The sequence below is a fragment of the Podarcis cretensis genome (assembly GCF_951804945.1).
Source record: "Podarcis cretensis genome assembly, chromosome: 8".
Classification (NCBI taxonomy): domain Eukaryota; kingdom Metazoa; phylum Chordata; class Lepidosauria; order Squamata; family Lacertidae; genus Podarcis; species Podarcis cretensis.
In genome coordinates this window covers 91,271,030-91,392,925 of record NC_137177.1, presented here as the reverse complement: position 1 = coordinate 91,392,925, position 121,896 = coordinate 91,271,030, and the positions used below count along the sequence as shown (strand labels likewise).

The following is a 121,896-nucleotide window of genomic DNA, read 5'->3' as shown; positions in this document are numbered from 1 at the left end:
AAGGAAAAAGATATTGTCATGTGGACTCCCATCTTTGAGTGGTGGCAGGTTTTGAGGATCCCAACTCATACCCAAGGTTAGGGTCCTTAGGGTGAAGGTCACTGGAGACTGATGACATTTGTGCTGGCAAGGGTTTTGGGGGCAGTTTGAGGGGGAGGTCAGGTGTGCCATCTCATGGTGTGCATAGGTCCAAGAGACATGAATGGCGAGGGAGGTGCTGCAGTGACTTGCAACACCTGTGCCATGTTTGCCTTCCTTTTGGGGAATATGCAAAACTACATCTGTAGCAAATGGTAAAGGTAAAGGACCCCTGGAAGGTGACTGTGGGTTGCAGCGATCATCTGGCTTTTCAGGCTGAGGAGCCGGTGTTTGTCCACAGACAGCTTTCTGACACACAGAGGACCATGACAAGTGCCAGAGCACATAGAAATGCTGTTTACCTTCCTGCCACAGCGGTACCTGTTTCTCTACTCGCGTTGATACGATTTCGAACTGCTAGGTTGGCAGAAGCTGCGACACAGCAATGGGAGTTCACCCCATTGCGCAGATTCAAACTGCTGACCTTCCAATCGGCAAGCCCAAGAGGCTCAGAGGGACGTGGGTGGCACTGTGGTCTAAACCACTGAGCCTCTTGGGCTTGCTGATTAGAACGTTGCTGGTTCAAATTTGCATGACAGTGAGCTCTTGCTGCTCTGTCCCAGCTCCTGCCAACCTAGCAGTTTGAAAGCATACCAGTGCAAGTAGATAAATAGGTACTGCTGCGGTTGGAAGGGAAACAGCACTTGTCTCAGTCCTCTGTGCACCAGGAGCAGTTTAGTCATGCTGGCCACATGACCCAGAAAGCTGTCTATGGACAAATGCCAGCTCCCTTGGCCTGAAAAGCGAGATGAGCACCACACCCCATAGTCGCCTTTGACTGGACTTAACCATCCAGTGGTCCTTTACCTTTTTACCTGCAGCAAATGCAAACTGGTTGTCTTGCTGGAAGCGAATGTACAACAACTTGAGGCCCACTATGCACACTTTGAGTTATCAGGCAAGATGAGGAAGCAGGCTGTCCTGGAATAGTGAAACAAGGAGGTGGGGTACCCGGGGGGGGGGGGAGAGATTGCCCAATGCAGGAAACATGCCACAGAGAATCAGGACTAGCTGGAACAATGCTGTGTCCCTGGAGTTGCAAAATCAATTCCATGGCCTCACCTCAGACACTGCATGTGGGAGAGAATCTGCAGACCTCCGAACACACTGAGGTGGCTGTGGAAGGTACAGGGCACTGAATGAATCCTGCCACTCCTCAGAGGAGGAGGAGATGAGTGGTGGTGATAGGTGACTCCCTACTGAGGGGAACAGAGGCAGCTGTGTGTGGAGGTAACAGGTTGTCCCAGTGCTGTCTTCCAGGTGCTGAGATTCAAGATGTGACAGAGAAGTTGCCAAGCCTTAACAAACCTTCTGACCAAAACCCCTTCCTTCTGATTCCTGTGGGTACAAACGATCCAGTCAGACACAGCTTTCAACAAACAGCAAGCGACCATGAAACTCTGGATAGGAAGCTGCAGGGTCTTGGGGCAGAGGGGTGGGGAGCCATGAGGTTCAGGCAAGAGAGGGAATGAGGAAAGAGAAAGGGGGGGAGCAAGAAGCCATACATTTGCATTCAGTAAAATGGATCCTCTTGAATCAAATCAATCTGATTTGAAAAGATTTGACTTGATCCTCCTGAAACTGCGTGTTTTGTTCATTCCTCTCCACCCCACCCCCACCCCAGTCAAATCAAACATCACCATCTGTTTCCAATGGCTGAACTGTAAAAATCAAGGATTGGGTAAGTTTCCAGTGTTGCAATGGTAGAAAAACATAGACAAAAGTCATGGATTTCTATGGATCCACATTTTTTTACAAGTGATCTGTTGGTTATGATTGGCTTAAAGAAGAACCCCCTGGATGCCTAGATCCAGATGTGCGGCAAACATTCTCTGATAAGAGAGCCCCAGCAGTGGTTTAAATCACAAAACATGCAACTTAGTAAAGCATGGAAATAGAGGCTGTTAGACCTTTAGAATATCCCATTTCTAATTCACTTTCAAAGCTTCCCCTTTAGCATAGAAAAGACCACAAAGTTGATTTTATTTCTATTTATTTAGATCTCAGGGCAGTTCACAGCATAGAAATACAAAATAAAAAGACATAATAAAAAGAAGAACAAGAACAAAACAAGCCCATAACAGCCCTCCCACAATTTAATGATAAGTATACAGTACATTTAATCTCAAACTTGTTAAAAGTCAGATTTATGTGCTTTTCCATACAGCAGCAAGAAAAACACTTGTAGAAAAACATAATTACAGAACTTGGAAAAGGGTTTCTAAGCACGTGGTCTGGGCTTGGAGCAATTAGCTCAATGTCTTCTCTGGTTGGATTCACATGGTGGAAGAAAGTGGACAGCAAGAATTTGTTGACCCTTCACCAATCAGTGAGAGGGGGTATGACCTAGCTCTGGCAAAACAGCTTACTCTATGCTTTTAACCCTTTCATGCATTAACTAGAGCTAAGCATGTGGGTTATATGAGGCTAAATTTCCCACAGGATCTCCTCAAAACCACCCTCAAATCATAGGTCACATGTCCACAGATCTTTTGTTAGCACCTTTATTGTTAATCAATCTAAAACTCTGTGAGCAAAGGTGGATTTAGGGCAGTGCGAGTGGTGGGGTTGCACCAGGCGCACAGGCGAGGAGCGTGCCTTCTCAAAGCCCAGTAAGATGGCAAACGCTTGCCCGGCTTCAGCGTGAGGCCTCTGACAGGGTCCTAGAGTCCTCCCACCTCCTTCTCAAAGCTGCAAGGGCTGGTGGGTGGAGGGTGACAAATGGTCCTGCATAAGCTGGCAAAATATCAAGGTTCGCCCCTGCTGTGATCACATGACTCAAAGTCATATTTTTGGTTTGTCACTTTTCAATAAAGCCAATGAGCAATATTCCAATCTGGACACAACCACTTGGCAGTTGCATTCAGCTGAGCGGCACCCTGTCAAGAACATAGAGGGATAATATGCTTCCTGTTCCTCCCATTGCCATTACAATGTGACACATTTGGACACATTCACCACAACTCAATCCAGAAATTACTAAATTACTAAATTTCACAGATGGGAGAAATTATATTCTGAGTCACTCATCAGTGAGGCCAGTCCAATCTCTAAGCCTGCCTCCCTTGTCCCATCTGGCTTTATCATGCCTGACCAGCTCACCACCACCACATTCCCTGGATTATTTACAATCCACACCTTGCCTGGGTATGTTCTTCTCAAGTATTTGTGAAGGAACTCAAAGCCTCCCATTTATGCAGATATTTCTCCAGAAAACAAACTTCAAGTGAGTCAGGTGCCAACATTTTCTTCCAGTGCTCTTAAAAAAAAGGTGTGTTTGCTTTGGCACATTAGTTTACCCAAACAGCCATGCAAGGGAGGCGTTTCCATGTTTCCCTTCTCTCATGTCTGCATAAATTTGGGGGTGTGAGTCCACTCCAGGCATTGGAAGGGAACACAGCTGTAGGTGTCATTTCCCACCCAGAAGAGTTTCCCACCAGCTGAGGACAGAGAAACCAGGATGGTAAGTCACACTCTATTTCTTTGTCCCACTGTTGCTCTGATGTGGATTGGATGAAAAGGTGTGAAAGGATTTACTAGAGAGGCAGATTTATGCAAAGAGCAGTCAAAATTACAAGGATGAGGTTTTTGAAAAGTTCCTTGCCTTCTCTGACACCTGATCCATCTAGAATGCACCTCTTTCTCCTTCTTTACCCATTAGCAGCCACTGCAGCTTTCTCTAGGGACCAGGAAAAGGGACAGAGCAAAGTAAACTATATTCAAAACAAATTAAAACAATTCTTTAAAAAGATAGTTAAAAAGACTCTTCTTAAAAACCTAAAAATTCCCTTAAAAGAATCAAGTCTTCAAAAAAGTTATACGATCTAAGAAAGTCTTTAAAAGAATCCTTCCAAAAGAATTTAAAAATTATAATGTAGCACCTTAGAGACCAACTGAGTAGTTTTAGGTATAAGCTTTTGTGTGCATGCACACTTCTTCAGGTATCTTAAAGGTAAAGGTAAAGGGCACATTAATTTCAGTAGCTCTGCACTGACTCAGATTTAGTCTGATACAATCCATTTTAAACAGAAAAAGAAGCTCTAAATATAAATATTTGATAACATCCTCTTGAATGATTTGTGTGTCTCTTTTGCAGAAAATCCTCTTGAGCCTGACTGCCTTGTCTTTGACACTTGCCTTGTGTCAGGGATCCTGCATGTTTAGCCAGCACGAAGTAGAGATTAAAGATGGTAAGTAAACAGCAATGTAATGTTGATAAGCAACCTATTTATGGCCAAATCAGTATTTAATGTTTGGGAAATGTGTTCCTGACTAGAGATTTTTTAGCATACACCTACCAAATCTGCTCTTGCAGAACCAGAACACAGACCAAAATGCAGCGACCTTCAAAATCTACAGTTCTCTGGATGTTGTGATGCTCCTCAGAGTCTAAAATGACCTGACGCTGCTCCCGTCTCATCTTCTCATTGATGAGTCCCTGCTTAAGCGGTTACTTTTATTGTGTATTTTGCGGGGGGGGGGGTTTGCTTTACCTATTACATTTTCATGTATCAGGCTGCAGTCAGAAGCACAGGAGGAGCTGGACAAGTGGACAAGTTGCAGCCACTGGGCTTCTCTTGCGCAGTCTTTGCATTGTGCTGAGCAGCAGCTTCTGATTGGATTGATGTTAAATGTATAGGATTTCTCTCCCTAGGTCAGCCGGTGCTGCCCACTGAGTGTACCGATCTCTATGATGGGAGCAAGCACCCATTCGGCTCCAAGTGGAATACAGCACATTGCCTGGAATGCACATGTAGTGAAAGGGGAATGGGATGCTGTTCCAGGTAGGCCAAATACCCAGAATGGCACTGGATCTATTAATCTCTTTCAAGTTATTTTGCCCCGTTCTCTTTGGAAGATCTTCTGCTCAATAAACATTCATGGACGGAATTAGCTGAAGACGGGTGTCCCAATAAATCGATACCTTTGAAGATAGGTTGCATAAAATAGTTGCCTACATTTCCTTGAACCAAACAGTGAATTGATTGATTAATTAAGATATTTATAGATTTAATAGAAAGCAGAGTCATGAAATTCGATCTGGTAACAAGCACTGAGCATGTCCAGAGTGCCTTTCCAATCATCCGAAGACCAGGCATTCGCTGTGTGGAAGCTTGGACTTTGGGATCTCCCAGAGTCCCAGATCCTCTCATCCGGAGATCACCAAGGAGTTGGTGCTGGGGAGAGGGACCCCGATGCACCCAGTGAAAGAGGACCCCTCCTCTTTCCTGCACCTTCCTGTCTCCTTCTGTCTCCCTCCTGGCTGGCCTCTTGGTTTTGCACCAACATTTTGCTACACTCTTTTTTGTGCATGGATGCTGCCCTCAACCACTGCAAACATAGTGGGGGGTGGGGAAGAATCATCGTACAGCAACATGGAATGGCATATTGTACAAAACATTCAGCTTCGATTTGCCAGGTGAATTTGGCCTCAGGGCAAATGTTTTCCAAGGGCTTGGTTTTCCCTGGATGGAGCAAACATCTTGCAAAACTGCTTTTCTGCCAGGCAGTTCCAATCATTCTTGGCATGTCCTAAGTGAGCAGGAGAAAGGAGCACTCCTCCACAAGATCTCCATAAGCTCAGGGAAGCCTTAGTTTACACATTCTTCTTCTTCTTCTTTTTAGGTACGGTGGTATTGCCGAACGTCAGGGATGTAAAGGAGTGGTAAATCCAAAAACATGTGAATATGAGTTCTATAAACTGGACGATCCCTCCAAACCCTGTCCCTGAGCTTTACAAATCCCACCCAAATTCCTTTCATGTAAGAGAATCTGAATAAATCAGTCATATGTGCATTTCGGTGTGTATCTGTTGTCTTTGCTTGATATCACTACTTGCAGAATTTGGTACATATCATAATGAAAGTGATGGACATGCCTATCTCAGCTATCAGCAGTTTTTAGATTCTAATGGATTATTAAATATTGCTCAATTTGATATAAGTTGTTTATTTTAAAGTTACTGTGACTTTTTGTATTGGTTCAAATTATTAAATTATTAATATTTGACATTTTACTATGTTTTTATCTGTGGCTACCATCCTCATTAAGTATACTCAGAAGTAAGTCCCATTGAATTCAGTTGTGCTAACTCCCAGGTGGGACGCGGGTGGCACTGTGGTCTAAAAAACATAGCCTAGGGCTTGCCGATCAGAAGGTCGGCGGTTCGAATCCCCACGACGGGATGAGCTCCCGTTGCTCGGTCCCAGCTCCTGCCAACCTAGCAGTTCGAAAGCACATCAAAGTGCAAGTAGATAAATAGGAACCACTCTGGCGGGAAGGTAAACGGTGTTTCCGTGCGCTGCTCTGGTTTCGCCAGAAGCGGCTTAGTCATGCTGGCCACATGACCCGGAAGCTGTCTGTGGACAAACGCCGGCTCCCTTGGCCTATAGAGCGAGATGAGCACCGCAACCCCAGAGTCGTCCGCAACTGGACATAACTGTCAGGGGTACCTTTACCTTTACTTTTTAACTCCTAGGTAAGTGCAGGTGTGGATTTATAGTTATTTGTGGCCCTATTCCTTCACTTAAACAAAAATGATTATGTCAACATGGGGGGGGGGTGAGTCTAAACTTTTTTAGCTGCCGCGTCACACTGTTGGCTCATGTCAAGTTTGTGGTCAACCAAGACTCCTAGATCCTTTTCACATGTACTGCTCTCAAGCCAGGTGTCACCCATCTTGTATTTGTGCCTCTCATTTTTTTTTTGCCCAAGTGCAATACTTTACATTTCTCCCTGTTAAAATTCATCTTGTTTGTTTTGGCCCAGTTCTCTAATCTGTCAAGGTTGTTTTGAAGTGTGATCCTGTCCTCTGGGGTGTTAGCCACCCCTCCCAGTTTGGTGTCATCTGCAAATTTGATCAGGATCATTCAGGCACTTCATAAGCTTTCTTCAGCCCGAACATCACAGCGACCAATGCCAACTGATACCGGCACACTTAGGGATCCGCAGAGTTTGCACAGCATTGCGTGACAGACCTCAGCAACTCAGCATGTTGGCTACTTTATTTACATATAAACACACACAGAGCACTACAACATGGCTCCCTCTCTCTCTAGCATCAAACAGCAAAGAGAAAAAGAACAAAGGACAATAGTCCCACTTCACGGAACACAGTAACACAAACATCCTGTCTCCATCAGTTCCCACTCTGTGGAGTCAAAACATATACCGTCATGTGGGAGACAACAATCCTATGACTGCAATCATAGATCAGGAATTCTAACAGGGTCATCATCCCAGGTTTTTTTTGGAGGGGAGGTGACAAAACTGATTTCCAGTAAGTGCCTTGAGTCTGTACTCTGAATAGTGACACCAGGGACCTAGAAGGTGCAGGGCTTGTCAATCCAACCCCTGCACAGTCTCATCAGAGGTAACCTTAAAGCAATTGGAGCAATTTGGCTAAATTGGGTCCCACGGGCTGCTCCTAAGGGTGCTCCCGCACCAGGGCAATCTAGATGGATTTTATTTATATCCAAAAGATTTTGCAGAATTTGGCTGTGAACTGGGGCCCTACCCAAAAACAAAAACAAAACAAAACTCAAGTTGGGCCCGCCCCACTGCTTCTAACTGGGCCCCACTGGCTAGCCCCGAGTCTCATAGTTGCTGGGCCGGAGTTGCCCTGCTCTCGCATGAAGTCTTGGGTTTGCAATTTTGGGAGAGGGGAGACTGCGGCACTGGGGAGATGGCAGGCTGGCGAGGTGCCCTAGATTTAGAGGCCCTAGGCTTCAGTCTACTTAGCCTATACATAAATCCCGCACTGCATGGGGCTGATGAGGCCTCTGAACTAGGTGGCCTCCTGCAACAGCTTTGCAACAACCTCTGCTGTGCAGCAGGCAGCAGAAACAAAAAAAGGCATTGCCATCTCCTCTCCTTGCTTCTCCTGGAAAAGGAAGGAGGGGGGAATCAGACCCTGACATGTCTGCTCCGTCCTTTTCAAAAGGATCCCCCCCCCCCCCGCAGACAATAAAATGTTTCCCTCCACATTTTCCATAAGCCCTTCCATGGGTGGCAAAGTAAAGGGAAGGTTGGCGGGTGTGACACTTTTGAGCCCTCATGCTTTTTCAAAGGCAGCCAAAGCAGAGGTGGTGAACAGCACTTCCCGTACCCCTAACAGCACCCCCAAAGTCCCTCTCTGTTTTAGTCCCACAGCATCTGCCAAGGCAAGGGCTTCCCTCCAGAAAGGAGTGGAGGAAGGAACAGAAGAGCCAGTTGTAGCTGGAAGTGGGTTCTCTGTGCTGCAGAACCAGAAGAAGCATGAGACTCCCCCCTCTCTTTGCGTTGGGCTGTCAGCCCTCATCTTAGACGGTTGCCTGCACATTATTTGTCAAAATAATTTGTTTCTTTTATTAAAAAGAAAGCTCATCATACAGGCCCAGGCTAGCATAGGTTCAGGTGCAATTACTCTAACTGCACCATTAGAAATTGGGCCCTGCTAGGATGTTGGGGGCTCCTATTCCTTGGTGTCCAAAGAACTCACCAATCACAATTCTGACTTGGCTGAAACTCCTGACAGACAGGCGTGGCCATGCTGGCTCATTTGACAGAAGTTGCTTAGAAAATGCACATTGTGCTTCATAACCTTCTGCCTAGGAGGGTTAGAGACTCACCTTTTAAAAGGCACCTCTCTCTGGGTCCGGGGGGGGGGGGGCAGTTCAGGGACCTGGAGTGGCAGCAGTGACTGCCCAGAGGACTCCCAAGGAGAGGGGAGAAGAGGAGGCTGAGGGAACCCTCCACAAGGGAGGGGTGAGGGGCTGCCGGCTCTGCAGGCAAGAGGTGACATAACTGGGCTCCTGAGCCCCACAGGAGTCTGCAGAAAGAATGTAGTTGGTCAAGGGAGCTGTGGACTCAAAAAGGCTGAAAACCTCTGCTCTAGCCAATTATCCCAAACTGCTTTTGACACTGAAAAAAAGACACAACCACAGTTTAGCTCAACTCTTGTTTCTTGGGTAGCTCATAGACAGTGCCAGAATGAGGGTGGTGTAGGCAGTTCCCCCATCCAGGTATTAATAATAAAACCTATACTTCTACGGGTACCTACTCAAAGTTAAACCCTGGGTTATTGAGTCACCACAACTATGACATAATGCACTTGAGCGCATGCGCTGAATGGAAGGCGGGAGGCAGAAGGGTGCCAAATGAATCTTTGGGGCGCCAAATTTTGTCCTCGCTTAGGGCGCCATATTCCTAAAGTCTGCCCCTGCCATTGAGTGCGAAGCCTTTTTGTGCATCTCAAATGAGCTGAAGTTCCTCCTCCAGATGTCACTGGACTGCAACTCCCATCAGTTTCCCTGATTACAAAAGCAGATAAAGAAGCCGGTTTCGTTTCTGACACAGTTCATTAAAATGGCAATCAGCTTAATCTTATGGCTTAATTTAAAAACACAGCTGAATGAGCAAGCAAATGATCTCAAGATCTTGATAGACCCAGAATTGTTATAGTCATCTGCTGATTTACCTTCTCTTTTGCCTCTTTCAGAAAGTCATCCTACCACTGATTGTTTTGCTCCATGGGTTTTGCTTCCTTGGCCCCTTCAAAGCAGAGATAAAAAATGGCAACATTGTCAAGGAGCCTATTAATATGAGCAAAGGATGATTTGACGCTTTGAACACACACACACACACACACACACAAACACACACACACAAAAGCCAATGCAATTCTGGGCTGCATCAATAGGAGTATAGCATCTAGATCAAGGGAAGTAATAGTGCCACTGTATTCTGCTCTGGTCAGACCTCACCTGGAGTACTGTGTCCAGTTCTGGGCACCACAGTTCAAGAAGGACACTGACAAACTGGAACATGTCCAGAGGAGGGCAACCAAAATAGTCAAAGGCCTGGAAACGATGTCTTATGAGGAACGGCTAAGGGAGCTGGGCATGTTTAGCCTGGAGAAGAGGAGGTTAAGGGGTGATATGATAGCCATGTTCAAACATATAAAAGGATGTCACATAGAGGAGGGAGAAAGGTTGTTTTCTGCTGCTCCAGAGAAGCGGACACGGAACAATGGTTCCAAACTACAAGAAAGAAGATTCCACCTAAACATTAGGAAGAACTTCCTGACAGTAAGAGCTGTTTGACAGTGGAATTTGCTGCCAAGGAGTGTGGTTTAGTCTTCTTCTTTGGAGGTCTTTAAGCAGAGGCTTGACAACCATATGTCAGGAGTGCTCTGATGGTGTTTCCTGCTTGGCAGGGGGTTGGACTCGATGGCCCTTGTGGTCCCTTCCAACTCTAGGATTCTATGATTCTACACACACACACACACACACACACACACACACACAGACACACGTAAAGGACCTCTGGACAATTAAGTCCAGTCAAAGGCGACTATCTTGCTATATAAATTTGTTTTCCTACATTTTGTTATTTTCCAGTTCAACAAAAGTAGTGACTTCCCGCTCACCCAACATTGATGCTTATCACCCAATTATCCAATTTCATCCTCTTTAGCATGTTTCTTAATATGTTCTGCTATTTTCTTACACTTCAATCCCCACTATGGTCTTCTCGTATGGGAAATAACTTCTTAAATAGACTACAGTCTATTTAAGGCCGTCTTTAGCATATGCGCCACTGGGGTGCAAAGATCTGCCCAGCCCTTGTGAGCACACATATACGAGTTCTTCTTGGGAAGGTTTCAGAGCCTGCGCACACTCCCGTCACTAGATAGGCGCATTCTCTTTCTGTCTCTCCCTCTTTCCTGTGACTCCTCCTGCTCCCGGCTTTGGTGAGCGGAAGGCATGCGGCGCAAGTCGTGTCAAAAGTGTCGCTGACCCCGTTGCCACATTGCAGCTCAATACAATGCACTTAGGTGGCTTCATCGGTGGGCGCCTGGTGCCCCCCCAGAATTCGGCGCCCGGTGCTCTGCACCCTTGCCCCCCCCCCTCCCGGTAAAGATGGCCCTGGGTATGGCCATTCCCTTTAAGCCAGGCATGGCCAAACTTGGCCCTCCAGATGTCTTGGGACTACAACGCCCACCACCCCTAGCTAACAGGACCAGTGGTCAGGGATGGTGGGAACTGTAGTCCCAAAACATCTGGAGGGCCAAGTGTGGCCATGCCTGCTTTAAACAGTCCTCCTTAAAAGATTCTCAATTTGTGTCTCTAATCATTGCCTCGGGTTTGCCCTCTCTGCATATTCCAGGATTTCCATCAGCCATTCTTCCTTTGAGGGTGTCCTCTTATCCTTCCATTTCTAAACGTAGAGAATCCTTGCCGCTGTAGTTACATACATAGGCCTCTTTAACTGTGTGTGTGTGAGAGAGAGAGAGAGAGAAACTGGTCCTGAAAGCATCTGCCTCTCCCACTCTGGAGGGCACAGCTAAAGAATCCCAGGCCAGCTTGTCTCGGTTCTAAAACTTCCAAAGAAGGCCAGTCCCACCTTCCCAGGTAATCTGTTTCTGAAGAAATTTGTGTTTGTTCATGCTTCAGTCATAAGGCATCTTTAGCAACCTTGCTGTCAGGGGCTTTTTAGCAAGAAGGGAGAGGCGCCAACGGCCACACAGGGAGGGAAACATGGACCCGCAGGACCAGACTACGGCTGCGCTGAGACAGAAAACGCGACCTCCCTGGAGCCCCAGGGAAGTGAATTCCTCAGCAATATTTTGGGAGATGTACGTGGGTAGCGCTGTGGTGTAAACCAGTGAGTCTTGGGCTTGCTGATCGGAAGGTCAGAGGTTCAAATCCCCGCAATGGGATGAGCTCCTGTTGCTTGGTGCCAGCTCCTGCCCACCTAGCAGTTTGAAAGCACGTCAATGTGCAAGTAGATAAATAGGTATCATTCCAGTGGGAAGGTAAACGGCGTTTCCATGCGCTGCTCTGGTTTCGCCGGAAGTGGCTTAGTCATGCTGAGGCATCTAATCATAAGCTTGCATTTTTATTAAAGCTTATATGTTTAATCAGGGCTTGTATTTTAAAAATGAGCTTAAAATGTTTTATGCCAGGCAAAAGACCAGTTGCCTAAAAACCTTGACAAGATGTTTTACTCCTAGACAAGGGGGCCCCCTGATTTATAGCAGAAAACAATTCTCAAAGTCGTAAAAAGGGAATTACAGGCTGACAGCCAAGGTTACACTGACCCTACAAATTAAGGGTGGATAAATAGTAAAATGAGCCATATCTTCTTCCTAAGGTTAAGAAGGTCAAGAGCAGTGAAAAAGCATCTAGCTGGCAGAAAGAGAATATTTTGGGAAGACTTTTCTAAAGCTGTTTCTTTCTTAAACTAAGATCCTTTTAAGATTTCTTTTCCTTTTAAAAGGTTGTTTATGTATTAAATATATTAGTTTAAATATAATTATGCAAAGGATTTAAGAAATGCTAGATTCTTATTTCATATAGTTGTAAGAGTTGTAACTATCCTGAAATTAAGTCAGCCACCAGCCAAGCCCCTTGCCAGACAGAAGACGCCAATCGAGCACTCCTGATATATGGTTGTCAGGCCTTTTGTTTAGAAACCTTCAAATGAAGGAGATCTCTCAATGTTGATGTGAACTCAATCCTTGACATATGCATAAGATAAAAATTCAAGATTAATTATCTGTTTTGGAAGGCAATAGGGCAAGGAGGGCAAGAGGTGAGCTGGTAATTAAGATTCCTTGTTGAGACACATGTAAGATATATTACTACTTATTTGTCATTTATAGATAGAAGAATATATAGCTTTTTGATTCCCATAAAAGGGCAAGAGGAAATGGGTGTATCTTTTGTGATTGGTTCTAGCAAACAGCCAATAGGAATTTTAACCAGGCTGATTGGACAGAGGCAGCCACAGGAGGAGCAAGGGGGCTGGATTAAGGAAATATAAGTGCTGGCCAGAATGGCAAGAGGCCAGGCCAGAGCTTGGTAACCATATACCACTGTGCCTCATATTTATTTGTCTGACAAATAAATTACTATTTTAATTTCTCTATTGCTGCGTTGAATATTTCATTCCAGCTAAGCGTTAACCACAAGCAGGGTGCTACAATGCTGGCCACATGACCCGGAAAAACTGTTTGCAGACAAACGTCAGCTCCTTCGGTCAGCAAATCCAGAGTCGTTTGCGACTGCACTTAACTGTCAGGGGTGCTTTACCTTTTTACAAGTAGTGTCAATTCCTCTCAGCGAGAGTAGTTTAACAATCAATCCCTCTTCCCAGGCAAGTTTATTAAAACTTCAGCTGTAGGGAGACCTTGGCTTAGGCATTGGGCTTTTATCCCTCCCAGTCCCCGGCCAGGGATCTGGGGAACATCAGGGTTATCCAGAATATATGGGGATTGGGCTGGCTCTGGAGAGGTCTGTTCAAGCACACAGTCCGCCCCCCATTTCGCCACCGTTGCAGGAGGAGAGCAATGACAACCTAACAGTGTATGACCAATGACTCCCCTCAAAACAACCCCTTTAACGGGGAACCCTGGGATCGGCACCGTGGGGGAGGGGCCAGTGCTTCGCCCCCCCCCCCCATTTAGGGAAGACAGACTAAAGGATTCCTCCCAAGGCCTGAAACCGCCAAAGTTGTGACGTTTTGCTACGGGGAAGGCAAAATCTGCCAATGCAGGAAAATTCCTTTCCAGCCCTTCAACAGCGACCATAATGTAGCAGCGCCTGCGTACCTATGGACAAGAGGTTAACCTGCAAAAGAAGGCTTAACTGAGGGTGGGTAGGGTGGGAGAAGCTCTGGAGAACTCCCAGGCAAGTTCTGCCCACTGTTGGGTGGGCTGGTCAGTTCCTCCCCTTACCTGGCCAACTCTCTCCTGGCCACGCAGGAGATGTCCACAAGTATTTGTGTTATGAGAGATAAAAACTTTACTTTCTCCACTTTGCTCCACCCCCTTGTTCATTTTGCTGGCCTTTTTGGACAGTATCCTTCTTGAGGTGAGGCTGTAAAGACAAATATCTAGAGCCACAGCTCTTGCAGAACTCAACACTATCCTGGTCTAATAACATGTTCTGGGTTCTGGTTCTGGTCTGAACCTATCAAGGAATATCTCCGGAAGACGTAGAACTCTCCAGGCTGTTCTTGGAAACATTTATGTCATCAGAAGCAAATGTTTCCTTCCTGGCAAGCATTTCCTTCCCCCGTTAGGACCTCCATCCTTCTAATTTTGCCCCTCCTCCTTCCCATTTCTATAAAAGCGGGTATGGGATTCTCCACAGACTTACCTGAGGGACACCAGAGCCCTTTCCTCCAACCCCAATAAGAGTTGGCCAGCAACTCATTGAAAAACCAAGATGGTAAGTGGAATGCTTTGGGGACGGTTGGTACACATTTTTTTCTTTAATCTAGATTAGGTTTAAATGGTGGAAGGGGGGATTTGAGGTGTGGAGAGGGGGTGCGCAAAGGCATTCAGAATTATGAGGATTGAGTATCTTAGTTGCTGAGGCTTTCTTAGACTCCAGGCTCATCTAAGTCTTTTCCACCCTTACTTTTCCTCTGTTTTTCCAGGCACAGTCTGTGCTTTATAGCAGAGGTAGGCAACCTAAGACTGGATGCGGCCCAATGGCCTTCTCAATCCGACCCGCGGACGGTCTGGGAATCAGTGTGTATTTACATGAGTAGAATGTTTCCTTTTATTTAAAATGCAACTCTGGGTTATTTGAGGGGCATAGGAATTTGTTCATATTTTCTTCCAAAATATAGTCTGGCCCACCAGAAGGTCTGAGGGACGGTGGACCGGCCCACGGCTGAAAAAGGTTGCTGACCCCTGCTTTATAGCTTTAGAGCTCACATTTGGGGATCAAATCCAAAGCCGGGATGGCTTTTGTAATTCTGGAACTGTCCCTGGAAAATCAGAGCATTTGGAGGTTATGCCTTCTCTCTATCCAGACCCCCATTCAGACCAGTGCTCACAACATTATTTAGTTATCTTTAGCTGCGGTAGTGAAACATTTTTTATATAAATTCCAGCGCAACCCTGCTGCTCAGGTTAATGACTTAGGACTCATTACAATGACCTACAGTTGGAACTCTCACAGCAACAACTCCAGGGTACAAACCACATAGCCTGAGCTTCCCTCTGACTGTTTTCTTTCCCGCATTTGTCAGGAAATTGGCCGGGGGAATTGGCCAAAGGCATTTTCTTGGCCAACCTGAGCATCACCCTGTGCTTTAATGTAAATAATCATTTATCTCTGAACGCTCCTCTCTTTGCTGTGGCTCAGAATCCAAAACTGATGGACTTTGAGAACAGATATATAAACAAAATCGATGTTTCTGAGGTATTGAATGCAATGGGATTTGTGGGGGAGGGCAGTTTACTTTATAAAAAATCCCACTAAGTATAAAATGACCCAACTCAACTACTGAAGTGTATAAGCTTAATGTAGAGGGAAGTTTTCAAAGGCCTTGGGTTGAATCCAGTGCGAATCATACCCAGAGTAGATCCATAGAAATTGATGGACAAGACTAACTAAAAGGGTAAAGGGACCCCTGACCATTAGGTCTAGTCGTGACCGACTCTGGGGTGCTCATCTCGCTTTATTGACCAATGGAGCTGGCGTACAGCATCCGGGTCATGTGGCCAGCATGACTAAGCCACTTCTGGCGAACCAGAGCAGCGCACAGAAATGCCGTTTACCTTCCCGCCAGAGCGGTACCTATTTATCTTCTTGCACTTTGACGTGCTTTCGAACTGCTAGGTTGGCAGGAGCAGGGACCGAGCAACGGGAGCTCACCCCGTCGCGGGGATTCAAACCGCCAACCCTTTGATCGGCAAGCCCTAGGCTCTGTGCTTTAGACTAACTTAGGCACATTAATTTCATTGGCTCTGCTCTGACTAAAATTTAGTCACATACAATGCATTTTTTAACAGCAAGAGAGGCTATAAATATGATAACACCATCTTGAATGATTTGTGCATGTATGTGTCTCTTTTGCAGAAAATCCTCTTGAGCCTGACTGCCTTGTCTTTGACACTTGCCTTGTGTCAGGGATCCTGCATGTTTAGCGAGCCCAAAGCAGAGATTAAAGATGGCAAAAACAGCTACACCTGAAATTTAGAGGAGTAGGGGAAGAAAGGAATGAGGATATAAAAAGGAAAATGATCAAGGAACTCTCTAAGTGGTTGGGTTTAAAAGAAGAAGAGATGGCTCTGGCTATAGAAAATGTATTTAGAATGACGCGACCACAACATTTAAAAGTTAATAAATTTCTGGGGGACTGCTTAGTGATTTTTAACTCAATGGAAATGAAAAACCTAATCTTAAAAACGAGCTACCATAATAAATTAAGAATCGATGGTAGGCCTATCATTATTTACAAAGAAATACCAGTAAGATTGCTACGCAAAAGAGATGGGTACAGACAAGTGGTAGCCGCTTTGAAGAGAAACGGTATACGATTTAGATGGGAGTTTCCGGAAGGGCTCACCTTCTTCTATAAAGACAAAAAATTTAAATTGATGGACACACAGGAGGCAGAAAAGTTTATGAGAAGATACGAAAGAGAACTTGGAAAGGCAGAAAGTAGATCAAGAGTCAGAGAGGAAAATGAGGTGGGGGAGAGAGGGAATGGGAAGGAGAGTGGGCAAGAGAAGGATGAAAGGGTAGAGGATGTAGGAGATGAAGAAGATGAAGCCGTAGTGGGAGAAGAGGCGGCAGAGGAGGAGGAACTCCCAGAAAACAAGGGCTCCAGTTTATAGTTTGTGACTGCGGATAGAGAGACAGTAACGGTTAAAGTTAAATAATAACCTCCACATTAAAATTTTTGTCCTGGAATGTGAATGGGCTGAATGAAAAAGTTAAAAGGAATAAAATTGAGAAGGCCTTGAAAAGTAAGAACTATGATGCGATTTGCTTTCAAGAAACCCATATAGCTAAGAAACATAAGCATATTTTAGTAAATAAAAAACTGGGGGTAGAATTTATTAATTCGGAGGTAAATAAGAAAAAAGGAGTAGTGGTTTATGTTAAAGATAAATGGGACCCTGTGTTAATTTGCAAGGATAAAGAAGGAAGAATACTGGGAATTCAATTAAACTATCGGGGGGGGAAAATTAATGTAGTGACGGTATATGCCCCAAATGCAAATAGAGCCGAATTCTTTGAAAAATTAGAACAAATCTTGCTAGAGCTGGAAGACCATAAACTAATTTTGCTCGGAGATATGAATGGTGTCCCAGTACCCGATTTGGATAGAAGTGTAAAGAAGGGGAAATCTAATCAGGGGAAATTGCCGAAATCATTTAATAACCTCGAGGAGAATTTAGATTTAATTGATATTTGGAGGCATAAAAACCCTCTTACAAAACAGTTCACTCATTTCTCGGAGCCCCACCAGAGTTGAGGCAGAATTGATCAGATTTGGGTGTCAAGGAGATTGGTGCCTAGGGTAGCGAGATGTGAAATCCAACCCAGGACACTCTCTGACCACTGTCCTTTAATTTTGGAAATAAAAAATGAAGTAAAGGGACAATATAGGTGGAGGATGAATGAATACTTATTTGAAATCGAAGAGGTGACGGAAAAGGCTAAAAGTACCCTGAAAAATTACTTTGATCTAAACCTGAATAGGGACACCCCCATAGATATAGTATGGGATGCCGGTAAGGCAGCCCTAAGGGGTCTCTTGATACAACAAAATAGTTATAGAAGGAAATTAAGGGAACAAAAGAAAGAGGATATCCTCACCCAGTTAAAAGATTGTGAGAAGAAACTGACCATAAACCCGGGGGATGAAAGGACTAACCAAACTTCTAAAGTGCTACAGTCACAATACTCAGCCTTATTAAACCAAGAGGTAGAATGGAGGATTAAGTTTATGAAGCAAAAATATTTTGAGTCGGCTAACAAAACGGGGAAGCTACTTGCGTGGCAGTTAAGAAAAAGGAATAAACAAAAAGTAATTAACAAACTGATAATGGAGGATAAGATTATAGAAGAACCAGATGAAATAGAAAAAAGGTTTGTCCAATTCTTTGAGAAGCTGTATGAAAAAGGAGAGGAGGACAGTGTGGAAATAGGGAAGTACCTGGATCAATGTGGAAGGAAATATCTGACAGAAGAGGATAGTGCCCAATTAAATAAGAAGATTACAGTAGAGGAGATTAAGGAGGCTATTAAGAGAATGAAGCCTGGGAAAGCTCCCGGACCGGACGGTCTGTCCTCTAAATATTATAAAACATTAGGGGAATACCTAGCCCCGGTGCTTGCGGACGTTATAAATAATATTTTACAAGGAGGGAAGATCCCTGAATCGTGGAAAGAGGCATACATTACCCTAATTCCAAAAACGGAAACTGAAAAAACAGATATAAGAAACTATAGACCAATTTCTTTGCTTAATTGCGATTATAAGATCTTCGCAGATATTCTGGCAAACAGACTTAAGAAGCATTTAAAGAAATATATCCATAAAGACCAAGCGGGATTCCTCCCTGGCAGGCAACAGAAAGATAACGTCCGGCACATTTTAAACGTCATCGAATATTTAGACATGAGGATAGACATCCCGGCGGCCCTGATTTTTATTGACGCCGAAAAGGCATTCGACAACGTTTCATGGGAATTTTTATTACAATGTATGAAAACGGCAGGAATAGAGGGCCCTTATATGGAAGGAATAAAGGCTATATATTCAGGGCAACGGGCCAGGTTGATTATTAATAGCAACCTCTCCAAATCCTTCATGATTATGAAAGGCACAAGACAGGGATGCCCATTGTCACCTTTGTTATTTATCATGGTGTTGGAAGTAATTGCAAACAAAATCAGGGAAACATCTAAGGTAAAGGGGATAAGAATCGGAGAAAAGGAGTACAAATTAAAGGCTTATGCCGACGATCTGGTTTTATCTTTAGAAAATCCAGTGGATAGCACCAGCAGTGTAATAGATCTTTTAGAGGAATTCGGGAAATTGTCCGGATTTAAATTAAATAGGAAAAAAACTAAAATTTTAATAAAAAATGTGGATGACCATGTGAAAACTCAGCTGGAGCAAAAAATAGGCATTAAGGTCGTGAATAAGGTAAAATACCTGGGAATTTGGTTAACCCCGAAAAATATAAATTTAGTGGAAGATAATTACAACAAGGTGTGGCAAGAAATTAAGAAAGACCTGGAAACCTGGAATAGGTTGAAATTAACTTGGACAGGAAGGATGGCAGCGATAAAGATGTGTATCCTTCCGAGACTGCTATTCTTATTCCAGAATATTCCTGTAATTAAAGGTACCGCATGCTTTAAGAACTGGCAAAAAACCCTCGCTAATTTCATATGGCAAGGAAAAAGGGCTAGAGTCAAATTCAAACTCCTTACAGACTCAAGAGAGAGAGGGGGCTTTGCAGTCCCGAATATAAGGCTCTACTATGAGGCAGTTTGTCTTTGTTGGATAAAGGACTGGGCCACCCTAAAAAACACTGATTTATTAGATCTAGAGGGTTTTAACATCAGGTTTGGTTGGCACGCCTACATGTGGCAGGGGAAAGGTAAGGTCCACAAAGGCTTTTCTAATCATGTTATTAGAGGTTCACTACTTGAAGTGTGGAATAGGAATAAAAATCTGATTGAAGAAGGCACTCCCTGGTGGCTCTCCCCTATCGATATTATCAAAATAAAAAAATTAAATATGACAGGTGAAAGGTGGACGTATGAAGATCTCCTAGTTAAAACAGAAGAGGGATGGAAACTTAGGTCATATGATGAGATGAAGGAAAAGATTAAGGAATGGATACAATTCCACCAAATCAATGCTCTCTGGAGCGAACATAAAAAATCAGGGATGAGCGAAAAAAAGTCAAAATACCAGGTAGAAATACTAGAAAGTAATAATAAAATTCTTTCCAAAATGTACAAGCAATTACTGGATTGGGATACTAAAGATGTACAGGTGAAAGGAGTAATGGTTAAATGGGATAGAGATCTTGGTCACAATGTGGAATATAATAAATGGCAGACACTTTGGAAGAAGGGTATGAAGTTTACGGCATGTGCTGCACTCCGAGAAAATCTAGAAAAAATGATGTACCGTTGGTACCTGACCCCGGCAAAACTGGGGAAGATGTACAAAACCGGAGACATCGCATGCTGGAGGTGCAAAGCAAAGGTAGGGACTTTTTTCCATATTTGGTGGACCTGTGACGGGGTGAAAAAATTCTGGGGACAAATCTATGAGGAATTGAAAAAAATATTGAAGTACAACTTCCCTAAAACACCCGAGGTGTTTCTCTTAGGTATGATTGGTGAGGAGATAAAGAATGTGGATCAAACCTTTTTTCAGTATGCCACGGCGGCGGCTAGAATTTTAATAGCGCAAAATTGGAAATCCCCCGATATGCCTACGATCAGAGAATGGCAAGTGAGACTGCATCAGTACATAGAATTAGCGAGATTGACACAAAGAATTAGGCACCATAATAGTATAAAATTAAAAAATGATTGGAATAAATTTATAAGTTATATGGAGGTTAATTTTGGAATTAATAATTTAACAGCAGACGGTACTTAATACCTACCACGTTTTAGTATGATGGTATTAATAACTGCAGAAAGAGTATAAGATAAGGTAATCCTAAACCGAGTTGGACGGAGGTCTATTGTTTGTAGGTTTGTAAGTTTGTAAGTCTTTTGTATTTTTTACTCTTTATTTTTTTTCTTTTTTCTTTTTTTCTTTTTTTCTTTCTCGTTCATCTGTGTTTCCTCTCTTCTTATATGCTTGTTATTATTTCTGTTATGTTTTTGTATATGGTTTTTAAAACTTGCTTAATAAAGATATTTATAAAAATTAAAAAAAAAAAAGCGAGCCCAAAGCAGAGATTAAAGATGGTAAGTTAATAACAGCAGCAGCAACAACAAATGATGTTGTCAAGCAGCCTATTCATTTAGCCAAATCAGTATTTAATGTTTGGGAAATGTGTTCCTGACTAGAGATTTTTTAGCATACACCTACCAAATCTGCTCTTGCAGAACCAGAACACAGACCAAAATGCAGCGACCTTCAAAATCTACACTTCTCCGGATGTTGTGACGCTGCTCAGAGTCTAAAATGACCTGACGCTGCTCCAGTCTCATCTTCTCATTGATGAGTCCCTGCTTAAGCTCTTACTTTTATTATGTATTTTGTGTTTTTTAGGTTGTGAACTGCCCTGAGGATGGTATATATATATATAGTAATAATAATAACTGATAGAAATTGAAACGGCCAGATTCCCCATCCACAGGGCACCCCATTCACTCCCACCCTGTTTTAAGCTTGGAACCACCGTCTGCAGACGCAAGCAGGAGACTGCATGGCCGCAGTATAAGCAAGACAGACGTCCAGGGTCACTACCTTTCTGGTCAGCAACCAGGACATGCAAGAATAAAGGTGGCAAACTTCCCACTGCTCTTCTCCATGTCAGGAAACGCTTTACCTATTACATTTTCAAGTATCAGGCTGCAGTCAGAAGCACAGGAGGAGCTGGACAAGTGGACAAGTTGCAGCCACTGTGCTTCTCTTGCGCAATCTCTGCATTGTGCTGAGCAGCAGCTTCTTACTGCACGAGCTGTTTAGGGGCTAATGTTAAATTTCTCTCTCTAGGTAAGCCAGTGCTGCCCACTGAGTGTACCGATCCCTATGATGGCAGCAAGCATCCATTTGGCTCCAAGTGGAATACAGCGCAGTGCATGGAATGCAGATGTAGTGAAAGGGGAATGGGATGCTGTTCCAGGTAGGCCAAATAACCAGAATAGCACTGGGTCTATTAATCTCTTTCAAATTATTTTGCCCCGTTCTCTCTGGAAGACCTTCTGCTCAATTAAAATTCATGGACAGAATGAGCTGAAGACGGGTGTCACAATTAATCTTTACAACTGAAGATAGGTTGCATAAAATTGAGCATGTCCAGAGTGCCTTTCCAATCATCCGATGACCAGGCGTTCGCTGTGTTGAAGCTTGGACTTTGGGATCTCCCTGAGTCCCAGATCCTCTCATCCGGAGACCACCTAGGAGCTGGTGCTGGGGAGAGGGACCCCGATGCACCCAGTGGAAGAGGACCCCTCCTCTTTCCTGCACCTTCCTAGTCTCCTTCTGTCTCCCTCCTGGCTGGCCTCTTGGTTTTGCACCAACATTTTGCTACACCCTTTTTTGTGCATGGGTGCTGCCCTCAACCACTGCAAACATATTGGGGGGAGGGTCATCATACATCAACATGCAATGGCATGTCTTTGTGCATTCAGCTTGGATTCCCCAGGTGAATTTGGCCTCAGGGCAAATGTTTTCCAAGGGCTTGGTTTTCCCTGGATGGAGCAAACATCTTGCAAAACTGCTCTTCTGCCAGGCAGTTCCAATCATTCTTGGCATGTCCTAAGCGAGCAGGAGAAAGGAGCACTCCTCCACAAGATCTCCATAAGCTCAGGGAAACCTTAGTTTACACATTCTTCTTCTTCTTCTTTTTAGGTACGGTGGGACTGCTCATGTTCTAGGATGTAAAGCAGTGGTAAATCCAAACACATGTGAATATGAGTTCTATAAACTGGATGATCCCTCCAAACCCTGTTTCTGAGCTTTACAAATCCCACCCAAATTCCTTCCATGTAAGAGAATCTGAATAAATCAGTCATATGTGCATTTCGGTGTGTATCTGTTGTCTTTGCTTGATATCACTACTTGCAAAATTTGGTACATATAATGAAAGTGATAGACATGCCTATCTCAGCTATCAGCAGCTATTTAGATACTAATGGATTATTAACTATTGCTTAATTTGAAATAAGTTGTTTATTTTAAAGTTATTGTGACTTTTTTTTCTATTGCATCCGATACAAGTCACTCACCATTCACAATTCTGACTTGGCTGAACCCCCTGACAGACAGGAGTGGCCATGCTGGCTCATTTGACAGAAGTTGCTTAGAAAATGCACATTGTGCTTCATAACCTTCTGCCTAGGAGGGTTAGAGACTCGCCTTTTAACATTTATTTTTATTATATTTCTATACTGCCCTCCACCCAAAGATCTCAGGGCGGTTGAGAGCATAAAAATACAAAATACCTACTAAAAACAGGAGGAGAAAAAGGAAAGAAAAAGGAAAGTGCCTCTCCCACCCACTGGGTCTCTTGGGAAGGAGGCACATGAAGATGATTGTAGGGCCCGGGTAGTGTCAGGCTTGGGGGATCAGATCCCTCCCACGGTGGCAGCCAAGAGGCAGAGAAAGGATGAAAGTTCTTACCAAGCCATTTATTCAATAATTCACAAAGTGTGACAAAGGAATGCAGTCTTCCCTAAATAACGGCATTGCTCCGAGTAAAGTCCCCTCCCCTCCAGGTCTCCCCTATTCTACGTCACTCCTGCATCGGCGTATCTGAGCTGTCTGCCTCTGAGCTCTCTGTTCTGCTACCCTTGATGCCCACCTGGCCCCGGAAGGGGGGCTGGCCAGGAATCCTTTCCAAGGACACGGAGTCTGTCAGCTGTCTCTCCCCTGGTGCTGCTGCTACTTCCTGCTCTTCCTCTCCCAATATTTCCCAGCTTCTCCCCTCTGCAGCCTCTCGGTTATGCCCTTCTGCAAACCACGGTTCTAAATCTATACTGCCCTCCTGTTCTCAGGTTCGTTCAGGAGAAGGGGGGTTCCCCACCATTCCTCCAGCCCCTGACCGGTAGGAGAGAGTCAGTCCTTGGTATCGTGATCCTGAGCCCTTTAAGGCTGGCAGACAGCAACACAAGCAACAGGCAATTCCTGCACTCTTCTCCATCCAAACAAACACTTTTTTTTTTTAAAAAAAGGAAAGTAGCCGCCTGTCACTCCCGCATGTGGCTGGCAGGCAGCAAAACTGAACAATTAGAGCAGCGAGCATGACATATACAGCCCTTTCCAAAAACTCCTGTATGGCTAGAGCAGCTGCCTGGCCAGGATGTGGCAAACCAGCCCTGGCACCCCTCCCTGCTTTTCAAAAGCCCCTGCCTACAAGAGAATGTCTCCTGCCCCTTTTTGTTAAGCAGCAAAGCAAAGAGAAGGGAAATGGGAATGATACCTTTCAGGTCTCCCACTTTTTCAAAGGCAGCCCAAGCAGGGGAAGTGAAATGGCCTCAACACTTCTCCCACCCTTTGGGATGACGCAGAAGGATGCCCAGGCTTCCAACAGAGTTGCCACTGCTGCAAACCCTAGGAAGGAAAAACAAAGAAGCTGTGATCCTACTTCTGCTAATGGTAAGACATGCAGGACATTTTCTCCTCTCCCCGGAGAAATTCAATGAAATCCCACTTTCTCTGCCCATAAATAAGCTGGAGGAGTTTTAAAGACGGTTGCTCAAAGCTCTGTTTCAAATATTCCTGAAGAGGTTTCTGTTGCCATTCTTCAAAATGAACACAAACTAAAGTCTGAAGCAAATATTTTCTTCTCGTTAACTTTTTTATTTTTTTTGACACATTAGTACACCAGAACTGCAACATGAAGGAGGCATCTCCTCAGCTTAATCTCTGGCCCCATATCTGCATACATTTGGGAGGCAGATTCCCTGGAGTCACTTGCAAGGAACAGCCCTTGGAGAAGCAGCTGTGTCTTAGCCGGAAGGATTTGTGCATCGAAAAGCCAGGATGGTAAGCAGAATTGTAATAATAATAATAATAATAATAATAATAATAATAATAATAATAATATGCCACCCATCTGGATTGTCCCAGCCACTCTGAGCGCCTTACAACAAATTATGGTTTATGTGTTAGTGTATCCAACAGTTTCTTACAATTGGATCTTGTAAAATGCTGGAAAAGCTGCAGAGGAAAGGCAGATTTACACGGATCAGCAGCGAAAGGATAAGGTGCTTGAACGTTTCTCTGTCCTCTTTGACCTTTGGACCATCTACTGTCTGCCCTGCATTCATCCTGTGCCTGCAGACCTTTCATGGTTTCCTGATGGTTTCTTTGGAACTTTGCAGAGGATTGGTTTGGGTTTTTTTTTTTTTTAATAAAAACTAGATTTTAGAAGTAGGCTTCTGAAAACCTTTACAAATCAAGTTAACTAGCATAACATTTCTGAGTGCAGAATTCATTTTTTCTTGGGAGGGGAGTCACAAACACACCCAACACAGATTCTGGGTATTTTGGAGTGGTAATTATGTGCCATTTTTAAAAAATGCTCAGTCTCTCAGGATTAGCCTCAACACAAGTTTGCAGTGGCCCAGTTTTGGGGCCGGGGGGGGGGGCAGTTCAGATACCTGGAGTGGCAGCAGTGACTGCCCAGAGGACTCCCAAGGAGAGGGGAGAAGAGGAGGCTGAGGGAACCCTCCACAAGGGAGGGGTGAGGGGCTGCCGGCTCTGCAGGCAAGAGGTGACATAACTGGGCTCCTGAGCCCCACAGGAGTCTGCAGAAAGAATGTAGTTGGTCAAGGGAGCTGTGGACTCAAAAAGGCTGAAAACCTCTGCTCTAGCCAATTATCCCAAACTGCTTTTGACACTGAAAAAACACACACAACCACAGTATAGATCAACTCTTGTTTCTTGGGTAGCTCATTGACAGTGCCAGAATGAGGGAGGTGTAGGCAGTTCCCCCACCCAGGTCTGCAAGCTGAGCGGGTGAAACGTATTAATAATAAAACCTATATTTATATGGGTACCTACTCAAAGTTAAACCCTGGTTTATTGAGTCGCCGCAACTATGACATAATGCACTTGAGAGCATGCGCCGAATGGAAGGCGGGAGGCAGAAGGGTGCCAAATGAATCTTTGGGGCGCCAAATTTTGTCCTCGCTTAGGGCGCCATATTCCTAAAGTCTGCCCCTGCCATTGAGTGCGATGCCTTTTTGTGCATCTCGGCTGAGCTGAAGTTCCTCCTCCAGATGTCACTGGACTGCAACTCCCATCAGTTTCCCTGATTACAAAAGCAGATAAAGAAGCCGGTTTTGTTTCCGACACAGTTCATTAAAATGGCAATCAGCTTAATCTTATGGCTTAATTTAAAAACACAGCTAAATGAGCAAGCAAATGATCTCAAGACCCAGAATTGTTATAGTCATCTGCTGATTTTCCTTCTCTTTTGCCTCTTTCAGAAAGTCATCCTACCACTGATTGTTTTGCCCCATGGGTTTTGCTTCCTTGGCCCCTTCAAAGCAGAGATAAAAAATAGCAACATTGTCAAGGAGCCTATTAATATGAGCAAAGGATGATTTGAGTACAGTGTCCAGTTCTGGGCACCACAGTTCAAGAAGGACACTGACAAACTGGAATGTGTCCAGAGGAGGGCAACCAAAATGGTCAAAGGCCTGGAAACGATGCCTTATGAGGAACGGCTAAGGGAGCTGGGCATGTTTAGCCTGGAGAAGAGGAGGTCAAGGGGTGATATGATAGCCATGTTCAAATATATAAAAGGATGTCACATAGAGGAGGGAGAAAGGTTGTTTTCTGCTGCTCCAGAGAAGCGGACATGGAGCAATGGTTCCAAACTACAAGAAAGAAGATTCCACCTAAACATTAGGAAGAACTTCTTGACAGTAAGAGCTGTTCGACAGTGGAATTTGCTGCCAAGGAGTGTGGTGGAGTCTCCTTCTTTGGAGGTCTTTAAGCAGAGGCTTGACAACCATATGTCAGGAGTGCTCTGATGGTGTTTCCTGCTTGGCAGGGGGTTGGACTCGATGGCCCTTGTGGTCTCTTCCAACTCTATCATTCTATGATTCTACACACACACATACACACACACACACACACACAGACACACGTAAAGGACCTCTGGACAATTAAGTCCAGTCAAAGGCGACTATCTTGCTATATAAATTTGTTTTCCTACATTTTGTTATTTTCCAGTTCAACAAAAGTAGTGACTTCCCGCTCACCCAACATTGATGCTTATCACCCAATTATCCAATTTCATCCTCTTTAGCATGTTTCTTAATATGTTCTGCTATTTTCTTACACTTCAATCCCCACTATGGTCTTCTCGTATGGGAAATAACTTCTTAAATAGACTACAGTCTATTTAAGGCCGTCTTTAGCATATGCGCCACTGGGGTGCAAAGATCTGCCCAGCCCTTGTGAGCACACATATACGAGTTCTTCTTGGGAAGGTTTCAGAGCCTGCGCACACTCCCGTCACTAGATAGGCGCATTCTCTTTCTGTCTCTCCCTCTTTCCTGTGACTCCTCCTGCTCCCGGCTTTGGTGAGCGGAAGGCATGCGGCGCAAGTCGTGTCAAAAGTGTCGCTGACCCCGTTGCCACATTGCAGCTCAATACAATGCACTTAGGTGGCTTCATCGGTGGGCGCCTGGTGCCCCCCCAGAATTCGGCGCCCGGTGCTCTGCACCCTTGCCCCCCCCCTCCCGGTAAAGATGGCCCTGGGTATGGCCATTCCCTTTAAGCCAGGCATGGCCAAACTTGGCCCTCCAGATGTCTTGGGACTACAACGCCCACCACCCCTAGCTAACAGGACCAGTGGTCAGGGATGGTGGGAACTGTAGTCCCAAAACATCTGGAGGGCCAAGTGTGGCCATGCCTGCTTTAAACAGTCCTCCTTAAAAGATTCTCAATTTGTGTCTCTAATCATTGCCTCGGGTTTGCCCTCTCTGCATATTCCAGGATTTCCATCAGCCATTCTTCCTTTGAGGGTGTCCTCTTATCCTTCCATTTCTAAACGTAGAGAATCCTTGCCGCTGTAGTTACATACATAGGCCTCTTTAACTGTGTGTGTGTGTGAGAGAGAGAGAGAGAAACTGGTCCTGAAAGCATCTGCCTCTCCCACTCTGGAGGGCACAGCTAAAGAATCCCAGGCCAGCTTGTCTCGGTTCTAAAACTTCCAAAGAAGGCCAGTCCCACCTTCCCAGGTAATCTGTTTCTGAAGAAATTTGTGTTTGTTCATGCTTCAGTCATAAGGCATCTTTAGCAACCTTGCGGTCAGGGGCTTTTTAGCAAGAAGGGAGAGGCGCCAACGGCCACACAGGGAGGGAAACATGGACCCGCAGGACCAGACTACGGCTGCGCTGAGACAGAAAACGCGACCTCCCTGGAGCCCCAGGGAAGTGAATTCCTCAGCAATATTTTGGGAGATGTACGTGGGTAGCGCTGTGGTGTAAACCAGTGAGCCTTGGGCATTCCGATCAGAACGTCAGAGGTTCAAATCCCCACAATGGGGTGAGCTCCTGTTGCTTGGTCCCTGCTCCTGCCCACCTAGCAGTTCGAAAGCATGTCAATGTGCAAGTAGATAAATAGGTATCGCTCCAGCGGGAAGGTAAACGGTGTTTCCATGCGCTGCTCTGGTTTCATCGGAAGTGGCTTAGTCATGCTGGCCACATGACCCGGAAAAACTGTTTGCGGACAAACGTCAGCTCCTTTGTTTTTTGTTTTTTTTAAAGAAATATTTATTAAAATTTTGCATAATAAAACAAGCATTCAACAAAAACATCCAAACACAATACAAGGTATAACAGAAAAAACAAACAGAAAAAACATAAAAATCCAGTTTTTTACTAACCATCTTCATAACCCTCTTTCCTGACTTCCTCACATCTCCCTTTTCTGCGTTCCCCTTTACCCATTCAAATTCAGCAATTCCTTACCCTCTTTCCAATCTTATTTAGTATTATACATTTCAGCCTATTATGTCCTCGGTTTTCCTTTCTCCCTTATTTCATTTATTTAGCTTCAACATAATTTTACTCTGATCATGCCCTTTTTTCTTAAAACCTTTTTACATATTTCTTTTTACTATGTCACTGATGCCATATTATCTTTATATCCAACATCATTTTAACATTCAAACATTTTACAATGTTTTTGGAGATATTCTTTGAACTTCTTCCAGTCCTCTTCCACCGACTCTTCTCCCAGGTCTCGGATTCTGACGGTCATTTCTGCCAGTTCCATATAGTCTATCACTTGCATCTGCCATTCTTCCAGAGTGGGCAAATCTTGTGTCTTCCAATACTTTGCGATAAGTATTCTTGCTGCGGTTGTTGCATACATAAAAAATGTTCTATCCTTCTTTAACACCAATTGGCCGACAATGCCCAAAAGGAAGGCCTCTGGTTTCTTGGGGAAGGTATATTTAAATACCTTTTTTAGTTCATTATAGATCATTTCCCAGAAAGCCTTAACCTTTGGGCATGTCCACCAAAGGTGAAAGAATGTTCCCTCAGTTTCTTTACATTTCCAGCATTTATTGTCAGGCAGGTGATAAATTTTTGCAAGCTTGACTGGGGTCATGTACCACCTATAGGTCATTTTCATAATGTTCTCTCTTAAGGCATTACATGCCGTAAACTTCATACCGGTGGTCCACAACTTTTACCAGTCAGCAAACATAATGTTATGACCAATGTCCTGTGCCCATTTAATCATAGCTGATTTAACTGTTTCATCCTGAGTACTCCATTTCAACAGCAAGTTATACATTCTTGAAAGAATCTTAGTTTTAGGTTCTAACAATTCTGTTTCTAGTTTCGATTTTTTCCACCTGGAAGCCTATTTTTTTATCCAAGTTAAAGGCCTCTCTAATTTGATGATAATGTAACCAATCTCACACTTTATCTTTTAGTTTCTCAAAACTCTGCAATCTCAATGTATCTCGATCTTGTTCTAATATTTCCCAATATTTCGGCCACTTGGCCTCCATATTGAGTTTTTTCAAAGCCTTAGCCTCCATAGGTGATAACCACCTTGGGGTCTTGTTTTCCAATAAGTCTTTATATCTTGTCCAGACATTAAACACAGCTTTCCTGACAATATGGTTTTTGAATGCTCTATTGACTTTTACCTTGTCGTACCACAAATATGCATGCCCAAACGTCAGCTCCTTCGGCCAGTAAAGCCAGAGTTGTTCACGACTGGACTTAACTGTCAGGGGTGCTTTACCTTTTTACAAGTAGTGTCAATTCCTCTCAGCGAGAGTAGTTTAACAATCAATCCCTCTTCCCAGGCAAGTTTATTAAAACTTCAGCTGTAGGGAGACCTTTGCTTAGGCATTGGGCTTTTATCCCTCCCAGTCCCTGGCCAGGGATCTGGGGAACATCAGGGTTATCCAGAATATGTGGGGATTGGGCTGGCTCTGGAGAACGTCTGTTCAAGCAGAGAGTCCGCCCCCCCCCCCCATTTTGCCACCGTAGCAGGAGGAGAGCAATGACAACCTAAGAGCGTATGGCCAATGCCTCCCCTCAAAACAACCCCTTTAACGGGGAACCCTGGGATCGGCACCGTGGGGGAAGGGTCACCGCTCCCCCCCCCCCATTTAGGGAAGACAGACTAAAGGATTCCGCTCGAGACCTGAAACCGCCAAAGTTGTGACGTTTTGCTACGGGGAAGGCAAAATCTGCCAATGCAGGAAAATTCCTTTCCAGCCCTTCAACAGCGACCATAATGTAGCAGCGCCTGCGTACCTATGGACAAGAGGTTAACCTGCAAAAGAAGGCTTAACTGAGGGTGGGTAGGGTGGGAGAAGCTCTGGAGCCGACTGAGAACTCCCAGGCAAGTTCTGCCCACTGTTGGGTGGGCTGGTCAGTTCCTCCCCTTACCTGGCCAACTCTCTCCTGGCCACGCAGGAGATGTCCACAAGTATTTGTGTTATGAGAGATAAAAACTTTACTTTCTCCACTTTGCTCCACCCCCTTGTTCATTTTGCTGGCCTTTTTGGACAGTATCCTTCTTGAGGTGAGGCTGTAAAGACAAATATCTAGAGCCATATCTCTTGCAGAACTCAACACTATCCTGGTCTAATAACATGTTCTGGGTTCTGGTTCTGGTCTGAACCTATCAAGGAATATCTCCAGAAGACGTAGAACTCTCCAGGCTGTTCTTGGAAACATTTATGTCATCAGAAGCAAATGTTTCCTTCCTGGCAAGCATTTCCTTCCCCCGTTAGGACCTCCATCCCTCTCATTTTGCCCCTCCTCCTTCCCATTTCTATAAAAGCGGGTATGGGATTCTCCACAGACTTACCTGAGGGACACCAGAGCCCTTTCCTCCAACCCCAATAAGAGTTTGCCAGCAACTCATTGAAAAACCAAGATGGTAAGTGGAATGCTTTGGGGACGGTTGGTACACAATTTTTTCTTTAATCTAGATTAGGCTTAAATGGTGGAAAGGGGGATTTGAGGTGTGGAGAGGGGGTGTGCAAAGGCATTCAGAATTATGAGGATTGAGTATCTCAGTTGCTGAGGCTTTCTCAGACTCCAGGCTTATCTGAAGTCTTATCCACCCTTACTTTTCCTCTGCTTTTTCCAGGCACAGTCTGTGCTTTATAGCAGGGGTAGGCAACCTAAGACTGGATGCAGCCCAATCCAGTGTTTCCTGCTTGGCAGGGGGTTGGACTCGATGGCCCTTGTGGTCTCTTCCAACTCTATGATTCTATGATTCAATCGCCTTCTCAATCCGACCCGCGGACGTTCTGGGAATCAGTATGTATTTACATGAGTAGAATGTTTCCTTTTATTTAAAATGCAACTCTGGGTTATTTGAGGGGCATAGGAATTTGTTCATATTTTCTTCCAAAATATAGTCTGGCCCACCAGAAGGTCTGAGTGGACCGGCCCACGGCTGAAAAAGGTTGCTGACCCCTGCTTTATAGCTTTAGAGCTCACATTTGGGGATCAAATCCAAAGCCGGGATGGCTTTTGTAATTCTGGAACTGTCCCTGGAAAATCAGAGCATTTGGAGGTTATGCCTTCTCTCTATCCAGACCCCCATTCAGACCAGTGCTCACAACATTATTTAGTTATCTTTAGCTGGGGTAGTGAAACTTTTTTTATATAAATTCCAGCGCAACCCTGCTGCTCAGGTTAATGACTTAGGACTCATTACAATGACCTACAGTTGGAACTCTCACAGCAACAACTCCAGGGTACAAACCACATAGCCTGAGCTTCCCTCTGACTGTTTTCTTTCCTGCATTTGTCAGGAAATTGGCCGGGGGAATTGGCCAAAGGCATTGCCTTTTACCGTTTACCTGCCGTTTACCTTCCCGCCGGAGCGGTACCTATTTATCTACTTGCACTTTGACATGCTTTCGAATGCTAGGTTGGCAGGAGCAGGGACCGAGCAATGGGAGCTCACCCCATCGTGGGGATTCGAACCGCCAACCCTTTGATCGGCAAGCCTTAGGCTCTGTGCTTTAGACTAACTTAGGCACATTAATTTCATTGGCTCTGCTCTGACTAAAATTTAGTCACATACAATGCATTTTTTAACAGCATCTTGAATGATTTGTGTATGTGTGTGTGTCTATTGCAGAAAATCCTCTTGAGCCTGACTGCCTTGTCTTTGACACTTGCCTTGTGTCAGGGATCCTGCATATATAGCGAGCCCAAAGAAGAGATTAAAGATGGTAAGTTAATAACAGCAGCAGCAACAACAAATGATGTTGTCAAGCAGCCTATTCATTTAGCCAAATCAGTATTTAATGTTTGGGAAATGTGTTCCTGACTAGAGATTTTTTAGCATACACCTACCAAATCTGCTCTTGCAGAACCAGAACACAGACCAAAATGCAGCGACCTTCAAAATCTACACTTCTCCGGATGTTGTGATGCTGCTCAGAGTCTAAAATGACCTGACGCTGCTCCAGTCTCATCTTCTCATTGATGAGTCGCTGCTTAAGCTCTTACTTTTATTATGTTTTTTGTGTTTTTTAGGTTGTGAACTGCCCTGAGGATGGTATATATATATATAGTAATAATAATAACTGTTAGAAATTGAAACGGCCAGATTCCCCATCCACAGGGCACCCCATTCACTCCCACCCTGTTTTAAGCTTGGAACCACCGTCTGCAGACGCAAGCAGGAGACTGCATGGCCGCAGTATAAGCAAGACAGACGTCCAGGGTCACTACCTTTCTGGTCAGCAACCAGGACATGCAAGAATAAAGGTGGCAAAGATTCCCACTGCTCTTCTCCATGTCAGGAAACGCTTTACCTATTACATTTTCAAGTATCAGGCTGCAGTCAGAAGCACAGGAGGAGCTGGACAAGTGGACAAGTTGCAGCCACTGGGCTTCTCTTGCACAGTCTCTGCATTGTGCATTGTGCTGAGCAGCAGCTTCTGATTTCACGAGCTGTTTGGGAGCTGATGTTAAATGTATGGGATTTCTCTCCCTAGGTCAGCCAGTGCTGCCCACTGAGTGTACTGATCCCATTGATGGGAGCAAGCATCCATTACACACCAAGTGGAATACACAGAATTGCATGGAATGCACATGTAGTGAAAAGGGAATGCTGTGCTGTTCCAGGTAAGCCAAATACCCAGAATGGCACTGGGTCTATTAATCTCTTTCAAATTATTTTGCCCCGTTCTCTCTGGAAGACCTTCTGCTCAATTAAAATTCATGGACAGAATGAGCTGAAGACGGTTGTCGCAATTAATCTTTACATCTGAAGATAGGTTGCATAAAATTGAGCATGTCCAGAGTGCCTTTCCAATCATCCGATGACCAGGTGTTCGCTGTGTGGAAGCTTGGACTTTGGGGTCTCCCTGAGTCCCAGATCCTCTCATCCGGAGACCACCTAGGAGCTGGTGCTGGGGAGAGGGACCCCGATGCACCCAGTGGAAGAGGACCCTCCTCTTTCCTGCACCTTCCTGCCTCCTTCTGTCTCCCTCCTGGCTGGCCTCTTGGTTTTGCACCAACATTTTGCTTCACCCATTTCTGTGCATAGACGCTGCCCTCACCCCCTGCAAACATAGTGGGGGGTGGAGGGTCATCGTATAGCAACATGCAATGGCATATTGTGCAAAACATGTCTTTGTGCATTCAGCTTGGGTTCCCCAGGTGAATTTGGCCTCAGGGCAAATGATTTCCAAGGGCTTGGTTTTCCCTGGATGGAGCAAACATCTTGCAAAACTGCTTTTCTGCCAGGCAGTTCCAATCATTCTTGGCATGTCCTAAGCGAGCAGGAGAAAGGAGCACTCCTCCACAAGATCTCCATAAGCTCAGGGAAACCTTAGTTTACACATTCTTCTTCTTCTTCTTTTTAGGCACTTTGATCTTGTCGAACGTCAGGGATGTAAAGCAATGTTCAATCCAATCAAATGTGAATATGTTTTATATAAAGAGGATGATTTCTCCAAACCCTGTCCCTGAGCTTTACAAATCCCACCCAGATTCCTTTCATGTTATAGAATCTGAATAAATCAGTCATAAATAAATCAGTCATAAATCAATCAATCAATAAATAAATAAATGAAATAAATCATTTCAGTGTGTATCTGTTGTTTTTGCTTGATATCACTACTTGCAAAATTTGGTACATATCATAATGAAAGTGATAGACATGCCTATCTCAGCTATCAGCAGCTATTTAGATACTAATGGATTATTAACTATTGCTTAATTTGAAATAAGTTGTTTATTTTAAAGTTATTGTGACTTTTTTTTCTATTGGATCCGATACAAGTCACTCACCAATCACAATTCTGACTTAGCTGAACCCCCTGACAGACAGGAGTGACCATGCTGGCTCATTTGACAGAAGTTGCTTAGAACATGCACATTATGCTTCATAACCTTCTTCCTAGGAGGGTTAGAGACTCGCCTTTTAAAAGGCACCTCTCTCTGGGGCCGGGGGGGGGGGCAGTTCAGGGACCTGGAGTGGCAGCAGTGACTGCCTTAGAGGACTCCCAAGGAGAGGGGAGAAGAGGAGGCTGAGGGAACCCTCCACAAGGGAGGGGTGAGGGGCTGCCGGCTCTGCAGGCAAGAGGTGACATAACTTGGCTCCTGAGCCCCACAGGAGTCTGCAGAAAGAATGTAGTTGGTCAAGGGAGCTGTGGACTCAAAAAGGCTGAAAACCTCTGCTCTAGCCAATTATCCCAAACTGCTTTTGACACTGAAAAAACACACAACCACAGTATAGATCAACTCTTGTTTCTTGGGTAGCTCATTGACAGTGCCAGAATGAGGGAGGTGTAAGCGGTTCCCCCACCCAGGTCTGCAAGCTGAGCGGGTGAAACATATTAATAATAAAACCTATATTTATATGGGTACCTACTCAAAGTTAAACCCTGGGTTATTGAGTCGCCGCAACTATGACATAATGCACTTGAGAGCATGCGCTGAATGGAAGGCGGGAGGCAGAAGGGTGCCAAATGAATCTTTGGGGCGCCAAATTTTGTCCTCGCTTAGGGCGCCATATTCCTAAAGTCTGCCCCTGCCATTGAGTGCGATGCCTTTTTGTGCATCTCAAATGAGCTGAAGTTCCTCCTCCAGATGTCACTGGACTGCAACTCCCATCAGTTTCCCTGATTACAAAAGCAGATAAAGAAGCCGGTTTTGTTTCCGACACAGTTCATTAAAATGGCAATCAGCTTAATCTTATGGCTTAATTTAAAAACACAGCTAAATGAGCAAGCAAATGATCTCAAGACCCAGAATTGTTATAGTCATCTGCCGATTTTCCTTCTCTTTTGCCTCTTTCAGAAAGTCATCCTACCACTGATTGTTTTGCCCCATGGGTTTTGCTTCCTTGGCCCCTTCAAAGCAGAGATAAAAAATGGCAACATTGTCAAGGAGCCTATTAATATGAGCAAAGGATGATTTGAGTACAGTGTCCAGTTCTGGGCACCACAGTTCAAGAAGGACACTGACAAACTGGAACGTGTCCAGAGGAGGGCAACCAAAATGGTCAAAGGCCTGGAAACGATGCCTTATGAGGAACGGCTAAGGGAGCTGGGCATGTTTAGCCTGGAGAAGAGGAGGTTAAGGGGTGATATGATAGCCATGTTCAAATATATAAAAGGATGTCACATAGAGGAGGGAGAAAGGTTGTTTTCTGCTGCTCCAGAGAAGCGGACACGGAGCAATGGTTCCAAACTCCAAGAAAGAAGATTCCACCTAAACATTAGGAAGAACTTCCTGACAGTAAGAGCTGTTTGACAGTGGAATTTGCTGCCAAGGAGTGTGGTGGCGTCTCCTTCTTTGGAGGTCTTTAAGCAGAGGCTTGACAACCATATGTCAGGAGTGCTCTGATGGTGTTTCCTGCTTGGCAGGGGGTTGGACTCGATGGCCCTTGTGGTCCCTTCCAACTCTAGGATTCTATGATTCTACACACACACACACACACACACACACACACACACAGACACACGTAAAGGACCTCTGGACAATTAAGTCCAGTCAAAGGCGACTATCTTGCTATATAAATTTGTTTTCCTACATTTTGTTATTTTCCAGTTCAACAAAAGTAGTGACTTCCCGCTCACCCAACATTGATGCTTATCACCCAATTATCCAATTTCATCCTCTTTAGCATGTTTCTTAATATGTTCTGCTATTTTCTTACACTTCAATCCCCACTATGGTCTTCTCGTATGGGAAATAACTTCTTAAATAGACTACAGTCTATTTAAGGCCGTCTTTAGCATATGCGCCACTGGGGTGCAAAGATCTGCCCAGCCCTTGTGAGCACACATATACGAGTTCTTCTTGGGAAGGTTTCAGAGCCTGCGCACACTCCCGTCACTAGATAGGCGCATTCTCTTTCTGTCTCTCCCTCTTTCCTGTGACTCCTCCTGCTCCCGGCTTTGGTGAGCGGAAGGCATGCGGCGCAAGTCGTGTCAAAAGTGTCGCTGACCCCGTTGCCACATTGCAGCTCAATACAATGCACTTAGGTGGCTTCATCGGTGGGCGCCTGGTGCCCCCCCAGAATTCGGCGCCCGGTGCTCTGCACCCTTGCCCCCCCCCTCCCGGTAAAGATGGCCCTGGGTATGGCCATTCCCTTTAAGCCAGGCATGGCCAAACTTGGCCCTCCAGATGTCTTGGGACTACAACGCCCACCACCCCTAGCTAACAGGACCAGTGGTCAGGGATGGTGGGAACTGTAGTCCCAAAACATCTGGAGGGCCAAGTGTGGCCATGCCTGCTTTAAGCAGTCCTCCTTAAAATATTCTCAATTTGTGTCTCTAATCATTGCCTCGGGTTTGCCCTCTCTGCATATTCCAGGATTTCCATCAGCCATTCTTCCTTTGAGGGTGTCCTCTTATCCTTCCATTTCTAAACGTAGAGAATCCTTGCCGCTGTAGTTACATACATAGGCCTCTTTAACTGTGTGTGTGTGTGAGAGAGAGAGAGAGAAACTGGTCCTGAAAGCATCTGCCTCTCCCACTCTGGAGGGCACAGCTAAAGAATCCCAGGCCAGCTTGTCTCGGTTCTAAAACTTCCAAAGAAGGCCAGTCCCACCTTCCCAGGTAATCTGTTTCTGAAGAAATTTGTGTTTGTTCATGCTTCAGTCATAAGGCATCTTTAGCAACCTTGCGGTCAGGGGCTTTTTAGCAAGAAGGGAGAGGCGCCAACGGCCACACAGGGAGGGAAACATGGACCCGCAGGACCAGACTACGGCTGCGCTGAGACAGAAAACGCGACCTCCCTGGAGCCCCAGGGAAGTGAATTCCTCAGCAATATTTTGGGAGATGTACGTGGGTAGCGCTGTGGTGTAAACCAGTGAGCCTTGGGCATTCCGATCAGAACGTCAGAGGTTCAAATCCCCACAATGGGGTGAGCTCCTGTTGCTTGGTCCCTGCTCCTGCCCACCTAGCAGTTCGAAAGCATGTCAATGTGCAAGTAGATAAATAGGTATCGCTCCAGCGGGAAGGTAAACGGTGTTTCCATGCGCTGCTCTGGTTTCATCGGAAGTGGCTTAGTCATGCTGGCCACATGACCCGGAAAAACTGTTTGCGGACAAACGTCAGCTCCTTTGTTTTTTGTTTTTTTTAAAGAAATATTTATTAAAATTTTGCATAATAAAACAAGCATTCAACAAAAACATCCAAACACAATACAAGGTATAACAGAAAAAACAAACAGAAAAAACATAAAAATCCAGTTTTTTACTAACCATCTTCATAACCCTCTTTCCTGACTTCCTCACATCTCCCTTTTCTGCGTTCCCCTTTACCCATTCAAATTCAGCAATTCCTTACCCTCTTTCCAATCTTATTTAGTATTATACATTTCAGCCTATTATGTCCTCGGTTTTCCTTTCTCCCTTATTTCATTTATTTAGCTTCGACATAATTTTACTCTGATCATGCCCTTTTTTCTTAAAACCTTTTTACATATTTCTTTTTACTATGTCACTGATGCCATATTATCTTTATATCCAACATCATTTTAACATTCAAACATTTTACAATGTTTTTGGAGATATTCTTTGAACTTCTTCCAGTCCTCTTCCACCGACTCTTCTCCCAGGTCTCGGATTCTGACGGTCATTTCTGCCAGTTCCATATAGTCTATCACTTGCATCTGCCATTCTTCCAGAGTGGGCAAATCTTGTGTCTTCCAATACTTTGCGATAAGTATTCTTGCTGCGGTTGTTGCATACATAAAAAATGTTCTATCCTTCTTTAACACCAATTGGCCGACAATGCCCAAAAGGAAGGCCTCTGGTTTCTTGGGGAAGGTATATTTAAATACCTTTTTTAGTTCATTATAGATCATTTCCCAGAAAGCCTTAACCTTTGGGCATGTCCACCAAAGGTGAAAGAATGTTCCCTCAGTTTCTTTACATTTCCAGCATTTATTGTCAGGCAGGTGATAAATTTTTGCAAGCTTGACTGGGGTCATGTACCACCTATAGGTCATTTTCATAATGTTCTCTCTTAAGGCATTACATGCCGTAAACTTCATACCGGTGGTCCACAACTTTTACCAGTCAGCAAACATAATGTTATGACCAATGTCCTGTGCCCATTTAATCATAGCTGATTTAACTGTTTCATCCTGAGTACTCCATTTCAACAGCAAGTTATACATTCTTGAAAGAATCTTAGTTTTAGGTTCTAACAATTCTGTTTCTAGTTTCGATTTTTTCCACCTGGAAGCCTATTTTTTTATCCAAGTTAAAGGCCTCTCTAATTTGATGATAATGTAACCAATCTCACACTTTATCTTTTAGTTTCTCAAAACTCTGCAATCTCAATGTATCTCGATCTTGTTCTAATATTTCCCAATATTTCGGCCACTTGGCCTCCATATTGAGTTTTTTCAAAGCCTTAGCCTCCATAGGTGATAACCACCTTGGGGTCTTGTTTTCCAATAAGTCTTTATATCTTGTCCAGACATTAAACACAGCTTTCCTGACAATATGGTTTTTGAATGCTCTATTGACTTTTACCTTGTCGTACCACAAATATGCATGCCCAAACGTCAGCTCCTTCGGCCAGTAAAGCCAGAGTTGTTCACGACTGGACTTAACTGTCAGGGGTGCTTTACCTTTTTACAAGTAGTGTCAATTCCTCTCAGCGAGAGTAGTTTAACAATCAATCCCTCTTCCCAGGCAAGTTTATTAAAACTTCAGCTGTAGGGAGACCTTTGCTTAGGCATTGGGCTTTTATCCCTCCCAGTCCCTGGCCAGGGATCTGGGGAACATCAGGGTTATCCAGAATATGTGGGGATTGGGCTGGCTCTGGAGAACGTCTGTTCAAGCAGAGAGTCCGCCCCCCCCCCCCCATTTTGCCACCTTAGCAGGAGGAGAGCAATGACAACCTAAGAGCGTATGGCCAATGCCTCCCCTCAAAACAACCCCTTTAACGGGGAACCCTGGGATCGGCACCGTGGGGGAGGGGTCACCGCTCCCCCCCCCCCCCCATTTAGGGAAGACAGACTAAAGGATTCCGCTCGAGACCTGAAACCGCCAAAGTTGTGACATTTTGCTACGGGGAAGGCAAAATCTGCCAATGCAGGAAAATTCCTTTCCAGCCCTTCAACAGCGACCATAATGTAGCAGCGCCTGCGTACCTATGGACAAGAGGTTAACCTGCAAAAGAAGGCTTAACTGAGGGTGGGTAGGGTGGGAGAAGCTCTGGAGCCGACTGAGAACTCCCAGGCAAGTTCTGCCCACTGTTGGGTGGGCTGGTCAGTTCCTCCCCTTACCTGGCCAACTCTCTCCTGGCCACGCAGGAGATGTCCACAAGTATTTGTGTTATGAGAGATAAAAACTTTACTTTCTCCACTTTGCTCCACCCCCTTGTTCATTTTGCTGGCCTTTTTGGACAGTATCCTTCTTGAGGTGAGGCTGTAAAGACAAATATCTAGAGCCATATCTCTTGCAGAACTCAACACTATCCTGGTCTAATAACATGTTCTGGGTTCTGGTTCTGGTCTGAACCTATCAAGGAATATCTCCAGAAGACGTAGAACTCTCCAGGCTGTTCTTGGAAACATTTATGTCATCAGAAGCAAATGTTTCCTTCCTGGCAAGCATTTCCTTCCCCCGTTAGGACCTCCATCCCTCTCATTTTGCCCCTCCTCCTTCCCATTTCTATAAAAGCGGGTATGGGATTCTCCACAGACTTACCTGAGGGACACCAGAGCCCTTTCCTCCAACCCCAATAAGAGTTTGCCAGCAACTCATTGAAAAACCAAGATGGTAAGTGGAATGCTTTGGGGACGGTTGGTACACAATTTTTTCTTTAATCTAGATTAGGCTTAAATGGTGGAAAGGGGGATTTGAGGTGTGGAGAGGGGGTGTGCAAAGGCATTCAGAATTATGAGGATTGAGTATCTCAGTTGCTGAGGCTTTCTCAGACTCCAGGCTTATCTGAAGTCTTATCCACCCTTACTTTTCCTCTGCTTTTTCCAGGCACAGTCTGTGCTTTATAGCAGGGGTAGGCAACCTAAGACTGGATGCAGCCCAATCCAGTGTTTCCTGCTTGGCAGGGGGTTGGACTCGATGGCCCTTGTGGTCTCTTCCAACTCTATGATTCTATGATTCAATCGCCTTCTCAATCCGACCCGCGGACGTTCTGGGAATCAGTATGTATTTACATGAGTAGAATGTTTCCTTTTATTTAAAATGCAACTCTGGGTTATTTGAGGGGCATAGGAATTTGTTCATATTTTCTTCCAAAATATAGTCTGGCCCACCAGAAGGTCTGAGGGACGGTGGACCGGCCCACGGCTGAAAAAGGTTGCTGACCCCTGCTTTATAGCTTTAGAGCTCACATTTGGGGATCAAATCCAAAGCCGGGATGGCTTTTGTAATTCTGGAACTGTCCCTGGAAAATCAGAGCATTTGGAGGTTATGCCTTCTCTCTATCCAGACCCCCATTCAGACCAGTGCTCACAACATTATTTAGTTATCTTTAGCTGGGGTAGTGAAACTTTTTTTATATAAATTCCAGCGCAACCCTGCTGCTCAGGTTAATGACTTAGGACTCATTACAATGACCTACAGTTGGAACTCTCACAGCAACAACTCCAGGGTACAAACCACATAGCCTGAGCTTCCCTCTGACTGTTTTCTTTCCTGCATTTGTCAGGAAATTGGCCGGGGGAATTGGCCAAAGGCATTGCCTTTTACCGTTTACCTGCCGTTTACCTTCCCGCCGGAGCGGTACCTATTTATCTACTTGCACTTTGACATGCTTTCGAATGCTAGGTTGGCAGGAGCAGGGACCGAGCAATGGGAGCTCACCCCATCGTGGGGATTCGAACCGCCAACCCTTTGATCGGCAAGCCTTAGGCTCTGTGCTTTAGACTAACTTAGGCACATTAATTTCATTGGCTCTGCTCTGACTAAAATTTAGTCACATACAATGCATTTTTTAACAGCATCTTGAATGATTTGTGTATGTGTGTGTGTCTATTGCAGAAAATCCTCTTGAGCCTGACTGCCTTGTCTTTGACACTTGCCTTGTGTCAGGGATCCTGCATATATAGCGAGCCCAAAGAAGAGATTAAAGATGGTAAGTTAATAACAGCAGCAGCAACAACAAATGATGTTGTCAAGCAGCCTATTCATTTAGCCAAATCAGTATTTAATGTTTGGGAAATGTGTTCCTGACTAGAGATTTTTTAGCATACACCTACCAAATCTGCTCTTGCAGAACCAGAACACAGACCAAAATGCAGCAACCTTCAAAATCTACACTTCTCCGGATGTTGTGATGCTGCTCAGAGTCTAAAATGACCTGACGCTGCTCCAGTCTCATCTTCTCATTGATGAGTCGCTGCTTAAGCTCTTACTTTTATTATGTTTTTTTGTGTTTTTTAGGTTGTGAACTGCCCTGAGGATGGTATATATATATATAGTAATAATAATAACTGTTAGAAATTGAAACGGCCAGATTCCCCATCCACAGGGCACCCCATTCACTCCCACCCTGTTTTAAGCTTGGAACCACCGTCTGCAGACGCAAGCAGGAGACTGCATGGCCGCAGTATAAGCAAGACAGACGTCCAGAGTCACTACCTTTCTGGTCAGCAACCAGGACATGCAAGAATAAAGGTGGCAAACTTCCCACTGCTCTTCTCCATGTCAGGAAACGCTTTACCTATTACATTTTCAAGTATCAGGCTGCAGTCAGAAGCACAGGAGGAGCTGGACAAGTGGACAAGTTGCAGCCACTGGGCTTCTCTTGCACAGTCTCTGCATTGTGCATTGTGCTGAGCAGCAGCTTCTGATTTCACGAGCTGTTTGGGAGCTGATGTTAAATGTATGGGATTTCTCTCCCTAGGTCAGCCAGTGCTGCCCACTGAGTGTACTGATCCCATTGATGGGAGCAAGCATCCATTACACACCAAGTGGAATACACAGAATTGCATGGAATGCACATGTAGTGAAAAGGGAATGCTGTGCTGTTCCAGGTAAGCCAAATACCCAGAATGGCACTGGGTCTATTAATCTCTTTCAAATTATTTTGCCCCGTTCTCTCTGGAAGACCTTCTGCTCAATTAAAATTCATGGACAGAATGAGCTGAAGACGGTTGTCGCAATTAATCTTTACATCTGAAGATAGGTTGCATAAAATTGAGCATGTCCAGAGTGCCTTTCCAATCATCCGATGACCAGGCGTTCGCTGTGTGGAAGCTTGGACTTTGGGGTCTCCCTGAGTCCCAGATCCTCTCATCCGGAGACCACCTAGGAGCTGGTGCTGGGGAGAGGGACCCCGATGCACCCAGTGGAAGAGGACCCTCCTCTTTCCTGCACCTTCCTGCCTCCTTCTGTCTCCCTCCTGGCTGGCCTCTTGGTTTTGCACCAACATTTTGCTTCACCCATTTCTGTGCATAGACGCTGCCCTCACCCCCTGCAAACATAGTGGGGGGTGGAGGGTCATCGTATAGCAACATGCAATGGCATATTGTGCAAGACATGTCTTTGTGCATTCAGCTTGGGTTCCCCAGGTGAATTTGGCCTCAGGGCAAATGATTTCCAAGGGCTTGGTTTTCCCTGGATGGAGCAAACATCTTGCAAAACTGCTTTTCTGCCAGGCAGTTCCAATCATTCTTGGCATGTCCTAAGCGAGCAGGAGAAAGGAGCACTCCTCCACAAGATCTCCATAAGCTCAGGGAAACCTTAGTTTACACATTCTTCTTCTTCTTCTTTTTAGGCACTTTGATCTTGTCGAACGTCAGGGATGTAAAGCAATGTTCAATCCAATCAAATGTGAATATGTTTTATATAAAGAGGATGATTTCTCCAAACCCTGTCCCTGAGCTTTACAAATCCCACCCAGATTCCTTTCATGTTATAGAATCTGAATAAATCAGTCATAAATAAATCAGTCATAAATCAATCAATCAATCAATCAATAAATGAAATAAATCATTTCAGTGTGTATCTGTTGTTTTTGCTTGATATCACTACTTGCAAAATTTGGTACATATCATAATGAAAGTGATAGACATGCCTATCTCAGCTATCAGCAGCTATTTAGATACTAATGGATTATTAACTATTGCTTAATTTGAAATAAGTTGTTTATTTTAAAGTTATTGTGACTTTTTTTTGTATTGGATCCGATACAAGTCACTCACCAATCACAATTCTGACTTAGCTGAACCCCCTGACAGACAGGAGTGACCATGCTGGCTCATTTGACAGAAGTTGCTTAGAACATGCACATTATGCTTCATAACCTTCTTCCTAGGAAGGTTAGAGACTCGCCTTTTTAAAGGCACCTCTCTCTGGGGCCGGGGGGGGGCAGTTCAGGGACCTGGAGTGGCAGCAGTGACTGCCTTAGAGGACTCCCAAGGAGAGGGGAGAAGAGGAGGCTGAGGGAACCCTCCACAAGGGAGGGGTGAGGGGCTGCCGGCTCTGCAGGCAAGAGGTGACATAACTGGGCTCCTGAGCCCCACAGGAGTCTGCAGAAAGAATGTAGTTGGTCAAGGGAGCTGTGGACTCAAAAAGGCTGAAAACCTCTGCTCTAGCCAATTATCCCAAACTGCTTTTGACACTGAAAAAACACACAACCACAGTATAGATCAACTCTTGTTTCTTGGGTAGCTCATTGACAGTGCCAGAATGAGGGAGGTGTAGGCGGTTCCCCCACCCAGGTCTGCAAGCTGAGCGGGTGAAACATATTAATAATAAAACCTATATTTATATGGGTACCTACTCAAAGTTAAACCCTGGGTTATTGAGTCGCCGCAACTATGACATAATGCACTTGAGAGCATGCGCTGAATGGAAGGCGGGAGGCAGAAGGGTGCCAAATGAATCTTTGGGGCGCCAAATTTTGTCCTCGCTTAGGGCGCCATATTCCTAAAGTCTGCCCCTGCCATTGAGTGCGATGCCTTTTTGTGCATCTCAACTGAGCTGAAGTTCCTCCTCCAGATGTCACTGGACTGCAACTCCCATCAGTTTCCCTGATTACAAAAGCAGATAAAGAAGCCGGTTTTGTTTCCGACACAGTTCATTAAAATGGCAATCAGCTTAATCTTATGGCTTAATTTAAAAACACAGCTAAATGAGCAAGCAAATGATCTCAAGACCCAGAATTGTTATAGTCATCTGCCGATTTTCCTTCTCTTTTGCCTCTTTCAGAAAGTCATCCTACCACTGATTGTTTTGCCCCATGGGTTTTGCTTCCTTGGCCCCTTCAAAGCAGAGATAAAAAATGGCAACATTGTCAAGGAGCCTATTAATATGAGCAAAGGATGATTTGAGTACAGTGTCCAGTTCTGGGCACCACAGTTCAAGAAGGACACTGACAAACTGGAACGTGTCCAGAGGAGGGCAACCAAAATGGTCAAAGGCCTGGAAACGATGCCTTATGAGGAACGGCTAAGGGAGCTGGGCATGTTTAGCCTGGAGAAGAGGAGGTTAAGGGGTGATATGATAGCCATGTTCAAATATATAAAAGGATGTCACATAGAGGAGGGAGAAAGGTTGTTTTCCGCTGCTCCAGAGAAGCGGACACGGAGCAATGGATCCAAACTACAAGAAAGAAGATTCCACCTAAACATTAGGAAGAACTTCCTGACAGTAAGAGCTGTTTGACAGTGGAATTTGCTGCCAAGGAGTGTGGTGGAGTCTCCTTCTTTGGAGGTCTTTAAGCAGAGGCTTGACAACCATATGTCAGGAGTGCTCTGATGGTGTTTCCTGCTTGGCAGGGGGTTGGACTCGATGGCTCTTGTGGTCCCTTCCAACTCTAGGATTCTATGATTCTACACACACACACACACACACACACACACACACACACACACGTAAAGGACCTCTGGACAATTAAGTCCAGTCAAAGGCGACTATCTCGCTATATAAATTTGTTTTCCTACATTTTGTTATTTTCCAATTCAACAAAACTAGTGACTTCATATGTTTCTTAATATGTTCTGCTATTTTCTTACACTTCAATCCCCGCTATGGTCTTCTCGTATGGGAAATAACTTCTTAAATAGACTACAGTCTATTTAAGGCCGTCTTTAGCATATGCGCCACTGGGGTGCAAAGATCCGCCCAGCTCCCCCAAATTTAGTTTAGCCCCCAAATTAACTTTTATTATGCCTGTGTCACTATTATCATTTGATAAATAGCGCTCACACCTGCGCAGGTCCAAAAGGAGGGCTTTTTTGTGTTTTTTGTTTAAAACCAGCTTTTCTAAAGAAGACAAAGAACACTTGTAAAGTGTAAAGACTCCAGGCATGCGCTTACGGTCGTAGGGAGGTGTCTGGAAGATGAGACGGGCGGGCGTTGTGCGCATGCGTGGGAGAACCGTCTCGGGCAGCCTTTCATTGTGGGAGCAACCTTCTTTCTAGAAGAGCTGGGAGGGCCCTTGTGAGCACACATATACGAGTTCTTCTTGGGAAGGTTCCGGAGCCTGCGCACACTGCCGTCGCTAGATAGGCGCGTTCTCTTTCTGTCTCTCCCTCTTTCCTGTCACTCCCCCCTCCTCCCGGCTTTGGTGAGCGGCAGGCATGCGGCGCAAGTCGTGTCAAAAGTGTCGCTGACCCCGTTGCCACATTGCAGCTCAATACAATGCACTTAGGTGGCTTCATCGGTGGGCGCCTGGTGCCCCCCCAGAATTCGGCGCCCGGTGCTCTGCACCCTTGCCCCCCCCCCGGTAAAGATGGCCCTGGGTATGGCCATTCCCTTTAAGCCAGGCATGGCCAAACTTGGCCCTCCAGATGTCCCGGGACTACAACGCCCACCATCCCTAGCTAACAGGACCAGTGGTCAGGGATGGTGGGAACTGTAGTCCCAAAACATCTGGAGGGCCAAGTGTGGCCATGCCTGCTTTAAGCAGTCCTCCTTCAAAGATTCTCAATTTGTGTCTCTAATCATTGCCTCGGGTTTGCCCTCTCTGCATATTCCAGGATTTCCATCAGCCATTCTTCCTTTGAGGGTGTCCTCTTATCCTTCCATTTCTAAACGTAGAGAATCCTTGCCGCTGTAGTTACATACATAGGCCTCTTTAACTGTGTGTGTGTGAGAGAGAGAGAGAGAGAGAGAGAGAAACTGGTCCTGAAAGCATCTGCCTCTCCCACTCTGGAGGGCACAGCTAAAGAATCCCAGGCCAGCTTGTCTCGGTTCTAAAACTTCCAAAGAAGGCCAGTCCCACCTTCCCAGGTAATCTGTTTCTGAAGAAATTTGTGTTTGTTCATGGTTCAGTCATAAGGCATCTTTAGCAACCTTGCGGTCAGGGGCTTTTTAGCAAGAAGGGAGAGGCGCCAACGGCCACACAGGGAGGGAAACATGGACCCCCAGGACCAGAGTACGGCTGCGCTGAGGCAGAAAACGCCACTTCCCTGGAGCCCCAGGGAAGTGAATTCCTCAGCAATATTTTGGGAGATGTACGTGGGTAGCGCTGTGGTGTAAACCAGTGAGCCTTGGGCATTCCGATCGGAACGTCAGAGGTTCAAATCCCCACAATGGGGTGAGCTCCTGTTGCTTGGTGCCAGCTCCTGCCCACCTAGCAGTTCGAAAGCACGTCAATGTGCAAGTAGATAAATAGGTATCGCTCCAGCGGGAAGGTAAACGGTGTTTCCATGCGCTGCTCTGGTTTCACCGGAAGTGGCTTAGTCATGCTGGCCACATGACCCGGAAAAACTGTTTGCGGACAAACGTCATCTCCTTCGGCCAGTAAAGCCAGAGTCGTTCACGACTGGACTTAACTGTCAGGGGTGCTTTACCTTTTTACAAGTAGTGTCAATTCCTCTCAGCGAGGGTAGTTTAACAATCAATCCCTCTTCCCAGGCAAGTTTATTAAAACTTCAGCTGTAGGGAGACCTTTGCTTAGGCATTGGGCTTTTATCCCTCCCAGTCCCCGGCCAGGGATCTGGGGAACATCAGGGTTATCCAGAATATGTGGGGATTGGGCAGGCTCTGGAGAACGTCTGTTCAAGCAGAGAGTCCGCCCCCCCCCCCATTTTGCCACCGTAGCAGGAGGAGAGCAATGACAACCTAAGAGCGTATGGCCAGTGCCTCCCCTCAATACAACCCCTTTAATGGGGAACCCTGGGATCGGTGCCATGGGGGAGGGGTCACTGGTTTGCACCCCCCCCCCCCATTTAGGGAAGACAGACTAAAGGATTCCGCTCAAGACCCGAAACCGCCAAAGTTGTGACGTTTTGCTACGGGGAAGGCAAAATCTGCCAATGCAGGAAAATTCCTTTCCGGCCCTTCAACAGCGACCATAATGTAGCAGCGCCTGCGTACCTGTGGAGAAGAGGTTAACCTGCAAAAGAAGGCTTAACTGAGGGTGGGTAGGGTGGGAGAAGCTCTGGAGTCGACTGAGAACTCCCAGGCAAGTTCTGCCCACTGTTGGGTGGGCTGGTCAGTTCCTCCCCTTACCTGGCCAACTCTCTCCTGGCCACGCAGGAGATGTCCACAAGTATTTGTGTTATGAGAGATAAAAACTTTACTTTCTCCACTTTGCTCCACCCCCTTGTTCATTTTGCTGGCCTTTTTGGACAGTATCCTTCTTGAGGTGAGGCTGTAAAGACAAATATCTAGAGCCATATCTCTTGCAGAACTCAACACTATCCTGGTCTAATAACATGTTCTGGGTTCTGGTTCTGGTCTGAACCTATCAAGGAATATCTCCGGAAGACGTAGAACTCTCCAGGCTGTTCTTGGAAACATTTATGTCATCAGAAGCAAATGTTTCCTTCCTGGCAAGCATTTCCTTCCCCCGTTAGGACCTCCATCCCTCTCATTTTGCCCCTCCTCCTTCCCATTTCTATAAAAGCGGGTATGGGATTCTCCACAGATCTACATGAGGGACACCAGAGCCCTTTCCTCCAACCCCAATAAGAGTTTGCCAGCAACTCATTGAAAAACCAAGATGGTAAGTGGAATGCTTTGGGGACGGTTGGTACACATTTTTTTCTTTAATCTAGATTAGGTTTAAATGGTGGAAAGGGGGATTTGAGGTGTGGAGAGGGGGTGTGCAAAGGCATTCAGAATTATGAGGATTGAGTATCTCAGTTGCTGAGGCTTTCTTAGACTCCAGGCTCATCTAAGTCTTATCCACCCTTACTTTTCCTCTGTTTTTCCAGGCACAGTCTGTGCTTTATAGCAGAGGTAGGCAACCTAAGACTGGATGCGGCCCAATGGCCTTCTCAATCCGACCCGTGGACGGTCTGGGAATCAGTGCGTATTTACATGAGTAGAATGTTTCCTTTTATTTAAAATGCAACTCTGGGTTATTTGAGGGGCATAGGAATTTGTTCATATTTTCTTCCAAAATATAGTCTGGCCCACCAGAAGGTCTGAGTGGACCGGCCCACGGCTGAAAAAGGTTGCTGACCCCTGCTTTATAGCTTTAGAGCTCACATTTGGGGATCAAATCCAAAGCCGGGATGGCTTTTGTAATTCTGGAACTGTCCCTGGAAAATCAGAGCATTTGGAGGTTATGCCTTCTCTCTATCCAGACCCCCATTCAGACCAGTGCTCACAACATTATTTAGTTATCTTTAGCTGGGGTAGTGAAACTTTTTTTATATAAATTCCAGCGCAACCCTGCTGCTCAGGTTAATGACTTAGGACTCATTACAATGACCTACAGTTGGAACTCTCACAGCAACAACTCCAGGGTACAAACCACATAGCCTGAGCTTCCCTCGGACTGTTTTCTTTCCTGCATTTGTCAGGAAATTGGCCGGGGGAATTGGCCAAAGGCATTTTCTTGGCCAACCTGAGCATCACCCTGTGCTTTAATGTAAATAATCATTTATCTCTGAACGCTCCTCTCTTTGCTGTGGCTCAGAATCCAAAACTGATGGACTTTGAGAACAGATATATAAACAAAATCAATGTTTCTGAGGTATTGAATGCTATGGGATTTGTGACGGAGGGCAGTTTACTTTATAAAAAATCCCACTAAGTATAAAATGACCCAACTCAGCTACTGAAGTGTATAAGCTTAATGTAGAGGGAAGTTTTCAAAGGCCTTGGGTTGAATCCAGTGCGAATCATACCCAGAGTAGATCCATTGAAATTGATGGACAAGACTAACTAAAAGGGTAAAGGGACCCCTGACCATTAGGTCCAGTCGTGACCGACTCTGGGGTGCTCATCTCGCTTTATTGACCGATGGAGCCGGCGTACAGCTTCCGGGTCATGTGGCCAGCATGACTAAGCCACTTCTGGCGAACCAGAGCAGCGCACAGAAACGCCATTTACCTTCCCGCCGGAGCGGTACCTATTTATCTTCTTGCACTTTGACGTGCTTTCGAACTGCTAGGTTGGCAGGAGCAGGGACCGAGCAACGGGAGCTCACCCCGTCGCGGGGATTCAAACCGCCAACCCTTTGATCGGCAAGCCCTAGGCTCTGTGCTTTAGACTAACTTAGGCACATTAATTTCATTGGCTCTGCTCTGACTAAAATTTAGTCACATACAATGCATTTTTTAACAGCAAGAGAGGCTATAAATATGATAACACCATCTTGAATGATTTGTGTATGTGTGTGTGTCTTGCAGAAAATCCTCTTGAGCCTGACTGCCTTGTCTTTGACACTTGCCTTGTGTCAGGGATCCTGCATATTTAGCGAGCCCAAAGCAGAGATTAAAGATGGTAAGTTAATAACAGCAGCAGCAACAACAAATGATGTTGTCAAGCAGCCTATTCATTTAGCCAAATCAGTATTTAATGTTTGGGAAATGTGTTCCTGACTAGAGATTTTTTAGCATACACCTACCAAATCTGCTCTTGCAGAACCAGAACACAGACCAAAATGCAGCTACCTTCAAAATCTACACTTCTCCGGATGTTATGACGCTGCTCAGAGTCTAAAATGACCTGACGCTGCTCCAGTCTCATCTTCTCATTGATGAGTCCCTGCTTAAGCTCTTACTTTTATTATGTATTTTGTGTTTTTTAGATTGTATTTTTAGGTTGTGAACTGCCCTGAGGATGATATATAAATAGTAATAATAATAACTGATAGAAATTGAAACGGCCAGATTCCCCCATCCACAGGGCACCCCATTCACTCCCACCCTGTTTTAAGCTTGGAACCACCGTCTGCAGACGCAAGCAGGAGACTGCATGGCCGCAGTATAAGCAAGACAGACGTCCAGGGTCACTACCTTTCTGGTCAGCAACCAGGACATGCAAGAATAAAGGTGGCAAAGATTCCCACTGCTCTTCTCCATGTCAGGAAACGCTTTACCTATTACATTTTCAAGTATCAGGCTGCAGTCAGAAGCACAGGAGGAGCTGGACAAGTGGACAAGTTGCAGCCACTGGGCTTCTCTTGCACAGTCTCTGCATTGTGCATTGTGCTGAGCAGCAGCTTCTGATTTCACGAGCTGTTTGGGAGCTGATGATAAATGTATGGGATTTCTCTCCCTAGGTCAGCCAGTGCTGCCCACTGAGTGTACTGATCCCATTGATGGGAGCAAGCATCCAATACTCGTCAAGTGGAATTCACCGAATTGCATGCAATGCGTATGTAGTGAAAAGGGAATGCTGTGCTGTTCCAGGTAAGCCAAATACCCAGAATGGCACTGGGTCTATCAATCTCTTTCAAATTATTTTGCCCCGTTCTCTCTGGAAGACCTTATGCTCAATTAGAATTCATTGGCGGAATTAGCTGAAGATGGGTGTCCCAATTAATCTTTATATCTGAAGATAGGTTGCATAAAATTGAGCATGTCCGGAGTGCCTTTCCAATCATCCAATCACCAGGCATTCGCTGTGTGGAAGCTTGGACTTTGGGATCTCCCTGAGTCCCAGATCCTCTCATCCGGAGACCACCTAGGAGTTGGTGCTGGGGAGAGGGACCCCGATGCACCCAGTGGAACAGGACCCCTCCTCTTTCCTGCACCTTCCTGTCTCCTTCTGTCTCCCTCCTGGCTGGCCTCTTGGTTTTGCACCAACATTTTGCTACACCCTTTTTTGTGCATGGGTGCTGCCCTCAACAACTGCAAACATAGTGGGGGGTGGGGAAGAATCATCGTACAGCAACATGCAATGGCATATTGTGGAAGACATGTTGTCAGGGAACTGACATCGGAGCGAGAGGTGGAGGCAAGGCTCCAAAGCGATGCAGGAGACGGGATGAAAGGCGAGCTCAGGATGCGCAGGTCAGACCCACCCCCATGGCAAGGAAAATGCCTGGACTGGTACACAAGTTTGGGGGGAAGCCCCAGGACTATAACGCGTTCCGAACGGAAATAGAGTACAACTAATGGAAGTGCCCCAACCAGACCCACCCAAGGTGTCAATAGCCATAGAGGTGGTGCTAGAACTCCCAAATGGACACCCAGTCAAGGTGAAGGGACTGCTGGATTCAGGCAGCTCCTGCAATTTCTTCAGCAAGGACTTCGCACTAGAGCACCAACTCCACCTGCTGCCACTGGATTTTCCCCTCCAAGTCACCACGATAGATGGCAGGGAGCTGCTGGGAGGGGAGGTGACGCATCAAACCCCACCAATGAGAATGAGGGTTTCCAGGCACACGGAAACCATTGCCTTTCACGTGGCCACACTGGCGGGACCCCCTATAATATTAGGCATGAGATGGCTAGCACTACATGATCCAGTAGTGGCTTGGCATCAACGGACAGTCACCTTTGGGTCAGCTCACTGTTTGGAACACTGTCTAGGGGAGGAAAAGCCAAGGTTGATGGTGGCCAGAGTGGCGGGAACGGCACTGGAGCCGAGAGGAGAGGTGCCGCCACAGTATGCTGACCTGCAGGAGGTCTTGAGCGAGAGGGAGGCGGACAGGCTGCCACCACATAGGCCCTTTGACTGCCAAATCAACTTACTCCCAGGGGCGCAGCTGCCAGTGGGTAAGCTGTATGCCATGTCGGATCGGGAGATGCAGGAGTTGAGGAACTTTATTGACAAGAACCTGAAAAGAGGTTTCATAAGAGAATCTAAGGCAATGATCGCGAACTGCTTGCAATTTACGCAGCCTTTCGGCAGTGGAGACATCTGCTAATAGGAGCCCAGGACAAGATCCAGGTGTGCACAGACCACAAGAACTTGGAATACTGGAGAACGGCTCGAGTTCTCAACCAGAGACAGATTCGATGGGCACAGGAGTTCTCCAAGTTCTTCTTTGAGATCCAGTACGTGCCGGGAGAAGAGAACGTGAGGGCAGACGCGCTGTCCAGGAAGCCGGAATACACAGAAGGAGAGGGACCGCCGGAAGTGAGATACGTGTTCCCAGAGGAACGATGGGTGTGTGGGGGAGCGTGGTTGGGAAACGAGAACTAACCGAGCTGATTCGCCACGACGAATTCGCTCAAACCAGAATCAGGGAACTCAAGGAAGCGAGGGGAGACCAGGGAGGCTTTGAGGAAAGGGAAGGACTGCTGTACTACAAGGGGGCAATGTACGTACCAGGGGAGACCTTGAGGGAAAGGGTGCTCAAACAGCTTCACGACAACCCAACAGTGGGACACTTTGGTCAACACAAAACCATGTTGCTGGTTACGAGGCAGTTCTGGTGGCCAAGGGTGAGGGAAGATGTACGAGAGTATGTACGTGGGTGTGACCGCTGTCAACGGGCTAAAGGGGAGAGGGCTGCCCCAGCAGGGTTGCTGGAACCCTTACCCACACCGGGAAGACCCTGGGAGGTGGTATCTATCGATTTCATGACAGATTTGCCCAAATCTAGAGGGAAGACAGCAGTCATGGTAGTAGTGGATCTGCTAACCAAAATGTGCCACTTCATAGCTTGCTCACATGCAGTAACGGCAGAGGAAACGGCCAGGTTGTTTGTTGACCACATCTTCAGGCTGCATGGAGCTCCTTCGAGGGTCATCTCAGATCGCGGGAAACAATTTACCTCGAGGTTCTGGAGGAGGCTCATTAACTTATTGCAGGTGGAGGTGGGATTCTCGACGGCAAGACACCCGGAGACCAACGGGCAAGCAGAAAGAGCGAACAGTATTTTACAGCAATACCTACGCTGCTACGTCAACGAGAGACAGAACGATTGGGTAGAGAGACTAGTGCTGGCCGAATTTGCGTACAATAACGCTGAGCATGTGTCCACGGGGATGAGCCCGTTCATGGCTAATTATGGGTGTCACCCCAGGGCCTTTCCCGGGAGGGGGGATGAAGGGTGGAGCGTGCCTGCGGCCGAACAGTTTGTGGAAGAAATGGAGGCCCTGCACCAGCAACTTAAGATGAACTTGGAAAGGGCCAAGGAAGTTTACAAGAGGCAAGCAGACAAGCGTCGCCGGGAAGGGGAAACTATAAGGGTGGGGGACCGGGTGTGGTTGTCCACCCAAGGGCTACCCTTTAAGGGAGGGTGCAAGAAGCTACGGCCAAAACGGCTAGGACCCTTTGAGGTAACGCAGCAAGTGAACCCTGTGGCATTCAGGCTCAAGTTGCCAGACAGCATGAAAATCCACCCGGTGTTTCATAGGTCCCTACTCTCACTGTACAGGGGGGAACGGGAGTTCCGGGGGGAAGAGGGAGAAGGCATCACACACCCGCAAGTAGAGGAGAGGGAACACCACAACCAGGTGATGGAGATCCTAGATTCGCGGTGGCGGGGGCGGCAGGTGGAGTACCTGGTAGCTTGGGAAGGGGAGCCCGAGTCAGAAAACACGTGGGTTCCTGCGGGGGAGATAGATGATGGATATCTTGTGGAGGAGTTCCACGACAGGTATCCGGGTAAGCCCAAACCAATAGAGAGGTTCTGGGAGGAGCAATTTGGGACCACAGACGAGGAAGAGGATTTTGTGGGTTTTCCTGCTTCCGAAGAGGAAGGAGGAGAAACGTCAGAGGAGGAGGAATCGGACTGGGAAGCCCGTCCCGCGCAAAGAAATCGGAGCGGGTGGAAAGCGGGGTTTGAGTCCTCGGAGGATGACGGCAGCTCCTTCCGGGGATTCCCTGCATCATCGGCCGAAGAGAGAGACAAAGTACGTGATAGGGTCGGGTCGGGGGTGGAGGGGGTCCTGGGAGGGAGGTGGATGTCAGGGAACTGACATCGGAGCGAGAGGTGGAGGCAAGGCTCCAAAGCGATGCAGGAGACGGGACCAGCAGGGGGGAAGGAATTCAGCGCAACACCAGTAGAGAAGGGAGGGAGATGGAGGATTCGGAGAGGGGTCTCCAAGACTCTTCACCCGAGACTAGTGGAGAGAGCACGGGCACGCGTCTGCCCACTCCTTCCTTGCGCAGAAGAGTCCCGCGCAGGGAGAGTAGGCGGAGAGTTGGCGTCAGACAACCTCTATGCTGGAAGAGGTTCAAGAAACGCCCAATGACGGATTCTGCAAGCGACTGAATGGCCACGGAGTGAGGGCTGTCAGTCGAGGCATGGTTAGCCAGGCAACCTAGCCAAAAGTAACGGCAACTTACGCACGAGTAATCCCTTATAACCATTACACATGTCCTTTGTGCATTCCATGTGCTTGGTTTTCCCTGGATGGAGCAAACATCTTGCAAAACTGCTCTTCTGCCATGCAGTTCCAATCATTCTTGGCATGTCCTAAGCGAGCAGGAGAAAGGAGCACTCCTCCACAAGATCTCCATAAGCTCAGGGAAGCCTTAGTTTACACATTCTTCTTCTTCTTCTTTTTAGGCACTTTCCTCTTGTCGAACGTCAGGGATGTAAAGCACTGTTCAATCCAATCAAATGTGAATATGAGTTCTATAAACTGGATGATCCCTCCAAACCCTGTCCCTGAGCTTTACAAATCCCACCCAAATTCCTTCCATGTAAGAGAATCTGAATAAATCAGTCATATGTGCATTTCGGTGTGTATCTGTTGTCTTTGCTTGATAGCACTACTTGCAAAATTTGGTACATATAATGAAAGTGATAGACATGCCTATCTCAGCTATCAGCAGCTATTTAGATACTAATGGATTATTAACTATTGCTTAATTTGAAATAAGTTGTTTATTTTAAAGTTATTGTGACTTTTTTTTCTATTGCATCCGATACAAGTCACTCACCATTCACAATTCTGACTTGGCTGAACCCCCTGACAGACAGGAGTGGCCATGCTGGCTCATTTGACAGAAGTTGCTTAGAACATGCACATTGTGCTTCATAACCTTCTGCCTAGGAGGGTTAGAGACTCGCCTTTTAACATTTATTTTTATTATATTTCTATACTGCCCTCCACCCAAAGATCTCAGGGCGGTTGAGAGCATAAAAATACAAAATACCTACTAAAAACAGGAGGAGAAAAAGGAAAGAAAAAGGAAAGTACCTCTCCCACCCACTGGACCTCTTGGGAAGGAGGCACATGAAGATGATTGTAGGGCCCGGGTAGTGTCAGGCTTGGGGGATCAGATCCCTCCCACGGTGGCAGCCAAGAGGCAGAGAAAGGATGAAAGTTCTTACCAAGCCATTTATTCAATAATTCACAAAGCGTGACAAAGGAATGCAGTCTTCCCTAAATAACGGCATTGCTCCGAGTAAAGTCCCCTCCCCTCCAGGTCTCCCCTATTCTACGTCACTCCTGCATCGGCGTATCTGAGCTGTCTGCCTCTGAGCTCTCTGTTCTGCTACCCTTGATGCCCACCTGGCCCCGGAAGGGGGGCTGGCCAGGAATCCTTTCCAAGGACACGGAGTCTGTCAGCTGTCTCTCCCCTGGTGCTGCTGCTACTTCCTGCTCTTCCTCTCCCAATATTTCCCAGCTTCTCCCCTCTGCAGCTTCTCGGTTATGCCCTTCTGCAAACCACGGTTCTAAATCTATACTGCCCTCCTGTTCTCAGGTTCGTTCAGGAGAAGGGGGGTTCCCCACCATTCCTCCTTAGTCCAGCCCCTGACCGGTAGGAGAGAGTCAGTCCTTGGTATCGTGATCCTGAGCCCTTTAAGGCTGGCAGACAGCAACACAAGCAACAGGCAATTCCTGCACTCTTCTCCATCCAAACAAACACTTTTTTTTTTTTTAAAAAAAAAAAGGAAAGTCGCCGCCTGTCACTCCCGCATGTGGCTGGCAGGCAGCAAAACTGAACAATTAGAGCAGCGAGCATGACATATACAGCCCTTTCCAAAAACTCCTGTATGGCTAGAGCAGCTGCCTGGCCAGGATGTGGCAAACCAGCCCTGGCACCCCTCCCTGCTTTTCAAAAGCCCCTGCCTACAAGAGAATGTCTCCTGCCCCTTTTTGTTAAGCAGCAAAGCAATGAGAAGGAAAATGGGAATGATACCTTTCAGGTCTCCCACTTTTTCAAAGGCAGCCCAAGCAGGGGAAGTGAAATGGCCTCAACACTTCTCCCACCCTTTGGGATGACGCAGAAGGATGCCCAGGCTTCCAACAGAGTTGCCACTGCTGCAAACCCTAGGAAGGAAAAACAAAGAAGCTGTGATCCTACTTCTGCTAATGGTAAGACATGCAGGACATTTTCTCCTCTCCCCGGAGAAATTCAATGAAATCCCACTTTCTCTGCCCATAAATAAGCTGGAGGAGTTTTAAAGACGGTTGCTCAAAGCTCTGTTTCAAATATTCCTGAAGAGGTTTCTGTTGCCATTCTTCAAAATGAACACAAACTAAAGTCTGAAGCAAATATTTTCTTCTCGTTAACTTTTTTATTTTTTTTGACACATTAGTACACCAGAACTGCAACATGAAGGAGGCATCTCCTCAGCTTAATCTCTGGCCCCATATCTGCATACATTTGGGAGGCAGATTCCCTGGAGTCACTTGCAAGGAACAGCCCTTGGAGAAGCAGCTGTGTCTTAGCCCGAAGGATTTGTGCATCGAAAAGCCAGGATGGTAAGCAGAATTGTAATAATAATAATAATAATAATAATAATAATAATAATAATATGCCACCCATCTGGATTGTCCCAGCCACTCTGAGCGCCTTACAACAAATTATGGTTTATGTGTTAGTGTATCCAACAGTTTCTTACAATTGGATCTTGTAAAATGCTGGAAAAGTTGCAGAGGAAAGGCAGATTTACACGGATCAGCAGCGAAAGGATAAGGTGCCTGAACGTTTCTCTCCTCTTTGAACTTTGGACCATCTACTGTCTGCCCTGCATTTATCCTGTGCCTGCAGACCTTTCATGGTTTCCTGATGGTTTCTTTGGAACTTATCAGAGGATTGGTTTGGTTTTTTTTTAATAAAAACTAGATTTTAGAAGTAGGCTTCTGAAAACCTTTACAAATCAAGTTAACTAGCATAACATTTCTGAGTGCAGAATTCATTTTTTCTTGGGAGGGGAGTCACAAACACACCCAACACAGATTCTGGGTATTTTGGAGTGGTAATTATGTGCCATTTTTAAAAAATGCTCAGTCTCTCAGGATTAGCCTCAACACAAGTTTGCAGAGGCCCAGTTTTGCGGCCGGAGTGGGGGGCAGTTCAGAGACCAGGGGCAGCAGCAGCGGCTGCCCAGAGGACTCCCAAGGAGAGGGGAGAAGAGGAGGCTGAGGGAACCCTCCACAAGGGAGGGGTGAGGGGCTGCCGGCTCTGCAGGCAAGAGGTGACATAACTGGGCTCCTGAGCCCCACAGGAGTCTGCAGAAAGAATGTAGTTGGTCAAGGGAGCTGTGGACCCAAAAAGGTTGAAAACCTCTGCTCTAGCCAATTATCCCAAACTGTCTTTGGCGCTGAAAAAACACACACAACCACAGTATAGCTCAACTCTTCTTTCTTGGGTAGCTCATTGACAGTGCCAGAATGAGGGAGGTGTAGGCGGTTCCCCCACCCAGGTCTGCAAGCTGAGCGGGTGAAACGTATTAATAATAAAGCCTATATTTATACGGGTACCTACTCAAAGTTAAACCCTGGGTTATTGAGTTGCTGCAGCTATGACATATTGCACTTGAGAGCATGCGCTGAATGGAAGGCGGGAGGCAGAAGGGTGCCAAATGAATCTTTGGGGCAAAAATTTTGTCCTCGCTCAGGGCGCCATATTCCTAAAGTCTGCCCCTGCCACTGAGTGAGATGCCTTTTTGTGCATCTCAATGGAGCTGAAGTTCCTCCTCCTTGTGCTTGTTTTTCAGAAAGATCTCCTCAGCCTGACTGTCCTCTGTTTCAGCCTGGCTTCCTGCTGTGGATTCTGCTTCCAAGAAGTGCATAAAATAAGGGTTAGAAATGGTAAGGCTACAGTGGGTGACTACCCATTTCTTTTGTTAGGGAGATTGCTGGCCAGTGGTCCTTAAGGGCCCATGGGGGGTGGTCAGTTTACGAAAGACAGTCCTCTATCTGGAGGGGGTCAGGGGCAGTTCTCTAGATGAAGAAGCCCTCTTTTGGAAGGAATGGCTGGTCCAAGATCAGTTCAAAGAAAAATTAGAGCAGAGGCCCTGAAGTTGCTCACCAACAATGAGCACCTAGGAAGCCAACCGGTTAGCCATACATATACATTGCACCTATACATATACAATAGCAGGTGCAAAGTTTGTGCAAATCTGTGCCCTCTGTTAGTAATGTCTTTCCTCTTTTTTGTGATCCATTAGTGGCCACTCATTGATATCTCTTTAGAGGAGAAAACTGTTAGATCAGGGGTCAGCAAACTTTTTCAGCCGTGGGCTGGTCCACCATCCCTCAGACCATGTGGTGGGCTGGACTGTATTTTAAAAATATATATGAACGAATTCCTATGCCCCACAAATAACCCAGTGATTCATTTCAAATAAAAGGACACATTCTACTCATGTAAAAAGACGCTGGTTCCTGGACCGTCCACGGGCCAGAGTGAGAAGGCAATTGGGCTGCATCCAGCCCCCGGGCCTTAGGTTGCCTACCCCTGTGTTAGATGGTTTCCTGTTGATAAAGAGATGCCCTTGAATGTGCCAAGGTCAGAGGCAGTGTCCCTCTGAACAGCACTCCACGCCACCCAGTGCAGGCATGGGGGGGGGGAGCGAGGGGTGAAGGACAAATGAAGCCCACCCAGCTCCCGCCAGAGTGACACCAGCCCCAAGTGGCATGGCTGTTGCACCCCCCTCCTCAGCTCCGAACCTTGTGAGGCTCACACAAGGCTGGGATTGAAGGGCGCATGGTTGCCACGTCCCCGCACCCCCTCCCTGAGCAGCCTTGCAAAGCTCGGATCGAGGGAGGGCGGCACAAGAAGGGTGCAACAGCCATGGCATGCTGGGGGGCCTGCATTGGGCACCTGCTTCACACCCCTTCAGAAACCTGTGCCCAGGGCCAGGGCCCCTCTGGCTCTTCAATTTGCAGAGTTCATTTTATTTATTTATTTAGAGAGAGAGAGTGCGTGCAAGTTTTTAGCATTTGTAGAAACTGAGATCAAAATGTTCGCAGATGTATTAATCATTTTATTGCTTGCTGGGGTCCTTTTGGAGAAAGGATGAGATATAAACAAAATGAAAAAATAAAATAAAATGATATGGAGGTGCTATTCTCATCATTTTTAAAAAAGTGAAAAGCTTACCTACTCCCACCTTTCAATTATTTATTTTATTTGGAGTATTTGCTTTGCTCTCATCTCTCTCTTGAAAAAAATCCTATGGACATCAGTAGGAGTTCCCATCTCCAAGTCTCTCTTTCCCCCCATAGATCACTTTATTTGGGTCATTCCATTGCCTGCTGGTAGGTGGAGAGGCTTGGTGGAACCTTGACCAGTTAGGCAAGAGAGGGAGATGGCTGAGGTCCCCCCTGCACAATTCTTTAAGGTGCCAGATATTATCCCCATGTCTCTTTGTGACTATGGCCTGGTTCAGATGCTCAGTGGCCCTGGCAGGAGTGCCTGTGTCTGAGGCCACTGCCATCTGCACATGCTCACATCATCTTGGAAACATGGCTCTGTGAATGCACCTGCATGTCTCAGCCCCACAGAGGCCTGAGGATTCTCCTCATGAGGCTCCATGCTCCCTCACATGGGGCAAACAAAGGAGCATGTGAGATATTTGTGCAGCAGGCATCATTTTGAATACAGTTATCTTGTGTCTGGTTTCCCTGTTTGATGCTAACATGATAAAAAAGCAACAACAGCTCCATAAAGGAAGCAGCGGAAAATTTCTTTCTTGTTTCCTTTTCAAACAAAGAAGCTCGTCTTATTTCTCTAGCAAGTGTCCTTCATGCATTCCATGACAGTATCTGTTTCACAGGTTAAGCCTGGGAATGTGGGGGCTATTATGTAGATTCCTGGTGACATAAGCCTTCTTTCATGAAACCCATTTCCCTTGCCTTAAAATTCCCTGGTGTCCAGGGGATTCCCGACACTGAGAGCATGTCATATATTACAAATAGCTAGTAAATGATTGCATCACATAGCAAGGAAGTGTATACGCTGTGTTTAGAACCCCACAACCTGATTCCCTTTTGCCTATCAGGTGTTTAGTGGGGTGCATCTGAAAGGGGGAAAAGGTTTTACCTTGTGCAAAGTGTGCAATTACCGTACATTTCCTGGGTAATTACATTTCCTGGGTTTCATTGATACTTGGAGGTTGATGCTATTGCCAAGGAGATTGGTGGGGTTTCTTCTCCCCCACCCCAGGTGAACTCCTGCGTCCAAGTGAGTGTACGGATATATATGACGGGAGCCAGCATCCATTGGGAACTGCCTGGAATACAGCTGAGTGCATGCGATGTGAATGCAAGGAAGGAGGAATGGAATGCTGTGCCAGGTAGGCAAAAACCCTGAGTGGGATTGGATTTATTCACCCTTTTGAAAGTAGGGTATTAGGAGTAGAAGCAGCAGCAGCCCCTCTCTCCCGCTGCACATAGAAGTGGGAGATCAACACTAGGTAGCTCCAGAACCAGCTAATTTTAGCTTTGCCTCCATGTTGCTTCCTGCTGAGTTTTGCTGAGACTAAGGAGGAGGAAGCTGCCAAGGCAGGGCCACCCCTGGACTGATTTGCAAGTAGGCAGGCAGGTTTGGTCAGACTGAGGTGGGTGGGTCAGGGCATTTGCCCTAATGGACCAGCCTCCACCAGGCAGGGCAAAGAGCAGTTGGAAGGAGAGCTTGTAGCCTCTGTAGGCGGGTGGAGATTTCTACCATCATTTGAGAGGGTAGCACATGCCCAGCTCTGACGATAATTCTGCACATGGATCCAAATAGTTCCTTCCTTAGTATTCCTCAAAAAAGAAACAACAAGCCCTGATACCCTCAGCATCATAGGAAGCTGCCTTATACAGAGTCAGACCATTGGTCCATTTACTGTGCTCAGCACTGTCTGCTGTGACTGGCACTGGCTTTGCAGGGTTTCAGGCGGGGGCCCAGGTAGACTGGCCCTCCCTGAAGAACCCCACAACCTCTTTTAGTGCTCAGCTCTGCTCCAGAAAGTACAAAGAGGGGTCTGAGCGCAGTGCAGAGTCACTTTGCCTCACCATTGCAGGATAGTCCCTGGCCCTAAGCTAGTTGGGACTGTGTAGTTGACCACCAACACTATGAACTGGAACCAGAAACAAACTGGAAGCCAATGCAACTGATGTAAGACCAGTATAACATGGTCTTAAAAACATACACCAGAAAGCAAAGCAACTGTTGCCTTTTGTCCAAAGCTGCAGTTTCTGAACATTCTCCCAGGGCAGCTCCAGGTAAAGGATGTTGTAGTCATTGAGCCGGGAGATGATGAGGTGATACAGGAATGGATGCAGGTGGTACATCAGCTGCAGGTGGGCAAAATGCTCCTGGGCACACCAGCCACCCAGGCATGCAGGAGCATTGCCGAATCCAGGAGCACTCCCCAAACTCTCTTGATAGACAGGGATGGGGAACTTTAAGGTTGGGGGTCAAATGTGACCCTGCAGTTCTCTCTTTCTGGCCCTCAGGACCCTGGCAAGGCCATGGCTCATCCTGGTCATGTCCTGTACTCCTTTCAAGTGATGTTGCCTCTCTGAAATGGGACTTTGATGTCTGGAAAGAGAAAAGTTCTGGCTTCTGCCTGGCTGGAACATAACCTGTGATACAAAGGAAAGAGCCCATCCTTTGCTCTGCGCACTTTAGCCACCACTAATTTGTGCCCCTCCCCAAGTTGCCCATTGGGGAATGCAGCCCTCAACTTGAAAAGGATTCTTCACCCTGTTGTAAATCCTTATTAAGTATCTTTATGAAAAGGTGGTCCATAAATGATTTAAAAATAGAATTTTTCTTTTTCTTTTCAGATATGGTGGCATTCTAGATGTTGTAGGTTGCAAAGCAGTGATCGATCCAGAAACGTGCCAGTATAAGTTATATAAGCTTGATGACCCCACAACGCTGTGTGCCTATTAATTTCCAGAGGGTCCTGGCAGTGTCCTCCCTGGGAGTTCACTCTCTTTTGAGGTGGCCTCTGGACAGACCCACTTTGGGGACTGTTTTAAGCCTCACCTTCCATGTGTTTCACCTGCCGAACAGCGAAACAAGGGACCGGCTTGAATTTCATATTAACTTAATGCTTGCTAAATGCTAAAACAACAGCAGCAGATTCTCACTCCCAGAACATAAGTGATCTTCAGTTGTGGGGATGGCTTTCAACCCAAGAGCCACATCCCCTCCCCACAGGGCCAGTGGGGGGGGGGGGAGAGGGACAAAGTTGGTGCAGCAATAGATGTGAACCTGACCTTTGTACCACAGGCTACATTCCAGTCCCACAAATCTAGGGTGTCTCCCCCATCTTCCCCACATATCTCTCCATCCAAACAATACAGTTCAGAATCACATTCTTGCAGATCAAAGCATTTGAGGAGGGGGCAGAGCAGGGCCAGAGAGGGTGTGGCCTGAGAAGGAGACAGGATTCGGGGAGATCCTGACATGGGATGGATAGCGAGGCCTCCAGGGTTGCCTGGATCCCCCAGGCCTGCAGACCCACCACCACCACCTAAGGAACACTGACACCATTGGTTACCAAATATAAAAGATAAAAAGACTTTATCACAGAAGAACATCTTGGAAACATTTTCAACTACAATAGTCTGACTAGGAAAAACTGGCAGGCACATGTTAGAACACCTACAGCAAGTTCCTTTGCATGTTTACTTTGAAGTAAGTCCCCTCTGTTCCTTGTGGTGGAAGTGAAGAGAGTTGGACCTGTGGTGGAAGTGAAGAGAGTTGGACCTATACAGTAGGACATTGGAAAAGAAGCAAATAAAATAAAGGGACTGTCTGGATGCTGTTATCTTTCTCATTTCTATAGTGAATGAATAAAAGCTAATCTTCACACTGCTCTCCATTGATATCTTTTCTTTAAAATGTTACTGTCATTTGATAGTTTCATCACTGCAGCTATTTTCTATGCTGTTTATTCCATGAGTAATCAAGAGTCACACCAAACATATTTTAGTTGCACACAATAATTTGTGGATTTTAATTCATTACATTTATCCATTAATCCATATCCTTGTCTTTCAAAATATCCAGATTGCATGCTTCAGGATGAAGAAGCAGTTAGAAATAGTGGCATATGAAGGGCAGAGCCCCATCCTAATACCCAACCCAATGCTTTCAGGGGTTAGGATTCAGTGCAGCTGCTCCTCCCCTTCACTGGGATCCCCTGGGCTGTGCCAGCAGGGGAGGGGGCACCTTCAAAGAGGTGCCAATCTGCCAAAAGTGTGGAAGAGTGCATGCAACCCCTGGCAACAGCTGCTGCATAATGGGGCAGGGCAGGTGATGGATCAACTGCATACAAGTTGTGTCCATTTCCTGGGCAGGAGCCCAATCCAGACTGGATTAACCAAGGAACTGGTGCAGTGAAAAGGGAATAATATATATACACCTCCTTCTCTCTCTCTCTCTCTCTCTCTTTCTTTCTCTCCCCCTCCCTCCCTCCCTCCCTCCCTCTCTCCTTCTGCTGTAGATGTAGTTTAGCAGGGGGCAGCAAGTTTTATCTTGCCTGGGCCGGATTGGTCCCACAGAGATCCCTCCATGGGCTGGATTGTGTGTGTGTGTGTGTGTGTGCGTGTGTGTGTGCGCGCGCACGTGTGCCCGCAATTTTCAGCACTGCGGAAGTGAGTCCCTGCATCGTGCTGTGCCAGTTTAGTGCAGCGTGCAAGCAGGCGACTCAGTTCGGGGACGGCTCAGGGGCTGGTCAAAAGACCTCTGTGGGCCGCCTCTGGCCCATGGGCCTTAGGTTGCTGACCCCTGTAGTGGAGAATCCTCCACTGCTTGCCTTCCTGGTTAGACAGGAAATGCATTGTAAATGCAAACGCATCTGCAGATGTTGTAGAGCTGTAGTGAACAAAACTGAGAGGCAGTGCTTAAAACTGGGATTAGGATCATGAAAGACGATAATCTGTGTTGTTTTTGGTAGCCTTCCAAACACTGCCCTGGGGCAACTGGAATTCTACCCTGAGGAAAGTGTTGCCAAACAAAGTGAATTTGCACAACCCCTTTTCTAAAATCTGGCTTTTCAAGGAGGGGTGTTGGTGGCAGATCCTTGACTAGAACGGATGGACTGGGAGTCAGAGAGGACAGGGAATGTTTCTGAAGCCCGTTTTGGCAAGACCAAATATAGTTGCATCATCACAACAATCTTTACAGCATTTCCATAGAGAACAGATTAAAGATTTGGATATCTGGCCTTACTGAAACACAAAAGCATTAGTTGACTTTCTAGTTTTGCTGTGCAGATGGAAAGTCTTCATGGTGAGAAATGGCTTCTAAAGGAAAGGAGTGTTCTATGGTAATGGCAGCAAGGAATCTACATTTATAAAAGGAGGAGAAGCCAAATGAAGGAAAATGCCTTTTTAAGCAGAGGTTGGATGGCCATCTGTCATGGGTGCTTTTGTTGAAATTCCTGCAATATCATTCTTATTAGTGGATGCAGAGGCCAATAAAAAAGATGTCTACAGAGGCCTCCGCTGCCAACCGATGGTGCCCTTCTCCCAACCCCTTCACTTACCTGAAAGAGAGAGAGAGAGAGAAGCCATTCCTGCATGCATAGAATAGTCTCAGCAGGGGTGATGGCCAGTTTCCTGACAATGGAAATCAGTTTCTTATTATGGCCTCACCATTGTCACTTAAGCTTCTGAAGGCTTTAAATACAGTGGTACCTCTGGATGCGAACGGGATCCGTTCCAGAGCCCCGTTCGCATCCAGAGCAGAATGCAACCCGCGCATGTGCATGACATCAGTTTGAGCATCTGTGCATGCGCGAGTGGCAAAACCCGGAAGTAACCCATTCCGTTACTTCCAGGTCGCTGCGGAGCGTGACCCGAAAATGCTCAACCCGAAACTACTTCAACCCAAGGTATGACTGTAATAAGAATTTGCAAGATCATAACAGATGATTTCTCATCCTCTCAGAAAAGCAGAAGTTTCAGAAATAAGAAGCGGCTGAGATACGGTGCAATGACATGTACAAGACACACACTGTCTGAGGTTGCTCATGCATGCCATGCAGGCACATGGGTGGGGTCCTGGTGGGGTCCATCACTCACTGATAGAGCACCTCCTTTAGGGGGAAGGGCTGCAGCTCAGCACCACAGGGCACACCTGTCCATTTCATTTCCCCTCAGGTTCTCATTTTCCTAAGCCTCAATTTCGTCTTCCACATGTTAGGGAGATTGCTGGTTATTTAATGGCCTAGGTAGGCTGGTCAGTTTACTGAGGACAGTCCTCTATTATGCCCACAAGGCTCTATGCTATGGTTACCAGACATCCCCATTTCCCGGGGACAGTCCCCGGATATACAAATCTGTCCCCGGACAAAATCTGTCCCCGGAATGTCCCCGGATTTCATTTAATCTCCCTGGATTTATATTTTAAGTGTTGTAGATTTATTAGTAGGGAATGAATGTTGTGTGATTAATTCAACGGCACAAGACACATCATATGGGGACTTCCAGCGAGGCAAAATGGCGGGCGCCATGGCAATGAGCAGCTCCTGAAGCCAGCCAGAGCCAACTGCACAACCAGGCTGGCAGACTGCTGCTGCGGCCGCCACTGCCAAGGGGGAACTGGGGATGCCCGGCACGTCAAGTGGGGGGACCGCTGACACCCCCCTGTGACCCAAATCAAGCCAGGCGCAAGAGTGTGTGGCCAACTGCCCAGTGGAGCTCTGGTGCCAGGAAAACCTTGGAGCCGACGCAGGGAGAAGGAGGAGCGGAGAAGGAGAAGGAAGAGAGAGAAAGAGGAAGGAGAAAAAAGAGGGGAGCCCCGACCTTGCCGCATCGCTGCTGCCTCTCAGGAGGAAAGGTAGGAGAGCACCGGGAGGGCAAGGACATGTGGCCGAGCCCAGGTCCAACCCGAGCCTACTCCATGGCAGCTAGCACTCCAAGAGAGCAGGCCGGGGTCCAGAGGAAGGCTGCATGACAGAGGAGACCACAGTAGAGAAGATATCTTAATTTTTTTAATAACTTTTAAAAAATATATTTTCTCTCTTTTTTTAAAAAAAGTGTCCCTTGATTCTTTGAAAAAATCTGGTAACCTTGCTCTATCCACCCTTGCAAGGGGCAGGTTTAGGAGCATGTGAGGCTTTTTTACAAGCACCAACCATCTTGAATACTGTAATTGATCTGTGGTGCTAAATGTTTAGGTACAGTAGTACCTTGGTTTTCGAATGTAATCCATTCCAGAAGACCTTCGAGTTCTGAAACATTTGAAAACCGAAAACGCAATAGCCGACAGCTAGGCCTCGGGATCTTGCACTCGGTGGAAGTCACGTGGCATGTTCAACTTCTGAGGCGTTTTCGAAAACTGAAGCATTTATTTCTGGGTTTACGGCATTCAAAAACCAAAATGTTTGTTAACAGAGAAGTTCAAAAACTGAGATACCGCTGTATAGTAAATATCAGGATTTAATTAGAACTTCTTTGTCATAACTGGAATATGTTATAAGACAGCTTCAATGTGTCTTAGAAAGGAGGCTATGCAAGGGTTTAATTAGTGTTTATGTGTAAAGACTGTGTGTCAGACTTTGAGATCCATGGATATTGGAATGTGTGTACCTACCTCTGTGTATCAGCAATTAGCATGTGAAGAGTTAATTAATCTATGTAAATGTCCTAAGTGTGTACCAGTCTGTAACCCTACTCCATCAACAAGTGTTGATGAACTCAGGGGAACTCCTTTGTTACGTGACACCTGCGGGGATTACTCATTAGTACTGAAATCTTGGCCCTGTTGCCATATGTAAGGTGAGCATTCCACTTCTCATTATATGTGGTACATTTATGGCACTAAAATTGTGTCCCTGGGTCTTCAGTTTCTCATCTTGCTAATGACACTGTAATCTCTGCAATGTGCAGAGGTCTACCAAATATTCTGGAAGAACAAGAAGCAGGGATTTTCCTTGTTCTTGTTTAACTCATGTTTAGCCAATGTTTAACTCATACTGCCCAGAAAATTTCCTGGAGAGTGTGTTGCTCAAGGTGGCTGATGTCTAGTCAAAGTCATAATTCCTGTGTGCTCCTTCAAAAAAAAGAGTAAGCCATTTACAAGGGGTATTCATTCTCTTTGGAAGAATCCCAAACTGAAGTGAGCCAGTTGGGAGAGTCAGAAGCTGCCAAAAGTGAAGGGGGTTCCCCTCTGAAGGTTTACGTTCCCCAAAATTTAAGACCTATTTGCAGTTTTCTCAAATGAAAACAACACTCTCCTCCTATGTTCTGCAACAAAATGCCAGGGAGTGAGGATGAAAAGGATGGGGTGAAGTTTTATGACAGACAAGCTAACAGAAGCTAATTATAGTGGTACCTCGGGTTACAGATGCTTCAGGTTACAGATGCTTCAGGTTACAGACTCCGCTAACCCAGAAATAGTACCTCGGGTTAAGAACTTTGCTTCAGGATGAGAACAGAAATCGTGCTCTGGTGGCGCGGCGGCAGCAGGAGGCCCCATTAGCTATAGTGGTAGCTCAGGTTAAGAACAGTTTCAGGTTAAGAATGGACCTCCAGAACAAATTGAGGCATCTAATCATAGCCTGCATTTTACTTAGGCTTATATTTTTGATCAGGGCCTGCATTTTAAAAAGAGCTTAAAGATTTTCAAATGTTTCATGCCAGGCAGAAGACCAGCTGCCTAAGAACCTTGGCAAGATGTTTATCCTCCTGGACAAGGGGGGCCCCTGATTTATAGCAGAAAACAATTCTCAAAGTGGTAAAAAGGGAATTACAGGCTGAGAGCCAAGGTTACACTGACCCTACATATTACAGAATATAAAAAAGGCTGAGAAAACATAATTAAGACTTGGTAAATAGTAAAATAATACCATGTGCCTCCCATTAAACTTGAGCCATATTTTCCTAAGGTTAAAAGGCTAAGAGCATCTGGCTGGCAGAAAGGGAGGGAGTATTTTGGGAAGTCTTTTTCTAAAGTTGTTTCTTTCTTAAACTGAGATCCTTTTAAGATTTCTTTTCCTTTTAAAAGGTTATTTATGTTATGTATTAAATATATTGGCTTAAATGTAATTATGCAAAGGAATTAGAAACTAAGAAATGTTAAATCCTTATGCTAGATTCTTATTTCATATAGTTGGAAGAGACCACAGGGGCCATCAGCCCAGCCCCCCTTGCCAAGCAGGAAACATCATTAGAGCACACATATGGTTGTCAGGCCTTTGTTTAAAGACCTCCAAAAGAAGGAGATCTTTCAATGTTGATGTGAACTCAAGATCCTTGACATCTGTTTAAGATAAAAATTTAAAACTATTAATCCATCTGTTTTGGAGGGCAATAGGGCAAGGAGGGCAAGAGGTGAGCTGGTAATTAAGGTTCCTTGTTGAGACAAATATAAGATATATGACTACTTATTTGTCATTTATAGATAGAAGAATATATAGCTTTTTGTTTCCCATAAAAGGCAAAAAGGAAATGGGTGTATCTTTTGTGATTGGTTCCAGCAAACAGCCAATAGGAATTTCAACCAGGCTGATTGGACAGAGGCAGCCACAGGAGGAGCAAGGGGGCTGGATTAAGGAAATATAAGTGCTGGCCATAATGGCAGGAGGCCAGGCCAGAGCTTGGTAACCATATACCACTGTGCCTCTCATTTATTTGTCTGACAAATAAATTATTATTTTAATTTCTCTATTGCTGCGTTGAATATTTCATTCCAGCTAAGCGTTAACCACAAGCAGGGTGCTACATTTTATGGTGCCGTGACTCGGATAAGTGGTCTGCTGGAACGCAGCCCCTTCGCCCTACTGGGCAGGGTACAAGAGGGAGGACCACGAACTGCTTACCCAAGCGCACACTGGTACATTTTTCCAGGGGGAACGCAGAAGTCTCATCTGTCTGATACCCTGCTCACTGGTGGCGACGGACCGGGGGGAACCAGAGAAATAAACAGGGAACCAGCCAAGGGTAAGTGCACAAAGGGATTTGAGGCCCTCCAATTAATTGGGAGGAAGAGAAGTCTTGATCAAACTTCTGCGTCTCAGTAAGGGGGAACTGAGTATGCTAGGTGGTTGGGTACATCAGATGTTGATCTGGTGTAGGGAAAGTTAAAGATTGGGAGGTAGAGTGTGGTGAAGTATCCAGCGCATTGTATGTGTGAGAAAGTACAGAACAATCTGTAGCTGACCTGAGTGTGGAGTGGGCAGTACTTCGGTTCCCAGTAAGGTGACTTCACTGGGCAAGGATCCCCACAAGGCGAGTGTGTGAGTGACTGAGTGGATACTTCACAGGGCCATACAATGGGAGTTGGGGGTTCAAAGGGGGGAAATACACCTCTTGAATGTATGTTAAATAATTTTAAGAAAGCCTTCTCAGGGGCATATGGAGTCAAAATGACGCCAGAGCGCTTGAGAACGTTATGTGAATTAGAGCGGCCGAAACAAAATACTGGATGGCCATCTCAGGGAACCTTTGATATAAATTTAGCAAACAAACTTTGGTCCAATATCGCCAAAGAAACTGGAGGGTGCCCAGAACAATTTTCATATATAGATTCTTGGCTGAGCACATTAAATAATAATCCTCCATGGATAAGGGAATGCAAAGTCAAACGATGCAAATTATTGGCTGTAAAAGCCGAAGCTAGGAACGGAATCTTGCCAAATAAACTCAAACCCATTTTTGAGGGGCCAGAGGAAGAGGTGCTTTCACCTCCACCCTATGCGCCACGTCGAGGGGAGCCTAATTCAAACACTCCACCAGTTGTAACCCCAAGGCAAGAAACTGGAATGAATAATGGGGGTGGAGTCACAGAACTTGATTCCTTGATAGAATATGATAAATATCTTCAGGAGGCATTGGAGTCCTATAATAAAGCCCAAGCAGAAGTGGTTATTCCACCTGTGACTCCTAATAGACTTCCATCTACGGTCTCCTTTAGTGGAACAACTGATTGCCCACCCCAAACCCCTGTACATCCAAGTCCCAGAGAAATATTACAGAAGTTACAGGGAGACCTTGATCGGTCAGCAAGCAATACAGCCAGGCGTATAAAGCTGCTAAAAGAACGCCTTGGGACAGATACCATCCCCTATGATTTGAGGCCCCTAGAGCAAAGCGAAGAGAAAGGTCGCGTAGTAGCCCCTCTTAGAAGAGTATTTGATGCACCTGAGGAGCCTGTGCTGGTTAACGGGCGACCCGGACCACGGCCACCTCGAACTTCGACCCTGCAATATATTCCATTCACGACTACGGATCTGATGAATTGGAAAACACACACCCCATCTTTTGCAGAAAAACCTCAGGCTATGATGGACTTGGTGACTTCAATAGTAAATACTCATAGTCCTACTTGGACAGATTGTCGTCAGCTCCTAAATACTCTTTTCACCACTGAGGAAAGGAGAGACATAATTGAAAAAGCACAGATATATTTGCGTGAGCAGGCCAGAGTGGGAAATATTTTTAATATTGATCGTCATCTCCAGGACAACTTTCCCTTGGAGGATCCTAATTGGGATCCAAACAATGCAATTCACCTGGCCAGGCTTACCACCTACCGCCAGACACTTGTGCAAGGTATCCGCAGGGCATGCCAGAAGCCCACTAATATGTCTAAAGTCTCAGAAGTAGAACAGAAACCAAATGAGAGTCCGGGAGACTTTTAGAGAGGCTGCAGGAAGCCTATCGTATATGGACTCCTTTTGACCCTGAAGCCCCTGAAAACAGCAGAATGATTACTGCTACATTTGTGGCCCAGTGCGCTTCTGACATTCATAAGAAAATTCAGAAATCAGAAGGATGGGAAGGGATGCTGATGAGCCAAATTATGGCCATTGCACGCCGAGTTTATCGGAATAGGGATGAGGCTGAGAAACAAGAGAAGAAGAAGTGGCAGAAGGAAAAGATGGTAATGCTAGCCACAGCAGTGAAGCAAGACTACCGCCCCTTAAATGGAGGGAGAGGGCGGGGAAAGAATCCACCACTGGGAAGGAATCAATGTGCAAATTGCAAGAAGGAGGGTCACTGGAAGCGGGAGTGTCCTGAACCCCTGAGGTTGGAAGAAGTACGCCCAGGCCCAGGCCCAGGCCCAGGCTCTGACCCAAGAAACCAGGGACGGGGACGGGGAATGATCCAAGATGGAAGATATCAGAGACCTGGACAAGGACGGAGTAGAGACAATTTCATTGGACTGGCAGAAGAGGATTTTACCCAAGACTAGGAACGACCGGACTCCATAAAGTTAGGCTTCCAGGAGCCCACGGTCACGATTCAATTAGGGAGCCATTTAATAGACTTTATGATAGATACTGGGGCTGAATACTCAGTACTCCCAGAACTATTGCAGAAAAAGGCATACAAAAGTGTAGTCATTAAAAATGCCACTGGACAGTCAGCTAAGAGGTCTTTCCTCCAACCTTTGGAATGCCAGATTGGGGGACATCGTTTAACCCATCAGTTTTTGTATAGACCTGAGTGTCCAATACCTCTCTTAGGCAGAGATATGCTGTCCAAATTGCAGGCCCAAATCACCTTCACTCCTCGAGGTCCAGAAATGAAACTGCCATCAAAAGCAGCAGGAATAATTACCCTCTCAGTACCTAAGGAACAATCATGGCGCCTAATGTCAGCCTTGCAAGTCCAACCCACATTAGATACAGAATTAAACAAGCTCCTCCGAACTCTACAGGTGCCACCAGGAGTATGGGCCGAAAATAGCCCACCAGGAATGGCTAAGAATATAGCTCCAATTGTAGTAACCCTAAAACCTATGGCTACCCCTGTATCTGTAAAGCAATATCCCTTACCCCGGCGAGCAGCAGAGGACATCCAGAAACATTTGGACCGCCTATTAAAATATGGTCTGCTTAAGCCCTGCCAATCAGAATGGAACACACCCCTTTTGCCTGTTCGAAAACCTGGGACAGATGAATACAGGCCAGTACAGGACTTGAGGCTCGTAAACCAGGCTATCGAGACCTTGCACCAAATGTACCAAACCCATATACCTTGCTGAGTTTGATCCCACCAGAAGCAACATTTTTTACTGTATTGGACTTGAAAGATGCATTCTTCTGTTGCCGGCTGGCACCACAGAGCCAACCTATATTTGCCTTCCAGTGGGAAGACCCTTTGACAGGAACAAAAGGCCAGCTAACCTGGACAAGATTGCCCCAGGGATTCAAAAATTCCCCAACTTTATTTGGCAATGCCTTGGCGAAGGATCTAACAAGTTACCCCTCAATACCGGGAGAAAAGGTGGTTCTGCAATATGTAGATGACCTTATACTAGCGGCAAAGGATTTTGATACTTGTAAAGAAGGGACAGAGGAACTGCTCCACTTGCTCTGGGAAGCTGGCTACCGAGTTTCCCAGAAAAAGGCACAGTTATGTTTAGAAAAGGTCAAATATTTAGGCTTTGACATCTCACACCAACAACGAGCATTGAGACCAGAGAGGAAAGAAGCTATTTGCCTTATCAAGGAACCTACCACAAGAAAACAACTCAGAGGATTCCTGGGAACAGCAGGGTTTTGTAGACTATGGATACCTGATTTCAGCAGTCTGGCCAAGCCCTTACATGAAAGCACTCGAGGTGCAGAAAAGGACCCATTCGTATGGGGACCTGAGCAGAAACAAGCCTTTTTAGTTATCAAACAACGACTTATGGAGGCCCCAGCCCTTGGATTGCCTAATTCGGAAAAACCCTTTCAGCTGTATGTACATGAACAGAATGGGATTGCAGCGGCAGTCCTGACCCAGAGATTAGGAAGTTGGAACCGTCCAGTAGCTTATTTGTCTAAACAATTGGACTCAGTAGCAAAAGGATGGCCTCCATGCCTAAGGGCAGTAGCGGCCACTGCAAGCCTTGTCAAAGAAGCTGATAAATTTACCTTTGGCCAGACGATGTATGTGAATGTACCTCATGCTGTTCTGACACTCATGGAATATAAGGGTAGTTATTGGCTAACGAACCCAAGGATGGCTAGATACCAAGGCCTATTGTGTGAAAATCCCAGGATTCATCTACGTGTAGTGAATATGCTCAATCCAGCGACTTTGCTGCCCCTACCAGAGGTAGATGATGAAGAATCACATGATTGTCTCCAAATAATGGATGAAGTTTATTCCAGTAGACCTGATCTGAAAGATGAGCCATTGAAAAAGCCAGATGTTGTATATTATACTGATGGTAGCAGTTACCTGCATGAAGGTGCCAGACGAGCAGGATATGCTGTGGTCACCAATGAGGAAGTTGTGGAAGCTGAAGCTTTGCCTGCTGGCACCTCAGCACAAAAAGCTGCACTTATAGGCTTAACTAGAGCTCTGCAATTGGCAGCCGGATGTAAGGCAAACATCTATACTGATTCTAAATATGCCTTCTTAACCCTACATGCACATGGTGCTCTATGGAAGGAAAGAGGTCTAATCGGAGCCCACGGGAAGGCCTTGAAATATGGACCTGAAGTAGAAATCCTGTTGGAAGCAGTATGGGCTCCAGAACAGATTGCTGTAATGCACTGCAAAGGTCATGGACGAGGAAGGGATCCAATAACCAGAGGAAATCATGCTGCTGACAAAGCAGCCCGAGAGGCAGCCCAAAAGCCTGTGGGAGGATTTATAGCAGCCCTCATACCAGAGGTAGTTCCAGAAGAAGTTAAACCTCACTATACCCCAGAAGAGAGGAAGTGGGCTGAACAGGAAGGAGCGGTTGTGAAGGACGGTTGGATGATCCTGCCGGACAATAGGATTTATGTACCTCATCACCTAGCAGGCACAATTGTAAGAAATTATCATGAATCTACTCACCTTGGCGGTACTGCAACCAGAGAGAGTCTCAGTCGGAAGTTGTATATTATTAATCTATCACAATTAGCAACTTGCATTTCACAGAAATGTGTTCTTTGTGCTAAAAACAATCCCAGGCAGGGACCGGTACAACCTCCTGGAATTCAGCATGTGGGATACGTCCCCATGGAAAGCCTAATTGTGGACTTCACAGAGCTGGTCCCTTCTAAGGGATTCAAGTATCTCCTTGTGTTTGTAGATACTCTTACTGGATGGGTTGAAGCTTTTCCCACCCGAACTGAAAAGGCACGAGAGGTAACTAAGAGACTCCTCACTGAATTGATCCCGAGGTTTGGATTACCTAGATGCATTGGAAGTGATAATGGGCCAGCATTCATTGATCAAGTAGTACAATAAGTATGTCGAGTCCTACAAGTGAAATGGAGACTGCATGCAGCATATAGGCCTCAGAGTTCAGGGAAAACTGAAAGAATGAATCGGACTCTGAAAACCCAATTGGCAAAATTAACCCAGGAAACGGGATTAGGATGGGTAGATGTGTTACCCATAACACTGTTTCATGTTCGGTGTGCACCCACAAAAAGACTTAAGTTGTCACCTTTTGAGCTCCTGTATGGGAGGCCGCCCTCCTTTGTTCAGGATATACCAGCTGATCTTAAACAAATAGGAGACCATGTGACACAGGAACAAGTGCAATCTCTCTCCCGTGTTTTTGTTTCTCTTAACAGGTGGGCCCTCGAGCGCACGCCGTGCAGCATTGCCGAGTCGATTCATCAGTTCCAGGCTGGCGATAGCGTATGGGTGAAAGAGTGGAAACGCGATCCACTTGCACCTAAGTGGCGTGGACCTTACACCGTCTTGCTCTCTACTCCAACAGCGGTGAAGGTAGCTGAGGTAACCCCCTGGATTCATCACTCTCGTTTGAAGAAGTCCGAAGGCAGTTGGACGTGCAAAGGTGACCCCTCTAATCCTTTAAAACTGACTCTCTCCAAAAACCCCTGTATCTAGCCCTACCGGGAATGGGCTAGGTCACGGGCAATATTAGACGACCGGCCTGCTGCAGCCACAACCTGGAAGCTGGCTGACCTGCGCACGCCTGAAGCTTGAGGAGCGTCTGAACCAGCGACTGTGAACGGGAAGATTCTCTTATACAATTGATTGACTGCCCCCCCCTTGTGGAACAATTATCAGGGATATTACTCATTGGAGATCCTCGGGATATATGTTTTGGTTTTGGTGGTTCCCCATTTCTGTCACTGGGGGAATTATATTGGGGCTAATATTTATTTGCTATCACAATAAGGTAATCTTTTGTGGAAGGAATGCATATGCTAGACATCAACATGATTTTATTATTAATCCTGATCCCTTGGGAAGGGGAAGGGTCCTTGAATCTGACCAAATTTGCTAAATATGGATTCCGCCATGACCACAATATGTGGGTAGGCTTAGCTGAGATGGTAGCTAAGGTCACAAATAGGACTAATTGCCTTGTTTGCTCTCTTGGGCCAGATGATTCAGAGGGAGGTATGCCCTTATTACCGATACCATTAAATGCCATTGGTATGGTAAGCGAAATGCCACACCAAACAGAAGTACAGAATTTCCCCGGATGGAACTCAACTAAACCAATACGAGTTATACCTGTGCAAGGGGAATTCTGTGTACATAAATCATCAGATGCAGCTGATCCTACCATGATAGGCTCTTCTCATTGCCACTATACTTGGGATTATATTAAGAATAGTCAAACCTGGGCAAACGGTACTACGTATCGAACTCGGAATACCTTGCCCTGTGCACCTCCTTTTATTCATGCATGGAAAATGGTATGGAACATAACTGTGACAGAAAAAGGCAATCTAACATACTGCACTGTGAACTCTCTACCCCTTTTGATATTTCGTCTTATGCACTCCACATACCAAAAACCTCAGACCCGATGGTTGTGGTGGATATGTGGAGAATGGGCATACAAGAAACTCCCTTCCAAATGGAGTGGGACTTGTTTCTTGGGATGGGTATTACCACCAATGTGGATTATGCCCACTAGTTCGGCCAAGCATACACGAAGAAACGCTGATATTTCTCATATAGCAGGAGGAAGTACCCAAGGTTGGAGCGATACTGATGATTGGCCACCAGAGCGCATTATAGCCTATTATGATCCTGCCTCCTGGAATCCTGGTGAGCTCATACAAGGGGCACGGGATCCTATTTATAATCTAAACAGAATAATTCGATTGCAAGCAGTAGTGGAACTTGTAACCAATGCAACCAATGCCCAGAGTTTGAGACTTATTGCACAACAGTTGGATGAAAGTAGAGCCGCCATTTTGCAGCTGAAAATGGGAATGGATTATGTACTTGCCAGGCAGGGAGGCCTATGTGGAGTCTTGAACTTGACAGGGAATGCCTGTTGCTTTAACATTTCTGATAATGGGGAGGCAATCCGTGTGTTGGCCACAAAGATGGAGAGTATAGCACATGTCCCAGTACAAACATGGGAAGGATGGGATATGGGATAGCTCACCAATTGGTTACCTAATGTTGCGGGACTCAAAGGGATACTATTGTCTTGCTTGTTTTTCTTGACAGTAGTAGTAATGGTTTTATGTATGATGCCATGTATCATTTCATGTTTTAGAAGTACAATTAGCAAGATGATTTCAAATGAAACTTTACCTCATATCATGGCCCTATATAGAGCTTTACCTCAGGAATATGATGAAGGTCAAGCTATCAAGGACACTTGGGATGAAGGTCCTTGAGCTTGAAAGGGGGGAATGAGGCATCTAATCATAGCCTGCATTTTACTTAGGCTTATATTTTTGATCAGGGCCTGCATTTTAAAAAGAGCTTAAAGATTTTCAAATGTTTCATGCCAGGCAGAAGACCAGCTGCCTAAGAACCTTGGCAAGATGTTTATCCTCCTGGACAAGGGGGCCCCCTGATTTATAGCAGAAAACAATTCTCAAAGTCGTAAAAAGGGAATTACAGGCTGAGAGCCAAGGTTACACTGACCCTACATATTACAGAAGATAAAAAAAGCAGAGAAAAACATAATTAAGAGTGGGTAAATAGTAAAATAAAACCATGTGCCTCCCATTAAACTTGAGCCATATTTTCCTAAGGTTAAAAGGCCAAGAGCATCTGGCTGGCAGAAAGGAAGAGAGTATTTTGGGAAGTCTTTTCTAAAGTTGTTTCTTTCTTAAACTGAGATCCTTTTAAGATTTCTTTTCCTTTTAAAAGGTTATTTATGTTATGTATTAAATATATTGGCTTAAATGTAATTATGCAAAGGATTTAGAAACTAAGAAATGTTAAATCCTTATGCTAGATTCTTATTTCATATAGTTGAAAGAGATCACAGGGGCCATCAGCCCAGCCCCCCTGCCAAGCAGGAAACATCATTAGAGAACACATATGGTTGTCAGGCCTTTGTTTAAAGACCTCCAAAAGAAGGAGATCTTTCAATGATGATGTGAACTCAAGATCCTTGACATCTGTTTAAGATAAAAATTTAAGATTAACCATTTGTTTTGGAGGGCAATAGGGCAAGGAGGGCAAGAGGTGAGCTGGTAATTAAGGTTCCTTGTTGAGACACATGTAAGATATATGACTACTTATTTGTCATTTATAGATAGAAGAATATATAGCTTTTTGTTTCCCATAAAAGGCAAAAAGGAAATGGAGCAAGGGGGCTGGATTAAGGAAATATAAGTGCTGGCCATAATGGCAGGAGGCCAGGGCAGAGCTTGGTAACCATATACCACTGTGCCTCTCATTTATTTGTCTGACAAATAAATTATTATTTTAATTTCTCTATTGCTGCGTTGAATATTTCATTCCAGCTAAGCGTTAACCACAAGCAGGGTGCTACAAAATTAAGTTCTTAACCCAAGGTACAGGGAATGGTTTTACCAAGACTCCAATTACAGTGCTTTGGGGAATGATATGGAAGCAACATATCAGAAAAGAGCACAAAACTATGGTGTGTGTATGAAGTGAATCCTTTTTTATCCTCCCACAATTCAAATTTAAAGGCACTTGGCACAACCACCCTGCCCCATCCTGCCTGGCACAGCTGTCTGAAATCTGGCAGATTTCATACCCTTAGAATTCCATCCATTTGCAAATTCCATCCATTTCTGCTAAAACATTTAAAAAAGTCATAGGCTGTTTTCCTTTTTAAATAAACTTTAACTTTAATTAATTTATATAGTTTTAAAAAATAGTTATATACTGCAGTTTCATTTTTAAAAACTTAAATTAGTTTACAACACGCACACGCACACACATACACACATTCCCATCAGTTTTGCCTTGTACAATATAGTTTTGAATGTTATCTTTGGTAACAATTTTGTATGTTATTTTTGTAGATGTGGCACATAGAAGTGCGTCATCTAAATTTGTGTTTCTACAACACAAAGTTAGATGACTCACTCCTTTTCGCCACGTTGCATTTGAAAAGGTTAATAAGTTAAGTTCACATTAAAATGTAAAACGACTCAAATTTCTTCCCCATCCACATAAGAGGAGAGTGTTCCGCCTCTGCTCCAGTAATTCTCATCGCACCCTGAATTAGCCTCTCGGACTTTTTCTGGTGGATAGTTAACTGGCATTATCACACAGAACTGCTTTAAGAGCAGTATTTCTTACTTAGCTTCACTAAGGTCTCCTTTGATGTGGTTTGCATAGAATTTTTGTAAAGGTTTTGATGGTAGTGCAAATTTATTTGGTCTGGCTACAGTGGGCTTCAGAATCGCTCGAACATTGCCAGATACTTCCAGCAAAAGAACGTTAGGCATGTTTTGTTCCAATTAATGAGGCATTAAGATTGATGGGAGAGGTAATTAAGGTACAAGTCTATAGGTTCTTGAATGCTGCTTAAGCAATTAGCATCCCCAAGGAACACAATCTGAACAGGAAATCTCCTTCCATGTAGAAGGCAAAAGTCCTCAACCTTCCTGGGCTGTGAAGGCCCATAGATAAAGATCAAAGAGAGGAGGGTTTTACTCATGTTTGCTAGAACACATCTCAGATCTTCCGCATGATTCCCCACCTTTGTGGATGCTCAATTGTGCAGAGAGAGCTAATGAAATCTTTTGAATTTCATTTTTTTAAGTTAACCTTTATTTTATTTTATATATACAAATACTTATATACTCCAGTTTTGTAAAATAAAAAATTAAAGCAGTTTTCAACAGTTCAACAGTTATATATATTCAATAAAAGCCACACAGCAAATTTAATTCAGAAATCACCAACTAACTATTATAGAAGTTATGTTATTTGTCTGCATGAGTGTTCAGCAAAAGTTTAAAAGTTACAGCAGAGAACACCTGCTGAAACTCAAGTGGAAGACTGCACTGAAGGTAGAATTGTGTTGACAACAGATGGGGATGTATGGTATCAATTTCAGTTTCTCATTTATCAAAGCCTATGTTTGGTTTGCCACATCTCCAAATCAGCCTGCAATTCTTAGTGCCCCAATGAAAATCTGCCACCATTTTAGGGTACACTCAAGCTAATGTACAAGTTGTTTGCAATCTTGCATAATACACGTTTTCCAGGCAATTTAGCCTAACACTGTGTTCTTGTATTTTATTTCCAGTTACATATGTAAGATTATGTACACTTCCCCTAAAATGTGAATTTTTGTACACATCATTCAGACTGAAAAAATAAAATAAGCCCGAATTTAAAAGAATCAATTCTGCTTGCTACATTTCCACTTCAGATTGCAAATGTAAATTAAAGGTAAAGGTAAAGGGACCCCTGACCATTAGGTCTAGTCGTGGCCGACTCTGGGGTTGCGGTGCTCAGCTCGCTTTATTGACCGAGGGAGCCGGCGTACAGCTTCCGGGTCATGTGGCCAGCAGGACTAAGCCGCTTCTGGCGAACCAGAGCAGTGCACGGAAACGCCGTTTACCTTCCCGCCGTAGCGGTACCTACTCATCTACTTGCACTTTGATGTGCTTTCGCACTGCTAGGTGGGCAGCAGCTGGGATCGAGCAACGGGAGATCACCCCGTCGTGGGGATTCAAACTGCCGACCTTCTGATCAGCAAGTCCTAGGCTCAGTGGTTTAGCCCACAGCGCCACCCACGTCCCACCAAATGTAAATTACTTAGGTCCATATTAAAACATGACATTTCTTCCCCTTTCTGTACAGGAAGAAGAGATTTTTTTTGTGTGTGTGTGTGTGTGTTTTTGGCGGGGGTGGTCACATTAATTCAAACAGAAGGAGGCATTCTCTTTGATTTTGCCTCTTGGGCATATATAAATGTGATAGATTCCTTGCTCCCATTACCACAGAACACTCCTTTATTCTAGCAGCCATTTCTTAGCAAGAAGTGCTTCCTGTCTACACAGCAAAAAGTCAAGATGGTAAGTGGATTAATGCTTTTGTGCCTCAATAAGGTCAGTGTTCCAAACCTTTCACCTGTTGCAAAGGCTTATGTGGCAATGCAAATTTATTTGCTCTGACTAAAATGGGCTTCAGAATTAGGGTGCTTCAAAGGCTCCCTGTCCCCTCTGACTCCTGCCAGTCAATATCAGAATCCTAGTCATTAGTCACCCAGTTCAGCTTTCTCCAACTAGATGCCTGCCAGATGTTTTGGATGACACCTCCCACAAGCCCAGACCTGCACAACTGTACTCCCATCAGCATCATACAACTATGGGGGTTTTGGCTCATGGGAGTTGTAGTCCAAAGCACCTGGAGGGCACTAGGCTGGAGAAGGCTGTCTTAGCAAACCTGCACCTCATGTGCTTTCATGATGCAACTCACGTGTGTCTCTCAGTCTATACGTTTAAAAAAGGACATTCGCTAGAAAATTATATGCAATATATACACCTTCAAAGAATATAAAAAATTACTTTGGGCGGGGGGAGGAAAAGCATATCCACCATACTTGGATGGAGTTAGGCCAAGCTTCCATAGAAAGGGATTCAACTAGATTCTGGGCCCTGGTGGCAAAAGGGACAAGAGAGGCAAACGGCCCTATTGATAAGCAAATTACCTCTGTGCAATGGCATGCACACTCTTCTTCTCTCTTCAATCTGTCTAGCCTAGGAACCTCCTTGAAATCCCATTATAACATAGATACTCCTGTGCTATCTTCCTGCCCTGAATGGGACCCAGTAACTGATGATGAAATAAGTGTCTTGATTAACTCCCTCCCTACCAAAAAAGCTCCTGGAGTATACGGTATATGTTCCCTGGGTAATTATTAAAACAAATCCTGGCTGGTGGTCCCCAGTCCTTGCTTCATTGTTTACCCATATCATGGGAAAATTCCCCAAAGGTGGGGAGTAAGTATAATTGTTCCCATTCACAAAAAAAGGTTCCAAGGCTGACCCAAATAATTTCAGACCAATTAATCTGCTGAGTACCGTGTCAAAATTATACTCAAAATATCTATTGGGTAAGTTGGGAGTCATGAGCTGCTGAAATACAGTTATTGCTGAAGAACAATCAAGGTTTATGAAGGGTAAATCCACAATAGACCAATGTTTTGTCCTTCACCTACCACAAAATGGTAGGAAAGAGTTGTACTGTATGCCGCTTTTGTGGATCTTATTTTTGCCTTCGACCTGATAGGGAGGGGATGTCTTTGGCAAAAGTTAGCCTCCACTAATACTGACAGAAGGCTGCTCTCTTTAATTCAACAGCTGCATACGCAGACTCCGCTTAGGGTTAGACTTGGTGGAGCAAATGGTTTGCTAGGGATGCCTCTTTCTTTTGCACACTTTCTTTTCAATTTTTATATAAATGATATTGTTCAAGAACTAAGTGGGCTAGAATATTTTCCTGTTTCTATTCAGGATGTCAAACTCTCAGTTCTTCTGCATGCCGATGAGTTTGGTTTCTGCTACCTTAATTGGGATGCGGAGATGAGGAAGTTGAATGTATTTTGCACAAAAGAACAGTTAACAGTCAACCGTTCTAAAACTAAAGTGGTGATTTGGGGGAAGAAGAGAAAACCTCACAGATGGAGTTTGGACAATAAACCTATTGAACAACAGTGTTATTATAAGTACCTGGGCTTGGGTTTTAATTCAAATTTGTCCTGGAAGCCACAGCTACTTGCAGTTAATTGAAACCCTCTCACTCTATTCACTCTTTATTACAGTTTTCCAGAGTTCGGGGGGGGGGGGAGTTTAGTTGCCCCCACAGTTGAGGTATTTCAAAAGAAGATTATGCCAGTACGGTGCAGAGATTTGGGGATATAGTAATGTCCTCCCCTTAGAAGTGGTGCAGAACTCTTTCCTGAAATCACTGTTGATTGTCCCCAAAGGTACACCTGCCCCCTTTTAAGAGCTGAAGCAGGGCTAATCTGCTTACAAACCAGTGTGCATGTAGTGCTAGCCCTCTACTGGCTGAAGCTGGCTAGCATGAGTAATACCAGGCTCCCTAAAAATGCTTCCAAGAGCAATTGCATTTTATACCCTGAAGCTCTTGGGCAAACTCAGTCAGTAAGATTCTCCATTATTATGGGATTAATGTGGACTCCCTACCAAATCTTGCCTCTAACAGAGTCAAACAACTCATCAAAGAGAAAAACCATTTGGACTCTAAATGGCGGGACCTTCGTTTACTTTGCCAGATGGCATACTCATCCTGGTATCCAATATAGAAAACATATTTTGGGCTGGAGCCGTACTTCATTAATCTCACGCTGGCACCACTTAGAAAAGCATTTACAGCTTTGTGTCTTCAGTGTATGTCCTCTGCATATCTAGTGGGGAGATTCTATAACACCCCTGTGCACCAAAGACTCTGCATCTGTGAGTCGGGAGACACGGAGGACATTCCATCCCATTTGTTACTGTGCCCTTTATAGACAAAAAATCCTTCATTACATTCTTTCCTCTCTTTCCCCTTGAGCAAATCTCTATTTTGCTGGCTGGCAATAACATATTTATTACTGCACAGGTTGCAAAATTTGCCTTGGCTGCAAGTAAGTTGAGCGCTAGGCACCAAGACACGTATCATAAGGGGGAGTGTGAGATGTGGAGTGCTTAACTTATGCAGGTGTGATTTTTGAATTTTTGCTTTGCTGTTGTTGTTTAGTTTTAAATCAATTATTTGTATTCTATGCATTGTGACCAATTGTGACAGCTTATAGCTTTTAGCAATAAATATTTCATTCATTTATTAAAATGTAAATAACCACAAAGTTCTAGTGGAGTCAAAGCTTAGTGTAAACTCTCAAAGCAACTGAAAGCCTGTTTTGCTGAAGTCTTCCCCCTTCCCATTCCTCTTTTTCAGAAAGTTGCTCTCATCCTGATCATGTTATGCATCACCTGGCTGGGCAAGTGCCAAGGCTCCTGTGTCCGAACCATAAATAAAGCAGATGTTCATGATGGTAAAGTTATTGAACAGCCTACTGATTTGTGCAATTGATTATTTCATGCTTGGCTTTTTAAAAAAAAATATTGATCCTGACTCAGGATTAGGGATGTGAGAGAAATTCCATTCAGTTTGCATTTGAAGGTGAATCTATCAAATGATCAATTTCTAGAAGACATGAGAAACAAAACAAAGTCTTTCTGCAGTTATATGAATTTTGCAAGGCAGTTCTCCAAGCAAATAGTGTTTACAGAAATGCATATGCTAGGTAAAAGTGTGTGTAAGAATGAACATATTAGCAAAAATATAAAAATAAATGCAATATATTGGGAGAAATCACTTGCAAAAATGGGGACATTAGTCAAAACTGCATACAAAATGTGTTTATTATGAAATATTTGCACTAGCAATCTTGAACAATTTTCATGAAGAAAGAGCAGGGCCTGCACACTCAAGCAAGCATTTCCATAGACTTCAACCCACCCCTACTTGCTGGGACAAGGCACCAGATGGCCAAATTCATGGAGATCCAGGCTTGGGCTGAGTCAGGTTGAGACAGCCCTAAATTGCACTGGGTTGAATCAGGCCTCCAGAGCAATGAAAAGCTGTCAGGAGACAGCATGTCCAGAAGGAAGGCTGCAGAGGTCAGCTTCACCACCTTGTTAAAAGCAACAGCTAAACATTAACTCCCCACCCAAATTGATTCAGGACTGGTTCGTGGGTGGAAGGGTTGATTCCTAGATTGCCCTGGATCAGGTGAAGGGTGTCTTGGAAATTCTTTTGGATTCAGTGGCAACAGCAACAGTAGTGGAGAGGAGTTCACTGCTGGAACACAGCATAAAAAACAGTGACACATACTTTTAGCAGAATAACATAGCATAAGCAAGATAAAATACTTTCCCCTTCAGTTATCAGGAGCACCAGAGGATAATAACAGAGAGATTTTAGCTGGCCAGTACACAGCAGGAACAGATCAGCGCCTACGTCAAAGCTCAAAGGTCAGACCCTATCAGGAAGATTGACATCCCTGAGAGGCTGCATGCTGGCTGGACTGACGTCCCCACACCCTGCCAGCACTTATCCCTGAAGCACATTAGCAAATCAGGGCAATAAAGCAACCCCTGAGAGTCCAAAAGGGTGTAACCTTTTAGGATGGGCCAATAATGAAGCAGGAAGACTTGTATAAACCAAGAAACCTATCTCCTCAGTACTATACAAAATTCTTCCTCAATAGGTTTTCCCTATAGAGAGGAGTGTGTGCACAGCCTTACGATGTACCAGGAACTATTCTTATTTCCTGATCCATGCACTTGATCAGTTACCATCCATATTTTGGTCCTTTGGTTTGCCTTCTGGGCATACCTTCTCAAACTGTGTTTGGCAGGATTGCCAGAGTTGTCCTCCTTCAGTATCCAGTCCCCTCTTCAGGTTCCCTAAAAATTAAAGATTTGAGTGGGCAATGGTGTGTATCTTCTCTTTCCCACAGGAGTGAGGAATCTGTGGACCATCACTCTCACCATCCCCAGCCATTAATCACGCTGGTGGGTGGAGTCTAAAATGCAAATTGGAGTCTAAAAACACCTGGAAGGTCGCAGCTTGTCCATCCCTGGCCTAATATACAACTTGGTGAATGCACACACATGCACCCAAAGGCACCAGCCAGACCACAACCTGTCGTTTCATCAACCATTTCATCAACCACTGCAGCTGCAGAGGTGTATTTTGAAACCATTGGTTGTGGTGATGGGCATCCATGCAGGCAGGGGGGGGGACCACTGCCCTCTCTCCCAGGTGCCTCGTAATTTCCAGATCCCCATTTTTATTTTTTAAAAGTGGGAGGAGAGTGCATGTCTAGCATTTGTATAATTTGAACTTTCAGGCAAGATGTACAGGTGCTATTCTTCTCAATCTTGGGAGATAAACTAGTCTGTTCCCCCAGGGGGAAGCCCACAAGCGGAGAACAGGAGCAACTGGGACTCAGAAACAGGCTGTCTCCCACAGTGGGAAGAGCCAGACTGGAGAAATAAGCTGTGGGTGCTGTTACAGGCTGGGCAACCATGAGAGTGTGGTGCCAAGGGGTGACAATTTCCCCAGGTTATCTTCTGATTTGAACAGCTGCTTTTTGTTGCATTTTGGAAGTGCGGGCACTGATGTCGATGAAACTGACCGTGTTCTCCCTGCCATCTCTAGGATCAGTCATTCCTCCAGATGGATGCACTTCTCCTTTGGATGGGACAAAACACGGAATGGGGTCTGAGTGGAATGGAGCTAACGGCATGAAATGCACATGCAGCAGAAGCGGAGCAGAATGCTGTGACAATAGGTAGGAAAAAGTAAAACATTGGCACTGGGCCTATTCATGCATTGCCCACATTGGCAGGGGGAGAATAGAGGCTTGGTCAGTTATGCATCAACCTCCCCCCCCCCTCCAAAAAAAAGGACACAGATTTACATGTGCTACTTTATATTTATAGGTGCAAATTTAAAAACAGTTAGAAATACAAGGCATTATCAGCATCAGCATCATCATCCTGCCCTTCCTCCCCCAGGAGCCCTTGGCAGCATACAGAGGTAGAATTTAATAGAGAAACAACGCAAATATTTTAAAACAGATTAAAACATTCTAAAAAGATCTAAAATCAATTGCAGCTTTAAGAAAACATTGTAAAAAACAATTTAAAACATTCTTTCATCCAAAGCTCTTAGGGCTGCCTGGAATAGTATTTTAAAGCTACCAAATCGCTCTCCCTTCTGACAATTCTTAATCTTTAAACCAATGCAGCTTTTTCAACAGAGGGCACCTTCAAAGAGAGGACTGTCCTCTGTATAGCGGGACCCATGGAGGCTGGTGCCCATGGAGACTGGCAGGGCAGGCGTCAGGGAGGCCAACAGGAGGAGGCACCAAAGCAAATGGCTGGCAGAACTGGAGCTGATGGTAGAGCCAACTCATTGCCGTTTTATTCCCCTACTCTTCCCTGCTGAGTTATACAAAGGCAGCACTGAGGGCTTATCCACATGTACCTTTTGCCCTGCTCTTTCCTGGCATGGTCCATGGCTGAAAGCACCATTTTTTTGCCTTGGAGCTTCCCCTGCAAAAACCCACACTTTAAAGCTCAAGCGCAGCAAATGGTGATTTGGGTTTTTGTGGGGGAAGCTCCGGAGCAAAAGAAAGGGGCACTCGGAGACAGAGCTTTAAAGCAGGGGTGAGCAAGGTTTATCTTGCCTGGGCTGGTTCACTCCAGCAGAGATCCCTCTGTGGGCTGGATCACGTGTGTGCATGAGTCAGCGCACCCACGATTTCCGGCGTCCGCTGTAGCACCCTGCTTGTGGTTAACGCTTAGCTGGAATGAAATATTCAACGCAGCAATAGAGAAATTAAAATAATAATTTATTTGTCAGACAAATAAATGAGAGGCACAGTGGTATATGGTTACCAAGCTCTGGCCTGCCCTCCTGCCATTCTGGCCAGCACTTATATTTCCTTAACCCAGCCCCCTTGCTCCTCCTGTGGCTGCCTCTGTCCAATCAGCCTGGTTGAAATTCCTATTGGCTGTTTGCTAGAACCAATCACAAAAGATACACCCATTTCCTTTTGCCCTTTTATGGGAAACAAAAAGCTATATATTCTTCTATCTATAAATGACAAATAAGTAGTCATATATCTTACATGTGTCTCAACAAGGAACCTTAATTACCAGCTCACCTCTTGCCCTCCTTGCCCTATTGCCCTCCAAAACAAATGGTTAATCTTAAATTTTTATCTTAAACAGATGTCAAGGATCTTGAGTTCACATCATCATTGAAAGATCTCCTTCTTTTGGAGGTCTTTAAACAAAGGCCTGACAACCATATGTGTTCTCTAATGATGTTTCCTGCTTGGCAGGGGGGCTGGGCTGATGGCCCCTGTGATCTCTTTCAACTATATGAAATAAGAATCTAGCATAAGGATTTAACATTTCTTAGTTTCTAAATCCTTTGCATAATTACATTTAAGCCAATATATTTAATACATAACATAAATAACCTTTTAAAAGGAAAAGAAATCTTAAAAGGATCTCAGTTTAAGAAAGAAACAACTTTAGAAAAGACTTCCCAAAATACTCTCTTCCTTTCTGCCAGCCAGATGCTCTTGGCCTTTTAACCTTAGGAAAATATGGCTCAAGTTTAATGGGAGGCACATGGTTTTATTTTACTATTTACCCACTCTTAATTATGTTTTTCTCTGCTTTTTTTATCTTCTGTAATATGTAGGGTCAGTGTAACCTTGGCTCTCAGCCTGTAATTCCCTTTTTACGACTTTGAGAATTGTTTTCTGCTATAAATCAGGGGGCCCCCTTGTCCAGGAGGATAAACATCTTGCCAAGGTTCTTAGGCAGCTGGTCTTCTGCCTGGCATGAAACATTTGAAAATCTTTAAGCTCTTTTTAAAATGCAGGCCCTGATCAAAAATATAAGCCTAAGTAAAATGCAGGCTATGATTAGATGCCTCATTCCCCCCTTTCAAGCTCAAGGACCTTCATCCCAAGTGTCCTTGATAGCTTGACCTTCATCATATTCCTGAGGTAAAGCTCTATATAGGGCCATGATATGAGGTAAAGTTTCATTTGAAATCATCTTGCTAATTGTACTTCTAAAACATGAAATGATACATGGCATCATACATAAAACCATTACTACTACTGTCAAGAAAAACAAGCAAGACAATAGTATCCCTTTGAGTCCCGCAACATTAGGTAACCAATTGGTGAGCTATCCCATATCCCATCCTTCCCATGTTTGTACTGGGACATGTGCTATACTCTCCATCTTTGTGGCCAACACACGGATTGCCTCCCCATTATCAGAAATGTTAAAGCAACAGGCATTCCCTGTCAAGTTCAAGACTCCACATAGGCCTCCCTGCCTGGCAAGTACATAATCCATTCCCATTTTCAGCTGCAAAATGGCGGCTCTACTTTCATCCAACTGTTGTGCAATAAGTCTCAAACTCTGGGCATTGGTTGCATTGGTTACAAGTTCCACTACTGCTTGCAATCGAATTATTCTGTTTAGATTATAAATAGGATCCCGTGCCCCTTGTATGAGCTCACCAGGATTCCAGGAGGCAGGATCATAATAGGCTATAATGCGCTCTGGTGGCCAATCATCAGTATCGCTCCAACCTTGGGTACTTCCTCCTGCTATATGAGAAATATCAGCGTTTCTTCGTGTATGCTTGGCCGAACTAGTGGGCATAATCCACATTGGTGGTAATACCCATCCCAAGAAACAAGTCCCACTCCATTTGGAAGGGAGTTTCTTGTATGCCCATTCTCCACATATCCACCACAACCATCGGGTCTGAGGTTTTTGGTATGTGGAGTGCATAAGACGAAATATCAAAAGGGGTAGAGAGTTCACAGTGCAGTATGTTAGATTGCCTTTTTCTGTCACAGTTATGTTCCATACCATTTTCCATGCATGAATAAAAGGAGGTGCACAGGGCAAGGTATTCCGAGTTCGATACGTAGTACCGTTTGCCCAGGTTTGACTATTCTTAATATAATCCCAAGTATAGTGGCAATGAGAAGAGCCTATCATGGTAGGATCAGCTGCATCTGATGATTTATGTACACAGAATTCCCCTTGCACAGGTATAACTCGTATTGGTTTAGTTGAGTTCCATCCGGGGAAATTCTGTACTTCTGTTTGGTGTGGCATTTCGCTTACCATACCAATGGCATTTAATGGTATCGGTAATAAGGGCATACCTCCCTCTGAATCATCTGGCCCAAGAGAGCAAACAAGGCAATTAGTCCTATTTGTGACCTTAGCTACCATCTCAGCTAAGCCTACCCACATATTGTGGTCATGGCGGAATCCATAATCCTTTTAAAAGGAAAAGAAATCTTAAAAGGATCTCAGTTTAAGAAAGAAACAACTTTAGAAAAGACTTCCCAAAATACTCTCTTCCTTTCTGCCAGCCAGATGCTCTTGGCCTTTTAACCTTAGGAAGATATGGCTCAAGTTTAATGTGAGGCACATGGTTTTATTTTACTATTTACCCACTCTTAATTATGTTTTTCTCTGCTTTTTTTATCTTCTGTAATATGTAGGGTCAGTGTAACCTTGGCTCTCAGCCTGTAATCCCTTTTTACGACTTTGAGAATTGTTTTCTGCTATAAATCAGGGGGGCCCCTTGTCCAGGAGGATAAACATCTTGCCAAGGTTCTTAGGCAGCTGGTCTTCTGCCTAGCATGAAACATTTGAAAATCTTTAAGCTCATCTTAATATACAGGCCTTAATCAAAAATATAAGCTTTGATAAAAATGCAGGCTTATGATTAGATGCCTCACCGCGTCTGTGCAGACATGATTTCTGGTGCCGCGGAAGCGAGTCCCCACGCACCGATTTAGTGCAGCGCACAGGGACTTGCCAAGAGGGCGGTTCGTGGGCCGGTTAAATGACCCCCGTGGACTGCTTGTGGCCCATGGGCCTTAGGTTGGCAACCCCTGCTTTAAAGCATGGGCTGTGCCTAGGAAGTGCAGGGGAAAGTAAGTGTGGAGAAGCCCTGAAACAAAGAAGACTGAGAGGCAGTGCCATTCCCTGGAGTGGCTGTCAGCAAGGAGGCAGGCGCTGGCTGAGGACCTCCTGAGCTTGCCTTAATGGACTGCCCACCACTGAGCCGGACACCGTGAGTAGCCCCTCTCATTGGTGTTGTGGCACCACATTAAGTTTGCAATCCTGTATAGCGATGCGCTTATCGAATTGACTCCCATGATCTATCAAGCTGAACCAGGGGCAAAGGACATGCAGTTAGAAAGAAGGAAAGGACAGAGTGAGCAGAGGGATTTATTTTCAGGACCAGAACTGAGCAGAGCTCACACATCCCTTCCACACAGAAGTCCACTTCTGGTTAGCCTTCTCCATTTCAGCCACATGTTTAGGACCTTGGCTTTTTTGTTGCTGTTGGTAAGCAACTGGGAGGCAGAAGCAGCTGTATTTGAAGAACTGCTGCAAATCACTAGGGGAATCAGTCTGCCAGTAGACCTTGATCTACCTTCTGCCCACACACCAGGGGAAGGCAAGCTGCTGAACTCCACGTTCAACTCCTACTTTCACCAGTCCTGACCAGCATAGCTAATAGTCAGGGGTGATGGTAGCCTTGTTGGCTACTCCCAGTATATACACTTAGTGCCAATCCACATTTGCCTGAAAAATCCTGACTTGCTTTGCTTAGTGGCTCCATGGGTGCACTTTCTACTTCTGTCCTGGAACCATCTCCAGGAAACCAGGTTTCTTTGTGCACACTTGGGTTGTGCATCGTCAGGTTTTTCTGAGTGTTATCTGCCTTGCTCCACCCTCTGGGGGGTCAGTGTGGGGGTTACCTGTTGCTAAAAGGTAAAGAGAATAAGCTAAGTTTCCAGGACTCTTTGCTTCCCCTTCCAAATATGTTATTAAGAGGGTTTCTAAAGGCACTCTAGGCTTCTGGCCTTCTTGCTCCAAACTTATCACCTCTGCATTCTCTAGAACGGCCTTTCAATTTTTTAAGAGGGAAGGTTTTGCAATTATGCAGAAAGATGTGATACAATCACAACGTGAGTGTTTTATTGCAGAACAGGGTCATCTGGAAAATGAGGGGGAAATCCCAGGTCCCAGACAGGCAATAACTGGGGGGGGGGGTGCAGTTCAATGGTGGGAAGCTCTAATGAAAAACTATTGCCAGGGAGGGGGCAGGGCATGGAAAGAAAGGGAGGAGGTGGGAGGAGACGGCCCCTGCTGGCAGATCTGCAGAAACTTCCAAAATCAGTTTGTGTGGACAGGCAGAGTCCCCCAAACCCTGGGCGCCCCCCGCCCGTGTGGAATAACGATTCAAGACAACGTGTTATGGGATTAAAATTGGCCACAACTTTATTATATTTCAGATGTGGGTAGACCCTGGCTCAGGCATTGGGCATTTATCCCTCCCAGTTCCCCGCTGGGGATCTGGGGAACATCAGGGTTATCCACTGGGTGGGGGGGATGGGTTGGCTCTGGAGAACATATGTTCAAGCAGAGAGAGCCTGCCCCCGTTACGCTGCCGTTGCAGGGGAGAGCAATGACAACCTCTAGGCGTATGGTCAAAGCCTCCCCTCAAACAACCGCTTTAACGGGGAGCCCTGGTATCGCCCCCGCAAAGAGGAAGGGGGTGTGGGTCACTGCTGCACGCCCCCCCCCCATTCAGGGAAGATAGACTAAAGGATTCTGCCCAAGGCCTGAAACCGCCAAAGTTGTGACATTTTGCTACAGGGAAGGCAAAATCTGCCAATGCAGGAAAATTCCTTTCCGGCCCTTCAACAGCGACCCTGACGTAGCAGCACCTGCATACCTATGGAGAAAAGGTTAACCTGCAAAAGAAGTCTTAACTGAGGGTGGGTAGGGTGGTTTGAAGCTCTGGAGCCTACTGAAGATTCCCAGGTACTATCCTCCCTCTATTGTGTGGGCAAGTGGTCCCTCCCCCTACCTGGCCTGATCACCTTGGCAACACCTCCCCATGCGGGATTGGGCAATTGACTGAGGTAGGTGGAGACCTCCAGGTATCCCACCTGGGGGAGGCGAAGCCAAGCCTGCGCTAATGGTGCCACATAGGGTCCAGGGGCTGCACGCGACCACGCAAAGGGCGCCACCCATTTAATGTGGGGAGCGGTCATTATCAAGTGGGCCAAATCTCTCTTCAGGTTTTCTGGCAAGATCAGATTTTCTCCAGAAACTTATGGCACAGCTGCAGAACAGCATGAAAAGCTCTAGGACCCAGAATAATTAGTTGGTACACAATACGATCAAAATACAAGTCAAGCGAATGTGAATGTGGACCTATGAGTAGGCAGGCAGAGACTGCACTGAAAGATGTTAGCGATAGCTAAACTGGTGTGTCATTTTAGAGCTTCTTTAAAGGCTGTTGCAATTCAAGACAAACCTTGTTTCATACTTAATGCTTCTTCTTTTATTAGCATACCCACAGGGAAATGATGATGCTTCGCAGCTGGATTTTGAAGCTATAAAAGTGAAAGGGGACCCATCACAACTGTGTTTTGAAGCTATACAAACCTATTCCATTCCCTTCATGTTAGAGAACCTGAATAAATCAGTCAATGTCTTCATCTCTGCCTCTTTTCTTCCATGAGTGCCAAAAGGATGAGTGTATCTTTATTGAATGAAATGGCTGAAGCCTCGTCAGGTGGAGGGTCTATCAAAGGGCTGGCCTGGGTCAATTTTTCATGTGTCCATTTCTACAATCTTTCTATTTCCAGATTTAACTGTGGATTCTGTTTTCTAAATCTCTTAGAAAATCCATACTTAAATAATATTTAAATGTGTGTTTTACCACAAAATACATGTTTAAATGTTGTATCACAGCCCTTAAACACCTTTTATCAAAGATTAACAAATCTAAAAATGTATTTTAGGTAGGTTTTTGAGCCAAGAACTGAATCTCAGGTTTTGCAAGAGGAACAAAATTTGAAGTGTAATTATGATCCATGTATTAGTTTGGGAAGTAAGCTGAGGATTCAGTCGTGTGGGTGCTGCTTTGCAGGGGCTTTCCTTGGGGCAAAGGCACTGGCAAAGCAGACAAGGCCCTGCAGCTTCGCTTTCCTTTTTCCCAACTGACATTCCTTCCCACCCTTCTTCCTACCCTGACCTTCTTCCCATTCACCTCTCCTTCTTGTCTGATGCCCCACCCCCTGGCAGCCTAGGATCACTCTGAAGAAGTGTGCATCTGAAGAAGTGTGCATGCACACGAAAGCTCATACCAAGAACTAACTTATTGGTCTTTAAGGTGCTACTGGAAAGAATTTTTTAATTTTGTTTTGACTATGGCAGACCAACACGGCTACCTATCTGTAATAGGATCACTCTGGGCAGCCTGGGGTGATCCCCCTAGATTGGTCTGGTTCCAGGGTCAGACTCTGGTAATCTTTGGTACTCCAAAATGGATCTTCTCAAATTTGCGCCCCCTTGGCTCAGCGCCCTGTATAGGGGAACCGCTCGCGCCACCCTAAATCTGGCACTGCTGGTTCTTGAACCAGGATTTGGTGGAGTTGGGCACACAGCCACAATCCCTACCTGACAAATTCACTTTATTTCGGTTTGGTTCCTCTGCCAAGGGATACTGAGGTCTTCCAAATCTTGGCCGGTGAGGGAATTAGGACTCCACCGGCCTCAGAATGCAGTCCTTCGCTGGAGCTTCTTGCCTTCCAAAAGTGGGTGACATTTAATCTACAGGTTCAGAATCCCTGGGAGGTGGGTGCCACATTTATGAGTGTCTTTGTTCTATGCACAAACTCAAGTGCATGCAGGGTATGTATGCAATTACTCATCCATTCACCACCCATCACTATTATAAGCAACCACACAGCAACAATGCACAATGTAACATACACACAAAGTATCTGTTATTTTTGTAAGCCACTTATAGACTGTTTTAGTATTAAGCTGTATATAAAGATATGAAATAAAGAAAGGATAAATAAATAATATTGGGGAAAGGCTATTACATACCCTGCCACTGTCTTCTCTTTAGCCTTTCCTCATAGGGCTTGTTTCTATACTGCTGCTGACTATATATGCCCCCCACCCCAATATCATGAGGAAACGTGGTCAGAGATACTCATTCAAAGAACCAAAAAGAAGGAGACACCCACCATTTCAAACCAATAAATCTATCGCAAAATCACACAGATCAACTTTTCAGATTACATGCCTTTGTTTATGGGTCGCAAGATGTGTAACAGGTGATTTGTGGGACCACAGAGGATAAAGTATGTCACATCACTAGGTTTTCTGGGGCAACCTGTCTGTCCTGTGACTCTGGTTCCAAATTCCTGCAGTAAACACTCCTAGATGCCTATCAAGCAGCTGGCCTAAGGTCAGCTGGAGAAAACTAAGATGCTGCAGGTAACAAGTCTCTGCTAGCTTGACAGGCTTTTTCATTTAATAAATTTATAAAGGGCACAAAAGGTACAATTTTGAAACAATAACAGAGTAAAATAAAACTTAACAATACATAATTCCAGAGTGGCAGTAAAGTTGGTAAAATTTATAAAAGCAATGAAAACACTATAAAAACAGCTACAACTGAGAAGCACACAAGGTTACTATTTAGCAGAGATCCAGATATTTATTTTATTTTATTGCATTTGCATGGTTCTCCCCTTCTTCATCTAGTCCCCACAACAACCCTAAGAGGTAGGATGGACTGCGGGGCAGAGAGACGGGCCCAAGGTCCTAGTCTGACACTCTAACCCCTACACCACACTGGCTCTGAGGGGACATGCACTGCTATGGTGCTCAGGTCCTCCTTGTGGGCTTGTCATATGCATCTGGTTGGCTTATGTGGGAAAGAGTGTGCTCTGCAATTCTATTAAACAGGCAAATCCCGTGCTAGGGATCATTAGGGAAGGCACTGGAAATAAAGCTGCTGATTAGCTGCTCTCCCTGTGCGGTTTCTGTTGAGGCAGGTGATTAGCTGTGGGAGGAGCTTATCAGAGCTTGCAGGGCAGCGGGGCACGCAGTTTGATCCATCTTTAGATTTAGGGGAGCTAGTCTCAAACGTTTGTTGGGGGAGACCTAGGGTTTTTTTGGGGGGAGTTATTTGTCCTGTCTGCACGCTTCTTATGATGGAGGACCGCTGTAGCCACCCCCAACGACACGTTCTCAAGATGGAGGGTGAGGGAACAGCTGCAGTCGCCTGCGGTTCCTGCGCAATGTTTGCCATCTTGCCAACATTTGCAGGCAGCTTTACCTGCAGCAATTGCATGTTGATTGCCCTCTTAGAAGACAAAGTCCAGCAACTGGAGGAGTGTGTAGCTACGCTCCAAAGAATTAGAGAGCTGGAGCTCTTCTTGGAAGCAACAGAGCGCACCGTCTCCACCAAGGAGGAGAAGGAGGCCAGTTCACCAACACAGGAGCCAGATATATGGAGAAACGTGACTCAAAGAAATAGGAGGCCCAGGGTTCGCTCTGATTGTTTAGAAATACACAATCACTTTGAGGTCCTCCCCCTAGCATGGAAGACGAAGAGCAGACTCCATTTGAGGATCTCTCCCTCATTACAGTTGATCAGGTATATGAAGACGAGCAGCAAAGTCAGTCCTCAGGGAATGTGCAGGCGACCTTGGAACGGACAGCTCACGGAAGAACCCCGACCAAACCTAAGAGGAGGCGTGTAGTGGTGATAGGGGATTCCCTACTGAGGGGAACAGAAGCAGTGATCTGTGGGCCTGACAAGATGTCTCGGGAAGTGTGCTGTCTCCCCGGGGCTAAGATCCAAGATGTAACTGAACGACTGCAAGGAATCATAAAACCCACTGACAAATACCCCTTCCTCTTGGTTCATGTGGGAACCAATGACACTGCAAGCAATAGCCTCCAGAAGATCAAAAGAGACTGTGATCACCAATAGTCAGTATGGATTTCTGAAAAATAAGTCATGTCAGACTAACCTGATCTCATTTTTTGACAGAATTACAAGCCTGGTAGATGAAGGGAACGCAGTGGATGTAGCCTACCTTTATTTCAGCAAGGCATTTGACAAGGTGCCCCATGATATTCTTGTAAAGAAGCTGGTAAAATGTGGACTTGACTATGCTACCACTCAGTGGATTTGTAACTGGCTGTCTGACCGAACCCAAAGGGTGCTCATCAATGGTTCCTCTTCATCCTGGAGAAGAGTGACTAGTGGGGTGCCACAGGGTTCTGTCTTGGGCCCGGTCTTATTCAACATCTTTATCAACGACTTGGATGATGGACTCAAGGGCATCCTGATCAAATCTGCAGATGACACCAAACTGGGAGGGGTGGCTAACACCCCAGAGGACAGGATCACACTTCAAAACGACCTTGACAGATTAGAGAACTGGGCCAAAACAAACAAGATGAATTTTAACAGGGAGAAATGTAAAGTATTGCACTTGGGCAAAAAAAATGAGAGGCACAAATACAAGATGGGTGACACCTGGCTTGAGAGCAGTACATGTGAAAAGGATCTAGGAGTCTTGGTTGACCACAAACTTGACATGAGCCAACAGTGTGACGCGGCAGCTAAAAAAGCCAATGCAATTCTGGGCTGCATCAATAGGAGTATTGCATCTAGATCAAGGGAAGTAATAGTGCCACTGTATTCTGCTCTGGTCAGACCTCACCTGGAGTACTGTGTCCAGTTCTGGGCACCACAGTTCAAGAAGGACACTGACAAACTGGAACGTGTCCAGAGGAGGGCAACCAAAATGGTCAAAGGCCTGGAAACGATGCCTTATGAAGAATGGCTAAGGGAGCTGGGCATGTTTAGCCTGGAGAAGAGGAGGTTAAGGGGTGATATGATAGCCATGTTCAAATATATAAAAGGATGTCACATAGAGGAGGGAGAAAGGTTGTTTTCTGCTGCTCCAGAGAAGCGAACACGGAGCAATGGTTCCAAATTACAAGAAAAAAGATTCCACCTAACATTAGGAAGAACTTCCTGACAGTAAGAGCTGTTCGACAGTGGAATTTGCTGCCAAGGAGTGTGGTGGAGTCTCCTTCTTTGGAGGTCTTTAAGCAGAGGCTTGACAACCATATGTCAGGAGTGCTCTGATGGTGTTTCCTGCTTGGCAGGGGGTTGGACTCGATGGCCCTTGTGGTCTCTTCCAACTCTATGATTCTATGATTCTATGATTCTATATCATGAAGCTGTTAGGCAAATGTATGATGCGATGGCATTTGGAGTACTGTGCACAGATCTGGTCACCTCACCTCCCAAAGGATATTGTAGAGTTGGAAGAGGGCGGCCAAAACAATTAAGCAGGTAGAGAAACTCCTTTGCAGGGAAAGGTGGGTGGGTGGGTAGTTTAGAGAACAGGTAGGCCAGAGGTAGCATCAGAGAGGTCTGTGCATTTATGCAGAGCATGGAGAAAGTGGAGAGGGAAAACCTTCTCTCTCTCTCTCGCTCATAACAATAAAACTGTTGGACATCCAATGAGGCTGAACGATGGAAGATTCAGGACACATAAAAGGAAGCATTTGTTCTTACAGCACATAGATTAATTATGGAACTTTCTCCCCAGAAGGCAGTCATGGTCACCAGCTTGGGTGGCTTTGGGCCAAGTGGACCAGTTCATGGAGGAGAGGGCTATGGGGGCTACTCACTCTGATGGCTCAGATGTCAGAGGCACTATGTTTCCGAATGCCAATTGTTGGAAACCACAGGAGGGGGGGCGCTGTTGTGCTCAGGTCCTGCTTGTGGGTTTCCCGTCAGCCTCTTGTGGTTTTTTAAAAATTATTTTTCATATTTTTTAACATTACAAACGTCAATTGAAACAAAATAACAAACTCCCCCCCCCCGCACGGTTTTCAAAATGTACATTTTTTATATTTACCACATTTGATTACATTTATCTAACTTTAATTTAATCCTTTTTTTTAGTCTTTTGGTTTTTGCAAATTGCAAGTGTTATAAAAATCCTGCTAACGTCTTTAAGTGTTTACAATGTTCTTTAATATAGTCTATGTATTTTTTCCATTCTGTATTAAATTTGTTGTCCTCTTGGTGTCTGATTCTTCCAGTCATCTTTGCCATGTCAGCCTATTCCATCGCCTTCATAATCCACTCTTCCTTAGTTGGTGTTTCCTCTTCCTTCCATCCCTGGGCGTAAAGCATTCTCGCAGCTGCCATCATATACATAAACAGTCTTTTCATATCCTTTGGTAATTCTTCTCCTATTATACCTCTTTAAAAGGTATAATAAATAAATAAATAAATAAATAAATAAATAAATAAATAAATAAATGTTTTTAAACAAAAGTTATCTTAAACATTTTTTTCAATTCATTATATATAATTTCCCAGAATGCCTCTGCCTTTTTGCGTGTCCACCACATGTGGTAGAACGTGCCTTCTTTCTCTTTACACTTTGAGCATATGCTAGTATTATTTTTATATATTTATGCTAGTCTTACCGGGTCAAATACCATCTATACATCATTTTCATATAGTTCTCTTTTAACTTACAGCATGCTGTAAATTTCAAGTCCTCCTTCCACAGTCTTTCCCAATCTGCAAGTTGTATATTATACCCCACATCTTTTGCCCAGTGGATCATTAATGATTTTACCTCTTCATCTTTAGTTTCCCATTCCAGCAATAATTTATACATTCCCATCAGCCTCTTGTTGGCCACTGTGAGAAAAGGTAAGAGGAGGCATGATAGAGGTGTATGAAATCATGTCTGGTATGGAGAAAACAGGTAGAGAAAAGTTTTTCTCCCCGTCTCTCTCACAGAGATGAACTCGTGGTCATCTAATGAAACTGAAGATTCAGGGAAGATAAAATGACGCATGCTGCCCATAGTTAAATTATGGAAACATCTCACATGGGAGGCAGTGATGGCTACCAACTTGGAGGGCTTGAAAAGAGGATTGGACAAGTTCATGGAGGGTAAGGCTACTAACTCGGATGGCTGTGTTCTCCCTCCACTTTCATGAGCCGTAGGCTTCTCAGTAGGCGTTGTGTTGGCTGGGGAGGGCCATTGGCCGGATTCAGCAGGCTCTTCACACAATGCATAAAGTGATGGAAGCTGCTTCCACGAGATGTAATGATGGCCACCAATTTGCTAAATTTAGGTAAGTGTGGATTTTGAAGGTGGCTGTATTTCAGTTCTCTTACTGTTTTGGAAAGTGCAAACCTGTTAAATTTTGGGTTAAATGTGAACTGAATCAAATTTCTCCCCCAAGAGTGGCCTCTAAAAATGCCAGGCGCTGGGGGGGGGGGGTCCTACTGAGGAGTGCTATTTTTCCCATTACAATGCAGGGGAAAGAATGGGGGGAAACTATGGTACACAATCAAACAACATCGTTAATGTCCAACAAAAGCCGGGGGGGGGGGGGGACATAATTCTTTACCACACCCGGAAAAGGTGTCAACAAAAATGCCAGGTGGATCTCATTAGGAGGGTGTTCCACAAAGCATCAACAATTCCCGCTTTGAAACTGCCTGGCTTCAAATCCTGACCTGGTATAAATTCACTAGTCATCTTTCTCTCAGCCCAAATTCTGTGACTCTGCCCCGACCCAATCCAGCTAAAAGAACTGCTATTTGCAGTGCTCAAAGTTGGGCCAATTCTGTCTGCCTGAAAAGCATGGTTGCTTGCATCCATTTCATCATGCCCTGCTTATTCCCACCCTATCCCAACTCTACAGCCCTCATTGTCAGCTAAGTTATTGTCCCCAAGCCATCTCCCCCTCAAATGACACCCCATTTCAGGCCCCTCTCCTCAGTGGGCAGCCCTCTCTTTCCACAGCCTGTTGTTGTGAATATCTGGCACTAAACTTCATGCAGGCTTCACTTTGCCAATGATGTTTTACAAGCTGTTCCTGTTCTGGTTTCTGCATGTTCTTACCAAGAAACAGATTTGAAGACGATTCAGCTGATAATACTCTGCCACCTACTCTAGTGTTCTCCGTGCAAAGAGAAAAAAGGCCTGGCTGAGACAGAAGCAAATGTTTTCTTCAAAACAAACATGATGTGGGCACAATAGTACACCACGAACACCAGGTCAAGGGAGACTTTCCCCTCAGAAACGTGTACATACAAGTCTCATAAAATTAATGACCCCTCAAAACCATGTGATGTACCTTAAAAACCCAGCCTGTCTTCTTGTCATGTTTATATCAGGACATAAATAAACTGAGTGATTGCACAGCTCTCAGTCTCTGACTTCTTCTTTTCAACAGCCAACAAACTAATGTCTTTATTTTCACCGTGTGGAGTGGGGAGAGGTCTCAGGGCCAGGCCATTTTGCAACCTGAGGTGGGACCATAAACATGCACTGCAGACCACTGCCCCAGCAACTAATCTTGCTGTAGCCAATTGCACAAGTTTTAAATTAAAAGCCAGAAGGTTATCTGCCCACCTCCACTGTGGGCAACTTTGAAAGTGAGGACACAACTCTCCTGTTAATCACCTGATATCATTGTGACCACAAATATCACCAACACAAATGGAATAGGAATATTTAAGCCTGGGAACCATTAGCAAATAATTATGCACAAGTTGTGCCATAAACAGACTGCTTGCGAGTTTAAACTCCTTCTACAATTAGGGATATCTTTGTGCATTAAGCCAGGGCAGTCGTGACAGGAAGGCAAGTGTGACAGAAAGATTCAAGGAAAATCAAAATAGCATTTAAACATTTCAGTGTAGTATAGCATAGTATCACAAAAATGTTTTGGATATACAACCAGAAGCAGTATCCATTCCTCTCTTCAAAAGCATTGGCTATTCTTCTACAGTTCTCCATGACATAATGTTGTGAACAGGGATTTTCAACTCCGACAAATATGAAAAATCAGAAAACAGTAAGGCTTCTTTGTGTTGATGAGGAGATGAGTGTTCGTTTGCCTCAAAATAGACCCAATATAAATGAGATTATCCAGCAAAAGCAAGCTCACAAATCTCATTGAGTCTGAACACATACTTAAGGTACGAGGCTCATATATAATTATTTTGGGAATGATCCATGTTCTTTTGTAGCTGCATTGTTTTATACTTTCCAGATGCCCCATGATAATATTATAAAGTAGGTACATTCTGTGCTATAAATGAAGCACTGCTAGGAGTTGCTTCTTTTTGTTTCCCCATACATTTCTTCTCAATAAAAAAATTGGTGTGGCACGAGCAAATTTTTATTCTGAAAGTGTGGCCAGAAAAAAAAGTTCAAGAACTACTGAGCTAAGGGAAGGGAGCCCCAGGCTCACAGGCCCAAAGTGGCCCTCCAGTCCTTTCTCTCCGGCCCTCAGGCAAGCCTTTCTCCAGGTCATGCCCTTCATGGGCACTGCTCTGTTCTTTCCTTGAGTGCTTGGATTTGACTGGAATGTTTTCCTTGAGCTCTGGTGAAGTTTCCCATTTGCCTGTTGGAGAGGTGGGTACAGAAACATCTGACTTCTTTGTGGCTGGAATGTAGCCTCCTGTACAAAAGTAAGACTCACCTCTGTTGCTCTTCCCACATTTGCCTCTAGCCCTATCCATCTCTGCCATTTGAAGCTTGGGATGTGGTCATCCAGGCTGATAAATGCACTCCCACAACCCCTGTATTAAGCAGACACCATCTCTCAGGTGTACGTGACATGTCTATGCTAGAGGCATGAAAGTAGCTTGTTGAGCTACTCAATGAGCATCCATCTATGACCCCATTGGTAAGGACATAGAACGTATTTTAATGTGATTGTGGCTATAAAAGAGTTAGCACTCTCCCATTACCCAGTCACAACCCAATGGTCAGTTACTTCCAGTAGCAAAAGCCAGAGGGGGACAGGGGGTGAAGGAAGTAGGGTGCTTTTGAAGGATTGTCCTGAAATGGGAGAGTTAAACTGGACTCAGTTATGTCCTCTGAAAAGATGGGGGTGGTATTGTACTACATGCCAATCTGTCAGGCAGGTTCTGACTCTTCTTGGGATAAATGGTGCTCTCTTTCAGGCCCTTTTCATCAATGGACAGGGGTTTTCCACCAAAAGTCTTTTCCACTACGAATCTTTTGGTGCCAAGCCTCACACAATTTTCGCTGCTCCACTTGTGTTTTACGAGATGTTCCCATTCTGTTTTCAGTGTGTTCCTATTAAACAACATCTTCAAGGGTCAGCAACTTTTTTCAGCCGTGGGCTGGTCCACCGTCCCTCAGACCATGTGATGGGCCAGACTATATTTGGGGGGAGGGGAATGAACGAATTCCTGAGATAAAGGAGCGCAGCCATTGTCAGACTGTGCCCTGAATCCCCATGTCGGCAAGGCAGTGGTCCAAAAGATTGTGATCAACCATGTCGAAGACTGCTGACAAGTCTAAAAGAATCAGCAGTCCTGACCCGCCTTGGTCCAGCTGTCTATGGAGATAATCTGTTAGGGCGACCAAAGCCGCCTCGGTCCCGTAACCAGGGTGAAAGCCAGACTGGAATGGATCCAGAGCTGATGTTTCATCCAAAAACCTGCCAAGCTGTTCAGCAACCACTCTCTCAATTACCTTACCCAGGTACGAAAAATTCGAAACTGGACGGTAAGTGGGTAGATCTAAAGGATCTAACGATGTTTCCTTTAAGACCGGACACACCACTGCTCCCCTGGGAATGTCCCCGTGCCAAGGGACAAGTTGATGATCTCACCCAGGGAGACCCGCACCTCGTCTGGGCACGCTCTAATCAGCCAAGACGGGCACGGGTCAAGGAGGCAAGTGGTGGGCCTTCCAGCTTGGAGGAATCTGTCCACATCGGCAGGGAATATCCGGTTGAAATGGTCCAATACTGGACCCGAGGACAGTCGAGGGGCCTCCAGTTCTGTTACTGTATCCAAATTGGCAGGGAGGTCACGGCGGAGCAGCAGGACTTTCTCCGCAAAAAAGCTTGCAAATGCCTCACAGCTATGGGTCAAATTTATATTTAAATTTGGCTGTCCCACTGGGGACGTTAAAGACCTAATTATTCTGAAAAGTTGTGCCGGGTGAAAGCTAGTGGATGCAATGGAAGCTGAGAAGTAAAACTTCTTTGCAGCTTTCACTGCCATCTCATAGGCTTTCAAAGGCGTCCTATAAGATGTTCTTGAGGCTCCGTTGCGAGCAGAGCGCCATACTCACTCTAGCCGTCTGAGGTCCCACTTCATTTTCCGAAGCTCCTCGGTAAACCAGGGGGCCCGGTTTTGGCGGGGTCGCAGAGGGCGCTTAGGTGCGATCTCATCGATGGCTGCCAGGAGCCGGTTATTCCAGTTCTCGACAAACTTATCTAGTGAGCCGTCAGGGGGAGCAGGGTCCTGCAAGGCCTGATGAAATCCATCAGGATCCATCAGCTTTCGCGGGTGAGCCCAAATAGACTTGCCACCCAAGCGGGATGGGGGCGGGAAGTCAATCTTGGCTTTCAGAGTGTAGTGATCAGACCATGGCATTTCCACAGGGGAGGACATGATCACATCTATGCCCGTGCCAAAGATCACTTCCGGCATGTGGTCTGCTTGATGTGTGGGACCCAAAACAAACTGGGAGAGACCTAATGTCGCCATGGAAGACACCAGGTCCAGAGCCCGTAAGGAGGGGGCGGCATCAGCATGGACTTTGAAGTCCCCCCAAACCAGTATGAGTTACCTGAGTATAGACAGTTTTGCACAAGCTACTTGGAGCAAAATTTGGAGAAGTGCAGATTTCAGCCATTGGCTACCTTTTGGTTTGTGTATTGTTTCATAAAGTGTGAACTGGGTAGGTTTGCCTGTAAATGCAAATTGAAACACATTTTTCTGCCACTCCTACGTAAGTTAGACTTGTTTCAGGTGAGAGGAGCTAAAAAGGCATTCAGAATTGTGAAGGCAAAGGGCTTCCAGTATTGACACATGGTCCATCTGTTTATGTTTGTTTCTGCCCATTTGCTCATTGTCAAGACACACCGTATGTGTGTGTGAAAGGGAGATGAGAGAAAGAGAAGGCAGCATATTCATGTATTACTGGGAAAAATTACAAAAATGCATTGTCTTAGGGAAAATCTATATTAGGGGACACCCCAATACAAAGATGTGTATGTGTGTGTAGGAGAAATTCACACCAAACTACTGATGTGGGAATGTGGAGAGCTGAGAGTTGAAGGAGGAGGGAACTGTAACTCACAGATCTTCCCATTCCTGGCTTAAGACCAGCTTGCCTTTTTCTTCAAGCCCTACTTGGGCCAATGTCCATCCCTCCACGATTCCCACCATACAAGGGGTGCAGTGGACAGGGGCCTAGCCAGGATTTATATTAAAGGGCAGGCTTTTCGTTGGGGGGGGGGCAGAACTGAGTTATCTGTGATGCAATTGGTTAGTTAAGTTTGGGGAGCAGCTGCTCCCCCAGCACCCCCCTGGCTATGCCCATAGCAGTAGAGACAGTCTAGCTGTCCCTGGTCCTACAAATGCAACCCCTATAACTGGCCCCATTGCTCTCCATGCATTGGGGCTGGGCTCCTTTGCAATGGGGAGCCTTTTCTCCTTATGTGGGGCTATCCCTGTGTGATTTTGAACCCTGAGCTTCCAGAATCCTACATCACTGCGAGAACCAACACAGATTGCGAAGGATGATTTGAGAATCCTTGCCCTGTAGTTCCATACATAAATAAATAAATACAGCTGAGGCTTTCTTTGCAATTTTGCTTTCTAATATCCCTAGCAGGGAGAATTCTGGCCTCTTGGGCAAGGTCAGTTCGTTCATCCCCCCCCCCCCCCATTATGTATCATGTCCCAAAAGGCCTTGGTCTTCCTGCAGATCCACCGCATGTGATAAAATGACCCCTCACAGTTCTTGCATTTGCAACATTTCTTTGATACATTCTTATACATCTGAGCTAGTTCTTTGTAGATAGAAACATCTTAGTTGCTCACTAAGTTTCATATTTTGTTGAACTTTTTAAGCTTACATGCATTTTCCTGAAAGCTCAAGAGATCTCTGTATAGAACCCATTTAGGTTGCATGTTTATTTCTTTATGCACACAGCCCTCTGTTGGTGATAGTCATGGGGGGGGGGGGGGGCTTGTGTTCCAGAAGCTTTTTATTTCTCTTCTACATCTCCAGCAGATTCTTCCTTATATAATGGTTAAGAACATCATCTTTAAGCACTTTGACTTTGTCAAACCACAAATAGGAATGCCACCCTTATCTTCTGTCAAATCCTTCCAAATCCAGTAACCTGGTATTCCTTAATGTTTTGTTGTTGTTTAGTCGTTTAGTCGTGTCCGACTCTTCGTGACCCCCTGGACCAGAGAACGCCAGGCACTCCTGTCCTCCACTGCCCCCCGCAGCTTGGTCAGACTCATGCTGGTAACCTCGAAAACAGTATCCAACCATCTCGTCCTCTGTCGCCCCCTTCTCCTTGTGCCCTCCATCTTTCCCAACATCAGGGTCTTCTCCAGGGAGTCTTCTCTTCTCATGAGGTGGCCAAAGTACTGGAGCCTCAGCTTCACAATCTGTCCTTCCAGTGAGCACTCAGGGCTGATTTCCTTCAGAATGGAGAGGTTTGATCTTCTTGCAGTCCATGGGACTCTCAAGAGTCTCCTCCAGCACCATAATTCAAAAGCATCAATTCTTCGGCGATCAGCCTTCTTTATGGTCCAGCTCTCACTTCCATACATCACTACTGGGAAAACCATAGCTTTAACTATACGGACCTTTGTTGGCAAGGTGATGTCTCTACTTCTCAAGATGCTGTCTAGGCCTGTCATTGCCCTTCTCCCAAGAAGCAGGCGTCTTTTAATTTCGTGGCTGCTGTCACCATCTGCAGTGATCATGGAGCCCAAGAAAGTAAAATCTCTCACTGCCTCCATTTCTTCCCCTTCTATTTGCCAGGAGGTGATGGGACCAGTAGCCATGATCTTCGTTTTTTTGATGTTGAGCTTCAGACCATATTTTGCACTCTCCTCTTTCACCCTCAATAAAAGGTTCTTTAATTCCTCCTCACTTTCTGCCATCAAGGTTGTGTCATCTGCATATCTGAGGTTGTTGATATTTCTTCCGGCAATCTTAATTCCGGCTAGGGATTCATCCAGCCCAGCCTTTCGCATGATGAATTCTGCATATAAGTTAAATAAGCAGGGAGACAAAATGCAGCCTTGTCGTACTCCTTTCCCAATTTTGAACCAGTCAGTTGTTCCATATCCAGTTCTAACTGTAGCTTCTTGTCCCACATAGAGATTTCTCAGGAGACAGATGAGGTGATCAGGCACTCCCATTTCTTTAAGAACTTGCCATAGTTTGCCATGGTCGACACAGTCAAAGGCTTTTGCATAGTCAATGAAGCAGAAGTAAATGTCTTTCTGGAACTCTCTAGCTTTCTCCATAATCCAGCGCATGTTTGCAATTTGGTCTCTGGTTCCTCTGCCTCTTCTAAATCCAGCTTGCACTGCTGGGAGTTCTCGGTCCACATACTGCTTGAGCCTTCCTTGTAGAATTTTAAGCATAACCTTGCTAGCGTGAGAAATTAGTGCAATTGTGCGATAGTTGGAGCATTCTTTGGCACTGCCCTTCTTTGGGATTGGGATGTAGACTGATCTTCTCCAATCTTCTGGCCACTGCTGAGTTTTCCAAACTTGCTGGCATATTGAGTGTAGCACCTTAACAGCATCATCTTTTAAAATTTTAAATAGTTCAGCTGGAATACCATCACTTCCACTGGCCTTGTTATTTGCAGTGCTTTCTAAGGCCCATTTGACTTCACTCTCCAGGATGTCTGGCTCAAGGTCAGCAACCACACTACCTGGGGTATATGAGACATCCGTTTCTTTCTGGTATAATTCCTCTGTGTATTCTTGCCACCTCTTCTTGATGTCTTCTGCTTCTGTTAGGTCCTTTCCACTTTTGTCCTTTATTATGGAAATCTTTGTACGAAATGTTCCTTTCATATCTCCAATTTTCTTGAACAGATCTCTGGTTCTTCCCATTCTATTGCTTTCCTCTATTTCTTTGCATTGCTTGTTTAAGAAGGTCTTCTTGTCTCTCCTTGCTATTCTTTGGAAATCTGCATTCAATTTCCTGTATGTTTCACCATCTCCCTTGCATTTTGCTTGCCTTCTCTCCCCCGCTATTTGTAAGGCCTCATTGGACAGCCACTTTGCTTTCTTGCATTTCCTTTTCATTGGGATGGTTTTCATTGCTGCCTCCTGTATAATGTTACGAGCCTCCATCCATAGTTCTTCAGGCACTCTGTCCACCAAATCTAAATCCTTAAACCTGTTCCTCACTTCCACTGTGTATTCATAAGGGATTTGACTTAGATTGTATCTTACCGGCCCAGTGGTTTTTCCTACTTTCTTCAGTTTAAGCTTGAATTTTGCTATAAGAAGCTGATGATCTGAGCCACAGTCAGCTCCAGGTCTTGTTTTTGCTGACTGTATAGAGCTTCTCCATCTTTGGCTGCAGAGAATATAATCAATCTGATTTCGATGCTGCCCATCTGGTGATGTCCATGTGTAGAGTCGTCTCTTGTGTTGTTGGAAAAGCGTGTTTGTGATGACCAGCTTGTTCTCTTGACAGAACTCTATTAGCCTTTGCCCTGCTTCGTTTTGATCTCCAAGGCCAAACTTGCCAGTTGTTCCTTTTATCTCTTGACTCCCTACTTTAGCATTCCAATCCCCTATAATGAGAAGAACATCCTTCTTTGGTGTCACTTCTATAAGGTGTTGTAAGTCTTCATAGAATTGGTCAATTTCAGTTTCTTCAGCACCAGTAGTTGGTGCATAAACTTGGATTACTGTGATGTTCAAAGGTCTGCCTTGGATTTGTATCGAGATCATTCTATCATTTTTGAGATTGCATCCCAGTACAGCTTTTGCCACTCTTTTGTTGACTATGAGGGCCACTCCATTTCTTTTACGGGTTTCTTGCCCACAGTAGTAGATATGATGGTCATCCGAACTGAATTCACCCATTCCCGTCCATTTTAGTTCACTGATGCCCAGGATGTCAATATTTATTCTTGCCATCTCATTTTTGACCACCTCCAACTTACCCATGTTCATGGTTCTTACATTCCAGGTTCCTATGCAATATTTTTCTTTACAGCATTGGACTTTCCTTTCGCTTCCAGGCATATCCGCAACTGAGCGTCCTTTCGGCTTTGGCCCAGCCGCTTCATCAGCTCTGGATCTACTTGTACTTGCCCTCCGCTCTTCCCCAGTAGCATGTTGGACGCCTTCCGACCTGAGGGGCTCATCTTCCAGCGTCATAACTTTTATATGCCTGTTGTCTTTGTCCATGGAGTTTTCTTGGCAGGGATACTGGAGTGGCTTGCCGGTTCCTCCTCCAGGTGGATCACGTTTGGTCAAAACTCTCCACTATGACCTGTTCATCTTGGGTGCCCTGCTCGGCATAGTTCATAGCTTCTCTGAGTTCTTCAAGCCCCTTCGCCACGGCAAGGCAGTGATCCATGAAGGGGATTTAGAAACTAAGAAATGTTAAATCCTTATGCTAGATTCTTATTTCATATAGTTGAAAGAGATCACAGGGGCCATCAGCCCAGCCCCCCTGCCAATCAGGAAACATCATTAGAGCACACATATGGTTGTCAGGCCTAGTTCATAGCTTCTCTAAGTTCTTCAAGCCCCTTCGCCACGGCAAGGCAGTGATCCATGAAGGGGATTCCTTAATGTTACCCACTCTTTAATCATGTGTGTGTGTGGTGTGTGTGTATGTGTGTATGTGTGTGTGTGTGTGTGTGTGTGTGTGTGTGTAACTGGTCCTGAAAGCAACTGCCTCTCCCACTCGGGGGGGGGGGTACTTTCCCCCAGATTGACTTCTGACTTCATGAGCAGGTTTTCACTGACACTTTGCAGGTTTGGGCCCTAAACTGTGGAATAATGACCGCTCCCCACATCAAATGGGGGGGGTGCCTTTTGTGTGGTCACATGCAGCCCCCCCCCCGATCCCAATGCGGCTTCTGGTAGTACAGGCTGGCTTCACCCTCCCCAGGCTGGATACCTGGAGGTCTCCGCCTACCTCAGCCAATCACCCAATCCCACCTGGGGATGCGTTGCCAGGGGATCGGCCAGGTAAGGGGAGGCACCGCCCTGCCCACACATCAGAAGGTGAATCTTACCTGCGAAGTGCCAGTTGGCTCCAGAGCTTTTCCCACATTGCCCTCCCTTAGTTAAGCCTTCTTTTGCAGGTTAACCTCTTCTTCACAGGTACGCGGGTGCTGCTATGTCATGGTCACAGCTGAAGGGCCGAAAAGGAATTTTCCTGCATTGGCAGGTTTTGCCTTTCCCGTAGCAAAACATCACAACTATGGTGGTTTCAGGTGTTGGGCAGAATCCTTTAGTCTTTCTTCCTAAATGGGGTGTGTGTGTGTGAAGCAGTGACCCATGCCCCCCTTGCAGCGGTGATCCCAGGGTTCCCTGTTAAAGGGGTCTTGAGGGGAGGCATTGGCCATACGCTGAACGGTGAAACAGGGGGCGGGAACAGACGTTCTCCAGAGCCAGCCCAATCTCCACACATTCTGGATAACCCTGATGTCTCCCAGCTCCCCAGCTGGGGACTGGGAAGGATAAACGCCCACTGCCTGAGCCAAGGTCTTCCTATGCCTGAAACTTAATAAAGTTCTGGCCAATTTTAATCCCATAGCATGTTGTCTTGAGCCCTTTTTCCACTTGGGGGACGCCTAGGGTTGGGGGGACTCCGCCTGTCCACGCAAATGGATTGAATTTCTCTCCGTAGGTGAACTCTATGCCCCAATAGATATGAGCAGAGCATGCACCCACATGGCTCCTCATGGAACACAGCTAAATGCATGAGTTGCAAATGTAGTAGTCATGGGATGCAATGCTGTCCCAGGTAGGCAAAAGCCTCCAAACAGTGTTGTATTTATTCATCACTCTAAAAGTATCACTAGAGTGTTTTGTCTCTCTGCCTGGAAGGAGAGTCATAGCCTCCATAGGGAGATGGCAGTGGCTGTCCTCATTAAGAATTTAATGTGTGCATAGCTCTGATGCTATTCTGTGTATTGATCCAAATGCTTCCTTTAAAAAGGTAAAAGGTAAAGGACCCCTGACAGTTAAGTCCAGTCGCAGATGACTCTGGGGTTGTGCGCTCATCTCACTCTATAGGCCGAGGGAGCCAGCGTTTGTCCGCAGACACTTTTTCTGGGTCATGTGGCCAGCAGGGCTAAGACGCTTCTGGCGAACCAGAGCAGCGCACGGAAACGCAGTTTACCTTCCCACCAGAGTGGTACCTATTTATCTACTTGCACTTTGACGTGCTTTCTAACTGCTAGGTTGGCAGGAGCAGGGACCAAGCAACGGGAGCTCACCCCGTTGCGGGGATTCGAACCGCTGACCTCCTGAGAGACTCAGTGGTTTAGACCACAGCACCATCTGCATCCCAAATGCTTCCTTACAAACAGAAAAAAGCATACTACGCCCCAGTTCCTATCACTCTGTCTTGGACAGAAACATAGGGCTACATTTCCCTAATATAAAGCATTTGTATATGCTATTTTCACTAATATATTCATTTTTAAGCACGTTTTTACCCACTTCATGTATTTTGGTAAACAATGGTTAGTTGGTGAACTGCATCACAAAATTTGGATAACTGAATTTCCAGAGATGCCTCTGTTTTGGTTCTCATATTATTTTGAATAGTGTAAATTTGATAAATTTGGCTTTCAGTATGAACTTAAGTGAACCCCCGCCCCCAATCCCTAATCAAAACTGGTTTCTTCTAATGTGCAGCCAAGCACATTTCGTGCAGTGTGTGTGTTTGAAATGTTGTGTAGAATGAAACACATTTTTACACAGCTGGGCCTGGTGCAAACCCAGCCCGAGATTCCCCAAGCAAATTTGCCTCAGGCAAACCCAGGTATGATTTCCAAAATCTTCGTTTCCCCGGGATCCAGCAAAGCATTTCCAAGATGAAGGCTGTGGAAGAAAAACACCTTGGCGACTTTAGATCAAACTTGGCCTGCATGTTCAGCTCCTTCTTAGATACGGTGATTCTGCAGGTGCTGATGGATGCAAAGGGGAGTTAGGTTAAAAAACATGGGAATATAAGTACGTTAAAATCCAAGGCCCCTCCAAGGCATGTTTCTAAGCTTTCAACACACATCCCTGTCCTTTCACATACGGGAATCTAAATAAATCAGTTATTTGTGTGTGTCTCTTATCTTTTATTGAATATTTATTATCATGGATAAAAACCAGTATATTCCACTGTGACCAAAAAATTACCCCCATTCTCACCAGGAAACGCAGGCAAGGCACCTGAGGCCCACAGGTCACTTGGGTCAGCAGAGATTAAGGCCACATGAGCAGCATCCATTGAAAGCACTCAGAGGTCACTTTCACAGTCATGGTGTCCCCCAAATCATCTTGGGAAGGATGTGAAGGGTGCTGGGGGTGCCCTAGTCCCTTCTCCAGACTTGCCTGGGAAGGGAGATTGATTGTTAAACTACTCTGGAAGTGTAGCTTGCTGAGAGGAATTGATACTACTTGTAAAAAGGTAAAGGTGGACCCCTGACAGTTAAGTCCAGTCGCGAACGACTCTGGCTTTACTGGCTGAGGGAGCTGACGTTTCTCCACAGTTTTTCTGGGTCATGTGGCAAGCATAACTAAGCCACTTCTGGTGAAACCAGAGCAGCGCATGGAAACGCCATTTACCTTCCCGCTGGAGAGATACCTATTTATCTACTTGCACATTGACGTGCTTTCGAACTGCTAGGTGGGCAGGAGCAGGGACCAAGCAATGGGAGCTCATCCCGTTGCGGGGATTCGAACCAATGACCTTCCGATCGGCATGCCCAAGGCTCACTGGTTTATACCACAGCACTACCCACGTACATCTCCCAAATTATTGCTGAGGAATTCACTTCCCTAGGGCTCCAGGGAAGTGGCGTTTTCTGGCTCAGCGCAGCCGTAGTCTGGTCTTGGGGGTCCATGTTTCCCTCCCTGTGTGGCCCTTGGTGCCTCTCCCTTCTTGCTAAAAAGCCCCCGACTGCAATGTTGCTAAAGATGCCTTATGACTGAAGCATGGCAAGATCTTCTTTTCTTGCTAGAACCCCCTGGCCATAAGGTTGCTAAAGATACTCAATTTCTTCAGAAACATGCAAGAACTTGTTTTTCTTACTAAAAAGTCCCTAACCTCACAATTTCTAAAGAAACAACACCCTATAGAATGTTTAGCCACAGCTATTTTGAAATAGCAATAGAAACCTATGCCCTAGCTGCTATAGTCCTTTAGCCTTGTGACCTCCATAACAAATTTAAAAAGCATGTTTTATTTTGTGAAAGCAATCTGAAAAGACAACCTATATATATTTCTCACAGCCAAGGAGGAATTTTTCCTGCAGATAAATGGGCCAGTCCACTGGTTTAGCTTGTCTCAGAGCAAATGTCACAACTATGGCAGATGACTGACTGCAGTGGCAGAACAGTGACTGGTAGTGAATGAAAGCCCTCTCCTAATTTCATATGCCTGTATCATGTCACCCCTTACTTGCCTTTTCTCTAGGGTAAAAAACCCCAAATGCTGCAATCTTTCCTTGGGGGAGTTGCTCCACCCCCTTGTTCATTTTGCTGGCCATTTTTGACAGTATCCTTCTTGAGGTGAGGCTGTAAAGACAAATATCTAGAGCCAAATCTCTTGCAGAACTCAACACTATCCTGGTCTAATAACATTTAACGTGATTTTCCTGTTCTGGGTTCTGGTTCTGGTCTGAACCTATCAATGAATATCTCCGGAAGACGTAGAACTCTTCTAGCTGTTCTTGTAAACATTTTTGTCAGCAGAAGCAAATATTTCCTTCTGATGCAAGCATTTCCTTCCCCCATTAGGACCTCCATCCCTCTCATTTTGCCCCTCCTCCTTCCCATTTCTATAAAAGGGGGTCTGGGATTCTCCACAGACCTACATGAGGGACCCCAGAGCTCTTTCCTCCACGCCCCAGTAAGAGTCTGCCAGCAACTCATTGAAAAACCAAGATGGTAAGTGGAATGCTTTGGAGACAGTTGGCACACAACTTTTTCTTTAATCTAGATTATGTTTAAATGATGGAAAGGGAGATTTGTGGTGTGGAAAGGGGATATGCAAAGGAATTCAGAAATATGAGGATTAAGTACCTCAGCTGCTGAGGCTTTCTCAGACTCCAGGCCTATCATACTCAGAGCAGATCCATTGAAATTGATGGACAAGACTAACTTTGGCACATTAATTTCAGTGGCTCTACTCTGACTAAAATTTAGTCACATACATTTTTAAACAGAACGAGAGGTTCTACATATAAATATATGATAGCACCATGTTGAATGATTTGTGTATTTGTGTGTCTGTTTTGCAGAAAATTCTCTTGAGCCTGACTGCCTTGTCTCTGACACTTGCCTTGTGTCAGGGATCCTGCATGTTGAGCGTGCACGAAGCAGAGATTAAAGATGGTAAGTAAACAGCAACGTAATGTTAATATGTAATCTATTCATGGCCAAATAATTATTTAATGTTTGAAAAATGTGTTCCTGACTAGAGATGAGGGGGAAATGCACCCCATTCATATTTTAGCATACACCTACCAAATCTGCTCTTGCAGAACCAGAACACAGACCAAAATGCAGCTACCTTCAAAATCTACACTTCTCTGGATGTTGTGACGCTGCTCAGAGTCTAAAATGACCTAATGCTGCTCCCGTCTCATCTTCTCATTGATGAGTCCCTGGTTAAGCTCTTACTTTTATTGTGTATTTTGTGTTTTTTAGATTGTATTTTTAGGTTGTGAACTGCCCTGAGGATGGTATATAAACAGTAATAATAATAACTGATAGAAATTGAAACGGACAGATTCCCCCATCCACAGGGCACCCCATTCACTCCCACCCTGTTTTAAGCTTGGAACCACCGTCTGGAGACACAAGCAGGAGACTGCATGGCCGCAGTATAAGTCACTGTGCTTCTCTTGCACAGTCTCTGCATTGTGCTGAGCAGCAGCTTCTTACTGCACGAGCTGTTTAGGGGCTAATGTTAAATTTCTCTCTCTAGGTAAGCCAGTGCTGCCCACTGAGTGTACCGATCCCTATGATGGCAGCAAGCATCCATTTGGCTCCAAGTGGAATACAGCGCATTGCCTGGAATGCAGATGTAGTGAAGGTGAAATGGAGTGCTGTTCCAGGTAGGCCAAATACCCAGAATGGCACTGGGTCTATTAATCTCTTTCAAATTATTTTGCCCCGTTCTCTTTGGAAGATCTTCTGCTCAATAAACATTCAGGGACGGAATTAGCTGAAGACGGGTGTCCCAATAAATCGATACCTTTGAAGATAGGTTGCATAAAATTGTTGCCTACATTACCTTGAACCAAACAGTGAATTGATTGATTAATTCAGATATTTAAAGACTTTATAGAAAGCAGAGTCATGAAATTTTATCTGGAACAAGCACTGAACATGTCCAGAATGCCTTTCCAATCATCCGAAGACCAGGCATTCGCTGTGTGGAAGCTTGGACTTTGGGATCTCCCAGAGTCCCAGATCCTCTCATCCGGAGACCACCTAGGAGCTGGTGCTGGGGAGAGGGACCCCGATGCACCCAACAGAAGAGGACCCCTCCTCTTTCCTGCACCTTCCTGCCTCCTTCTGTCTCCCTCCTGGCTGGCCTCTTGGTTTTGCACCAACATTTTGCTACACCCTTTTTTGTGCATGGGTGCTGCCCTCAACCACTGCAAACATATTGGGGGAAGGGTCATCATACAGCAACATGCAATGGCATATTGTGCAAGACATGTCTTTGTGCATTCAGCTTGGATTCCCCAGGTGAATTTGGCCTCAGGGCAAATGTTTTCCAAGGGCTTGGTTTTCCCTGCATGGAGCAAACATCTTGCAAAACTGCTCTTCTGCCAGGCAGTTCCAATCATTCTTGGCATGTCCTAAGCGAGCAGGAGAAAGGAGCACTCCTCCACAAGATCTCCATAAGCTCAGGTAAACCTTAGTTTACACATTGTTCTTCTTCTTCTTCCTTTTAGGTACGGTGGGATTGCTCATGTTCTAGGATGTAAAGCAGTGGTAAATCCAAACACATGTGAATATGAGTTCTATAAACTGGATGATCCCTCCAAACCCTGTTTCTGAGCTTTACAAATCCCACCCAAATTCCTTCCATGTAAGAGAATCTGAATAAATCAGTCATATGTGCATTTCGGTGTGTATCTGTTGTCTTTGCTTGATATCACTACTTGCAAAATTTGGTACATATAATGAAAGTGATAGACATGCCTATCTCAGCTATCAGCAGCTATTTAGATACTAATGGATTATTAACTATTGCTTAATTTGAAATAAGTTGTTTATTTTAAAGTTATTGTGACTTTTTTTTCTATTGCATCCGATACAAGTCACTCACCAATCACAATTCTGACTTGGCTGAACCCCCTGACAGACAGGAGTGGCCATGCTGGCTCATTTGACAGAAGTTGCTTAGAACATGCACATTGTGCTTCATAACCTTCTGCCTAGGAGGGTTAGAGACTCGCCTTTTAACATTTATTTTTATTATATTTCTATACTGCCCTCCACCCAAAGATCTCAGGGCGGTTGAGAGCATAAAAATACAAAATACCTACTAAAAATAGGAGAAAAAGGAAAGAAAAAGGAAAGTGCCTCTCCCACCCACTGAACCTCTTGGGAAGGAGGCACATGAAGATGATTGTAGGGTCCGGGTAGTGTCAGGCTTGGGGGATCAGATCCCTCCCACGGTGGCAGCCAAGAGGCAGAGAAAGGATGAAAGTTCTTACCAAGCCATTTATTCAATAATTCACAAAGCGTGACAAAGGAATGCAGTCTTCCCTAAATAACGGCATTGCTCCGAGTAAAGTCCCCTCCCCTCCAGGTCTCCCCTATTCTACGTCACTCCTGCATTGGCTGATTTGAGCTATCTGCCTCTGAGCTCTCTGTTCTGCTACCCTTGATGCCCACCTGGCCCCGGAAGGGGGGCTGGCCAGGAATCCTTTCCAAGGACACGGAGTCTGTCAGCTGTCTCTCCCCTGGTGCTGCTGCTACTTCCTGCTCTTCCTCTCCCAATATTTCCCAGCTTCTCCCCTCTGCAGCCTCTCAGCTATGCCCTTCTGCAAACCACAGTTCTTCATTGGCTTCCCGATAGATATGCTATTTTCACTAATATATTCATTTTTAAGCACATTTTTACCCACTTCATGTATTTTGGTAAACAATGGTTAGTTGGTGAACTGCATCACAAAATTTGGATAACTGAATTTCCAGAGATGCCTCTGTTTTGGTTCTCATATCATTTTGAAAAGTGTAAATTTGATAAATTTGGCTTTCAGTATGAACTTAAGTGAACCCCCCCCCCCCCATCCCTAATCAAAACTGGTTTCTTCTAATGTGCAGCCAAGCACATTTCGTGCAGTGTGTGTGTTTGAAATGTTGTGTAGAATGAAACACATTTTTACACAGCTGGGCCTGGTGCACACCCAGCCCGAGATTCCCCAAGCAAATTTGCCTCAGGCAAACCCAGGTATGATTTCCAAAACCTTCGTTTCCCCGGGATCCAGCAAAGCATTTCCAAGATGAAGGCTGTGGAAGAAAAACACCTTGGCGACTTTAGATCAAACTTGGCCTGCATGTTCAGCTCCTTCTTAGATACGGTGATTCTGCAGGTGCTGATGGATGCAAAGGGGAGTTAGGTTAAAAAACATGGGAATATAAGTACGTTAAAATCCAAGGCCCCTCCAAGGCATGTTTCTAAGCTTTCAACACACATCCCTGTCCTTTCACATACGGGAATCTAAATAAATCAGTTATTTGTGTGTGTCTCTTATCTTTTATTGAATATTTATTATCATGGATAAAAACCAGTATATTCCACTGTGACCAAAAAATTACCCCCATTCTCACCAGGAAACGCAGGCAAGGCACCTGAGGCCCACAGGTCACTTGGGTCAGCAGAGATTAAGGCCACATGAGCAGCATCCATTGAAAGCACTCAGAGGTCACTTTCACAGTCATGGTGTCCCCCAAATCATCTTGGGAAGGATGTGAAGGGTGCTGGGGGTGTCCTAGTCCCTTCTCCAGACTTGCCTGGGAAGGGAGATGGATGGTTAAACTACTCCGGAAGTGTAGCTCGCTGAGAGGAATTGATACATCACCCAAAATACTGCTGAGGAATTCACTTAACTGTGGCTCCAGGGAAGTGGCGTTTTCTGCCTCAGCGCAGCCATAGTCTGGTCCTGGGGGTCCATGTTTCCCTCCCTGTGTGGCCGTTGGCGCCTCTCTCTTCTTGCTAAAAATCCCCTGACCGCAAGGTTGCTAAAGATGCCCTATAATTGAAGCATGAACAAATACAAATTTCTTCAGAAACATACAACATGTTTTTCTTACTAAAAAGTCCCTAGCCTCGCGATTTCTAAAGAAACAACACCCTAAAGAATGTTTAGCCACAGCTATTTTTAAATAGCAACCTACACCCTAGATGCTATAGTCCTATAGCCTTGAGCCCTTCATAATTAATAAAAAAAGCATGTTTTATTTTGTGAAAGCAATCTGAAAAGACAACCTATATAATTTCTCACAGCCAGGGAGGAATTTTTCCTGCAGATAAATGGGCTTTTGCTCGTCTCAGAGCAAATGTCACAACTTTGGCAAATGACAGACCGCAGAGGCAGAACAGTGACTGGTAGTGGATGAAAGCCCTCTCCTAATTTCATGTGCCTGTATCCTGTCACCTCTTACTTGCCTTTTCTCTAGGGTAAGAAATCCCAAATGCTGCAATCTTTCCTTGGGGGAGTTGCTCCACCCCCTTGTTCATTTTGCTGGCCTTTTTGGACAGTATCCTTCTTGAGGTGAGGCACTGGAGACAAATATCTAGAACCATATCTCTTGCAGAACTCAACACTATCCTGGTCTAATAACGTTTAACCTGATTTTCCTGTTCCCGGTTCTGGTTCTGAACTGCACTTATCAATGAATATCTCCTCTCCCAGCTGTTATTGGAAACATTTATGTCAGCAGAAGCAAATATTTTCTTCGGCCAGTTAGGACCTCCATCCCTCTCATTTTGCCCCTCCTCCTTCCCATTTCTATAAAAGGGGGTCTGGGATTCTCCACAGACTTACATGAGGGACACCAGAGCTCTTTCCTCCACGCCCCAGTAAGAGTTTGCCAGCAACTCATTGAAAAACCAAGATGGTAAGTGGAATGCTTTGGGGATGGTTGGTGTGGAGAGGGGGTGTGCAAAGGCATTCAGAATTATGAGGATTGTGTACCTCACTTGCTGAGGCTTTCTCAGACTCCAGGCTCACCTGAAGGCTTATCCACCCTTACTTTTCCTCTGCTCTTTCCAGGCACAGTCTGTGCTTTGCAGCAGGGGTTGGCAACCTAAGGCCCAGGGGCTGGATGCAGCCCAATCACCTTCTCAATCCGGCCCACGTACAGTCCAGGAGTTTTTACATGAGTAAAATGTTTCCTTTTATTTAAAATGCATCTCTGGGTTATTTGTAGGGCATAGTAATTCGTTCATATTTCCCCCCAAAATATAGTCCAGCCCACCACATGCTCTGAGGGACGGTGGGCTGACCCACGGCTGAAAAAGGTTGCTGAAAGGTTGCTCTACAGCTTTAGAGCTCACATTTGGCGATCAAATCCAAAGACTAACTTTGGCACATTAATTTCAGTGGCTCTGGTCTTACCAAAAATTAGTCACATACAATCTAATTTTAAACAGAATGAGAGGTTCTACAAATAAATATATGATAGCACCATGTTGAATGATTTGTGTATGTGTGTGTCTCTTTTGCAGAAAATCCTCTTGAGCCTGACTGCCTTGTCTCTGACACTTGCCTTGTGTCAGGGAGCCTGCATGTTTAGCGAACACAAAGCAGAGATTAAAGATGGTAAGTAAACAGCAACGTAATGCTGATATGTAATCTATTCATGGCCAAATAATTATTTAATGTTTGAAAAATGTGTTCCTGACTAGAGATGAGGGGGAAATGCACCCCATTCTTATTTTAGCATACACCTACCAAATCTGCTCTTGCAGAACCAGAACACAGACCAAAATGCAGCGACCTTCAAAATCTACACTTCTCCGGATGTTGTGATGCTGCTCAGAGTCTAAAATGACCTGACGCTGCTCCAGTCTCATCTTCTCATTGATGAGTCGCTGCTTAAGCTCTTACTTTTATTATGTATTTTGTGTTTTTTAGGTTGTGAACTGCCCTGAGGATGGTATATAAATAGTAACAATAATAATAACTGTTAGAAATTGAAACGGCCAGATTCCCCATCCACAGGGCACCCCATTCACTGTCACCCTGTTTTAAGCTTGGAACCACCGTCTGCAGACGCAAGCAGGAGACTGCATGGCCGCAGTATAAGCAAGACAGACGTCCAGGGTCACTACCTTTCTGGTCAGCAACCAGGACATGCAAGAATAAAGGTGGCAAAGATTCCCACTGCTCTTCTCCATGTCAGGAAACGCTTTACCTATTACATTTTCAAGTATCAGGCTGCAGTCAGAAGCACAGGAGGAGCTGGACAAGTGGACAAGTTGCAGCCACTGGGCTTCTCTTGTGCAGTCTCTGCATTGTGCTGAGCAGCAGCTTCTTACTGCACGAGCTGTTTAGGGGCTAATGTTAAATTTCTCTCTCTAGGTAAGCCAGTGCTGCCCACTGAGTGTACCGATCCCTATGATGGCAGCAAGCATCCATTTGGCTCCAAGTGGAATACAGCGCAGTGCATGGAATGCACATGTAGTGAAAGGGGAATGGGATGCTGTTCCAGGTAGGCCAAATAACCAGAATAGCACTGGGTCTATTAATCTCTTTCAAATTATTTTGCCCCGTTCTCTCTGGAAGATCTTCTGCTCAATAAACATTCATGGACGGAATTAGCTGAAGATGGGTGTCCCAATTAATCTTTACATCTGAAGATAGGTTGCATAAAATTCACTGTGTGGAAGCTTGGACTTTGGGATCTCCCTGAGTCCCAGATCCTCTCATCCGGAGACCACCTAGGAGTTGGTGCTGGGGAGAGGGACCCCGATGCACCCAGTGAAAGAGGACCCCTCCTCTTTCCTGCACCTTCCTGTCTCCTTCTGTCTCCCTCCTGGCTGGCCTCTTGGTTTTGCACCAGCATTTTGCTACACCCTCTTTTGTGCATGGATGCTGCCCTCAACCACTGCAAACATAGTGGCGGGTGGGGAAGAATCATCGTACAGCAACATGCAATGGCATATTGTGCAAGACATGTCCTTTGTGCATTCAGCTTGGGTTCCCCAGGAGAATTTGGCCTCAAGGCAAATGTTTTCCAAGGGCTTGGTTTTCCCTGCATGGAGCAAACATCTTGCAAAACTGCTCTTCTGCCAGGCAGTTCCAATCATTCTTGGCATGTCCTAAGCGAGCAGGAGAAAGGAGCACTCCTCTACAAGATCTCCATAAGCTCAGGGAAGCCTTAGTTTACACATTCTTCTTCTTCTTCTTTTTAGGTACGGTGGTATTGTTGATGTTCCAGGATGTAAAGCAGTGGTAAATCCAAACACATGTAAATATGAGTTCTATAAACTGGATGATCCCTCCAAACCCTGTCCGTGAGCTTTACAAATCCCACCTAAATTCCTTCCATGTAAGAGAATCTGAATAAATCAGTTATATATGCATTTCGGGGTGTATCTGTTGTCTTTGCTTGATAGCACTACTTGCAGAATTTGGTGCATATCATAATGATGATGATGATGATGATGATGATGATGATGATAAAAATAAAAATAAAAATAAAAATAAAAATAAAAATAAATTTTATTTATATCCCGCCCTCCCCAGCCGTAGCCGGGCTCAGGGTGGCTAATGACAATAAAACAGTACAACACTCTAAAATCATTCATTATAAAATCAAGTCAAATCAAACCAATGGCAATCATTGGGCCAGAGCTCCGCAAATATTGCCAAAGGAGGAAGTCAAGTTAGGTTGTGCCCTGGCCAAAGGCCTGGTGGAATAGCTCTGTCTTGCAGGTCCTGCGGAAAGATGTCAAGTCCCGCAGGGCCCTGGTCTCTTGTGACAGTGCCTTCCACCAGGTTGGAGCCACAGCCAAAAAAGCCCTTGCTCTAGTTGAGGCCAACCTAACTTCTCTGTGGCCTGGGACCTTCAAGATGTTTTTATTTGAAGACCGTAAGTTTCTCTGTGGGACATACCAGGAGAGGCAGTCCCATAGGTACGAGGGTCCTAGGCCGTATAGGGCTTTAAATGTTAAAACCAGCACCTTAAACCTGATCCTGTACTCCACCGGGAGCCAGTGCAGCTGGTATAGCACCGGGTGAATGTGATCTCGCAGCAAAGACCCCGTAAGGAGTCTCGCTGCGTCATTCTGCACCCGCTGGAGTTTCTGGGTCAGTCTCAAGGGCAGCCCCATGTAGAGCGAGTTACAATAATCCAGTCTGGAGGTGACCGTCGCGTGGATCACAGT

General features: G+C 45.3%; 1 protein-coding gene and 5 long non-coding RNA genes across 7 annotated transcripts; all 6 read left to right on the top strand.

The window, feature by feature from the left end:
- Nucleotides 1-4,791: 4,791 nt before the first annotated feature.
- On the top strand, nucleotides 4,792-22,662 carry LOC307223314. The gene is made up of 2 exons (XR_013842069.1): nucleotides 4,792-4,922; nucleotides 22,492-22,662. It is a non-coding gene; the product is annotated as an uncharacterized lncRNA (long non-coding RNA).
- Nucleotides 22,663-24,092: 1,430 nt separating this feature from the next.
- LOC307223313 lies at nucleotides 24,093-63,552 on the top strand. 2 transcript variants are annotated; one of them, XR_013842067.1, is made up of 5 exons: nucleotides 24,093-24,237; nucleotides 24,462-24,627; nucleotides 58,589-58,682; nucleotides 61,042-61,171; nucleotides 62,652-63,552. It is a non-coding gene; the product is annotated as an uncharacterized lncRNA (long non-coding RNA). The 2 variants fall into 2 exon arrangements; XR_013842068.1 differs by lacking the exons at nucleotides 24,093-24,237; nucleotides 24,462-24,627 and adding exons at nucleotides 56,826-56,960; nucleotides 57,185-57,350.
- Nucleotides 30,791-34,091, top strand: LOC307223315. Its single transcript, XR_013842070.1, has 4 exons — nucleotides 30,791-31,017; nucleotides 32,236-32,329; nucleotides 33,101-33,230; nucleotides 33,974-34,091. It is a non-coding gene; the product is annotated as an uncharacterized lncRNA (long non-coding RNA).
- Nucleotides 40,104-43,450, top strand: LOC307223317. The gene is made up of 4 exons (XR_013842072.1): nucleotides 40,104-40,359; nucleotides 41,584-41,677; nucleotides 42,449-42,578; nucleotides 43,322-43,450. It is a non-coding gene; the product is annotated as an uncharacterized lncRNA (long non-coding RNA).
- Nucleotides 48,468-55,372, top strand: LOC307223316. The gene is made up of 4 exons (XR_013842071.1): nucleotides 48,468-48,502; nucleotides 50,139-50,232; nucleotides 51,014-51,143; nucleotides 55,202-55,372. It is a non-coding gene; the product is annotated as an uncharacterized lncRNA (long non-coding RNA).
- Nucleotides 63,553-118,478: 54,926 nt separating the features above from the next.
- Nucleotides 118,479-121,057, top strand: LOC307223312 (small serum protein 2-like). Its single transcript, XM_079989257.1, has 4 exons — nucleotides 118,479-118,622; nucleotides 119,233-119,326; nucleotides 120,089-120,218; nucleotides 120,922-121,057. Exons 1-4 carry the CDS (start codon nucleotides 118,620-118,622, stop codon nucleotides 121,025-121,027), a joined length of 333 nt encoding a protein of 110 aa, XP_079845383.1. The 5' UTR covers nucleotides 118,479-118,619; the 3' UTR covers nucleotides 121,028-121,057.
- Nucleotides 121,058-121,896: the final 839 nt, after the last annotated feature.

What these genes read in the sequence shown, in the direction of transcription:
- LOC307223312 (XM_079989257.1), top strand. An exon ending in CAAAGCAGAGATTAAAGATG is followed by an intron (nt 119,327 to 120,088) that starts GTAAGTAAACAG and finishes TTCTCTCTCTAG; the next exon opens with GTAAGCCAGTGCTGCCCACT. An exon ending in GGAATGGGATGCTGTTCCAG is followed by an intron (nt 120,219 to 120,921) that starts GTAGGCCAAATA and finishes TCTTCTTTTTAG; the next exon opens with GTACGGTGGTATTGTTGATG.